The 144179-nt window shown below is 39.6% G+C and overlaps 4 protein-coding genes across 10 annotated transcripts in view; 3 read left to right on the top strand and 1 right to left on the bottom strand.

The window, feature by feature from the left end:
* Positions 1-23767, bottom strand: part of sspo (SCO-spondin) — a 98677-nt gene extending 74910 nt beyond the window's left edge. Inside the window, exons 1-19 of the mRNA XM_066682558.1 lie at positions 23691-23767; positions 22807-22910; positions 22485-22630; positions 18956-19055; positions 12226-12309; positions 10927-11136; positions 10185-10267; positions 9697-9867; positions 8320-8543; positions 7709-7811; positions 5405-5563; positions 4165-4250; positions 3876-4001; positions 3609-3765; positions 2787-3027; positions 2328-2469; positions 1960-2086; positions 753-925; positions 304-522 (exon numbers count right to left, since the gene is read on the bottom strand). Of these exons, the coding sequence (XP_066538655.1) occupies positions 304-522; positions 753-925; positions 1960-2086; positions 2328-2469; positions 2787-3027; positions 3609-3765; positions 3876-4001; positions 4165-4250; positions 5405-5563; positions 7709-7811; positions 8320-8543; positions 9697-9867; positions 10185-10267; positions 10927-11136; positions 12226-12278 (2274 nt within the window). The 5' untranslated portion in view covers positions 12279-12309; positions 18956-19055; positions 22485-22630; positions 22807-22910; positions 23691-23767. The remainder of the gene's footprint in view (positions 1-303; positions 523-752; positions 926-1959; positions 2087-2327; positions 2470-2786; positions 3028-3608; positions 3766-3875; positions 4002-4164; positions 4251-5404; positions 5564-7708; positions 7812-8319; positions 8544-9696; positions 9868-10184; positions 10268-10926; positions 11137-12225; positions 12310-18955; positions 19056-22484; positions 22631-22806; positions 22911-23690) is intronic.
* aoc1 (amine oxidase copper containing 1) lies at positions 15890-19960 on the top strand. The gene is made up of 5 exons (XM_066682557.1): positions 15890-16003; positions 16649-18194; positions 18344-18632; positions 19128-19260; positions 19448-19960. The coding sequence occupies exons 2-5, from the start codon at positions 16658-16660 to the stop codon at positions 19715-19717; spliced, it is 2229 nt and encodes a 742-aa protein (XP_066538654.1). The 5' UTR covers positions 15890-16003; positions 16649-16657; the 3' UTR covers positions 19718-19960.
* A 13122-nt stretch (positions 23768-36889) lies between the features above and the next one.
* On the top strand, positions 36890-104446 carry slc12a7b (solute carrier family 12 member 7b). 7 transcript variants are annotated; one of them, XM_066683639.1, is made up of 26 exons: positions 36890-37141; positions 77442-77536; positions 77888-78019; positions 79481-79627; positions 83236-83290; positions 83434-83564; positions 84026-84267; positions 84415-84626; positions 85239-85403; positions 86030-86128; positions 86317-86374; positions 86543-86717; positions 87383-87501; positions 87924-88022; positions 89200-89319; positions 89504-89608; positions 90758-90926; positions 92402-92597; positions 93183-93349; positions 93582-93713; positions 93997-94104; positions 94748-94864; positions 95994-96169; positions 98610-98624; positions 100401-100534; positions 100858-104446. In XM_066683639.1, exons 1-26 carry the CDS (start codon positions 36964-36966, stop codon positions 100947-100949), a joined length of 3438 nt encoding a protein of 1145 aa, XP_066539736.1. In that variant the 5' UTR covers positions 36890-36963; the 3' UTR covers positions 100950-104446. The 7 variants fall into 7 exon arrangements, with proteins under 7 accessions (XP_066539736.1, XP_066539739.1, XP_066539737.1 ...); XM_066683641.1 differs by lacking the exon at positions 36890-37141 and adding an exon at positions 56847-57074; XM_066683645.1 differs by lacking the exon at positions 36890-37141 and adding an exon at positions 64325-64453.
* A 2365-nt stretch (positions 104447-106811) lies between these two features.
* gfod1 (glucose-fructose oxidoreductase domain containing 1) lies at positions 106812-142239 on the top strand. Its single transcript, XM_066683364.1, has 2 exons — positions 106812-107591; positions 134357-142239. Exons 1-2 carry the CDS (start codon positions 107339-107341, stop codon positions 135277-135279), a joined length of 1176 nt encoding a protein of 391 aa, XP_066539461.1. The 5' UTR covers positions 106812-107338; the 3' UTR covers positions 135280-142239.
* Positions 142240-144179: the final 1940 nt, after the last annotated feature.

Genomic DNA, 144179 nt, shown 5'->3' with positions numbered 1-144179 from the left:
GTCTCGTATCTGAATAATGTTAAGATAAGATTAATCCACATTCCATTTATACTTGGCAGACACATAAATGTAATTATGTTGGATAGAAATCTACTACGCATCATTTAAATTTATGGTATTTGGCACCCACTCTATCTTCCATAGAGGCGCACAGCTTTAATCCCAAGCTTCCTTCTGAAGGCATCAGTTCTAGCAAATATGCATCAGTGCTGCTTTTCTTGGACTTCTTGGATGTGTATTGAACATGGGAATACAGCATGGGAATGTCTTGGCACCATTCTAAGAGTAAAGTCACCAGCTGACCTGAAACACAGCACTGTTGATAAGAGCACAGACGCTCTCTGCGTACTTTCCACGTTGGGTGTAGGTACTACAGGGGTCAGAGGTCACAGATAAGGGTAAAGGGCAAGATCCAGGGCTGAACTTGGCAGCAAAAGAAGGCACACTGCTCTCGACATCACCGTCTGGTGTGGTGAAATCGTCGTGCTGATTCCAGGTCAATGTTCCACACAGACCCCTCACCTGCCATAGTGCAGAAAACACAAAAACATGCATAGAACTACATTAAGGGGATTGGTATTTCTATAATGAAAAGAATTAACAGGTCTGAAGCTAGTCATGATCAGGAACTCTGCTCAGAACAACATTAGAGCAGTGATTTTACTGTTGTCACTATTATAGTAAAATTGCGAAGTGTATCACATGATTCACTGTACTTGAGTGAGACATGAAAGCATTATATTTATTAGGACCTTATGAGCAAAGCCTGGCTGCAGAGTGATGAGGATCAGAGAGCCAGCTGTGTGCCACAGCAGCTGAGCTCCAAATGCCTGGACCAGCAGGAAGCTGGAGGTAGCTCTTCTCAGTCCCAGATCAGCTGTAAACACTGGCAAAATCTCAGGCTTACCATTCAGCATCACTGAGCCTGAGAGGGAGACAAAAGACATACAGAGACAGATAGGCAGATGGCACAAAATACAAACAGTCGAAGAAAGTATACTTAGAAAGTATGTGGACAAAAAATGATTTTTTCACATTGTTACCAATTTTCTTGATTAGGGGTGTCACAAAACCTTAGGATATTTATTACCTATCATTATTTCTGGTCTGGTTGGTTGACCTATATATCAATCCAGGAAGTGGACACTGGGGGTAGGAGGTTTTTGACCCATAAACAACTAACTCCAATATAAACAGCAATTAATGATAAAAAAAAAAATATATATATATATATATATATATATATATATATATATACATATATATATATATATATATATTGTATCTCCACTTTCTTTTCTACCTAACCATTAGAAATATATTCCAATTGTTTCTTACTGAGTTTATGCCAGTAGGTATGCATTTGACACAATATGTTTTTGGAGCTTAAGCCCCTTTAACACATACAAATTAACCCAGAACATTTAACAGAGTTTACCCAGAGGAGCTGCAAACACCCGCAACATTGATGCACGGACTTTATCCTGCTAGTGAGCTATAGAGACTCCAGGTAAATTTGGAGTGAGTGCATGTGGGAACAGAGCCACTAATGTCCCAGAGTATCTCTTGCACATCCTGCACAGGTGCTGCCCCAGGTCTAAAGTACGTGGAACATTTCCCCCAGTGACAACATGTCTGACACAGAAATTCTCCCACAGTGCACTGCATGTGTGAAAGAACCATGCCAAGACCTGATGTACCAGTTGTTCTCTGAAGTTTCATTGAAGTTCATATGTTAAAGAGGCTTTAGTTGGGTGGAGTTTAAATGGTATATCTTGAAACCTTTATGATGTTTACATTGCACATGAAATTCTTTTATTTAAAAGAAGCAGAGGAAAGGTAGAACTCCACAAAGGGAGTTACCTTCTCTAGCCTAACAGATCATTTATACAGAGCAGCAGGTCAATAGGCTTTATGGGTAGGATGATGTATGCTTCAAAAGACATACCAGCAACTCACCTGTGTTAGTGACAGTCACTGTGGTACGGAGTGCAGTGATGGACATTTCCTGAAGGCAGCCCTTGCCCCCTCCCTTCACACACTCCCCTGCTCTGATTGTCACTGTAAGTTTCTTATCTACAAAATCCTATAAAAATAAAAAAGCAGCACTGGTGTTCAGCAGGAGAAATGTCCCCAAAAATAAGCTTAAATCACCTATTTACTGGTTATTTCAGGATGTTACTGAGAGCCATTCTCATAAAAAAACAAAGCTCTGATATTGGGATTAACTGAATACTGAAATAAGATAATGTCAATGAATAAAATGAATCATAAAATGCACATTCAGTAAAGAAATAAAGATGCACTATCCAAAACAAGTAGCTTACCTCAACAGCAATGAACTGACAGTCACCAGCCTGGAGGTTATACCTTTTCTTATCAAAAGTGGAGATGTGCATTGCCCCGATAATACTGCACTGAGCTGCACACCTCTCTTCAGAACACCTCCACTGGCCTCCCTTACAAACACTATGAAAACAGGTTAGACAAAATGGCTGAAAACCTACTTAAATAAATGACTTTCCACTACTCTCTACATTAGATTATGATTATATATTGATTAGACAGTAAATTTATTGATGTAGTACATTTTATTCACAAACACCTGTACGAACCATTCAAATTATTCAAATTCAATGCTTTAGCTTTTTTGGTATTTAAAGGTATTTTGGTCATCTTTGTTGCAAATGCAAAAACTGTGCTTTGAAACACTGATCTCACTGGATCCAGTAAATCACAGAACATTCACATTTACAGTTAGTTGCCAAGTAGCCCCCTGTACTCACCAGGTGTTACACTTTTGTTTTATCATGTCCCCCTCCTGATATGTGCGACGCCTGTGAAAGCATGGGCAGTCATCTTTCTTTAAGCATTGGCCTCCATGTAGATAGAGTCCAGCAGGGCACTCACAACCCCCAACACACTCTTCCCGACACTGGCCTGAGGCTGGCGTGAGAGCGGAGGTACAGCTAGGGGGACAGGAAGACATGCAGTCTGAAAAAACCTGACCCCCAGGACACACTCGCTCTATAGAAAGACAGAGAAAACAGAGTGGGTAGAAAAGCCGAGCAAATATTGAAGTTGTACATTTTATCTACCATTGGAGAAAACATCCTGCACAAGCCTGTAGGCTCAATGAAGACATTAACCAAATCAAAATACTGTATTTACTAGTTAATTCCTCTGTGTAATTTTCTGTAAATTATATTTTTTTCCCTACAAAAGCTTTTAGAGACCACATAGAATTATTAGGCAATATCAGTGCCTTGCTGTTGCTTCCATATTTGTTTGTGTGAATTGCAGATAGGATTAGTGAGCAGCTGACCAAGATTCTCTGTGGTCAGCACACAAATTTCCAAACACTCATTGTATCTGATTATTCAAATCCTTCTTTTCTTCATTTCAAATAAATTTGACTATACAGTTAATAGCTGGGCTTCTGGGTTCTGCATTTACTTGCAAACTCTATTATCACTGTGAAAATCCAGCTCACACCTGCTCCAGCTAATTAAGGTCTTCTGTAGACAGTGATAGTGAGTAACTGTGGTGGATCAGATTTCAAAAACAAAGCCTTGGCATCTGTGCTGTGAAAGAAACGAGAGACGTACCACACAGCCCTGGGTGTCTCCAGCTGATGATCACATGTTGTTGGGCACATTCACGAGCAAAGCTGGCCAGTGTGTCACACACAGCCCCTTCTCTCTCACTGTGTCCGAGGCTGCAGTACATATACAGACAGGTATCCACATAGGGGCCTGGATCAACCTGAAAGAAGGACAAAAACAATAATAACAGTAATTAAAATCTTAAAACGGCAGTCTGCTGACCTCTTTGACATTTTCTGTATGGCAGGACAATTCGTGTGCTTCTCTTACTCGATGATGGCAGTGTGTAAAGGGACTCTCCTTGAGTTGATGGCATGCTGACTCTGCATTTCTTCGCAGTCCTACATCCCCTGTAATGTCACAGCTGTGTCCCAACTCTGCTGCATCACTACATCCCTGTGAAGACCAGACAATCATAGTGACGTTTTCACTCATGGCCTCCGTTAGATCAATACACTAGAGACTTTTAAGGTAAAATTACTACATAGTGTTATTATAACATTCCATAATACGGGATTCCGCTTCTAAAAGCAGAGACCAAGTACAGCGCATGAAATACCTCTGTCAGTTGATCTGGAACCCGCCACGAGTTTCCAAAGCTGGCAGCATACTGAGATATACTTCCACTTTTACCAGTGAAGTCATCTGTAGAAAGAAAGAGCAATAAAACCAAAACCATAGACGACAGAACCCCATAGTTATACGTGCACACACATCAATGAAATGAAAATCAAGTTTCATTTTCCTCTAAAACCCTAATTATTTCCACCAATCTAACACCACTGGTGCCAAATATATTATGACAAGTGACACTAAAAATAAAATAAATTCCTTGGCTGCTTAAGAGGGATTTAACCCACTTTTTCTGAAAGCCCTCTAAAGAAATTGAACTGATACAGAAATGAACAAACAAAAAGTACAAATAAGCCATCATTTTTTCTTCTTTTCAGGGTGTATATTTTTAATGTGAACACTCAAAGGGGGAAGCAGACTTCCATTTCCACAACTACTACATTGATGTGAAGTGAGGAAGGAGTAACTAGCTGAGTACAGAGCCTTGATAGACCCACTTCTGCCTAACTTTGACCTCAGAAGCAAGGACCTAGACCCAGATATGGAGAATTCCAGGATGTCATCAAAGGTTCTACAAGCAGTTTTTCCTCTGGACCCACTGTACTACCATATAAAGCAACCCAGGGTCCTGCACCAGCAGTGGAAAATCTCGTTATTCATCTGGAGGAAAGCAAAGGAAGGAATTTCCACAGAGGAAAACTCAAACAATAGTGAGCAGCCTCAGTATATTCATCAGAGTCCGCCTTCTGCATATGTATCTGCTGAAGGGTGGGTACACTGAAACCTCTGTGCACAAGAGTCATGACACAGTTAATCAGAAATTCACTATAAGGTTAAGGGCAACTGACAAAGCTAAAGCTCACAGATGCTTATGGATCTATACCTTAGAAGCTGGTGGAGACAGCATCACAGTGTATAGGAACTATATCAGACTTAGGCTCGCCATGAAGAGCTTGAGGGAGGTTTTCAAAGAGTGGGAGGTGAAAAGAGGTGATTCAGTATAAGGCCAGCATCTATTTGTGAACAGGCAGGAAATGGCAAGCTCTGGAGTCATGACTATGGCACAGAGCTGATGGGAATGGGGTATCAGCTTACAGTTCAAAGAATAAAATAATTCATTAGAAACAAGAAAGCCATATTGTACACATTTGGAAGAAGAAAATATAACAGAGTCACACAACAAGCAGAACAACATCCAGCATTTGGTTTCTAAGGACATTTCTTACCATCTGCGTTGTTGTTGTATACTCCACACAACCCCTTTGTAGCAGCAAAGTGTTCTGAGGTAACTGTCAGATACACAGTGTTTCCCAGGTCAAATTTGATTCTGACCCCCAGTCCACTCTCCACAAAAACAAAATCTCCCAGCCAGTGAACACTCACTCCTACGGACAAAATTGATGCACATGAAATGCTGTCTATCATACATTTATCACACATTCATATAGTATAGTGATTAAGACCATCATTTCATAAACATTTCTCAGCAGTTTCACAGCAGGACCTAAGATGCAGTGACCTATGTCCGGGTTAAGTGGGAAAATAAACAGTCCCAGTGAACGGGAAGAGAATCCAGTTGAGTAAACAATCAGAATAAACATAACAGTGTGTAGATATCTTGTCATCTGCTTGTAAACAAATCTAACACACATTGCTTCTAAACCTCTAATAGTGACAGGTCAAATCCTTGTTAAAACTGAGTAGTATACTAAGGAAGAATTGCAGCAGGGCGCATCGCTGACACAGACATTCAGCTGTGCAAACAACTTTTGAAAAATGAGATGCTTACTGAAAATGTGCGAGAACCACTCACAATGCCAAGCATGGGCCACAAAAGCCCACAGAACAGGGCAGCAGAGCAGAGGAACACGGTTCTCTGGCATAACAGAGCTCCATCTAATACCTGTGGGATACGCTGAAGTTGTGTTTGTGATCTAGCAGCAGTACATGGCCTCACTGATAATCTTGGGGATAAACAGAATCAAATCCTCAAAGTAATTTCTAATGTAAACCTTCATTTGAGAAGAACCCTTAGGCAAGCAAGGTTTTGGTCATAAAGTGTTTAACAGCAAAATATCAAAAGAGATCACAAATGCTTTGCTTAACAGTGCATGATGTTGTTTACGAGTCCAGTGGCAAAGTTAAGACCAAACAAGAACAGGCAATTGCTGCACTAGTTCCTCTTTTCATAGGCTGCTTTAAAATCTGTACATATATCTGAAGGCATGTGTATTTATGTGTATTTCCTTGAGTATTTCATAGTCATGTATATTTACTGTCTGTTGGCAGGAGTCACAAATAGGCGGACCACAGTCCGAGAACGGACCTAGACGCTGTCCTATCAGGACCTGGACCTGTAACTGATAAACTATTAAGAGCTGTTTAATTTTGAACAAGGTGTTTGTCTTAAGAGGTATAACTCTACTGGTCATTACGGTTCAGTTTTAGCGCTCCAGGAAATTACCCGACTCACACATGCGTTTCTGCATATCACATGTGAAGCTCAGCCAATCAGATCTCTGCATTATGATGAGCAGTGACTCGAATGAATGACACACACAGGGCAGCGCTCCAGACACAGCTGTCTTGGCACCAGTAAAAATAGACCAAGGGACGTGATAAAAGCTCTTTTGGGACACTTTCGGGACAATAGTGTTGTGTGTGGTAAAACCAAAAACTTTAATGTGAAAGGAATGATTATTAGTTGAAATTCTCATAACGCTGAACATGGAATCTGTTTGCTGTTAACAGATAAAGTCCCGCCATTCAGTCATAAGAGCCAATCAGATTTCTAGTTGTGGAAAATCAGTAAAGTTAACTGCAACTAAAAATGACACTTTCTCCTATGTCACACATCCAACTGCCCTTGGGCATGGCATCTAACCCCTAAGTTCCCTCAACACAGAGGTGGATGCCTAGCACTCCGGGTTTGTGTATGTTCACTTCTCCTGGTGTGTGTGTGTGTGTGTGTGTGTGTGTGTGTGTGTGTTTAATGCCACTGATGAGTTGAATGTGCAGTCCAAATGACATTGTAATGCTGTGCAGAGGTGATTAAAGCATGTTTAAAATACATTTCACATTTCAATCAAAAAACATTAAAATGGGGATGCAATGTTTGTTCTGACAACTGAATAAATACTGAGCTTGTTCCATGCTATTGTGCAGTTTATGTTCTTTAGGTCATTGATGTGTATTCTGCTATTTTGTATAGCACCTAAGGCTGGAAGGACTATATTTTGTCCCAATGTATGTATGATACTGGGGACTGACAATAAAGAAAACTTGATTTGACAATGAAGAATGGTTCTGGGCAAGTCCTTGTCACTTAACTAACCTGGTTCAGTGGTACATTCATAAAACAAAATTCCTCAAAGCAAAGATAACTGGTGATGTGCTTGGTTGAACGTAGACACATATTTTATGACCTATATTTATGAAGGTCCAGTCTTATCTGCCAGTACTTAAGGCACACTAATAAGATAAGAAAGAATACAATTAGACCATTAAAACTGAAAACAAAAAATTCATACCGTTTTGAAAGACAGGTTCGCCTTGGGTTAATGTGAGACCATTGAGAGACATGTTGCTCTTATGAACAGAGACCAAGTCAAGCCCCAACATCATCCTCAGTGCCTAAAAAGAAAATAACAATAACAATCAAACAGCTTTATTAAACAGCATTCCAGTCAAAATGTATACTTCACATCTACATTTGTATGGATGGCAATGTCCTTTAAGGTGTTAAAAAGAAAGGTAGTGTCGCCGTCACACAGCTCCAGAGGCCTGAAGGTTGTGGATTCAAGTCCTGCTCCGGGTTTGGTGTGTTCTCCCTGTGTCCGTGTGGATGTCCTCTGGGTGCTCCGGTTTCCTCCCACGGACCAAAACTACACACTCGTAGGTGGATTGATTGGCGGGTCAAAATTGTCCGTAGGTGTGAATGTGTTAGTGAATATGAGAGTGTGTGTCACCCTGCGAAGGACTGGCGCCCCCTCCAGGGTGTGTCCCTGCTTTGCGCCCAGTGGGAACTGGATAAGCGGCTACAGACTGAATGAATGAATGGATTCACTTTGGCCTTTACCACATCAGGTGCTAAAATGTGGAGTGAGATTAAGTGTAGCTTGACTGGAACCATGCTCTGTACCTTACTGCAGTGGCCTCTGCCATCACACACAGTGCTGATGTAGACTGCCCAGGTGCCGTCAGTGGAGGAAGCCAATATGTAGGTGCAGCTGCCCTGGAAATGGAAGTGTTTTCTGTCAAAGGAACGATAATGCGCTCCACCCCAACTCATGCAGGTCGCAGAAGACTTGGGGTCACGAGCACCTCCAAGGAGGCTCCTAGGAAGTAGGGGTGAAGACTGAGGATCTGAGGACAGAGAACAAAAATATAACTTTTAAAAAAAGGAGTGACAGTTTAATACTGATTAAGGAAAAATAAAAACACAGATGTGGCTCCTGCAGAGCGTTCCACTTTGAGCGTCCCACTCTGTACACAGCTGAACATTTGTCAGCAATGGGAGTAAGTCACTGAATGCACTAATTAAAAAGGGTGTCTACAAACCTTTGGACAAACTGCATACATTAGTGCCATAAAAGGCTCTTACTGAGGATTTGGCCCAAGTCACTCACTAACTGCAGCTGTGCTGATGAGCACTGATACGTATTTCATTACTCTGCTTATTTGTAAATAATATTCTGCTTATTTGTAAATAAAATGAAATATATGTGTACTGTAAACACGGTGGTGCAGGAGGTAGTGTTGCAGTCACACAGCTCCAGGGACCTGGAAGTTGTGGGTTCGATTCCCGCTCCGGGTGACTGTCTGTGAGGAGTTGGTGTGTTCTCCCCGTGTCAGCGTGGGTTTCCTCCGGGTGCTCCGGTTTCCTCCCACAGTCCAAAAACACACATTGGTAGGTGGATTGGCGTCTCAAAAGTGTCTGTGAGTGTGTGAGTGAATGTGTGTGTGTGTCTGTGTTGCCCTGTGAAGGACTGGCGCCCCCTCCAGGGTGTATTCCCGCCTTGCACCTAATGATTCCAGGTAGCCTCTGGACCCACCGTGACCCTGAACTGGATAAGCGCTTACAGATAATGAATGAATGAATGTAAACATGCTAAAGCAGTTTAAAATATGATTATGACTTCTGAGAATATGACCTACTTAAACACCATGACCATTACTAGAATCCACCTTTAATCGTATGCACTTCCTGAAAAAGCACTGTATGCAATGCATACCTTATTATAATGAGTTCTTTAAAATAAATTAAAGTAAACTCCAAGGGATGGTTTCCCAGAGATTAAGCCTGGTCCTGGACTTCACAGCATTTTGAATTGAGATTTTTCATGGAAAGAAAGATATAGCCAAGGACTAGGCTTAATCCCTGTCTGGGAAACTGCCACCCAAAAAACTGGCTCATTTATTGATGTGCCTAAAAAAGAAGAAGAAGCAGAAGAAAATTTAGAATATATCTGTGGTAGTGAACACACACAACACACACACACAAAAATCACCCACGCACCTGGCAAAAGTGTGTAGGAGCAAGAGAGGCAGGTCTGATCAGAAGCGTTTTTCCAACTCAGACCCCAAAGGCTACCACAACACTGCTCAAGAGACATCAGAGAGGAGTTCTGGACCCCAGGAAACGCCTCACAATTCCACGTTGAGAAACACAGACCCTTTGCACTCACACCTAAAAAGAGACAAACGGAAGTAGAGCACCAGTGAGAACCCCATCAAATCAAACTCTGCTTGTTTTCTTTGCAGCCATTCAGGGAAGCATTTTACTTATTGTGTTATTCAAAAACTAAACTTGCATCAACCTATATTCAAGTTAAGAAATGTGTTTTCCTCTCTGTATTAAGCTACATGGTTTGTTAGGACAAAAGTAAATGTCATTCAGGAAATTGTCATTGTTATAAGATTTTGGTGAATATGCTTAATCTCACATCAGTTGCTTTTTTCCGTGTGTGGATTTTGACTTGACCAGCTACAAGGACTCTTACTTACCCTGTGAACAGTGAGGACCAGCCCAGCCATCACAGCAGCCCTGTACTGTCCTATTCACTCGTTCAGTCACAATGCTTGCAGGCCTACAGCATACACATACAACACTTTTCACACACTCAGAAAATCCCTCATCGTAAAGACAAGTCTGTGAATTATCTATGCTATCTGAAGTGTTCCTGCATACTTTACAACACTGAATTCATATAAAACAATAAAGTTCTATTAAATTGAAATGCAGTTGGTCTCCATGTGCTGATTTTATGGTTTCTACTCTTCTTAGAAATTACAGAAGAACATTTCTATAAGGATTTGAAGGCATACAGCCATGGGAACAAAGGTGAAGTCAGGTCGATGGATGATTTTCTCTGAATCACAAAGCCACTCCAACTTATCTCAGCTCAGTTCCATTACGACACAGCCCAATGTTGAGGGGACTTACACCTGTAGTGATATCACACCGGGTATGGTGAATTTAGGCTCATGTGAAGTTTCCCATTTCATTCCATAATTTTCTTTGTAGATTATACCAGCTGTATATGCACAGCTGTACCTCTTGCTCCAAAACGAGTGTATCTTAAAGCAGCCGAACTCAGGGGTATAAGTGTAAAGATAAATATTTGAGCACAAACTTTAAGACCTAATGTGTATGACTGGAGAAACTGAACAAAGGCCCTTTACATTATGATATCAATTAAACATCTCGATGAGGCATGTAGGGCTTGAATATTATCAATTTCCTTACTTGAATAGATAGCAGGAAGCCTTGGGGCCTTGTGTTTTGTAATACAGAGCAATGCCATCATCTCCTCCGTGACTGTGACGCATTCGGTCCACATCCAGCCTCCAGCCTTGAGTGTTGAACTGGTACACCTCAGAGCATTTCACTTCAAGCTGCAGGCGAGGGGTGATTATGCTCTCCAGCTTTTCTTCCACAAAGTGTTCACACCAGTGACTAATATCCAAAAGAGGAAGTTAGGGTTGAACCACTGGCAAAATCATTCAAATCCAATACAAATTGGAAAGTACAGAAGCTCCGGCAATTTTACTGTATGCTTTGTATTATTATGGGGCATTATGAATCATCTACACATTTGCATGTTAATTTACCTGTTTGGTGCTCATCTTGAAACAGTTAATCATAACCAATATCATTAAAATGTAATTTCATCTGCTGTTTATCTGGAAATGTAGATGTACAAAATAAACTTAACTGGATTTTGGATTTAGAACATTTTAATGAGTGCCTGTTCAACATCCACAACCTGAATTAAGTCCAGTTTATAAATAGAAAATCTTTAAAATACATAAAATGGTTATATAACCCACAACACAGACAACAGATACTAGTCCACTAATACAAGCAACAATAGATAGAGATAGATAAATACTTTATTGATCCTGAAGGAAAATTTAGCAATATTCCATAACACCTATGTACTATAGCTTCAAATACACGTTTAATCCAGTTTCACCCATGAATAATAGGCTTTATAATTCACGGATAAAGATTTGGTTTAAAAAAAAAAACGAAAAACTGCCGTTGCCCACCAGTGAAACTAAGGCTTTAATTTGCAGGAGCATTTAGCCACGAATATATTGAGAGTTTACAGTGAAATCTTCCACTTTTTATTACACAATTACAAAAATGTCTGCATATTTTCTCCTTCAGGCTCAATGCATAATCCTTTCTGCATCGTTATGACCCAAACTTTGAATGTCGACAATAAATGTGTAGCTTGAAAATTTGGCAAGTAAATTCATCTTCAATCTCATTCAACATACCCGCTGGCATTTTTACTTTTTTAAAAAATTATTTTGTTCTAATTTTGTTCTATAATTTTTCAAGCAAAAACAAATTTAAATACATTTATAAGAGAATAAAATATTTTAGTAACTGGTTAAAAATAATATATAAAATATAAAATGAATAATCCCATGACAAGAAACCCTGATGATTTCACTTGCCAAGATAGCGTTTTTTTTGTTTTTTTGTTTTTTTTTGCAAGGGAGGTACTTCAGGATAGAAGATATGTTGGTTTACCCTATTCCCATGACCAGGCGTAGTCCCAACAAAGATAAAAGTAAAGCCTTCATATTGTCTCTCTGTGCCTTTTTTCTTGGTAAACTGAGAGGGAAAATAAAAACAAAATTCACCAAGTTAAATAATACTCAGAGATGCAGACTGTTATAGTACAATACTCCACATCATACAAAATGTCTGCCTTGATTTTTGCAAAAGAAAAATTTAGAACTGACACAAACTATCGAATATTTTTTAAAACACATATGACTTACTTTATAAGTGTATTATTGCCTACAAAAAGCATATATCCATTTTTCATTTCTCTGCTTTACTGAAATGCATTACACCAAGTGAAAATTACACTACAGAGAGCCCAAAAATAAATGTTCTGGAATTACATGAAATAAAAATATATTCTGATTAAAATTTAGCACACATGCAATCACTATGGTAATTATTCATTCCTACTTCACATATGAATAAAAGTCATTATACCAATTTACATTTAACAATATATACAATATATATATATATATATATATATATATATATATATATATATATATATATATATACACATATAACAGCTTCAGATAAAAATATAAATAAACAACCGCCAGAGTCCACCAGTGAAAATAACGCTGTTAAAGAGCAGCAAAATATTAAAATAGAAGTTTTATATTGACATTTTATATTATTTTTATACTATTTATTCGGCTATATATTCTAAAGTGTTTTTCAAGTGTGCATCATAAACATACATTGCTTTTGCAGCACGTTCTAACAACATACATATGACATTTACAACATGACACTTGAAATCTAGGTGATGAATTGTGCAGGTTCAAATTACAATTCAAATTTTCAGATGATACTTCAAACAGATGTTACCTGGGTCAGATGTTCAGATGTTCTTTTCAATTCACTTTCCACAGGATCCCTATACTTCCCTGTTAAGTTACTCTGTTCAGTTTCCTTTTTTAAATCTCTACATTTGTTTTTGCATTTTCTCTGTCAAGTATAGAAGCAGTCTCTCACCCACTTCTATAAACCCATTGTTTGTAGAAGATGAATATCTATTTTCTCCAAAAGATGAATATCTTTTGGTCACAGATGTAATTCAGTTCCTCTGTAAGGATTATAAACCTACTTGTTAGACCAAGTGGGGATTTTTAAATGGCGGGGGATTCACGGTCCTTTAGCAGCATCTGAGAGGCATGCAATTGGAAGACAAGTCACAGAGTCACAGCTGCAAGGTCAGTCATTAGCTGGCCTTCTGCTGATGTCAGTGCTCAGTGGTCAGTCAGAAGAGGAGGGGTAGGTGGGCAAGGCCTAGGTCCTTTTTCTAAGGAGTTGTTTGGGCAGGTCTAATCCTATAAAGAAATGCTTTAGTGGAAGCATTTCAGGGGCGTTTATTTAATAAAGTGTGTCAATAATGAAGGCCCAGGCAGTGTGTAGCCTGACCACTGCAACTGGCAGCTTTGACTTTAGGGGTGGGGATCACAAATACTGCTGCTTTCACTTCCTGTAACTCTGATTTCTCTTCATTTTCTACCCTGTCACACAACAAGAAATAAACATGCTCAGTAAATGCAATGAAGTAACCTAATGTCAGTAAGATAATAATAAAACCTGCATGCATTGGGATATGAAGCAGTGGAACCACATTCCCGAGTGATAGCGCACCAGTTCTTCTGGGATAAGATGTAGTGGTTCTGTGATTCAAAATGAATCATCTAAAATCAGTATGTGATTGAACACTATTTCAGCAATGTCAGTCACTAACAGGTGCATGAAATCAAACATAGAGCCATAACATATTCTTAGACAAGCACTGGCACTAGAATGGCACAGACAGAAGAGTTCAGTTACTATCATTCTAGCACTATTTAGCTTTGTTCTACTCTATTAGACCCAGTTCATTAATGATCTGTTACTGTGAATTGGATGCAATTTCCATCTTTGAACAACAAAAATTCAGCTGCTCAACAGATGTAAAAAAGTTCCCAAAACAGAGCCACCAGCTGCTCATCTGCATAATACAGAGTGGTGTATAGCAAACTCGCATCTGCAGCAGCAGAAATACATTCTCTGGAGTGAAGTATGATGTCACTATCTGGCTGCGTGATGATGGTTTCGCAAATAGCAGAAAAAATGTTATAGACCTAGAGTAGAAAACAAGAAGGAGAAAAACATTTATTGATCTACTGAGGGAACTTGCTTCTCTGAATTTGACCCTTCCGTGGTAGTGAGCCCACAAACACACACTAGTGAGCAATTCTTCACAAACACAAGGGGCAGTGAAACCGGAGCAGGGGGCTGCCAACCACTTCGGTGCCCAAGCAGCAGTTTGGGGGTTAGGTGCCTTGCTCAATAGCACTTCAGCTGTGAATTTTTCCTTGCTGTTCTCAGGAATTGACCTGGCGACCTTCCAGCCTCAAACTTGCTTCTCTAACCACAAGGCCACGACTTCCCCACAGAGCCTCTAAAATTTGGTGGAGAAACAACAATGATTGCAATCTGTTGTTCCTAGTTTGGGCTGAAATGAAAGTAATAGGAAATCTACAGAAAAGGGAAATGCTACATCATACATTTATCTTTGGAGACAATGTCCTACACAATAATCAAATAGTCTTCTGAGCTTGGTGTTCAAAAATGTGACTGTTCTGCACCTTGAGCATGTAAAACACCATGGGGTGATTTCCCAGACAGGGATTAAGCCTAGTTCTTGACTACACATGATTTTGAATTGTGATTTTCAAGTGAAAGGAGGATATAGTCCTAGGCTTAAACCCAGTCTAGGAAACCGCAAGCATAAGAATGAATTGGAGAACTGTCCACAGCCCTGCTGAACATCTGTTGATGCAAGGAAGTAACTAAAAATGGTCTCATCTACATCATCTATGCTGGAAAAAACTGCATTTACTGGTTGAGAAACTAATTTGCAAAGTTTCAGAGCCATGGAAATATATATATTACCGCAATACAGTAACAAGTAGAAGTAGGAAAGCATAATCTTAGTCAGCTTGACTGAACAGCTATTAAACTGTTGGTCATATGCACATTTTAGAGCAATTTAGAAAAACTATTCACACTCAAGCACACGTCTCTACATAAAAAGGGTCTAAACTACAATGTGTGATTTCTGAATAAAAATACCACCATTTGAAAATGTAAAACTCCATTAAATGTTTCTGTTTACTAGTACTAAATATCAATGATAGCACCTTCAGATGGTTAGTGGCATGCATGCGCATCAGTAACTGCTTCATGGTCTCAGTGCTCTCTATACCCAATACTGATACTTTTGTAAGTGCCAGCATCTGCACCATTGATGCAAGAGTAGTTTGGCATAATAATAAAGTACTATAAATAAATATGGCATATCAGCTGTGGATTATATTATATATATATATATATATATATGTGTGTGTGTTTTTTAAACATATACATATATGTATATTACTCAAGACTGAAAATTTTCTTTCATATAAAAGAGACACTGTACATACATCAAGGCAATATCTGATTAGATCATTTCCACATAAAAGCAAACCTGTAATCATCTATATCCAACCTTTGTTTCAGTTTTATGACCTGTCCCTGGCCAAGCCTTTGAGAAGTGGGTGGTTGATAAAAGCAGCAATGCAAGAAGAGAGAAGTTCATTTCATATATTGGACTGTAGAGGAAAGACTACATCTGCTTGGACGGCACTGAATAAACAGATTTCAGCTGCAGAACTGACGCACTCAGAGAACATAGCAACCTTCAAGATTTGGGGACAGGCACAATAGGGTAAGTCCATTCAGTGTTGTTCTTTTTTAAAACCGGCATTGTTCCACCTGACGTGACAGGCTTTTCTATTTCAAATGTAGGGTCACTGAAAAAGCCTTATATAAAGGGGGTTACATAATGGTGCTATAAAAGTGCTTCAGAAAATGTGAGAAATTAGTCACTTGTGAGCAATTAAACTATTTAGCTTGCAGGTCTTGAAGAATCAAAGGCACAAGTAGCCAGCGTGTTTATGGGCAGGTCTTAAAAAAGAGGAATTACAGTTGGAAGTCTGTTCTAAGGATCTTAAACTCAAAGTTACATTGGTCTTGAGGAAATGATTTGGGTACAAATGTGTAGATGATGCCTGGTTGGCTTACAGTATCTTTGCAGCAAGGAAAGGAAAGCACATGCTCACAGGAGTTATACCTATTGTAAGAATATTGGATCCACTTTTTTCACAAACGAAGACAAAAGGCAAAAAATATCAGGATAACAATAAGCGGGAACTGTAAGTATTAATACAGCTTTATCGCTCATATTACATTTATGGCTCTACACTTGGACTAGTTGGGCATAGCTTGTATCTCTGCATGAAGTGAAATGTTCTTCGTGTTCCAAAATGGTCCATTTTAGTTTCTGTCCTTTACACCCTTAATATTTCTCCAGGAGGGGAACATGTGGTGGACTTTGGTGCTAGTCCTAGCTTCCCTAGCCACACAGACTGCTGCATCTAGAGAGCGGGAATGGGCTCATCATGGAGCCTCGATGTTTGCAGATCTCACTCCCTATGAGATGCGTGCTGTGAGAGACTTTCTCCACTCCCACCATGAGCTGGGCCTTGTTTCAGCCAAAAACAAGTCTCTCAAGAAGAACAGCATTCTCCTCATAGAGCTGCATGTGCCTCGAAAGCATGAGGCCCTCCGAGCGCTGGACAGAGGACAGGCCAAACCACCACGTCAGGCTCGTGCTGTGGTGCAATTTGCCAACCAGGCCCATCCCAATATAACGGAGTATATAGTTGGCCCTCTGCCTTTCCCAGATTCTTATCAGCTCAAAATGTTCAAAGGTGACCGGCCCATCCGATTTGAATCCCGCCCCATCTCTACTGTAGAGTACGGATTTATTGATGCCATCCTGGAGAAGATCTCAAAGAAAGTGAACAAGATTCTGTATGAGAGTACAGGCTTCACTTTGTCAAACTGCACTGATCGGTGCTTGACTTACTCAGACATAGCACCACGAGGGCTGGAACCGGGAGAGAGGCGAACATGGCTCATGCTGCAGAAGTTTGTGGAGGGATATTTCATACACCCAGTGGGGTTTGAAATTCTCATCAACCACCAAGACCTGGATCCGGAGAAGTGGACCGTGGAGAAAGTGTGGTATAATGGACAGTACTTTGACAGCCTGGATGAGCTGGTGGAGAAATACGAGTTGGGAACAATCTCCAAAGTCAAGCTGCCTGAACATGACGAGCAGGATCTATACTCTACCTTCATTCCTCGCGGCCGTAGCAACACACAGACAAACATCCACGGGCCAAAGCTTGTGGAGCCTCAAGGCCCCAGATACAGAGTAGATGGAAACTTTGTGGAGTATGCAGGATGGTCCTTTGCATTTCGTGTTCGCTCATCTGCTGGCCTCCAGATATTTGACCTACGTTTCAACGGAGAGAGGGTTGCCTACGAGATTTCCCTGCAGGAAGCTATCGCCTTCTACTCTGGGGACACACCAGCTGCAATGCAAACAAAATACATAGATGCTGGCTGGGCCATGGGAACCTCTGATTATGAGCTCTCACCAGGTATTGACTGCCCTGAAATAGCCACCTTTGTGGACTTACACCACTTCTATGACACTAACAAGCCAGTGCGGTACAGGAATGCACTATGTATCTTTGAAATGACTACAGGCCTACCTCTCAGGAGGCACTTCAATAGTAATTTCCAAGGTGGCTACAATTTCTATGCGGGACTTGAAAACCATGTTCTAGTGATTAGAACCACATCCACAGTCTACAACTACGACTACATCTGGGACTTCCACTTCTATCAGAATGGAGTAATGGAATCTCGTGTTAGTGCCACTGGGTACATTCATGCTACATTCTTCACAGGAAACGGACTGAACTATGGAACCAGGGTTTACAACTACGTTCTTGGAAATTTACACACACATCTTGTCCATTACAAAGTAGACCTTGACATAGCAGGTAAGCTTGAATTTAAACCACATTTTTTATTAGCAAACTAAGTGATAAGAAGTTTAGAAAGTTCTGTATTACTATACAATGCACATACTATTTTCATCAAATTAAGTTGTCACATGTTTAACTACAGCTATACTTTTTGTCTTCTTCAGGACGAGAAAACAGCTTTGAGTCACTTGAACTTAAATATGTGAACTTCACCAATCCATGGAGTCCCAAACACACCATCAAACAATCCATCCTCCACAAGAGCCAATATGAAACAGAGCGCAGTGCTGCATTTCGTTTTGGCAAAAAGTTCCCTCGTTATTTACACTTTTACAACCCCAATCAGAAGAACAAGTGGGGGCACCAGAGGGGTTACCGTATTCAGTTTAACTCACATGGCCACAGTGTTCTTCCCCGTGGCTGGAGAGAGGAGAATGGCATTCCATGGTCAAGGTATGATCACTGCAAAATGTCTATCAAACAGGCTAACATTTAATTCCATAACATATGGTGAATATTATACTATATGCCCAAACTTATATAAACTTATATTAAAATCATATTATATATATATATATATATATATATATATATATATATATATATATATATAAAGTCCTGAATCATTAGTCTGTGGAGTGATGAAGCTTTGTCAAATAGTGTTGAGGTCCAGACATTCATTCAATATTAAATCTGGCCTCATTCAGGTTTCAAGGAAAGGACAAACTTTTATCTTAATCTTAGAAGAAATGTTGGTTGTACATGTGTCTACTTACATACATGCAGTGTATCTATCCCGGTTATCTTCAGGTACAATTTTCAGGTTGTATAATCTTGTCTAAACAAGTACTGTATCTGCAGCTGGGGTACAAAAACCTGCAATAGAGTAAATTTATGAGCAGATTCTATGGATTCTTCATTGATTCTTAATTTCTATGTCAACAACAGATATCCATTGGCTGTAACTAGACATAAAGACAGTGAGGCCAGCAGCAGTAGCATCTACGCCCAGAATGACCCATGGGAGCCTGTAGTGTCATTTGAGGACTACATCCGCAACAATGAAAACATTGTGAACCAGGTACTGTAAATCTGAGACTAACTAGATGAGCACTGAACCAATTCTTTCTGATATCTTCTGTCACCAAATTTATAACTTGGTCACTTGCCCTGAAGCATTTATAAGATGGTTATTGTATAGAAGTGCAGACTTTAAAGGTTACTTTAAGAGCTGTTCAGACATTTGACAGTCGTGTGTTTCTCTGTAGGATTTGGTTGCCTGGGTTACAGTTGGCTTCTTACATATTCCTCACTCTGAAGACATTCCCAACACAGCAACACCTGGAAACTCTGTGGGTTTCTTCCTTCGCCCCTTCAACTTCTTCAATGAGGACCCCTCGTTATCATCCCGTAGCACAGTCATCGTGAGACCAGACAAGGAGGGCAAACCAAAAATTCAGAGATGGACTCCAGAGGTTGTAGGTCACTGTGTTTCAGAGAAGCCTTTCTTCTACAATGGCACATATGTCGGTGTCTAAATAAAAGCCTGATATGATTTTATGTGAATAAATTATGTTATGTGTGCTTTATGTGAAATCTTTAATATAGCTGAATAAATCAGTTTTTAAAAATAGGACCTAAAAGTATCTGAACAGTCTCTAATCTAAATCCTACCTGTATGAATTTGTATGTTCTTACTGATGTATACTCTTAAAACCTTGAATACATGAAAAGAAAAAATAACATACTTACACATACTGCATTATACGTACATGCATTATATTAAAAAATAATGTTTTATCTCTTTTTGATATCTTTGTAAGTCGTAAAAATAAAACTGCTGTACCTCTATGAGCACTTGATTTAATATATGGATTTATTACGTATCATGTAGATTGTGTTTATTCTGGCTGTCATTCCTGCCTCACTTTGTGAGGTTGTGGGGCCATGGTCTGTGGTAGGTTGAATTCTGAAGGAGGGCTGCGTATCCATGGTCTGGGTTTATGTGCCAAGAACATCCAGGAAGCAGGATGTTCCATCCGCCAGCTTAAGCATCTCAACAATCCCGATGGCTTAGGCGGGAAAAGAGGGCTTCTTAGGCAAATTATCTTGTTCCCTAACCTCAACTGTAAACAGCCCAGAACTTCCATGGCAGACCTAAAGTCAATGGAAGATAAGAGATACTGTTTCTCTTTACGTATTTTGGCAGAATTTTGAGGAGAACCAGCAGTGAACAAAGCAGTTACACTATCAACAGCTTTAATGACTATTCAGACCAATTAAATTCTGTAACGCTTATTGTGATTATAACAATAAGCCAAATGGAAATTTCAAAAACTTTATTAAACAATTTAATTAATCTCTGTCCTTCATTTTCTTCTGAATGTTCAGCATACTGAGTCAATACAGTGGAATTCACATTTTTGGGGCTCGGTTTACAATCAGAAATTCTTCACAAACCAACTGTTTACAGAGGGATTTACAGTGGATGTTAATGTGAAGTGTAGAACCAGACAGGCCTTTTCTCTCGTCAAAGAGGAAATGGTAGTGAGGTAAAAGACCTTAAGCCTTATGGAGAACTGGCATTCCTAATCTTCTCCACAGCAACAAGGACCCATGCATCAAGGTCCCACAGCTTAGTCTTTACCAAACAACCCAGAACACTGTTTGAGATACTAGTGCATTCCACTCTCTGACAAACACGTACACACAAACACACTGAGACTGGTCCTATATATATATATATATATATCAGCTATACTTCACATCCACACACACACACATACTGCAAACAAAATTGAGGAAAGCAAGAAAGTAGGCATCTATATATATACAAGGCATCTTGTAATAGTATTGTAATTATATTAAATTTTATAAGGATACAAAACTCTTGAAATACTAAAAGAAAAATGCATCAAGCATGATTTTTAACATTGTGAACTCTAAGTACAGTCAAGCTTGCAAGCAAGCAAGCAAAAAGTATTAGGCTATTAAGTGTAAACCTGGCTCAAACAGCTACAGTTTACCAAGGTAATGGGAAAAGATACCGTAAGCAAATCAACATTTCTGCTTAACATGCAGCTTTAATAAGAAATCCAAATATTCTTTAGACAAAGCACACATGGACTGTTTACAAAAACGGAGGGATTTAACCAAGGAGAGAGGGATCAATAGCACCCTCCTTGTGGGAACTGACCTTCTTTTACACTTTGACCTTTCTACACGCATACATTCACACAAACTCGCACTCGTAAATACACTATGCAAAGAGAACAGCAGTGGAGTGAGACTATTGGTTTTTGTTATATTAAAAAATACACTTTATAAACACTGCTTATATCAGTACTTAAACTGTCAAACTTAATTCAGTTAATCGTGTGAATCACCGAACAAAAATATAGAGCCTTATGGCAAGTTTAAATGCTGCAATTTTAAGGATTTTAAGGAGTTCCTTTAACAAAAGTTTAACAAAATCAAATTAGGCTTTAAGCTAAGCATGGCAAGTACTAAAATAGTGTATCAAGTACCATAAACAGTGCTTAAGTGCATTAACTATTTATGAGCATGCCAGCATAAAGAGAGAAAGTCTATGCAAGTCTAGTTGTTTAAACCCACAAGACTAAACAGCCACTGCAAACCTTAAGAATTTGACAGAGGACTCTGTGGAAGTAGAGTTCATTTGTGCTCAGTCAGAAAGGAGAAAAGGAGAGCATTCTCTTAAGGGGCACTAAGACAGACTGTTTAAAGTCCTTTATGAGAATTCTCCCAGCCTCACCTGCTGCTCTCTATGAGAATTTTCCCAGGCTTATATCTTCTCTGTCCATCAAGTTGGTGATCTACAATTAGGTGGAGTCAGGCACTGAATCTGTAGAGCTTACTTTAATTTACCTTAATTCAAGATGCACTCGATGTGGACACAAAGATTCAATTGTGCAAGAACTGCTTTTAAAATATCAATAACTAGCATTAGCTAACAGGGTACTGAACTTTGGAGCAGTAGAACTGTGTTCTCTGAAGTGATGGAGCAGTATTCAGCAGCTTTTGGGATGAGATAGATTTTGTTACATTAATACCCTTAAAATCAGAAGAAATGTTTTTGCTAAGGTACAATATGTATATATCTCTATCAGAATGTGTAGCTGGTAGTTTGTGGGATCCTTCAGAAATGCTAACACCAGTCTCTTACAGGATTTCATGAATGTGGAGGTCAGGGAAGTGGGCCTATAGTCATTAAGTACAGCCACTAGCATTTGGAAAAAGCTATTATTATGGTGTGTGTAATACGAAGGTCCTTCATTTAGCTACCATGGCCTCTTGAAGATCCAAGATGGTCATCCCAAACCTTCTAACAGCAAAAAGCAACATTGTCTGGGCAGGGTTCTTTCCTCAAATAGCTGGTAATATCAAGTCACCTCCTCTCCACAGATCTTTAGAGCAAACTGTGGAGCAGCCTGGGTCAAAGATGAAGGAAGAAAGGTTAAAGGGGTATTAGCATAATTGTTTTCACAGCATTGTCAAAATTGAATGGTTACAATGAAAGTAATATCAATAAGCTTTAATGTGAAATACTCTCCATTTCCAATTTAGCAAGACAGAATTTACAACAGTGTAGATAGGAACCACATACCTGGGGATATCTTATTGCCTCCGAAGGCAACCTCACAGAGTTAGAAATATTCACTTCTATCAAATATCTGGAGGTCCTGTTCAGTTAGCATCTTCAAAATGTTCCTAAGAAATAGAGAAAAAAAGAAGAGACATTGCTCAATTTTGGTATCCTCATTAAACGTTCAGAAAGATTACTTCTTGAAAAAACATTTATGAATAATTATAATCATACACAAGATGTAAAATATCCTATTCCAATCCATTAGCGCTTCACATAATAAAAAACCTTGAGCTAACCATGCTATGCTAACCATGTTATTGTTCAATTAAATCCAACCCTGTCGCTCACTAATTTGCGAAGAACCCTTGCAAAAATTTAACTATTTTATATAGGGATTTTTAACCGTTATTATGAGTTTCCAGCAATAAATGAGAAACATGTTCCATAGGATGCTTACTAATGTATCTAGCTAATCATTAAAAATTAATTAAAAATAACTCAATAACCAAAAATCGTTATTTACGGACAAAAGAGAGGCATATTACTTACAGTACTAGCATTACTGTATAACACCATTTTACAGGAGTGAATACATAAGATTAGTTCACTATAAAATAAATTGTCTATAACAGAAAAAATATATAAAAGAAGGCCAGCTTATCTTCTCTATTATTTTCATGTCAAAAGGGCGTAAGACGAATTAGTGACAGCTCGCTCACTGCAGAGAGCACACAGCGTCACATTAAAAGTATGTGAAAATAACCTTGGTGATTTATCGGAAAGCAGTTTTTTTTCGGTTCTTGCGGGTTTATAAGAGATAGAACTCTACACGAATGCAATACTTGACCAAAAAAATACCGGCATACAACAACCATTTCACTTAAACTTGAATTTCGCCTCACCGTACATTATTTAATTTCAAACAAGTTAAACACAGGATGGAACCAGCAGCCGGAGCAACTTGGCTTTTAGCACCACCTACAGGCTCCTGTTAAAAGCGCCTCTGAAAAAAAAAAACCCCTGTAAAAGTCACTATGTTCATCTTCCGGTTTAGATTCTGTCGATTCCTGTGTGAACCATGGGTACAGTATGACATAGAAGAGTACAGATTTTACTGTAGCAAAAATACATTTACACTTCATTTCGGAAGAAACGTTAAATAATCAGTCTAAAAAACATTTGCTTAGCCTTATTATTTTACTGAGGCTGAGTTGCCCACCTTTTAGAAGGAACTTGTCTCACAGTCATCCTTCCTACATCAGGGACAGTATGTTTAACGTGGACAGGGAAAGTGTGTGAAGCCATGAACTGTTTGTATACACCAGCCTATTGGTCAAATTTTCACAAAAAAAGATGTGGCTGAGAGTAAAATCTGACTGTGGTCTGAAACTAATGGCTTCACATCTTTCTAAGGGTTGATGACGTCAGAACGCGGCCTGCTACGTAACGTCACTCAGACATCCAGTGTCTTTTTCTAGAACTTTCCCTGAACATGTTTCGCCTTTTCAGCTCTTGGAGTGAAATGGAGCGCCAGGATGCAGCAGGTGAGAGTTTACTCCAGCGCCTTCTGCTGGAGAATTGTCCACAACACAGCTCCAAAACACAGCGCTGTACACCCGCCAGGGGGCGCTTTTTCCCCGCGCTTGCAGCTGAGGCGGGAAAATCGTGTTTCTGACTTTAATTGTAGTTTTACTGAGAGCTGCTTTTCTGCAAAAACACATTCAAAAGATTTAACAAAACAACGTGAACAACAAGCTGCTTTCTTTAAAAAAATGGGCCTCAGTGCTAGGGCTATAGGTTTATCCCAGTTTTAACTAATTCACCACAAACCTAATTCAAGAGCTCAGTGTAAACTACACAAACACACATTGGTTTTCATAAATTTAGGGGTCACTACAGACTTCCATTAATTTTGTGTCTTGCCCTAACCTCATCATTAAGTGCTACCAGCTTAACCCTTATCATAATATTCGCTTTAAAACTGTAACATTAAATGTAACTGTGGGGACAACATGATATACACTGACACACACACACACACGTAAGTTTGCTTTCATACTGAAGGGCACTACATTTTGTGGACACATATATATCTATTACCAGCTAACCCCCCGAACTGAACAGAGCCTTAAAATATGCCTTCATCTTAAAATGTAGCTAATCATTTATACGGTGGGGGCCAGCTTGTGGAGAAGTTCCCATCATGTGAGTATGTAAAATGACAGCATTTTAAGAGACTATACGCGAAGAGACCTCTCCTGGGCACTGGAGGATTTGGGTCTGTTTATGCCATTGCATACTGGCAAGCCAGTATTTCTGAACACAGTCATTTATCTCATACATTACCAGGAATCAGCTTCTACACAGAAATAGTGTTACCACAATGGTCCATGGCTTCCTATTTTCCCACAGTGATGACTTTCTTTCTCTTCTACTGCTGTCCTGGATTATGACAAAACATCACATCATTTAATACTTTACATACTTGTTGTTTTAATGAAGCCCATTGTTGGTCAATATTCATAGTATGACCAGTATGATTATGCACATAATAATAGTTGTTATTATTATTTTTTATTATTATTACTGTATGTGTTTCAGTTATATAGTCTGTATCAGTTTTATTGTCTCTGTTAACTCTGGTTTCTCCAAGTTCATGTCATTTTAGCATTTTAATGCTGTGCTATTGCATTAAACCTCCAGAGCATCTGTATCAGACTCCTGCATTTTTAATCAATATTAACCTTTTCACCTCTTTTTGCCCAGATATGTAAATGCTGCTATGGGACAATAAATCTGGAGGCTGTAGTTACATTTACTGCTGACCATTGTTGGCTGTCTGTATATTGACGTGTTGTCATATCTAGTCAACATAATGTGTGTTTGTTCTACTATGTATCTGTAATAATGTGTGTATTCTGACTGGTATGTGCTTGGAATATCGTGGTGGGTAACACCGCTGCCTGTTTCCTTGGGAAAACTCTTTTAAAATTGTATTAGCCTACATCTGTAACCTGGTTTAAACTGTGTATAATGCATTGTACATTTTGTAAAAGCATCTGTCAAACACCAGAAATGTAAATGTCTTTATTGTTTACTCTGCACTTGTTCCTCTGTGTTGTGTATCTGCACTTAATGTAATCTCTGTGTAATGTGCAGCTGCTGTGTGCTGCACCATGAGCCTGAAGAATGTTCCAGTGTGTTCAAGTTATATTGAGAAATGACAAAAACAGCTTGACTTGACTTGTTGCTGCCGTAGATATTAAGCTAGGACATCGCTCAGCACAAGTGTAACGTCTCCTCAGGTAGCAAAGGAGGAACTAGAGGTTGTAAGTGTCCTTAATGATCATATGATATGTATGTCATTGCCGTTTGAACAATACAACACCAGCCTTAAATTCAAGATGAAAGTATCAGTGAAAAAATTTTTCATATTAATTTAAAGTCAACCTTACGAATGTACGAACCTTGCTTGTAAATTGACCCGTTTGGGGATGCATTTTTTTGGTCGAACTGCGATGCCACACAGCTAGAGTTCAAATCCAGTCATGATCCAATCCCCTTTCTAGTATCAGACTTTGCTGAAGACTTTGTTCATGTAGATAAGGTGAAGTAGATCACATTTAGTTGAAGGACATCTAGTGTTATAAAGAAAACACTGAGACACGAGTTTCTGATATGACAGTGACATTTGTTGCCAGTTGTTGGGATCTGTTTTAAATCAGCGTCTGTAACTTTTCCTTGGTCCACTTCACCTTTTTCTCCTCCTGTGCAGCCTGGACTGGGCAGCATACCTCTGGAGATCGCTCTCATGTTCTTGGCAAATGAGGGGCTGGAGTGCACCACTGTCCTGCAGCTGCTGGACTAGTTTGTCCAAGAGCGTAAGTATACAATGGTATTAGAGCGTCCAGAGCCCTGTCAAGACCTTAACTCTTTTTGTGAAGATCACGGCGGCTGTGTGAACGAGTGTGTCACTCAAGTGATACTAAAACAGCTGCTGAACGCCCTGACCCACTGCCGGATAATGTCCTGATCAACACAGACTGGATGGAAATCAGACTGATTGACTTTGTCTGCGAGGACATGCTCCAAAAATCTGCCTATGAGTACTCTGCAGGTGACTGATCTCTGACTAATATACAGTAATTTTAAGCTGTAATTTTAAGGTAAAAATACTACGTAGTGTTCCTTTAAGGTTCACTCATTGCTGATGAGTGATCAGTTGTGTAAACACAGCTTGTAATAACCATACAAAGCAATACAGATAGAATCAATAGCTTTGGAGCAGCTGCACATGAGCTTCAGAACACCATGCCCAATGCCAATGGCTAGAGGGTAAATATTCTTTAAAATTTCCATAAAACACATGTATTTATTTTATCCTGTTCAATACGCTAGTCTTTAAAAGCTGTACACATCTTTAGTCACTGAAGTGATTACAGTAGATACTATTCATTTTATTCTTTCCCCACTGTAGCAGTAAAGGGGCTCTCAGATGTGATGCTACTGTGTGTGAAATCCGCTGTAAATGGCCCCTCCAACACTGTTATCAACATTCCTGCTAAGAGTCATGAAGGAAATAGTATTTATGCTATAACTGTAAAAACAGTATAAACAGTTCTGTATTTTCTGTCTTTGTGATGTATGCGCCCCCTGATTGGCTCCTGTACAGGTGCTGTCTTGCAGAACCCACCACTGCCTGGTTTGTCAGAGTCATGCTGTATGAAATGCTGCATGAGTTCTGGCCTTTTGAGACCAAGCAGCACATTATCAATTGTCAAGTTTGCTTTCCCGAATCACTATCCACAGGCAAGTAAATCTAAGGCCACCCTGAACTGGATGACAGACAATGAATGAATCTTCTCAAAAATCGTGGTGCTTGTATAAAATGATTACAAAAATTACAAAAAACCAGAAATACAGTAAAAACTATTTTTTCTCCTAAAATGTAGTGGATGATTTCCTCCCACAGTCCAAAAACACAGGTTGGTAGGTGGATTGGTGACTCAAAAGTATCCGTAGGTGTGAGTGTGTGAGTGAATGTGTGAGTGTGTGTGTTGCCCTGTGAAGGACTGGCGTATTGTATTCCCGCCTTGCGCCCGATGATTCCAGGTAGGCTCTGGACCCCCCGCGACCCTATATTGGATAAGCGGTTACAGATAATGGATGGATGGATGGTTACAGATAATGGATGGATGGATGGACATCTAGTGTTATAAAGAAAACACTGAGACACAAGTTTCTGATATGACAGTGACATTTGTTGCCAGTTGTTGGGATCTGTTTTAAATCAGCCTCCAGGGTGTATTCCCTGTAGTCCAGGTAGGCTCTGGACCCACCGCGACCCTGAATTGGATAAGCGGTTACAGATAATGAATGAATGAATGAACCCTTATTGCTGAGATAAAATGTGTTTTCAGTTTAACATTCTCAGTTGCCAAAAGTATTTGCATGGTACTGTATAATTTCTCCATGTGCAATTAGATTGGTAGGGTCTGAGGAAAATCGTGTCCTTTTTGTGTAAGGTCACGATATGTCACAGGTTTATGCGTTTATCAACACAAAGCACATTACCCTTAAATATAAAATACACTCAAGGGCGTCTAACATGACAAATGCATTTTATGGAAGTGGAAAGACATTGAACACAAATATTAGTCTATAATATAATCATCATATATCACACAAGATATTCTGTTAAATTAAATCATTATTACAGTGTGTGATTACTTGTTTTTACTGTTCTTCTCATAGCTCCACAAAACTGATTCCTCCTGATTACATGGGCAAACTGGGCAGGCTTCTTAGGGATCACTCACTAAAACATCAGCTGCACTGGAGATTTCTGATTTTTTGATTCAAGTTATGCTTAATTTAAAGGAGAGAGGAACAGAAACTTGGATGTGCTTGTTCTGTTCCCTTCTGTTCTGTGCTTGTGCAGTGCAAGCAGTGGCTTTGGTTGAGTTGATGTTGAGCAGCGTGTAATTTCAGATGATGCTTCAGAATCTTAGAACCCAGTTGTCTATGGTCTTGCACTCCCATTTGGAAGAGAAAGCCTCATGGCTGCAAACATGGCAGTCATGTGGGCATGTTTTGCATCACTAAAATGCATGAGAGTCAGAAGATCTGCTCGCATAATGAAGGGCATTACACAGTGAAACAATTTTCCTCTTGGTTCAATTCCATCTTATTTTTCTTTAACACTTTGAGTGTCCAGGGCTCTATATAAAGCCATTCTATACAGAACCATCACTTTTAAGTGTAGGCTACGTTTAAACAAACTGGATCCATTTGGATCATGCGAGTGTTTCATACACTTTGTTCATCTACATGTTTGTAATTTTATTTAGCAAACAGTAAAAGAAAAAGAAAACCCCAGTCAGGATTATTTTTTATTTTGCTGTTTACTTTTTCCTGTGCTGTTTGCCGGTGCGTAGTTAAGTGGTCATTGAACAAGGTAACATTGGGCTATGGGCTAATATAGGATGCTATATTTGTAACATGCCACTTGTTTGGTCCATTTACTAGCATTTAAGGCACCTATGTTTAGCTAGCACATGGCTGTTTGGCACCTACTTTTAGCTATATATATATAGCTATATATATATATAAACAGCCAAGTGCTTGTTAAACGTATAGGCTACTGGCAGATGTCACAAAAAAAAATGTCAATGACACTGACATATGCCACTATCACAAGAAAAAAAAATGTAAAAAATGAAATGCCAGTGGCATATGCCAGTATCACCCGTATGTAAGATGCCTACGTCAATGGCATATGCCAATGTCACCCGTACATAAGATGCCAAAGCCATTTCATGTTATTACTTCCTCTCGAAAAATGTTATGCACAAGATGCCTGGGCTAGACAGTCAGGTAATAATTATTCATAATTGATGGTACGAAGCACAAACATGGAGTTTAGAAAAAAATCAAAGAATTGTAAAATACCATTGTAAATTTTTTTTGTTGGTTTCTACACATTGCATTGAAATATATTTTTAAACGTGACTGTACATCTGAACAGTTTTGATACAGTAATTTCAAAAGTCCTAAAACATAACAGGTAGGTGCACTTTAAATAATTTTAAATGATTTATAATTACATTTAGAACTACAGTAAAATCAAAATAGTAGCTGCATTCCTTATTTCTAAAAAATGACAGTAATATTAACTTGCATAAACTGTCGTAATTTTAATTCAATTTTGTAATCTATAAATACATCGAGAAGTAAAATGGATTCAGAATGTTGTTACGTGCCTTATTTATAAAATGTTTGTAAGATACTCAGTAATAACCTTATATTTCTACTATCATACCCTTTACTTAGTACTTATTTTATCTTTGAATCTATCACTTGGAACAATGAAACTGAATAGCTCTGCACAGACCAGTTCCATTTTCTGTCTCGATCAACACCTTCAGCAGGACATAGCCTATTATAGCAGGCATGAAAACTATCCCATTGCTGTTTGTCAACTTCTCAAAATAAACATGAGCAACTGAGTCAAAAGCCCAGGAGAAAAGGCCAGTTAATGTAAGCACTGAGAGCGGTCAGTGAAAACCTGATCTTAGTAACTGTCAGTAACTGTCTACATCAGATAAATTCAAATAATACGTGATTACTTAAAAAATACATAAAAGTCGTCAAGCCAAGCTTCATTTTAAAAAAGGGTTGCACTAATTCACTACAAAGATGAATTAATTCATTGTCTGTAACCACTTATCCAGTTCAGGGTCGTGGTTGATCCAGAGCCTACCTGGAATCATTAGGCGCAAGGCAGGAACACACCCTGGAGGGGGCGCCAGTCCTTCACAGGGTGATACACACTCACTCACACCTACGGACACTTTTTGAGTCGCCAATCCTTCGGAGGAAATCGAAGCGCCCGGAGGAAACCCAAACTCCTCACAGACAGTCACCCAGAGCGGGGCTCGAACCCACAACCTCCAGGTCCCTGGAGCTGTGTGGCCATGACACTACCTGCTGCGCCACTATGCCAAGTTTGTGCCCAACCTCATGTCACTGTCTGTGAAGAGTTTGGTGTGTTCTCCTTGTTTACATGTGGATTTCCTACAGATACACCCACTGTCAAAAAGCACAGGCTGGTAGGTTAACTAACCATGCAAAAGTGTCCATAGGTATGAGTCTGTAAGTGAATGTGTTAGTGTGGTGCCCTGTGATGAACTGGCACCCTATCCAGGGTATGCTCCAGTCTAATAATTATAATAATAAAAACTTAGAAGTATACTAAATTGTTTAAATTTATTTAGTCAGGACTGATTAAACGAAGGGTGGCACGGTGGCACAGCAGGTAGCGTTCGCATTCACACAGCTCCAGAGACCTCCAGAGGTTTTGGATTCAAGTCCCTCTCCGACTTTCTGTGAGTTTGGTGTGTTCTCCCTGTGTCCGCGTGGGTTTCCTCTGGTTGGTTTCCTCCCACAGTCCAAAAACACACATTGGAAGGTGGACTGGCGACTCAAAAGTGTCTGTAGGTGTGAGTGTGTGAGTGAATGTTTGAGTGTGTGTGTTGCCCTGTGAATGACAGGCGCCCCCTCCAGGGTGTATTCTTGCCTTGCACTCAATGATTCCAGGTAGGCTCTGGACCCACGTGAATAAGCACTTACAGATGATGAATGAATGATTAAACTAAACAATGCTAATATAAGCTAGCTAACAAGATTTTACCAGGTAATGTTAGCACAGAGCCATACAAGTTAACTGATTATGTAGCTAACACAGTACTAATGCAGTGAACACAGACATACCTAGCTAGTTAATAAACAAATAAAAGTACTTTTTACAAGTAAATTGGTGTAATGATGGACTCAAGCTTGAAGCAGGATCTAGAATTTAGAAACAGTGGCAGAAATCTCTGAAAAATCTGCCACTGCCAAGAAGTGGTAACAATATATTTCATAATTAATAAATTCAGAAATACAAAACGTATGAGATAGGCAGCCAAGGCAGAACATTTAGAAAAGGTCACTAAAAAGAGACTAACAATATTCTGTGCTTGACCACCAGCAGTTTAGTGCATTTTACACTAAGGGAGGGAGCATATTGCTCCTTTCATATTTCACTTATTTCACCGGGTCTCTCACACATTAGCCACTGAAAACAGTACTTCCCCAACAGCCAGTACCCATCAGGCAGCCACTCGCAGGGGGCTGCCACATTTGGGAACATGGAGAAGCTCGGAGTGTGTTATGAAATTCTCCATATTGAGTGTTTTATTTATTTATTTATTTGTTTGGTTTGTTTTGGTTTGTTTTGGTTTGTTTTCTTCCTCTGAATCTTCCAGACCTCTGTCCATTGTGTCAGGGCCAGGTATGCTGAAATAGAGACTCAGAGCATGGTTGTGTGAAAGGAACAAAGGCATGCTAACCCTACTGATAGAACTCCACCAGAGAGGAAACAATTTGCACCCTCAGATCCAGCCTTGTTTCATAACCAAGTAACAAAGCAGTGCATGTTTAGTGCCTAACAGTCATTATTTAGGGCTGAGTGAGTGTGAAACCAAGCTCCTAAACAAAACAAGGGGAAATAAAACTTGATAGGGAACATGATAATCTCATATCCACATTTAATCATTTGGAATTAAACATGATAATAAAGGACACTACTGTTAGACCAATGCTGTACAGCCACTTGTCTGTCATTGGGCCTTATTTGAGACATTTAATCTGGTGGCATAATATTTAGAGATTGGTGTTTTATGGTCATTGTGTCACAGTGCAATGAAATTTCACCTCCACCTTCAATCCATAAGTAGCAGTAAACTCAAACGCACAGTTGTGGTTAAGTGCAGTGAATACACAAACACAGAGTAGCAAGCAACCACCCTTGGTGCCTGGGGAACATTTCGGGGTTAGGTGTCTTGCTCAAGGTCACCTCGGCCGTTTTCATTATCTGACATTATGAAAATTTGCTATAAAATGTCTTCCTTCTTTTCATGCTTACGTCATTCATTCATTCATTCATTCATTGTCTGTAACTGCTGATTCAGTTCAGGGTTGCGTTGGGCCTGGAGTCCAACTGGAACCACTGGGCACAAGCCAGGAGCACACCCCCGGAGCTTAAGTCATTCATGCAGCAAATGTTCTATTCACCCCTGCTGTTTGGTACAATACAGCTATGATTTCAGCACAATACAACAGTTGTGAGGGTCATACTTGGAAATACAACATGTCTTTAAAGCTCTGTTTATGGACTATATTCATTCCTCTCCACACAGGGAAACCGGAACTTTACAGAATAGTAAAGAGTAGTTGCCTTTTCGTGTCTGATTATTTTCTGATCATATGAATATGTTAACCACGAGCAACAGTTGTTGAAGTGTAATTGTTGTTGTTTTTATTTATTTAACATGATTTTCTCTCCAATTTTCTCCCTCTCACGCTCAATGCTACCATGCTAAGAGGATTAAGGCTAGCCCATGTTTCCTGTGAGATAAGTGAAGCCACCCACTGCTTCTTTTCAAACTGCCACAAATGCAGCTTCACTGTAGAGCTTAACAGGCTTGAAGGAGAGTACAATTTGCCCCATTCTGTTGAGGGCGGTGGAGGGGCACCCAGAGAGAACTAGGCCTGTTATGCTCTTTTGGACAATAGCATCACAGAATAAGAGGTTTTCTCAATAATAAGGCCAATGCTTAAGAGTAAGAGAATAACCAAGACCAATGGGACATGTTGTTATTATTAATCAATCAACAATCAATATGCATGTGTCATTGCAGCTCTTAAAAAAATATTTCTCCATATACTGAAGAAAAACGAGAGACTACCTGTCCTTTAGATTTCCAGACAATGTGTAGACAAGATAATCCACTTGCTGTCAAGATCTCCTTACAGACAATATGAAACACACACAAATGATATTTGTTTATATTTCGAGTGGTAGAACTTTTTATGGTTTGCTATCCAGTGGTAAACACCACCAACTAGCACACAGTATATCTGCTAATAATAAGCACTGAGAATGGAGCCAAGGGTTGTTTAGGCAAAACCCAGAGTTTGTTCTCAGATTTGTGCCTGATTCATTCTGTAGTAATAGACCCATGTTTGTTGGAGTTTTAAACAACAAGCTGCACAGTGCTGTGAGTTGTGCAGCTCTGTTTTGAGTGATATTATCTGGCATGTGACAAATTTAACCACCCTTCCCCACTGGAATGATTTACAGCACGGGTTTTCAACTACCAGACACAACACAAGCCCAATACTCACTGCACGCAAAACATCCTTTATAAGTTGTGGGTTTAAAATAAAACAAATAATTTTCAGAAACGTTTACAGCTTATCAGTGTTCCAGGACGTTTTCACATACACAGCCTTTGGGAAATGTGAAGCACTCTCTAACTAGATGGCTGTAAATTATGTGAGGTGGTGAGTGGCCTGTGTAATGACAACCTTAACACTCACTACACCGCTCTCAATAATACAATAACAACATCAGCTTTGTTTCTTATTAGCTTTGTTCCTCAGTATGTTCTAGCATTCAACAACAAGTATTTTTCTGTAGATGCCAAGTCATCCCAAGGATTTTGGGGAGGTGAGTTATGGAAAGAACAGAACATTATTGGATACATTGCTCATTTGAGCCTGTGAGGAAATAAAGTATATAAGAAGGAAATGAAGTACTGATGTTAATGAACCAACACCCCCAGTTCACCCATGTGTGAAGATAACTGTCCTGGTCTAGAGCTGATTGGCAGATGGAGTGTTGACATGTAGCGTTCAGAGGATTATTCTACAATCATGAATGATATTTACAATTTTATTTAACTATGAGTTTAAGAATAAATCCATTAGGACCATATGGCTGCCTATCAACATGGCCTGTGGGCATATGGTGGTGAACAGGGGGATGGGGAATGGAGAAGTGGTGTGTGTGGGTGGGGTGGGGGTAATACTCATTGTTTCCAAAGCTGTCATGTCTGTCATGTAAGCTAGAGAGGGAATCAGTTGTTGTCCAAGACATCTTTGCCAAGTTATCATAGTTGTCATAGCTCCAAAACGGTAACTGTGCAGGGGAAGATAAACAGCATTCTTTGCTTTTAATGTAAGTCATTTTCTCACATAATTCTGAAGTATTTTTATTGGTACTCATTATGAAATTTAGAAACGATGTAAAAAGCAGAAAATAATTTAAAATTATATTTACATTAAATGAAATGGCGGCACGGTGGCGCCGCAGGTAGTGTCACACGACTCCAGGGACCTGTTGTGGGTTCGATTCCTGCTCCGGGTGACTGTCTGTGAGGAGTTGGTGTGTTCTCCCTGTGTCTGTGTGGGTGTCCTCCGGGAGCTCCAGTTTCCTCCCAAAGTCCAAAAAACACACGTTGGTAGGTGGATTGGCGACTCAAAAGTGTCCGTATGTGTGAGTGTGTGCGTGTTGCCCTTTGAAGTACTGGCACCCCCTCCAGGGTGTGTTCCTGCCTTGCGCCCAATGATTCCAGGTAGGATCTGGACCCACCGCGACCCTGAACTGGATAAGCACTTACAGATAATGAATGAAATTAAACAAAATGAATATGACATAAATTGATATACAATATTATGTTCAGGCTAAAGTGTTTGTTCACAATGAACAGTAGCTAAATCTATTTTTCTTATATAGAAAAGAGTGCTATAAAAAATAACATGATTTGTAGTTAAACAATATAATTTCTATTGATGTGGAAGGGGGTGGCACGGTGGCGTAGCAGGTAGGTCCCGCTCCGGGTGACTGTCTGTGAGGAGTTTGGTGTGTTCTCCGCGTGTGTAAGTGGGTTTCCTCCAGGTGCTCTGGTTTCCTCCCACATTAGTTGGTGGATTGGCAACTCAAAAGCGTTCCTAGGTGTGAGTGAATCTGTGTGTGTGTGTCGCCCTGTGAAGGCCTGGTGCCCCCTCCAGGATGTGTTCCCGCCTTGCGCCCAATGATTCCGTTTAGGCTCCGGACCCACCGCGACCCAGAACTGGATAAGCGGTTATGAATGAAAAGTATATGGAAGGCCAAGTGAATTATTGCATGGAGGTGCCACATCTAAACTTTTGTGTTTTCTTATTGATATGATCAGTTATATCATTTCTGAATTTAGCTTGTGCAGTTACAGAAGAGCTCACAGTTTTAAAAAAGTACACTGCACTAATTAACAGAACAGAGAAAACTTTCAAAGTGCCCTACGCAAAAATTGATCTCTTGAAAAGCCTATTTTTATTGATACTACTCGACATGTGACTAATTTAATACCCTTGCCCCATTTAGGCTGTCTTTCTCCAAGTATTTAATACAACACTACTTTTCATTTTAACAATTCTTGGTCCATTTTATTTGAATATGTATGCAACCATACAGACGTCTTGCTGTGTCCCACTTTAAAAACTATTTAAGAAACCTTATCAGTAGGGTTATAGGCTAGTGATCTTTTACCTGTTATATTAGATACCGCAGTAGACACAGTCACAATTCAATCAAAAAACAGTTTTGTTTTCAACTTCAGAATCAACGTCATTTGTCTTTGTCAGTATTATACAATAAAACAGTGTCAATGTCACAGTGTCAGTGAATTAGGCATTCCTGAAGCATAACTCTGGGGTCATGGGGCCTGGGGTCAAGCCCTGCACTGGGTCAATGTTTATCCGGAGTGCTTCCCAGCCAATGAGGAGTATCTGTACACTCCTGGTGCCTGTCCCAGACCTGTATGTCAGCAAGGTGTTATATGTAGCAAATTTATTGTAAGGCCTCATCAGCCGGGTTGATGAGTGATCCGAGGTGGCGACTTCTTTTGGGAGCAGTCAAAAATGGTAAAAACAACAACACAGTGTTTATGATGCAAAGCATTGAAGAGAGATACTCAAGCGGCATTTTATTAAACACAAATGAATAAATGAATGAATGAATGAGTAAGTGAGAAACTGAGCTTCCTGGTGCCTTTCTGAAAAAAAAAACGGTTTATGGACGCGACATATTTACCTGACACCAGAGAAGCTTCCAAAGATTGACAGCGGTTCGACCAATCAGCGGCCGCTCCGCTCGGCCCCGCCCCTCCTTAGTGTACTCTGTTGTGTGTTTGTGAGAGAGAGGGAGAGAGAGCGCTGTTGACAATGCTGCGGTCCTGAGAGCGCTCCTGGTTACTGAAGTTAGTGTAAGAGAGACACTCGGCGGAGGGGGAGAGGAGAGAGGTGCTGAAGATGACCGAGCGGTTCGTGGTGGTGCCGGTGAACGGCGGCAGCGCGGTGTCGGCTGAAGAGCACAGCCCCGAGAGCGGAGAGACACCTGCGGTCGAGTACGGGGACAGGGACCTGGGATTGGAGGAGGACAGGGAAGCTGTGCCAATCCTCGAGTACAGCCGAGAGCCCAACAAATACGGTCAGTACTGCTCGGTGTTCCTCACTCCAGACCACTCACTCGACTGTGTGTTGTGTTTTTCTATTTGTAAGACACCCATTTGTGTGTAATACACGGTATTCTTTACTGTTACATTTACATTCGCGTACAGTGTTGTGTTTTGTGGCGCTTGATCCATGGGGACCTTGATAAACCCTGTTTTCCTTTCAAATCAACTCCTGAGCCTGAGCAATAACTGCCCACCCTGGGCAACAAAACACGACCACACTTACAGTGTAAACTTACACAGCTCTTTCAGTTCGCTCAGCATCACACATTCAATTAAGTTATTTGCATTAATGGTATATTTTCTCAGATAAAGTAGAGTGGGGGAAATGGAATCATTGCATGTTGAGGAAAACATGATGAAATATACAGTTCTAAATTAAATGCTAACGAGTCCACAGGTAAAAGGAGTACTTACCCAGTAAACCAGGATCGTCCCTGGACGTTCAAAATAGGTCTAAAAGTAGTCTGTCCATCAAGGACATATTTTAAACGTCAGTGGACGTCCAAAATACGTCTAATAGTCGTCTTTTCAATGTCTGTGTTTGGACGTCTTTTCAACTTTCATTTTCAACCTTAAGAGAACGTTGATTAGACGGCAGTCATTGCGTTATTTCAACGTTGAATCAACGGGCTAATTGTTAACTGGGTAAAGACCAGCTGTTGGAGCTGATTAATTGACAAAAAATAAACCATGGCCCCAATAAGTGAATTGTCAGTTTAAACAATGGAAGAGATTATAGAATTCCTTCAAGAAGGAAATTCAACACAGTGTGGTCAAGGATTGTTGTTCCCAGTCAGCTGTGTCTAAAATTATAGTCAAAATACAGGCTAATCAAAATGGAAAGGTTATGAAAGGAAAACATATGCGTAGACCAAAGAAGACGGCAAAGCAGTATGCCTAAACATGAGTGGAAACAGGAGCCATTGTTTGTAAGAGGACTCAAATGAACTGAATGAAAAGAGATTTACAAGTAGAAAGGCCAAATGGAAACCAGCACTAGCACCTCAACAGAAGAACACAAGGTTACAGTGGCTAAAATGAAGCAGTCATGCAGTGTGGACGATTGGATGAAAGTTATATCGTTAATCAGAATCTGCATCAGCCATGATGCTGGAGCTTTTTTCTGGTGCAGGTCTAATGAAATATGAATTGATGAATTCCTGAGGGAAAAATCTGATTTCCCCATTCATTTATAAAATGAACATCAGGTAAAAGACCAGGGAAGATAGGAGCCATTACCTAAACGGTCACCTTAACACTTCACTTCGCATCAATAGAAATGATGTTTGGTGATAATGAAGTCATCTTTCAGGATGCTAATGCGTCACGTCACAGGGCAAAAAATGTTAAAGCTTTCCTTCAGGAAAGGCATACTATGATACATCCAGCACACAGTCTGGATTCTATTCTGATTGAAAACATATGGTGGAAATTTAAAAAAAAAGGTCCATGACAAGACTCCATCCTGCAAAGTAGATCTGTCAGCCACTATTCAAGAAAGTTGGAACCAGCTCTATGTCGAGAACATTCTTCATTGGTGAAGCTCACACCTCAAAGAATTCAAGCTGTCATAAAAATGAAATTCCTCTAAATGTGAGTCTTCCTTCATTTTTACATTCTCTGGACCGCATTTGTCATGAGTTGGAGTGGTGTTTATGATCCAGAAGTAGTCATCCATCACCGGTACATGTACTAACTAATGTTCTTGTGATCATATGCCACCAAAACCTAAAGTATGTCATCACTGTCTGAAGAAAATCATGTGCTTTCACTGTAGTAACGTTATAGAGGGACATAAACCTTCTTAATTTCAGTGAAAGTCAATGTAAAGAAGATTGGATTGTGAATTATTTTGAAGCATTTCATCATTTCATTCATCAATAGATTTTTACACAGTGTGAAGGACAACCGCTGTGTTCAAACGATGTAGTAAAATAATCAACAAAAATGGAGATACATGTGTTTCTTTGGACAGCAGCGATATATATTTTTTATTTTATATTTTATTGATTTATGATTTATTAATTTATGGACACTGAAAAAATGTTTTCTTTCAGTTCAGCAATATGTGGACTTTTTTACTCCTCTTTTAGTTTCTCAAATTTGGAGCGTATAGACAGTTTATTTTAAAAAAGTATAACATATATGTCATTCTTATTTTGGGTTGATGTACTTGTCTTGATGTTTGTGGCCTTTGAATTAAGAGCTCCATATTTCTGACTTAACTCACCATTTAATGTTGACAGCATTTTCTTCTAAATATATTTTAGTTTCCTCAGCCAGTCTGTCAGGATTATGTACGTTACTACAACAAATAATATCTGGAGAATCTCCTGCGTTGTACCAACATGTTATAGATTAATAAAGGCAGTGTAAAGCTCACAGCAAATATTTATTTTTCTTGCAAATATATGTAGGACTGTTTAGGAAGCATACCAATGCATTTAGCATAGTCATAGTAATACAAATACAGGGTCTTATGTACGGTTGAGCATCTGAAGTCTTCTGAAGAGTTGCACTGAGGCAGGTTGGTGCCTGTGCTCATTGCACACTTGGAATTAGATGACGCTTACGTGTGTGTGTGTGTAGTGTGTTATTGTGAAATAAGTGCAGGTGCTTAGTGAAGAGTGTGTACCTTATTTATGGCATTATCTTTTGTGTAATTGTAGTTATGAAAAAAAAAAATCATAGAAAATCTTGGATTTACTGGAGAGACACTTTTTCAAGCCATGATTCATGTAGAGTCTGTTCATCCCCTTTTTCCACCTGATCTCACAAAAAAATATGTTAGATAATATCAGGGACAAGCATAAACTTGTCTTTTCTGTAGTGGATTGTCTTATAGGTTTTGTACTTCTCCATGCATTAATAAACACTCCTCATTGGTTTCTGTGATAGTCAGTGAAGTGGTCATTTCTCCTGTTCAGTAGCTTGAGAGGAGGATCCTTTTAGCTTTGCATATTTTCCTCAATCGTGTTAACGACGGTGAGTTTGGTTATTGAACCTCTGCCGTTAAAATGTAAACCTAACATCTACTGGTTTGGAATAATTCTGGGACATGAAATGTGAGCAGGGTTGTCCAGACTTTCTGAGTGTGTCTGAAACAGTGTATGTAAAAATGCAGCTCATATGCTGGTGTTATGTTATCGGATTAACTTACGGAACTAACAGATGGACACCTAAGTCAGTTTTATAAAAAGACTAATAGGTGATGTCTATGAGTTAAACAGCTGGGCATTATATACGAGCTGAGTGATGCATTAAGTAAATTACTACAGTAACATGTAAACATTGGGTCTGAGTAATGTTGCTAGCTGCCACTTGCTTGTCAATATATAGTGCCGTTCCTCAAGTCAGTTCCTCAAGCGGACATTTGTTCCCAGGCCTTGTAACCACAGAGCAGGAACTGAACCCACTTTACACACTGAATGTAGATGCCATTTTATATTATACTGGACAAGCTTGTCTTATAAACCCATATCTTGGCTGCTGAAGAGTGCTATGTGTTTGCTATGCCAGAACCTGTACATGTGAGTCATCCTCTTGGTCAGGGATGTCAGAGTGGCCTGTGTTATTTGGTGTGGCTGTTGTAAGGTCCATCATTAATAGAATTCAGCCTAAGAGTGTCCACCGCACTATTGAAAAGTGCTCCATTATTTTTATATCCATCCAGAAGAAGGCCATCCGTAGCACATTAGTCATGTTACATTTCAATGCAAAGCATTTTAGCACGGATAAAGTAAAAATGAAAGTGTGCCATGTCAAAAAAACAAGACTACCCAATCAGAAGCATGTAAAGAGCATGCACATCAATTCAGAGACACTGTCAGGTTTTCTGCTAGGACAGACGGACACATATTCTGTTAGGAGTTCTCTGAATGTTGTTGTGAATCACAGTAAATTATCGTAGCCTGGAATATTTCCATACAAAATATCTCTAATTACACTCACAACATCACTATATTCCTTTCTGTCATGATTGTCGTTTTGCAGTCCCATATAGGCACTCCATTTAGCTTAAAAGCAGTCAGACACACAATCTGCTTCTTTTAAATATAAGGTGAACCTCATGAACCTTGGAAAGGAGTTTGAGAACAGTAAATTGCATCCAGTGTTTATTTTCCACAGCTTTCTGTTTAACCTAATGGGATGTGTGTGTTCAGACAAACTGAGCTACTTTCCAGGCACTTTTGAAAAGCCAGTGTCTTACAAATTGTAATCAAATATGGAATACATCTCTTTTTGAGCTTTAAAGAAATTATAATTAGCATGGCTAATTATGTTTTATGTTCATCTTTTATTTTGTTGTAATTTATCAATTCAATGGAGGTTTATTATTATTATTATTATTATTATTATTATTGTTATTATTATTTTTAATGAACAGCTGATAGCTAAGTGGATATGTCTGTAAATTTTTATTGTGTATAGGTTAACTGTCTCCTTGTGTGTGTGTATATATGTATATATATATATATATATATATATATATATATATATATATATATACATATATATATATACCATGAGTCACTAATTATAAAAATAAAGTGACGTACTTATACACTGCTAAATTCTCTTCCCAAGTCTCTCTTTTTCTAGCTGGGCATTTGTCACATAGCCGGGTCTTGTTTCTACCATGTCGGCTAAAAAGTAATCTAGTTTGCACACTTGGCCTCTGTAGGGAATGACGAGGGTGTGTTCACAGGGCCTGTAGTGTGGCTCCATGTTGGTTGGGGGAGGTTGAAAGGGGGTGGGGGCTTTGAAATGTTGGTGTCAGGTAGTCTCTCACATCTTTATATGGATTCTCTCTTGGTCAGAACATGACAAACAGCTGACTCTGGCATCCACGTTCACTACTGCTTCATTGCATGCCATTTCACTGGGGCTTGACACAGTCTCATTTTGGAGCTGCTCCATAAGAAGCTGAAAAGGATCGCAGGAGCTCAGTCAGCATCAGTTCTGTATGTTCACTGGATGCCAGCAATATTTCAGTATAATGATATAAATTTAGTTATATTCTTAAAATTCAAGATAAGATGATATTTTTCTATAATTATATAACTTTCATAAGTCATCCCAAATTAGGACGAGCCTGAACTAAGTCTCATTTGCCCCTTTACACTGTTAAAAATGTACAACTTCTTACTTAAAAGCTAATTCTATGTGTTGTCCGAGGTGTCAAAACTGTCTAAGGTTGTATTGTAAGGTGTTGATGAAAATATATCCGATACTGTTTTATTGAATGCAGTGATGCACAGCATATGAAATATCAGTTTTATTTAATATGACTTTTGGTAGTTTCTTTTTCTTTAAGTGGCAATATTTCTGTTTTACAGCTGCAAAATTAATATACATCATATACAGTGAACACAGCCCTACAATAAATGTTTGGCTTTAACACAGAAACAGCTGTTTGACATCTGTGTAAATTTCGAATCTCTGTTTGCAGTTTTGACATTCAGTGACCCCAGAACTTCACACTGATGCTGTTGTTGATCAGGAACATGTTTGTCTGTGATTAGAAGGGTGTTTCCCTCAGTGGTTTGTACTCCTTAGTTTTCCTTCATTAGGTCTCATAAATCCTCTTTAGTGTCCATAATGAATAGATTTACAGTGGTGTTTGCTGTAATGGTCTCTTGGGCATTATAAAGGACATTGCTATAACACAGAGCAAGACCTGTTAACACTAATGGGGAAATGCTGTTATATGAATATTTAATCAGACATATCCCACACTTGTATGCTAATTAAATGTTGCACTCAATTGTTTTTCTATTTTCTGTTTTTATTTTTATGTGCTTTGTCTGCTATTTTTTCAGAGCCCTTTGCTTACTTTTCCACTGCTTGCTTGGAGACATGTAAAGCTCACACTTAATCGTTGTGTGAGTCATGTTACCCAATGTGCGCACTTACTAGGATTTTAAAATGCAAGGCTAAAATGGGGTTCCCTTTTCTGCCCATAATGCATTTGGGGAATTTCCACCACGTAAGTGTCTCCTTACAGCCTGTGTTTGGCAGTGCTGGACTGCCTGCTCCGTCTGTCTTTTTAAACACAACATGACACAGTAAAGTACAAAGGTAGGAAATAGACACTGATACTGGATTTATAATAGGAATGAATGAGTGTGGTTTCAAATGTTGGCCTAATTGATTTGTTGAATTGATGGAGCTTGGAGTTATAATGTAATAGACTATACACTGAAATCACTTGGCTGTATTTATAAGATATTGACCACAGTACTAAATGTTTGGCCCCCATTGATGAATGTAATCTTAAAAAACAAATCAATGCAGCGCACTTCAGTAAAGCTTTCTACGTGGTCTGTGCACTGTCATTCAGCTGTAAGAAAAAAAATAGCCTAACTTGGCTCTAGGTATAGAACCCTTTACATCATGGAAGAAGGTTCTTCAAATTCATGCATTTTGTTTATGGAACCACACATTGGCAGGAAATCAACACATTTCTCTCAAGACACCTTTTTTTGGCATCTTTATTTTTAAAAGTGTGATCATATGTGGCCATGTTGAAGGACGAAGGACACAGATTACAGTTGCTGTTTTCTAACTGAAAACCATGACCTGTTGGTGGCTTTACAGAATGTATTTGTTATCGCTGCCACGCTAAGAACAGATCCGTGAGTCATCTGGCTGCTGCAGTTAATTCCACCTTATTAAATCTCAGGTGACAACGGTTCTCAGCTGCCTCTTTCACTGGTAGGAGTTAAGCTGCTGGCATGGTGGGCCTGTCTGTGTGTGTGTGTGTGTGTGTGTGTGTTTTTAGCTTGAATTGATTTCCCATGCTGCCCTGCTGCCCCCTCCCCTCAGCCCCCTGCGCTTCAGGAAACCTCTCCTGGTCGCCAGGGCAGCCTGCAGCACACTGTACCGAATGCTCTAGTTATGTGGCTTCTGTTGCATAACGAGGGGCAGGGGAAGAAGAAAGCGAATCACCTGATCCTGTGGTGTCAAACCAACAGCTGAGCGACTAGCGGGCATGTGCCATGACATTCGAGATGGATGCCACAGACTCTGCATGCGTGGCCATCATCACCTGTTAAAAGCTGCCTGAGTTAGAGAGGAAAAAATTCCCATCAATTTTAAACAGTCAAACATTAAATTTGTGTTGAATGTATTGTTGAACACAGATTAATAGCAAAGATTTGTTGTGTATTAGGGATTGGATTATTGATCGTTTTAAAGATGGAACATGGTTTAAAACCTAACTTACAATTAACGATAGTAGGTTGGGTCAGTGGATTGGCTTTTTTACTGGGCTGAGGCATTTTCGCTTACTGACTGACTGACTTCTAATGAAATGCGCATGTGCGAGTAGGAACTGTTAATTCAGCCGTATTTCACAGCGAGAGGTGGCGCTACTACACCGTCTGTTGTTACTATCCAATGTGTGAACTAAATTTGGAACCGTTCGGTGTGTTTCCATCGATATAAATTTGTATTCAGCTGGAACCAAAGGACAGTAGGTTCTTCAACTCGAACCATGGCTGCATAATAGGAAATAAGACAGGAACATGCTCCGTTTGTGTGTGTTTCTGGGGCTGTGTTTGGCATAACACCATGCACGTTGGCCTGAGCCTCAGCTCTGCATTGGTTAGTTCACAAGCTCAGCAGGATGGCTTGGGACTCGACAACATTAACACATGTATTATATCTCACAGAGAGAGAGGAGGTCTGCTGAATTGGTCTTATTTAACCTGAGTTATATTGAATAAATAAGTAATTGTAATTCTTAAAATCAACAAAATGTTCTTGGTCTTCTTTGTTCTTAGATGGTAGATCATCTAGTGTTTATTTTTAAATAAAATGAACAAGAAAAACACTGATGTCGGCGTTATATATTATGAACAAAACTTTGTGCTTCTTTTTTCAGTTCTGCATGTATTAGTCCTGTCCTCCATATTTTCTGTACAACACAATCACATGTAAACCACATGTAAACAAAGGCATTGATATGAAGCACCAAAGCTTCTCCAGACCTTCCAATGACAAGTGTATGTATTTTGGGCTTTCCTGTTTTTGAAATGCCAGAAACACCTCTGTGACAACGGCTATATGGTTAATGGCGGTCCGGCAAATCTAGGCTTGCCTCGTTTCTCTTTGCTCTTGTTTGAAATTGTCCACAAGTGTCAGTGTGTTAGTGACAATGTGAGTGTGTGTGATGCCCTATGATAGACTGGCCCTCTCCCAGGCTGTGTTCCTGCTTTGTGCTCAGTGTCTCCGAGTAGGCTCTGGACTCACCAATTAATTAGATTAGTTAGTAAATTAATGAATTAATGACCAAAATTGAATTTAACAATTACTACTATTTGCAAACAAGATTGTACTATACTTAGGCTAATATTTTTACCTTAAAATTACAGCTTTAAAAATCATTGTGATGCTCCACTAATTTGTACTGGTGAGAACAGACCATCTGTCATTACTACTCTGGGATCAGCCGTGATGAAACTGCACTATGTAACTTTTAGGTGACGGTAGTAAACCTCACTATCCCTCCCCACTGATTTTAGTCTGGAGTCCCAGGATTTTAAACAAATCTTATAAATATTCTTTTAACAACTTAAAATAATTTAATCCTGCACGTTTATATCCTGCACGTTATTGTAAGTAGACACAGCCATCTCTCCCATTGACTGGAATGACAGAGACCAGACAGTGGTGTTAGATTTACCATTAACATAAACTTGAACTGACAATGGAATCAACTAATCACTTTCAGCTGTGTGAAAATAAATAAACCAATTTTTTAAAAATTGCTCTAGACCTCCTGGAAGTGCTTTACATCACTTTAACTGTGAATAGGAGTAGAAGCCTGACCAGAACCTTTTGTAATTGCTGTTACATAATTGTAGGGATGGAAAGCAGTGGCAGGCTTATGCCAAGGCACCTTAATGAAAATGTTGCTAAAGCAATTTACAGCTTTTTACATTATGCCTCAAATGTTTGGACAATTTTTTTTCTTGTGAGCTGACATACTACTAGAGATCTGTAGAGGCTCTAACAGAGGTAAGCATTATTATAGAAAATGTCTTTTGACATTTACAGTCCAAACTGAAGCCTTGCAGCACTCAGTATTTTTGTGAAGCTTTGAGCTAAGGGACATGTTCAGTACTTTACAGTCGAATCCCTCTTGGAATCATATACACAGTAAAATGTGAACACTACAGAGAGGAATGCTCACACCTTTGTTACTGTATTTGTCAGAATTTAGGAATGACCATGTGATCTTTTTCTGGAATATAGTAATATATTCTGTGTCGGCTTAAATCATACACTACTTTAAAAAGCAGTATTTTTCTTTGAGGTATGATTTAAATCAGGCCATAGTACATAAGCTAAGCATTGCAATTCTTAAAGGAAATGCTTAAAGGAATAAAGGTAATGTTTTCTTATGTGAATTGGTGTATTTTTGTTTGCAGACATGTTTCTAACATGGGGACATGCCGTTCTTTTTCCAAAGGAAGGCCGTTTGTCTGTTCCCTGTCTCCTTCAGTCTGTTGGAATAGACTAGTCCTGACAAGTCCAACACGTTATATGTTTTGAAGCGGTGTCTGGATGTAGTGAAGTTTCAGAGTCGAGCAGGTCTGATTGGTTGTACGCACAACATGTCGATGAATAATCAGCGAGTGTAATGCGTACACCCTGTCCTTGTGATGTTTATGCATTGTCTCCAGTGTGTGTTGAGTTGATCCGGGGTGAATAGGCTACCACATACCTACAGGTTTCCTAAGGGCCAGACACTCCTGAAAGAGTCAGTCAAACTTGTATTCGACATTTCACAGACAGCACAGACAACTATATGTTTTAAGTTGTAAACACCTAGGAACTATGTAGAGTATGTGACATGAATGGTGCCAGGAAAGAAATAACGTACTAGAGTCCCAAGTGTCCATATTTGAGTTGTTGTTGGGAGTGCAGAGATTTTAAAGGTTGTGTTCATGGTACAGTTTACAGTCTTATGTACTTTATCTTATCTTAACTGTTTTTCAAGATGTAAATTTTTGCAATTTGTGGGAGAAATGCCTGGGAAAGGCACTGTTGCATTTACATAGAATGGCCAGAAGGTGGCATTATAGCTTCACAGATGGATGTGTTTGTTTTGCTCTGTTGCTTATTACGGTTGAACATTGCTGTGTCAGTATTCTGTAACTGAGGGGTTCTTAGTATTTACCATGTAAAGACCCACAGTTTTTTTTTTTTATCACTAAACACACATAGGCCCACAGTATATATATTATTAACCATTTAGTAACATTGTCATACAAATGACTTCTTTGTGTGGCGTTGCCGAGCTTGTATTAATAATTTAATAATAATTAAATAAATATCCTATTACTGAGGCGAATAATTAGACCAGGCTCAGCCACCAGGTTTATTTATTTATGTATGTATGTATGTATGTATGTGAAATGGGTCAATGAAGAAGAAAATATAGCCATTTTCTAAAGTAATAATAACTGACACTGCATTTCATTTACTTCGCATAAGAATTGTATGTGTTATTATATATGACACTGATCGGGAAATCAAAAACTTTAAACTGAAGTAGAAGAAAAAGTCTCAAAATAATTTGAAAACAATAAAGCAGGCAACCTTATTAATAGGCTTTTACTAGTTAATGTCCGTGTAATAGATTTTGTGAGGTACCACGTGATTTTTTAACATTTCAGATGTTTTGCTTCTGTCATGAGTTGTCTAGAACAGTGCACTTCACACCAAAGAGGGGGCACTAATCCTTCACAGGGTCACACACAAACACATTCACACTTACGGACACTTTTGAGTCGCCAATCCATCTACCAACGTGTGTTTTTGGACTGTGGGAGGAAACCGGAGCACCCGGAGGAAACCCACGCGGACACTGGGAGAATACACCAAACTCCTCACAGACAGTCACCCGGAGCGGGAATCAAACCCACAACCTCCAGGTCCCTGGAGCTGTGTGACTGTGACACTACCTGCTGCACCACCGTGCCGCCCTCTAAATGGGTTTATTTTATTTTATTTATTTATTTTCAAGCTCTGAAGCAGCATGGTGGCACAAAAGTACTGTCTCTGTGGCACAGCTCCAAGGTCCTGGGGTTGTAGGTTTGAGCCCTGCCTTGAGTCAAGGTTGTGAAGTGTTTGGTGTGTTGTCCCCTATCTGCATGGGTTTCCTCCAGGTGACTCTCACAGTAAAATAAAAACCCAAACAATAACAAAACCAAACAAACAAAAAACCTACAAAAATAAAGAAACCCACAAGTCGGTAGGTGGATTTTCTGTGCAAAATTTTCCTTAGCTGCAAGTGAGTGTTTGAGTGTGTGACACACTGTGATGGACTGGCACTTGTGTGTTCCTGCCTTGCGCCCTTCTGTATAGACTCCATATATTAACTGATCCATCTTTATACATTAGTGCTGTTCTACGTCAACTTCCTTGGACATGAATGCCTTCTCACATCGAGTAAGACCTCAAAATGTAATGTAACCTTCATCTCTGCAGTCTTTCTCACACCATAGAGACTCTGGCTTTTTGCGGCTCCTCCAAGACAATAAAATTATCGTTAATAGACGGAAATATGAATCGAATGTATGTGACCAATCTGTCTTGCCTTTACTGCACAATCTCGCCAATCAATCTGACTGGATCGAAGCTAGGCCCGCACACTGACGGATGATGGATGACGTTGGCAGATTTAAATATTTCATGGTGCAAGGCTGCAAGACGCATTAAATAAATATATAAATGGTTAAATAATTATTTAAATTATACAGTAGGAAATATTTAAAATGCACATTTAAATAACGAAATAAAATACATCTAATTATTTAAGCTTTTATTTCAAATTGTAATTATTTAATACGATTTTAATTAATTAATTCTTTTTCATTTAATTATATAATATTGTCACAAATAACCCTCCATACACACGAGTCACAGTCTGACAAATGACACATACATGGAGCAAACATAACCCCAGTCCCTCAGCATCAAGAAGACTCCTACCAGAGACACCATCTTATTTAGTAAAACTGAGAAAATGATGGCTTATCTCTTTTTATCTACATTGATGGCTTCTGTGTGCATTATATTCCTTTCCCCTAAAATGATTACAATACTATATATAATATTCAATACATCAAAACAGGTATGATATTCTTGGCTTATGAACCTGGTGTGCCCAGAAGTCTGGGTTAAGACACATTCAATATGCTGCTGTTGAACTTGTGACACCTGCTGAGAGGTGGACCTTTATACCTATCTCGAAAAGGACATAATTAGAATGAATCGCAAGTATAGGATGTCCGTGTGTGTTCACATGCTACTGTCCCCTCACATCACTTAAGGTGCCAGGGAATGAGATGTTTGCTGCGGGCATCGGTCGTTAGGATACACAGTAAATGAAAGCTGTATCAACCTAACACGTGTAGCCATCGGAGCAGAACACAGTAAATAAACCAAAGGTCAAGAAAGCGAGACAAGACAAAATAAACAAAGGGCCTGGTGGATGGGGTTAAGTCTCTGGGAAACACTGGAATGCTGAGTCTGTTTTTGGCTGCATGCTGGGGTGTCATTGGTTGCACAAACTCCAGTTTTGTCAAAAAAACACGTTCGTTTTTGGATTTATACATTTGGAAGCTGGTATTTACATTTCAATAGCTCTTCATTAAGACCCCACTCTGGATTCGCTGAGTCAGTTCCGTGTACAATCCAAGACTGGTTAATAGCAGAGTGCAGAGTGAGTATTATTATCTAGACAAACTGAAAAAGGTTATTTATTCAAAACCCTTTCAGCTCTGACCCTGCAGCTCTGGAGAAGGTGCATTAGAAACTCTATCCCTGCAGGTCTCTTGTATTTCCTGATGGATCGATATTCAGCTGCCTAAGCACTCGGCAGGTAAACCACGGTCCTCAGTATAGAACAGGATGATATTGTCCTCTGTGTCCCTGAAAATGCGAACCTTTCCATCACTTATTAAATTAATAATAGATAAATTAATTAGACTGAATATGACCACTTGTGTCAAGTTAAATATAAATATATGCTTGAAAATATGAAAGTCCCAGGCCAATATTTCAGAATAGAATAATGGACTAATAATGTTTCACTGATTTATTTGAAACATCTCCTTACTTTAGTCAGTGAGACGTAAACAGGGTCATTCAGAGAGTGAGGGTGGTGTCACGGTGGGTGTAAAGGTCCTGTCACTGTCACACATTTCTTGACTCCTGGTGTTGTGGGTTCAGTCCCTACTTTAGGTGACTCTCTGTGAGGTGCTCGTGTGTTCTCCCTGTGTCTGGTTACTGTCACAACCACTGAACAAATTGGAGCATTTTATATCCCACACCTGATCATTGTGTTTACGTTAAATAATGTGCTATATAGATATATATATTTTAAAGGAGGTATAATCCACCCCTTTTCCACAAGTTAATGACAGGTCTGTGACACGCTGTGGTCAAAATACCGATAGATAAATACCGGATAGAACGCGACAGCACAATCACACCCTGTCTATACAGCGCTGTGTTTGGAGAGGCTCAGATGAGGAGGCAAGACTCAGACTCTGAAAGCTCTGGAAGCAAAAATGTACATGTGTCAGTGTGGGGGGCTCAAAATATTCTCTTTCACAAAAGTGGGGCACTGCAGAAAACCATTGCCTTAATGTGACACAGGTCTGACTTATTTCAGGGCTGTGTTGTAATGTGAAATCACTTTCGTATGTACAGTCATGGCCAAAAGTTTTGAGACTGACACAATTTTGGTTTTCACAGAGTTTGCTGCTTGTGTTTCTAGATCTTTTGGACAGAGGTTTCTGTGGTATATTGATATACAGTTATAAACATTTTAAAGGATTTAAGTTTTTTTTTTACTTTTATCAAAACATTTATGAAATTGTAAATATTCACAGGGTTGAAGTCTTGAAGGTTTTTCTCACTTCTGCAATTTGCCCTAGCCTGCTGGGTATCAGCTTCTGGGCCAAATCCTGACTGAGAGCAACCCATTCTTGCATAATCCTGGATTTGATCATAACTTCTTTGTTTTGTCTGTCCACCTACTTTTTAAGGATTGACCATAGGTTCTCAATGTGACTGAGATCTGTGGAGTTTCCTGGCAATGGAAACAAAAATTTCAATGTTTTAAAACAATTAGTTATCACTTTTGCATTGTGACATGGTGCTCCATCATGCTGAAGAAAAGCATTGTTCTTCACCATATTGCTCCAGGATCGTTGGGAGCAGTTGCTCTTCTTGTAGTATATAGTCTTCCTGTAGAATGTCAGTCTGTTCTTGATGTTTTTCTTGGAGAAAAGAGGCTACATTGCTGCTCTTCTTCACACCAGGCCATCCTCATTGTGTGTGACACCTGCGAGCTCCCATTCTTGAGCATGGTCTGGACCCAATCCCGCAGCAGGATCCTGGCACTTGCTGGACTTTCTTGTGCATCCTGAAGCCTTCTTCATGGGAATTGAACCTCTCTCCTTGAAGTTCTTGTTGATCTGATAGATTGTTGATTTAGGTGCAATCTTACAAGAAGCAATGTCCTTGCCTGTGAGTCCCTGTTTATGCAGAGCAATGATAACTGAACGTGATTCCACAGAGGTAACCATGGTTGACAGAAAAAGACTGTAATTTCATGCATAACCGCCCATCCCTCTACCCTCATTTTAAAGCCACCCAAATGCTTTTCTGATTCAGTTAGCATGACAAAGTCATTTCAGCTGCATAAACACTTTGTCCTGAGCTAACAAGATGATCACTGAAGTAAGCAGGTTGTTTTATGTCAAGGCTGAAATGCAGTGGATATTGGAGATAAGTTAATTTTTCATATCAAGGAATAACTTTGCAATTAATTCATAACAATGTAGCTTTAATGCAAATTGCCACCTTATAAACTGAAGCAGCAAACTTCAATTTGTGCCAGTCTCAAAACTTTTGGCCACATCTGTATACAGTCTGTGGGAATGCAGCATGAATATGAACAGTCGGATCATATTTCATGCGTATTTTTTGCTTGTACGCATGCGCTTAGTGATGTCGTTATGAGCCAGCACCAGCAGTGACTTACAGGCTGTGTCTCAAATGGCATTTTAAAAAATGAGCTGTGCAGGTGATAGTTTCCTTCTTCTTACACTACACACAGCTTAGGGACCCATTTGGGACAGAGCTGAAACATTTCAGTGTGTGCATGCGTGCCGTTTCAGAGACAGATTTGTTCACGTTACAGATAGATACAGTACACTTATATTTATAAATGAGGGCCGTCTAGATAGGCAAGTCTTATCTGAGCAAAAACATGGACTTGATTGAGTCTTGTAATGTAAAGGCCTCATAATTTAAAATAGCTATAAAGGGATGTCTATGATTGTGGGGAAATGCTATTCTATCTGGTTTGTTTACGTTCAGAATCTCAGTGTCTTTTAAGGTGGAACATTGTGTATGAGGGAAAAAACGTGTCTGTTTAATCACTGTCTGAATAACCACAGAAACACATATGTAACTTGAGTTATTTAGCTTTATAGCACTTTCAGTGATGCGGTTACCTGTCTCCCGGTTTTGAAGACATTTCCACTTTAAGTGACCTGAAACAGCAAAAATAAGTCAATATTACCCACATATGAAGCAGGAATAGAGCAATATCCTCATCTTGGTTCACACTTTTGAATGTCTTTCCATTGTATAAAAAATGACAGATGACATTTCTCTCCCCTGAGCAGAGACAGGAAGCCTAGCAAACTGGAACAGAACAGTTTTTTTTCCTAATTTACAGACATTGGGGCTTCCTAAACACATTAGACCAGTTTCCAGCACACAAACAGACTGGAGAGCTAGCAAAGGGTGAGGAAACATCATCTGAATTTTATAAAAAATTGTTTTTCAAATGTTTAGGGTTAACCTTGTTTTTTAAGAGAAGTTAGCTGTATGAGTGGAATATAATTTCCTAATCCGAATACTATTAGGATGAGAACAATAGGAAGATAAGATCCTCTGCTGGATTGTGTTACAGTTTGATTGGTTTGAGACAAGGATTTTGGCTGTTGTTTGTGCCAGAACTAACAATTGTGTACTGTGTACTGGTGTAATATGATGTGATCTTGTACAGTCTGTACACACTGTCCTGCACAATCATGCTTTATTACTATTACAAACTGCTTGGGGGGAAAACACCAGCATCTGGCAACAGTGTTAGGGATTGACTTCTAATCTATCTTGTCTTTACCTAGCATTATATATAAATTAATAGAAAAAGATGTAAAGGTAAAAGACCTTACCTCTGATCTGAAGCTTTATATAAGCCACAGAAATCATCTCCAGAACTGCCAAACTAACCCCACCCTAAAATAAACCCCAGACTCTATGAATCTTCCAGTAAAGTTTAAGGGAGGTAACGGCCAGAGTGAGATCTTTTCTTGGATGGGCCGCACTGTTCTGTAGACTGATTGAATTTGCTGTGCCTCATTCCTGGAATGTAGAACACATAAGTGCCTTTCTATCTGTGTCCAGATAAACGTAGTGCTCTGGCGCTTCTGGAATTCCAAGGTCACAAAATGTCACCTCAGGATTTTGCGTCACGTTGTGAGTAGCACAGCCTTATTTACAGTTATGTAGAGAACCCTTATTGTTCCACTGAGTAGAGCACAGACAATAAAAAGTTTTATAAAACTGTTTTTCAAGGGCTAGTGTCCTTATGATGTGACCCCTCCCAGTGAACTGGTCTACCCGGTGTCCAACACTCTTCCCTAATTGCATAACCAATAGAATGTGTTTCATATCTATTTCACTGCAGAACATTTGCAGCAAAAATGTCCCGCTGCCAAAGGTTTCACAACCTAAACTGCAGCCTGAGCTTTGCTGTCATGTGGGTAATGTCACGTTCATGGCCCATGACCTTTTGCCTGCAGTTGCCAGCTCTTAAAAGACAGTTTATTGGTACATATTTTTTACATTTTTAGCCTACCCACAATAGAAGAATCGTTACAAAATCATTGAAGCCAGAACATCACAGAAGACCATCCAGGGTAAACACAGTAAACCTCACAATAAAATGAGCTTGAGAAGATGAATTAACTCAGTAAGGCAAACTTCTAAGACAAATGGCTTGTCCAGAGAAGACCCCTGTGGTTCACAGGATTCTAAGATCATTCAGCCCAGTCCCACAAGAGTTTTCAATTTTAGAGAATACTTATACTCCACGAACACACAAGCTATTAAGACTCGATTAAAAGATTACTATACAACCTAAATAAAAGAAAATCCACATAAATAGACCATAAGTATGTAAATAAACTGTAGATATAAGCTGTAGTCTGTACTGGTATATTATTGTTGTATTGTGCAAAGAGAATGGCAGTAACTATACATGTACAATATTCTGCCAGCAGCATTGTCAGTGCATTGTGCATTACTGCAAACAGTATTATGTCAGCAGTAAATGTAATAACTGATGTGTGTGTATTGTGAGTTTTGCTTTAAGGGAAGGGACAGTGTGTTAATGGAGTCATTCACAAGCCTGAGAGCCTATGGATAGAAACTGCTTGTGAGACTGGTTTTCCTGAACTTCACACTCCTGAAGTATAAAGAGGCTGTGATGGGGTGTGTATTGTGTTGTTGAAAGCCCTCCTAATGGCCCAGGTGGAGTAAATGCCCTGTAGGGGAAGGCTGCTCCTTTGCAACAATTATATTAACCAACTCTTGCGATTATTCCAAGACACTGAACAGCAACTCTTGGCCAAAAAGAGCCAATTACAATTAGTTTACTTGGGCATCACAGGGGCCCTGCCACACAGCTCCAGGGTCTCAAGACCCTGGGTTTAATCCTCACCTTGGATCATTGTCTGTGAAGAGTTTGATGGATGTCCCTATGTCTTCTTAAATTTTCTTACACAGTCCAAAAACACATGTTGGTAGGTGAACTCTAGCCCCGCCATGACCCTGAACAGGATGAAGTTGTCTACTGTATGATCATTTTAGTTTAGAAAATTGCTACTCATGTTCATTAATTTAAAAAAGAATAAAAGATTTTAAAGATATTTTCAAATATTTTTTATTTGTTTTCTTGTGATGCATTGCTTTTTTTAGCAGTTAAAAGGAAATGCCACTAGTATTTAAATCCTTCTACAATATTTAATTATTACCATGTAAAAAGAACACATAATTCGCAGAGTTATGTGAAATGTTTGGTTTAATGTTAAATAATAAATTGGTTTATGTAATATGTCTGATCCATTTTGATAGATAAGTCTGTGTAGAGAGTTATATGGTGAAACAGCTAAGTAAAATCTTACATAAAGTTACATCTAGTGGTTTTGTAAACTAAAAGCTTGCGATATATATGTTGCAAATATTGCAGTCCCTAGTTCCTGTCAGTGAAGGAATACAAATTCAGTAATGTCCCTACAGTGCACAATTCACATCAAACCAGACTATGTTTGATTACGTTTGTTTACGTCTCAGCAAATGAATTATGAAGTCTTTATTAAAGGCAACTGCAGTTATTTCTGGTTTGTTTGCATTCAGAAGCTTTTATTCACTTTTTTTTTCAATTTTGTAGCACTTTTGGTCTGTGTTTTATCTCATACAGTAAGTCCTCGCCCAAATTTAGAGTCAGTTCCACATGTCATAATCTGAAACAGCAAAAATATTTTAATATTACCCAGCTATGGAACAGGAACAGAGCAATATCCTGATGTGTTTTCATGATTTTCAATGTTTGGAGGCCCTATCATGGACTAAACATCTCCAGATGCCATGTCTCTGCCGTTAACCCCTTTGTTTTTTACTCTTTTACTGACAAAAGGGTTTTTGTAAAAAAAAAAAAAAAACATTAGAAAAACTGGGGAGCTCGCAAATGGTAAGGAAACTTTCTGTTGTTTGATTAAAATGATTAATGTATGGTTAGCAAGTGCCTGAATGTATTCCAATTCTTCATTTGAATAAAGGGTTTTAATATGAACTGAGCATGAAAGGAAGCACAGAGCACAGATGAGAGGGCTGTGATATGGAGAGCTATATTGATAAGATAAAGTGTGCACTTATCCATCATGAATCAGATGCCTATTTCTAGCAGGGTACAATTGCATTCCTGGAATGGGCTGTGCGCACAGTTTCTGTTTTGTTCTGATTGGAAATGCATTTTTGTCCACCCGTGTTTCAGAACATTGAGTTGTGCAGCTGGAAAAGCTGGTATGTGGACCCCTCTCTCTGCTGTGGCTGGGAGTGCCTCAGTACTAAATGACATCATGTTGAATTAGGAGTTTTGAAATAATGTCTTGCAAAGTTCAGTGCTGATGTTCTGCTTTGCTTCAGTCCCAGAACAGGAACAGGCCTTTTCTAATTCAACCCTCACCCCCCACCCCAGTTCTCTCTTTGTCTGAAAGAGGAAGTGACTGTAGGGCTCAACTTAATCAATAGATTCTTTCATCTCCTGCTCTTTTGTTTCTGTCTCCTCTGCGGAGGTTCAGATTGCTGCAGAAAAGAGAAGCACACTGCCTTTGCGATGTTTGTGTGTGTGTGTGTGAGAGAGTGAGTGAGTGTTAAGTGTGCATGTGCACGCCTGGCCCATAGGGCGGGGCTGCTTGAGCTCCATATTTGGAGTACAACTGGTCACATGGGCTACCGGTATCCAAGCAGTAGGGGTGAAACGGAGAACTTCGAACCACATCTCAGGAAAGCCGCCTCACAGACGGCATAGAGAGGGGGAGAGAGACAGAGGAGGAGAGAGAGAGAGACAGAAAGAGGGGAAAAGAAAGCAACAAGGAGTGGGAGACGTGCTGAATTTGGAAGCACATGGTGAGAAAATGCCAACAAACTTCACAGTGGTCCCTGTGGGAGACAGCAGGAAGTCCTCCCAGGAAGACAGCGACAATAGCAACGTGTTGAGGGAGGAAGATGAAGAAGCTCCAGGTAAGAATTTCTCAAAGGGGCTTCTTGAATTTTCTGGAAGCTCTTCCTCCCTTTATAAAGCCATTGGCCTTACCTCTGGGAGAACCAAAATAGTCGCTCTTTGCGGTTTGTTTTGTTTGTTTTTGTTGTTTTCTTTCCTGCTCGTGGAATGAAGCAGAGTGAGCTTCTTTTTCCTTTCATTTTCACACACATGAGGAGCCTGTGAAATCTAGCTAATTTGTTTTTAATTTATGTTTTTTTATTTTCTTCTATTTCATGAGCAGTGGAGTAGTTCAGTTTGTTTGTTTTTCTTTTTGTTTTATTTATTTTTAATCAAAGTAGTATTAATCTCAGGTATTAGTTGGAATTAAAATATGTACATTACCATTTTGTGTGTTATTTCATGTGTTATGTTATGGTTTCTGTTTAGCCAGTGTCATCTCTTCTGTTGGGTGGTTACTCACAGAACATACAGTACACTGTGTCTTCACAAAAGTTCATAGAGTTCATCTGTTCATCTCACAGAGTTCAGCCATGCACCAACTACTAACTCTTTTCAGCCAGTATTCCAAAACTGTGGTTGCTGTTATGTGTATTACATTGTTCCAATGGCTTCCTGTTAATTGCAGCCACGGTGTGCTTTAATAGTTTGAGTTTTATAGACCCTGCAGAGAAGCTACAGTCATATTAAGGGTTATGTAAGATCAGCTATCAGACGGGGTCCTGCGTTGTGCAATAGCTGTTTTTCTTCCCCACCTCTACAGTGAAAGGAGTCAGATGCTGGTCAGTTCTATTGATTGAACTCATAGCTTGCTTCCTGTTGGTCCCCTTCAGTGGGAGTTGATCCCCCACCTATCAGTCAACTTGGCAATGGAGGTAGTGCTTCTCCTTGTTATCTTCTGTCCTTCAGAAGACGCTAAGGCTCCGCTTCTTATCTTTGATCTTATCGATTCGAGTCATGGGCTTCTCCAAATAAAGCTGAGCTCAAACTCAGTGTCCACTGCATTACCACAAAACACTCCACCGAGACCAGGAGGATCCATCTCTTTCTCTCTGATTACATGCTGCAGGAATGGAGCAAAAGCCGTGCATCTGTGTCAAATTATTTCTGCGCTCCACCCAAAGACAAACCTGAAATTAAATAACATGGTAACCGTAAACCCAGATCGAGTTTACAGTTCAAAATCCCTGTCTGTTTTTTTTATTTTTATGTTGGACATTTAGCTGTTAGCGAGTCTGGCCAAAGTAAACAAAGTTTTGTTGACTTTTGCAGGAGGGCTCACCAATAAAGAGACTGTGTAGCTTTTAAACAGCTCTACCATAGATTTACAAGTAGCGACTGATTTCGCAACCTTTAAACTCTGAGACGTGCAGATGTGTGGTCAGCAGAAGTGATGACCAGCACTCTCAAGCCAGTAATTCTCCCTTCTTTTTGATTTTACCTTTAATAAATCATAAGGAGATGGTAAATGTTTCACTACTTGTTTTTTTTAGATTTTCAGTACATCTGTGTTAAAATACATTTACATTATCAAATTTGTTCTTAGAATCTATCAGGACGACTGTAATCATTGTATGGATTTCTGTTAAATTGACTGGCCATGGTGTTGTGTGACCAGTTGTGTAGCGTGTAGCGTTAGATTTGGAACTGCCGTGATTTTTATTTTATGGTGTGGTAGTTATTAGGCTCTCAGAGGATTAAGACATGCTTTGTTAAATGGAGGCTAGTACAGAATTTAGAAAGATGCGTAAGTACCTTTTTATTGGCATATATTAAATTATCTAATTTCTTTAAATTACATAGTGAACTTTTTAAAGGACGCTCTGATTTACCCCTTCATTTCCATCTCAATTTAGATGCAAAAAAGAAACCAAAATGATATTTGTGCCCAAAATATTTTAAACGCTATACTGTTCTTCAGATTCTGGGTCCGTTTTCGTACATGATATTTTAGTAAAACCAAAACTGTTCTGTGGCCGCTGCTCCACGTTTCCATCTGCTTCCTGTTTTTCACCTTCTCCTCTCTGCTATCATGTTTATAACACTTGTGTCAATGCCTTTTTTGCCCTCTCAGCCACCTTTTTCAAACTGGTTGTTAACTGCCATTGGTGTGTTTCTTATTTTATTTTTACACTCAGCAGAGTTTTTATATTTCAGTATTTGTTTGCTACTGCTCTCCTTTGTCACTGTGGCCCAATGAATGCTTCCATTCTAGAAAGGGTCCAGCTGTCATTCCAGTCATTTCTTGTGCTTCGTGCTTTCTTACGGACCTCTCTGACTTACTACTTTACAGACTATTTACAAACACCACTTGAAACTCTTGGACTTGTGCATTTTGTCCTGTGGGTTTCCTGCAGGTGTTAGAGGTAAAGGAGGTTTGAATATGAGCCACAGCTGGACGGAAATATTTCTTGACTTTTCTCAGAATGTAGCTCAAATGTAGCCATGCTATGTTTCAGAACGTTTGCTTCTAAACTGGGGCAACGATGCAAATATGGTAATGGAGGCTTATGATCAACAATTAGAATAAATTAAAGCCATGCTCACACTTTAAAAAGTGTGTTGTTGTGAATGAATAACAATTAGAATTTGTCGTCTCTGATTATACTGTGTTCTGTAAATATTAGTGGTATAACAATAGGCATGATTAACTAAAACTATTCAGTGTAGCACTAAAGCACAAACAAAACATACATACAGTAGATCTGTGGAGTCTAACAGCACTAAGCACTGAGATTCTATTTCAGCAAAAACTATATAAAACCCAACAACCTCTCTTATTCCCCTGGTTTTAGAAATGACGTTCAGTATTTTTAATGTGGGTGTTTGTACCTTAAGCCTTTTCCTCCACCAGGATACACCCAAAAGTGTACCTTTGAAAAAAGAAGAAGAAAAAACAACAGTAAATGAGAGGCTAAAACGACTGAGGGGTGTATCAGTTATATAACTCCACGTTTGCTTCTTTTCCGCATGTACTATGCTTTAAAAAAACAAAACCTTCAAAAAAAATCTCTCTTTTAAAATAAGTCATTTTGTCCTTCATTACAGTGGTGTAAAGAGTATACAGTATCTTAGAGTATAAAAACATGCTAGTGCTTGAAATGCAAATATGTAAGAAGATAATAATAACTGTTCATATATAAAATCTAAAATCTTACAGCAAACTCTGCCTCTGCTTTAATGACACTGCAAACCATGCAGTGCAGTGATGAGACGGTTGTTAAAGCTGTACTTAGCAAAGCAGTACTCAAGTGTGCTTTGACCATGACCAGTCCAGTCTTCCTGGTTCTGATATGAGCATGTTGATGAATCACAGACGTTTACACAGTGTGACTAATCACAATCATTTTTCCAAAAATTATTTATATCTCCGCAGCCATTTGATCACATCTTATGGAAATGCTGAGTATGGAAGTCATGATGATACAGGGCTGTTGGATGGAAAATTAGGGGATATAATGGTGGTTATTTAATAATGTGTATTTACCCATAAATTAAATGTATGTTTTCTAATTATTAGTAAATAATTATTTTGTAAAAATATATTTTATATATAGCTTTCGTTTCAGTTAGTCTGCTGAAGTAATATGGGATTTGTGCTGTAATATGCTCCTTTGTTTCTGACAGTGTAATGTCTTTAAGTGCTCGGTTACACTGCGATGTACAGACAGAGATGCTGCATCAGCTGATGACATCAGTTTTTACTGATCTGTGTATTACCTGAGCAGGGAAATTGGACCCACAACATCAGTTCTTACTGATCTGTGCTCAGCTGAACTGGGATTTGAATCCTTCTGTATAGAAGGCAGTGGCTTTACACACCACACACTGCAATAACTACCGTCTTTATTCTGAAGAGCTGAATTTATTACATGACATAAAACACAGTAACTGAGAGATTATTGTACAACTCTAACACTTCATTTTTCACATAATTCATTTTGTCTCAGTTTACTCAGTCTACAGCTGAAGTGCCCTTGAGCAAACCCCCAGGCATATGTACACACTTGAGTGTAATCAATATAAAATTATATCAGCAAATATTTATTTTAAAGATAAACTTTAATCAGACGGATGTTTAGATCTGCCTAATATTTACAACCTGGACTTACTGACTTACATCAGAAGTGCACACCACTGAGGGGACCCTGGACTAATATTTCATTTTAATTATACTGCATTAGTAAATGTCTACAAGTACAGGTCACATTTTTGGAATGGTAACCTACAACCACCAATAAGATTTAGTCCTAATTTATGTTTATTTATGTATCCTTGTGTATTGGCATTGACTGTTGGACATGGAAAATCTCTAGTATTTGCCCACAGTTTCTCTGTAAGTGTATCCATGTACTGCAGCTAGAGCTGTGGCTTTGTTGTAAAGTCCCATCATTTCCTTCTCACAGATGTAAAAAAAACAGAATTTTGACCGATTGGTTTTCCCACGTTATTCCTGGCTTCTTTATTTGGATCTATCGATAACCCAGGGTCAGTTGAATGACTAAGGGAGTCAGTGATGCCAGAATAGTTCCTTCCTGCCTTTTTTGTATTGCTTTATCCTTTTTTTCCAGCCTTTTCCAGTATATATCAGATTGTGCAGTGCCAGATATTTGTATTTTGAAACCGCAGACGGGGGAGGGCATCACAGAATGAAATCACAGAAAGATAGCTGGTCCACTGCATTGTTGTAAAGTCCCTTCATGAAGAAATATTTCTTAGTAAAATGCTCTGTATTGACTGACGCAGAAGTCGTGAGACCACTGGACATTCCCGTTAATGCACTAGCAATTACACTGGCAGACTAGACATACTGGCCGTGCAATAAGATTATATTATACAACACTTAGTTATGACCAAGTAATTTCATTAGACAAGAGACATTTCCTCTTTATTCTATTAACTGTTAGTGAAGCAATATCACGAGAGGGAGTTTTAAAGGGAGCTCAACATTAGGCTTTGGTCAAGGTTAGTCTGCAGTCAGAGGGCAGGGTGGATTCCACTCAAAACACCATTTTATCTGTAGTAGGATGTAGATTCCACTGTCTCTATTTGTTTCACTGCAGAGAAAGTTTTCTTCTCCCATGAATCTAAATATCAATTTGTAATTTTCAAAATAAGCTGAAAAGCCCTTAAGTCATTTACTCCAATTGCAAATGTTGTCACAGTCACATTGCTGTGACTTGAAACATGAAGTAACTGGCCTGCAGTAACACAGACCTACACAAAGTAGCAAGCTGGTGCACAGGAGAATGTATATGTGTCCAAGGTGTGAAACTGTTTGTGTAGGCGGTGTTACATAAATTTTTAAGTAAACGACACAATCATAATCTCATACATTTATTCCTTGTCTGTAACCGCTTATCCAATTGATGGTCATGGTGGGTCCGGAGCCTTTCCAGAATCATTGGGTGCAAGGCGGGAACACATCCTGGAGGAGGCTACAATCCTTCACAGGACGACATATACTCACACATTCACTCACACACTCAAATTTACAGACACTTTTGAGTCGTCAATCCACCTGCCAATGTGTGTTTTTGGACTGTGGGAGGAAACCGGAGCACCCGGAGGAAACCCACGCAGACACTGGGAGAACGCACCAACCTCACCCGGAGCAGGACTCGAACCCACAACCTCCAGGTCCCTGGAGCTGTGTGACTTCGACACTAACCTGCTGCGCCACCGTGCTGCCCACAATCGTAATCTGTCGTCGCTTATTATTATCTAATATATGGGGCTTGTATAAAGGCATAAAAGCAGTATCACCCACAATGTCTTGCTGTTACTGAATATCAGTAGGGCAATGTTATTTTTAATGTTTGCCTAGTGGCCTTGTGTCTATGACCCAATCACAGCCGTGACATTATTCAGTTTAACAGAGCAACCTCCAGTGTGATATTGCTTAAATATAAGCATTTATGGAAATGTATGATATGGGGAAAAAACATGTAATAACATGTAACAAATTAAACATTCTTTATATATGTTGAGCGCCTCATGGAGGTGGCTTCTCAATCATTCACCCACTCACACGATTCAGTGCTTGGCATAACACTGTTAATTACATCAATGTCTTGTGAGTGGATTTCAAAGATAGCTGTATTTATATGTTACAGCTAATAAAAGTTACTCTCTTTTCATTAGTTCACACCATTAGCTTTCCAAACACATGAGCTAGTTCCCAGAGGATGTGTCAGATTCTGTCACATAAACACAGTTCACAAAACCTTTCCCAAGAAAACTGCCTCCCTCCCATTGACCATCATGGAGAAATTTACCTTTTTTTCCTTTTCAGAATAATTGTGCAATTCTTACACAACCTGAGCAGCACTCCCCCATCTCTTTGTGGAGATGTGGCTCTGCTGACTTAACCAATGACTGTTTTACTGCGTTAGTATTCAACAAGTTCTAAACTATTGTTAAGAAAAGAGATGCAGCAAGTGTATAATACTAAACAGACATATTCTTAAGTAATATCTCGGTGTATACACTGAACACGTGTGATGGAAGCTGATGTGCAAGTAACCACACCTCTGCAGCATGTAACTGGATCTTTTTGAGTAGTTGCTGAATAATACATTTTAAGAATATAAACTTGATAATGAGCTCAGGACACGTGTTTTTTTTTCTGTGGCTAGTGTAGTTACCAAGGCCTATCTTCTGTGCTCCACTGTATTAGAAATGTGAAATCCAAACCCAGCGGAGCCTATGTATCTATCATGTTTCAGGCCAGCTTTGTGCTGATTTTTCACCCAAGACATTGAGCTCAGGTTTGTTTTTTTAAATGTAGGTTTGTTTGCTTTTCTAATGGGAGTTTCTCTTATGTAAGTATATGTTAGTGTTACGTGTAGGGTTTTATTGACCACTTGCCCTCAGACTTATACTTCAGCTGGCTACTTTAGACTTGTACTTATATACTTGTGTTAGCTAATACAAGATATTCATGCACTTTTTGTGCACTTTCACATAGTTTATCTCATGACAGACTCTAGTATACTTTGTGGCACAAGGCCCCAGTGGACCAGGGGCGTGACAGCAGGGAATTGTTAAAGCTTTGCTGCTGGCTGTTCCCAGCCTCTCTGGCAAGGAAGCAAGCCAAAGAAGAAATAAAGTCTTCAGTCCCAGAATTTGTTGTAGCTGTGGCCACATGATTCCTCTCAATCAATTGGGTTCTGTTGATTACCAGTTGGCATCGCCTTAATGTGAGTCAGCTGGTGAAGGACATGCTACCTGGCATAGGAGAGAGCTGAGAGGGGGGAGAGAGACAGAGACCGCTGTGTGGACTTTTGGGAGTTACTGCCAAAAGGCTCTGGATTTTATTTCAAGTCTCATGTTTGTGAATAAGAGTAAACAACTCGAGGGGCCAACTTGCTCCTGCCTCTGCTGTCCTCTTTCCCAGGTTGGCATGTTTTTTTTTTTTTGTATGTTGTAGTTACACATATGTAAACTGTTTGCCATGGAGGAAAAAAAAAAAAGGTCTGGCAACTGTTTAAATTCCAAACCTGTCAAGCGCGTCTTTGTTTTGAAGGCATTATAAACTGGTCCGTACTTTTAACTGTTTATGGTGTCTCTCTGAAGAAGCTACATACTGGAAACAAGTGTCAATGTCATAATGCTTCCTCACTTCAGTGAAGTCAGTGTTAGCTACAGCAGACTCTCAGCTCTATAAGGCCTTTAATGCATTTGCAGAAGTTAGGGATTACTACAGACATCTGACTAATTTTATTTCTCGTTTCAATTTAGTTTTGTTTTGATTGATTTGACAGCTGTGTGTCATTAATGACAATGTTGTCATGCTGGATTATGTCAAGTGGCGTATAGTAATGAAAGTACTAGGTTCATTTGTCACATCTGATACTGTAGAAGAATGAGAAAGATGTTTCTGACAAGAAAGGAAATGACAGAGTTGTTTTTGTATTGTGTGCTCATGATAATGCCATTGTGAAAATGGGCCTCCAGAAATGAAAAAAAAAATGGCATATTTACTGTGGCAGCTGTTGATATAAGACAAAAAAGCCTGAAATAGAGTAACCTGATGATCGGTAAGCTGATGTGTTGCTGTCAAGGCAATTTGTGAAACCTTATAAACACTGGTACTATGGATGGAATAGTCTTTGCAATACAAAATGTGTATTTGGATTTAATGTGTGGGAAACAAATGCTGATACATGTGAAAGGAACTTATTTTTGTTGTTGAGAAATAACATTAAAACCATGTGCTTGTCCTTTATAGAGGGTATATTATTATTATTATTTTTTTTATTATGGCGTAGCAGGTAGTGTCGCAATCACACAGCTACAGGGACCTGGAGGTTGTGGGGGGGGTCGATTCCTGCTCCGGGTGACTGTCTGTGAGGAGTGTGGTGTGTTCTCCCCGTGTCCGCATGGGTTTCCTCCGGGTGCTCCGGTTTTCTCCCACAGTCCAAAAACACACGTTGGTAGGTGGATTGGCGACTCAAAAAGTGTTCGTAGGTGTGAGTGAATGTGTGTGTGTGTGTGTGTTGCCCTGTGAAGGACTGGCGCCCCCTCCAGGGTGTATTCCCGCCTTGTGCCCAATGATTCCAGGTAGGCTCTGGACCCACCACGACCCTGAACTGGATAAGAGCTTATAGATAATGAATGAATAAATGATGATTACAATAACCACAATAATAACATATACAAATATGAAATTGATAAAATAGACCTGTAACAATAATTATATAATCACCTGATAATATTTGAGTTGACCATTAGTATTTTTAGCTGCTTAGTTTAGGCAAATGCCTGTAAATAAATGTAAGAAAACAATGCAGTTATTGGTCTATTCTGACATTAAGGGCGGGTGCACAATGTTTGTTTATTTGAGTTCGAACCGTAACCGTTTGATTTCAGGGCTAGTAAATATTGACACTTTAGAAACAAGATAAGGAATTTAGCAGTTGGTCCTGTTAACGTTTGGACACTATGATGTGACATGACCTCAGAAACTAATACAGTGAAGTTACTAATTTCAGTTATTTATATGACTTTACTCTCTCTAATGTAAATAACCCTACAAATGTCGGTTACTTCAGTTGAAGTCATGTGTACTGACAGGATCCCTGTCCACTCGATGTGTTTTAGCTCAAGGGTCACTCAGATTAGAACAGAGTGTGCTGACTGTACAGTGTTCTCCACGTTTTGACCATGAACCAGTGCAAGGTTAGTAGCAGTGGGGCCATTCTGTTCCAGCTGCTAACATCTCAGTAAAGTCCATGACATCCTCTCTCTTCTATTGCTTTTTAATTTCACAGCTGTGTAGGATGCAATTTTGATTTGGTTTTACAAATGTTGCATAATGATCCTGTTTCTCAGTGTAAAAAATAAGTCGTATTAATTTACCCTCAGTACATTATTCATGTCGTAGTTACATCCAGATCATATATTTGTTAGCGTGATGCACTGGCACCAGATCTATGCTTAAATTTGGTAATTAAACCTGATATGAAGGACACATAAGGAACATTTAGAAAGCTTTCGATAAAATCTGTTGTTTTCTTTCCAAACATTAGTCAATTTTTAACCCTCTTGGAATGTATTAAATAAATGTTACATTTCTGTGGGATATTGTATTCTAATGAATTCTTATTTATCATAACAGACCTTTATATTAAAAAAAAAATCTGAATTCGCATTAACCCACCTGTCCTGTGCATAATCCCTACCTGGTTTTATGTTTAAGGCTGTTGATTTAATACCAGTTCTTTTTCACAAAGAAAGGCTACTGGGTTTTTTAAGGACAGGAAAAAAGATTATTGTAAAGAAAATAATTTAATTTCCAGTGGAAACAGAAATGGAATAAGTTTGTGTGGGGGATATATGCATTAGGCTGAGCCTAGGAAGGAAGCTTTGCTTCAGCAGCACTCTGCTGATTCACTGCTTCCACTGAATCAGTAAAAAAAACTGCTTCCTTTCTTTAACAGGGTGCCTGATGCTGAGAAGCTGCCAGATGACTTTACCTTTAACAAGAGGCCTGGAAAGCACCGGTGACTGGCGTTGATTAGAAAATCAGGCTCTTATTTATTTTACCAATATTTACTTTCAATTTGATGGTGTTTTGTAGAAGCAGCAGAACATTTAGTGGTAGCTCAGTCCTTTTAAGATGCTTTATGAGCTTGTGTTGGTTATAATGGCTGGCTGTCCAGTACAGAGGATTAAACCACCAAAACTGTCTTTGTGAGGCCCTCTAGTGGAGAAAGATAAAACGCCTCATGCCGAGCTCATCCTTCTTGTCCAAAGGTTGTTAGACCTCAATTTTCTTGTAGATTCGAACCCAACTTGCACAATCTTGGCCTTGAGCTTGAAAGTGTTGGGTTTATCTGCACATTGGGGTTTTGATTTATTTATTTATTTATTTATTTTGAGGAACTGGTTGTTTATGTATACTGGTTTGAAGGCTTAGTCAGGAGTTGCTTTGGAAATCACCAGAAATCACATGTTCTTTGTATCAGCAAGAAAACAATCAGTATTCCCACAGACTCAGCACAGTAAATATCGTTATCTTTATAAACATTGCTATCTGTTAATATTGAGGATAAATTGTGGCACAGAAGCGTCAGTGATTGTGGACCGTGTCTGGGGTTTTTTTCCTTTAGAAACCTTAACTGAGCTAAATTAATCAGATATGAGAACCCCTGAACTTCTCTGGTTCTCAAGCAGTAATACATAATATAATGGATATACGTGGCCCCTGTGTGTGAGAGAGCGTGAGTGTGACTGGGTGAGCGCCCCATGAAGAACTGCCACTTCTGGCATTGATTTATGGTACATTTAACTTGAGATGTAAATTTACTGCGTATTAATAATAACTGATCTCTCTTAAAGCTTTTGTTAAAGGCATTTTAATTAGGATTAAGATTTGTATGGTTTTAAAGGAACACTAGATATAATTTACCTTAAAGTTACAGCATCCTTGCTATGCTTCACTGACCGGTAATGGCAAAGGGAGCCTTTGTCATTGCTCCTCCTCTCTTCCCCCTCCCCCTTGATTTCAGGACACTGCTGTAAAAGTGAATTACACCCTGCAACTGTAGGTGGAGCCCAGGAGCACAACCATCAAATCTTACCTAGTGTTCCTTTAAAAAGCTGAATGAATCCCAGCATAATAAACAATGACTTTTCCAAATGAATGGGGTCAGACCCAGGAATAAATGATGATAGTGTCATCAGTGTCACCAACTGCACTATGGAGCCTTCTAGATTACTGCCTTGGCTGAACCCATCCCACCCCAGCATACATGGTTATGTAAGCTGTGCTTCTCTTTACCTGGAGGCTTTAGCGGCTTACTGCATCACAGAATACAGCACAGCTGACATTTAACCGACTGGTCCTGGCACCTTCCAGCTTTAGCCACTAGCAGGAACTCTGCTATTGGAGATACCCTGAAGGTGATTTGAGGGGTGGTTTGCTTTAATCAGATGAAAATTATGCTTGCGATAGTCCACTCGCAGTCTGATTGGACACGCAGATTTGAGGGAAATTTTCAGGGAATTTATTGCCAGATGTTAGCAGACCATTAACAACGGACCAGTTCAATGAAGCATTGGCGTGTCCGAACTTTTCCATCCATTCCTTTTATAGGCCTTCCTCTTCTGCCGGCAGTCTTTCCTTGTGTGTTTTATAAAAGGACAGGATTTGGCTAATCTGTTTAAGTGATTACTCCCATGTTCACATGCTGATGAACAGGTGATTAATGAACACTCACCCAAGTGTTAGCTTCAACTTTAACTTCTTGCCATACCCAAAATCTCTAATGGTTATATTCCCACATCCCAGGCACAGACTCTTGATCCAGCATGGCCGTATTTGAGATGTGTTCAGTGGGGAAGTTCCCTGACCTCTTCCTGACCCCTAACCAGTTCTGGGAGGAGTGTCTTTCTTCTCCTTGTATTTTCATTTTGACGTGTTTCACATTTGGTCACTCTGGACTTTCAGCGGTCCTGTATGTCCAGTGACACGTGATATGACTTTATTGTTGTTTCGTTTTTTTTTTTGTTTTTTTTAACACAGTGCTGTGGTTCACTGCACGTACTGATGTCATTTCACTCCTGCTTTCTAAAGTGTTGTTGTGCAGTGGAACACTGTACTTGTACGGGTAGGTGAGCAGCTGCACATCCCTCTCATGATCACTTGCACTCTTTTTCTCTTTCTGTCCTCTCTCTCTCTCTCTCTCTCTCTCACACACACACACATTTCTCGCTCTCTCTCCCTCTCCCTCTCTTTCAACACCCCCCCCCTCTATTCTTTGCTCCTCCTCCTCTGGTAGTGCCGATGTTCAGGGATCAGCAGTTAATGTGCGGTTAGCGTCTGGCAGGCAGTGTCACAATAGCTGATCTTCAGAGCACAGGTTAGTCTAGCCTAGTACCATCCTCACATCAGGGAGACCCCCCCACACACACATTCAGAGGCTCTCCAGGGACCCCTGGCAGCCCCTACCTCAGCCCTCTCCACTCCATCAGCATGGAGCAGGGAGAGTGCTCCCGCCGGAAGGGTAAGTGAACAGGGGTCAACTTCTGCTCTGTGGCTTCTGATGGATGATTGAAAGCAGTTTTCCCTCAGTTCTCAGGTAGGACCAGGTGGAAGGACATTAGTGGCTTGCTTACCTTTACTTCTTTTGGTTGTTTTCTCAAATTCTTGGTTTCCCGGTGTGTTTGCTTTCTATATTTGCATTGTGTCTGATTAGGGGCATTATATTGGTGTTTGTCAGGAATACGAAGCTCAGAGGCAGTCTTAAACTGTTTTAAAACTGTAGATGTACTTACAGTACATTGCTTGACTTTGGCTCTTGTCATTGCCTGGGACCAAGCAGAGTTGGATAAAAGGATTGAAGTGATAACACCACCCACTCACATCTTACCGTCTTGCTCTTGCTCATGTTGTGTCGTGAACATAACCTAGGTGTGCTAGGCAGCTTACAGATAGAGCTTAGCAGGTATAAATAGAGTGCGTGGTCATTTATTACCATAGAGACCTAGACTGAAGGTGTTTGGTAATGATGCTTTGATTTCAGCGGTGGGTGGTCTTCAGGTACTGTCTTTTGTTCCCGGTTATAAAAGGGGTCTTAGCCATGTATGAGTAATTTTTATTTGTACTCTAAAAGATTTCGAAATCATGAAGAAGGACTGAATAAAGTCCCCACACTGCATTTGGCTGCTTAGAGCCAGTTAACAGAAGCATCATTTAAGATGTCATACAGGAAAGTCATACAGAGCTCTGCATCGGTTCTTAAAAATAATGAGTGGAAGAGATGGGATTCAGATGGTGCAGATGGTGCCTGTCTTTTATTCGTATGCTCAAAACCAGCTGATTTGAGCTAAAACGAGTGGGTGTTTCCTACTTTCATGTTTAGCACTCGATCACACTGCATCCCAGAGCGCTCATAGAGGTCAAGTCATGGTCAGCATGAAGGACTTCACTGCAAACTCGGCACTATAAGAGCCTACAGAGAGCTTCAGGTACACCTGCAGTCATACATCACAGAGGCAGGTCGCAACCCCCAGTCATTTCAGCTGTAATGAGGCCAGTGCGGTCCACAGACGAGTGGGGCATGGCCATAAATCAAAGAATGCTGCACGCAGCTGTCAAGATCTGTGATTGCCCAAAACTGAATCATCTCATACATGTCCTCTTCCAACTGATTAATGTTTAAGCTGTAGGACTTGTTATGGATTTCTGTTGTAGTGAATACCAACAGAGTGATTAAAGTTTCTTGAGTTTTAAGAGAATGTTTTTTAACCTGTCCCCATCAATGTATTGGATACTGTGAAATACAGGGAGGTGGTGACATGAGAAATCCCTTTAACCTTTCCAAACGTTCTTTGCTTCATTGTAATTTAGGCCAATACCTTTTTTTAATCAAGAGCTAGTGGTTGTTAATCACAATTCGCAGACTATTTGGGTCCATCACTGCGATGGAAGATTTTGCGTAAGGGATGAACTGATAAGAGCAGACTGTGGGCAGATGTGAGGCTCTGTGATTTCTATGTAAATATCGAGCAATGCTGTTGTAAAAACATTTATGAACTAAATACAGCTTGATTAACATAATCTATTTGTATGATTACTAGTACAGTAAAATTAATATAATGTTGACACTTCAGTGTAGTAATCCAGCTTCATCGAAAAATTGAGCACTGATGTAATTCCCCCATGATCCCATGTGTTAATTTAAGTTTATTCCATATTTTTCGTTCCCTCACATATATTTCAGCACATTTTCATCATTTTTTTAGTGCCCAGAATATTAAGTAGTAATATTAATAGGGTTAAGGTATTGTTTTTATATTGGAATGCTATTTTAAAAAGGACCCTGAGATACAGTATTAAGTGTATGTTATTCAACTAACAAGTCTTAAGAAGTCTTAAGGGGGGAATTTTAACTTAAAACACACGGCTTGTGAACCTGAATTCTAGCACACTTCATTTAGCATTCAAATCTCAGAACTTAAATAATGAAATACTGTTCTTTTATGGCCTTTTATTAGTTCATAGAAACAATCACATTTGAATGTGCGTTTTATGTACATGAAACTGTAATCTTCAAGGGTTAGTTTGGTGAGTATGTATCTAAATTTTTCATATTTGATTTTGTTGATATCCTAAATTGGGTCTTTGTGTAGACACTTGAATAAAGAGCAGTGACAGTTGTTGTAACCTGGGTGAATGGATGAAGCTCTGTGGAGATTGTGGAAGGCACCATCAGAGCTGTGAACATGTACCTGGTCTTTTAAACATGACATACGCGTTCAACATTACTCTATGGTTGTGAATTCACAAATTGTAAGCTGTACTGTAAAAGCCACAGTGGGGTGGTAGAGAATGTATCACTATGAATACTCTGGAGTGGACGTTAGCCTCAGCGCTTCTGGGAAACTCATTCATGGCATTTGTGTGTCATCTGACTGCATGCATGTAATGAGTGTTTGTTGATTGTGGTGCTGCAATGCACATAATTACTGTCTGTATTGTTATACTGTGTTTTAAATGCTAGGTTTCTGACTGCATGTTCTCATTGCTTGTCCAAATAAACCATGCTCTACAGCATCTTTTTTCACAAAGCTTCCAGATACACAATAGTTAAAATTGACTTAATAACCTGTTATCAACCAGCGTTCACTCCTGCGTTCACATGCAGTCCAGAAAACATAACTAACCTTTAGCTACCCTCCCATTATCTTATCATACAACAAAACTCTGTCATGTCATGTGATTTTAAACTCAATGTGCATTATAGAAAATGGTGGGGACACGTCTTTAGTGAAAATGACTTCTCTGCCCTTTACAAATGTTACAAGCGTTGGCACTGGGCATAGCACTCTTAGACTCATGTGCTGCTGCTCTGTACGAGGGCTTCTCTATTGGCTTTCAAGTCACACATGGAAACCCATATCAACAACATATGCAGTGTAATTGAATTCACTTATTACATGGGGTGGTTTTTGGACACTCTGTGTATCATATAGAGAACTGATTGTTTTTATGTATGGATAATAAAAATAGACTTATAAGCATGTAAAATTTTGACCAAATTAAATATGTCATATGGCAACAATATATTAGATCACATAGTAAATTCATTCATTCATTCATTATCTGTAAGCGCTTATCCAATTCAGGGTCGCGGTGGGTCCAGAGCCGACCTGGAATCATTGGGCGCAAGGCAGGAATACACCATGGAGGGGGCACATAGTAAATCATACTTGCCTTTTCATCTCACATTGAGAATTTGTGTGGGAAAAGATGGGTGAGTGTTTTTTAGGCATGGTGTGGGCTTCAGGGATAAATAAAAATGGTGAACAAAGGAAAAATACGGAGGTCTCCGGAGGAGAAAAATTACTCAAAGAGAAGCAATACCACGCGGGAGAAACGTGCCGGCTTTGTATTAGTTAAATTCATGGCACCTCATGTAAACTCTGCTCTGTCCCAATTAACGAATTACCCATAAAAAGTGCACTTCAACGATTTATAAAAGTAGTTCTACTACACCACTACATAGATGTTTGAGATTCAGCCCTAGTGGTGTGGTGGTGTAATTGCAAAGTGACGCAGACAGCAACGCAGAAGTATAAAACGATCGCAATGATGTACGCTCTGCATCGAGTCAACGCAGAAGTATAAATCGGCCTAGGCCACTGTAGTATTACAGTTTTTGATCAGGTTCATAATATCTATGTTAACCAGTTACTTATAATAGCTGTCTGTATGATATAGAAAGCAGGCGTCTGAAAATGACTTAAACACATGCATTTTGTTAAACAAAGTTGATTTCTCTTGACCGTATTTTCTATCAGCCTCAGGACCTCATTACTGGCCATTGTTGCAGTACATAGAGTACAAAACTACGTACTGAATAACGCATTTTTAGAATAATGTTTACCAGTCAGTACTCCTCCGCCGCAACCACCAGGCTTACTTCTGTTACAGGTATGAACCAAGGTACACTGACACTTCACAGCTTGGGTATACTTCCTGCCCTCTAGAGGCAGAGATAACTAGAGACTACAGTAAGCTGAAGCTACAGGGTTTGAGTATGAGTTTGAGAATGTTAAGTTATTAATATATACAGAGAAATGGGACTCATAATCCTGAAAGACACGGTAGATGGCAAAAACTCACCATCAGATCAATACCTCTTAATGTTTAGATATTTAACAGAGAGGGAAAAAATCGGTTCTATTCATGCTTCAGTTCCTTAAGAATCCACAGATGTTTCTTCCACTCTGACATCACAACTCAGCCAGTCTGGATTTTCTGGATTATTATCCTTATCTACAGTATAGTTTATGCACTATTCCAGCAATGGCATTCTGACTTTTATGGGTGAAAATTGTGTTCCAAAAGAGAAGACTTGGTGTGTGTGCACAGGTTTAGCTGCATGAGGCTGTTGTCAAAGGTAACACTGACCTTTTGCCCTCACATGTCCACTTATGAGTGAGCTGTGGCTCTGGTTGTAGCTGATTTGGTACAGAATGTTTATTCCTGACCAACTGGCAAAGTCTGTGTGTGCATCGCTGCTGAGAACCCTTTTTTCTTGATCCTGAAGGAGACATTTAGCTCTCAATTCATTTTATTGCCTCTTTTTTTTCCTTCCCTTTTTCTTTACACTCTCACTTCATTTTGCCAGTTTGGCCTGGTGCTCGATCAGTGGCTAGTGGAGACTTATTGTATACTATTATGAAGGCTTGACTAAGTGAGTGTGACGCCAGCAGTGTATCGGTAAAGTAGGTCATTGTCCTCTTCCTGGTAAATGAAAGTGGATCATGTCTCATGGGAATATGCCATACTGTCGCCTGTATTCCTCCACCCCCAAACCCCCACTCCCCCCACCGCTCACCCCTATGCAACATCTCTCGTTAATACATAATACACATTTTCCCAAAGTGAAATGAATGGCTAGGGAGTACTACTGTAAAGTTTTAGCTCTTTTTACTGTATAGGTTTGGGCATATTACATGTCTACTGTAACTGAATCTGAACATGTAAAGATGTTTTTTTTTATAGATAGTTGGTGGTTATTTTTTTCTTCTTGAATTGTTAACAAACCTTTTTCTGTTCACTGACCTGGGAACAGAATGTTACACACGTCACCTACTCAGTATCACTTCCATGGGCTGATTTACTACTGCTGCCTTCCAGTTACTCAACATGGGCCTTGTGCCCACGCTGGAGAAATGCTAAAAGAGTGCAACAGGAACTGTGTAATTGAATCTGTGGAAGCAAAGAATCACGAGGGTCAGAATTAGACTCGGCCCATCACAACCAGAGCATTAACGTCTGTTTCAAAGAGGATTTGGTAATTCATGGATTTGTTCTAACTAACAGGTAGTGAATGACATTCATCATGATGTTTAATTTTGCTCCAGTTTTTTGTATTTCATCTGTGACTTGCTGAAGTGTTGCTGTATTACCTACTTGAACTGGATTATCTTTGCTGTCTGCTCCTGTTTCACTGACAATGATGCTGGAAGGGCATCTGCGCTTGCTCTGGAAACACATGGCTTAAGCTGGAAGCTTTTTTTCCTTACCCAGATGGCTGAGTGAAAATCAGAAGTCATGGGGCCAAAGTTCACCCAGCCTGTACTAACGGATCTGAGGGACTGATACTGTATTAAACTTTAGGGATGCACCAATATGGAAATTCTAGGTAGATGCTATATAAAGTGTATTTCAAGCATGGCTGCCAATGCAGGTACCTAGTATATAGAGGTTTAAAAATGCATTAATATAAATTAATAACTTGGCACCAAGCATATATTCAGCTTTCTTATTAACTCTAGATTAATAAAAACCTGCATACTAATATCAGTCACATCTAAGCCTTATTCCAGTGCCAGATAAAAAAAAAAGATCTGTTGATTATTTTCAATTTCATTTTCTACATCCCTTTTACAGATCTATTCATGATGTAATACCACTCGGAATATACATTTTCAGGCTGTTAAAACATATATTTTGTTTTGTATAATGTTCCATGGTTTGTAAGCTTTTTTAAAAAAGTTAGTGTATGTGGTTCTTTAGGATGCCTGTGTCCAAACTTTAAAACCTCTTGCGTATGCCTGCTGTCTGGATGGTCTGACAGCATTCATGTTTGAAGAAAAGCAGTGTTGCCGTTGCAAAGCAGTGTCAGATTTCTGCCTGTGTAAAAACATTTGCTTTGCCCAGTGCTTTAGAATGTCTTTCAGAGCCTTCCAATGTATCACAGTTTAATGTCAGAAAATATTCTGCTGGAGCTTTACAAACCTTTAGTTGACTTAAACGTGATAGTAAATTATGACTAGCAGCCTGCTACAAAAAGCAGGGCACCAGGGTCATAGGTCATACATTGGTATGAATTTTAATGGTCAAGTTTTTTACAGTAGTAATCAAATATTTTTTTTTTTGTCACTTTCAGTTGTTTGTGCACTACTGCCAAGCACATCTGTCTTTATTTGTTGATCAGTGGTATGTAAGAAGAAGTTGATTCAGTTCTTTTCTACATTTTATAATTATAAAATCAGGCTTGTTTATGGAAAGTCTTTGGTTTAGACTCTTGTGATGTTTTCTTTTATATCTTACTAATAGTTGGGTTTTGAGTAAACTCTGTGTAGAGCTTCCCATGTGGGCATTTACATTTTATTTTTATTACATTTTTTTCAAGTCGTTCATAATTGTACACCACACACTATTTTTAACAATAAGGCTGTTTGTTTGATGGATGTGTGGTATGCATCACAGGGTAATTAAATGCTTTCATGCGTTTTAGACATTGAGTGTTTTCTGGCAGGGTAGGCCACAATAGTAAGTTATAGGTTGCTGTTCTCAGTTCTCTGTATTTTCAGAGTGAGATTCGCTGACCCATAGAACCAGAGGGAAGACATTGATCGCCGTTATGTTCTAATTATAGGAAAATCGAAGGTAGTGTCAGATGGACTGAATGGGACTATGAGTTTCACTTCCACTGTGTTTGGCATTCAGTTTTGTTCCGTTTTTTTTATTTAATTGCAGTGATTTGTTCATGACTCTGTATAGCGAAATCTAATCATTGTGTATATTAAAATCAGAAAAGTAAAAGTATAATATATTACAAAATTCAAAATGTCAGGCTTTTAAAACTGTACCCAGAGTTCATGACCTTTTCAGCTGATCCTAATCAGGCACTGCAGGCGTTGTGGTGTTTCCTGTGTTATTTAGGCAAGGCGTCAGATGGAAACGGTCTCTCAGCATTCCTGCTGCCCTTGTCAGTAAAATAGTTGGAATAGAGGTCTACAGTTGTTTCCTGCGCTATGATCAGACCGGTGTGTGTGGTGATGTTGTTGGGTCTTATATGAGACTGACTGAGCACACACACACTTCCGTCCATACAATTCAGAAAGTGAAAAGAATATTGATGTGAGTCACACTCTAGTTATTTTGTTTTGGGTGGATGGGGGAGACTGATATGGCAGAACTTCACATCATGATACTTTTCATGAGACTTTCACCGTATATGTCATACATACGTGAAGCAGTGCACTAATAGTGGGCACTTTTTTCCTTTTTTCCATTTTGTCTTAGTGTATTATGTGTAATCAAATAAGCTGTGCTATGCTAACATAATAATGTGCTTCTTAATTATACAACATTTAGCTGCTCATAATGAAATTGTAATATTCTTGACATGTCCAGAAAAAATATTGTGTTTAAACAAATATTATTTAAAAAACATTTTAGAAAAAAGATATTTCATATTGCTTTAATAGCATTGAATATTTAAGTAAACCCAAGTGATCATTATATATCTTATTACATATCACATTTAATAAAAGTAAGGGTCCCCTATTTGTATGAAGCTACAATGAGATTAAGGCTCCTAAAGATAAATCCCACCTTTCTCTCTTTCTTGCTGCAGGTGATGGAATTCCAAAGGAAAGCAGTCCATTCATCAACAACACAGACAATGATAAAGGCACCCTTTACGATGGAAAAAACATGGCACTGTTTGAGGTACACCTCGCGTTTACTTTTGGAGATGCTATTAACCATGTGTAACTATCTTTTTTTTTGTTTTACATTAAATAACTACTAATTAAATAGGTACTTAATCTCACAATGCTATGATAATTAAATTAACTACTCCCAATACTGAAAGACCTGCTTATTTGGAAATTGTTCTAAAATGATTCATGTTTATAGCCAATAGTAAAGTTATTTACCGATCGTAAAATCTCTTTCTACACTTGGTTATTATATTGATCAACAACCAATGTTTTATGGGTTGAATTCTTTGAATTGCATTGGAGAGTCATGGACTGTATTTTCTTCAAAATTGATTTTTTTATTATTTTTATTTTACAGGAAGAAATGGATAGCAACCCCATGGTGTCATCACTACTCAGCAAACTGGCCAACTACACCAACCTCACACAGGGGGTTCGGGAGCACGAAGAGGCAGATGAGGAGGAGGGAGCAAAAAAGAAAACTGTCAAAGTAAGTCGTAGGCGCTCAGAATAGGTAATTTTGTGGTTGGGCAGTAAAAAAAATTATTCTGAATCGATCTATTGTTGAAGGCAATTATAGGGTTGTGCACTCAGGGTATAAGCTTGTATTTATCCTCTGTTCTCTCCATTCAGTCATTATCTTCTCAGTGAAATAGTATTGTTTTAAAATGTGCTTGACTTGGTAGAGAGAATTAACTATATGTAAGTACAGTTTGTCTCCAGTGGATCCCTTAAAACTGGTTGCAGTGAATCAAGAACTAACAAAAAATAGCTCTCCCTATTTTTGGCAGTTACAATATTTAGAATGCAAGCTTGTGCACCCTTGCAAAAATAATCTCTCAGCAAAAATGCCCAGATAATTAATTTAAAAAGTTGTGATGAATGCTCTGTTTTCAAAAGCAGTTTTCATATGAGAACTATTTCTTTTTCTCAAACATATCAGTAGCAATCATATACAAAATGAAACTGATTATAGGGGCTTATTTTTATATGCGCATATCTAATGGTCAAGCGCAACTTTTTCCTTTGTTTGGCAAATTCCAAGCCCTGAAGGCACCTTCAATTTAAATATGTCCTTCGTCGGTTATTGCTGACCTAAGTACATAAATTTCTAAATTATGTATTAGAAAACAGGCAAGTAATGCCATGAAAACCACATGTTAGACAGGCTCATTACATTTTATCCAACAAAGTGGAATGGCTACCACTGATTGGCCAGACTGCAGACCGAGAATGTGTAGAAGAGTGAAGACAACATTGTTCTGAATCCAAGGCTTGTGACGCTGGAAGGCACTTCCAGTACAGCATGAAAGAGAGCTGTGATTCCTAATAGATCATTCTCAGGACAAAGAGTAGCTCTGCAAAAAGACAGAAGGTGATTTGATCTCTGCTTTGCTGGTAGGTTCAGGGATTGCTGGGTGGGCCATGAGACACCTTTAAATGTTTGATGCTACTTTAATGATTTGCAGAGTATCGGCAGTGGGAAACGCTAAAGAGGGCAGTGTGTGACTCTTAGTTCAGCTGAGCTGTATGTGTACTTTATGCCTTTGTCATGTTTACGAGCATGTGATCTGACTGAACAGTTTGCAGTGTTTGGTTAGGCTTTGCTTAGTGAAAACATAGCAGTGTAAAATGGTCTCAGACATCTTTTTTAAATTACGGAGTTAAGGTTTTAGCAAAGTCAGGTTTTTCCTTTGTATTTTGCACAATTCATTTGCTGGTTATGTGTGTTATTTTTAACAAATTAAGCTCTAGATCTCACCAACAAATCCATTAAAGCAAAACTGCAGCACTTGTTATCTGAATACTGCACTCTTTTAAATTCAAATTTCTAATAATATTGTTGTATTAGTGATGTACTCTGTACTGAAGTGTATTTCTGTTTGTATGTATGTAGCTATTGGTTGAAGTATATGTATTGAGGTGACACTTTGTGTTTTTCTCTGAACAGAGTCCACAGATGGGGACGTTCATTGGTGTTTACCTGCCCTGCCTGCAGAATATCCTAGGAGTCATCCTGTTTCTGCGAATGACCTGGATTGTGGGGACCGCAGGCATCTTGGAGGCCTTTATCATTGTAGCTATGTGCTGTTCTTGTGTAAGTGTGCTCCATGGTTCCGGATTATTGTACATTTCTCTTTTAAACGGTGTGGTTGCTAATCATAAGAATACTCCAACACTTAAATTGTTTTATGTAATTGGCTCAATTTAAAATGCCTATTGTTGTCTGCGTTGCATGGATACATTTTAATAAGACCACATGAAATTTAATAAATTTAATCTAATTTGAATAATGAGTATTTAAATGTAAGCCATCACACTCAAAGTTCTAGTCACCTTTAGGAAGAAATACACATTTAACACAGTCACACAATGTGTGGGATATTATAGGTATTTTTATTTTTTTGAGATTAGAAGTTACCGTGGACTTTCAGATTGTTAGATATGTATCTTTCTATAAAGTTTGTTTCCAAAAAGTCAGATTGCGATCGGAATATTTTTGTGACAGATTCGTAAAAATTAAGGAATTTTTTATTCCAGTTTCTTTGGACACCAGATACTTTAAGGGACTTACCACAAGAGCCATTAAGATTATTGTTTTTGTTGCCTAACAATGGTTAATTCAGTTTGTGTGGATAAGAATACTTTGTGATGGGATTGTATCATTGCGTGTATTTGTGTGTGAGACAGTGAGGGCTTCACTTCTGATCCTTGGCTCAGAGTCATGCTTCCCTTCCTCGACAGACGCAGCTCATGCATTTGATGGCTCCTGGAAGCTCTGTGTGTAATCTCTTGCGCTTGGGACAATTTGAGACCGGTTGTTTATTTATAACCTAGAGCAGACGATGAGATGCTTATTTACAAGTATAGCAATACACTTCCTGGCCTTGTGTCATTGTCCAAATTGGTACTGCTTCCACTACAGTTGTATTATAGAAGCTTGAGTCATGAAGTCCAGAGTCATGATGGGATGGACTGAACTGTTTGATGAGCTTTTGGTTGCACTGCATAGCCATGTGTGTCTCTGTTATAACAATCTTGGCATAAATATACTTTAAAATGGCTACTGATTTGCCATATTTATATCTCAATTTTATTGTTCAGTAATACGTTTTGTACCAATTCCTGCATGATAGTATTTTTTCTGGTTTCTCTTTTGAATCACATAAAATGTGTGACATAAACTTGAAATGAGTGTAAGATGCTGGAACAAATGTGTTATCAGCTCACTAATAAGTCCCTCTACAAAAATTTTATCATTGAATTTTATTGTCGTATTCAATACCCTGCTTTCTGCATAAATATGCAGAATTAATTAATATACAATACTGTGCAGTAGTCTTAGGCACCTAAGATAATTATATATATTTAAACTAATGCCATTTCAGTAACATGGTGCTTGTATAAAGTTATATATAATCACAGTAAATATAAAACAAATAAAATAAATATAAAACAAATAAGAAATAAGATTTTTTTTCTATAAAGAAATAAGTGAGAGTGAGTTTGAAGAACAATGATTTGTTCAGATTCTCCTTGATTTCATGAATTTGTTAAATCAACAACACACATTATTTAAAATAATTATTTATTAACCGGCAAAAACTAGGTATTGGATGATATCCTCAAATAATATGGACTGCCACGAGGAGAGATTTGGAAAATGTTAACACATTCACACAAAGAATATCACACTCACTGGAATAATGTGATTTGGTTTTATTCTAATGTTGGGTGTTATTTGTTTGTTTGTTTTTTAACAAATAAACACTTACTGCTCAGATAAAGAGATAAATAGTTGTGTATATCTCATGTTTGGTGCCTAAAATCTTTCATAGTACCACATATATACTACTGGCAACATTTATCAGATAAACATTTATCTGTTTTTAGAAAATTACTAATGCTCCAAATAACAAAACAGATACAGAAATTTAAGACCACAAATAATGCAAAAAACAACAACCTCATATTCCTTTAGAAACAACACAGTATTAACATGTCATACGTCTCTAATACGCCTTTGCATGCTTTCCACCAGTCTTTCACATTGCTGTTGGAAAACTTTACACCACTTCTGACACAAAAATTCCAGGAGCTCGGCTTTGTTGGATGGCTTGTGTCAATCCATCTTCCTCCAGATCACATTCCAAAAGTTTTCAATGGGGTTCAGGTCTGGAGATTGGGCTGGCCATGTTAGAGCCTTGATCTGGTGGTCCCTCATCCACACTTTGATTGACCTGGCTCTGTGACATGGAGCATTGTCCTGTTTAAAAAGCCAATCATCAGAGTTGGGGAACATTGTGAGAGCAGAAGGATGCAAGTTTTCTTCCAGCACAGATTTGTAAGTGGCTTGATTCATGTGTCCTTCACAAAGACAATTCCAGCCTTGCCCCAGATCGTCACCGATCCTGCACCAAATTTCACAGTGGGTGTGAGACACTCTGGCTTTGTAGGCTTCTCCTTATTCCAGTCCTCTACAGTCCAATCCTTATGGTCTTTTGCAATCTTCTGGAGGAGCTCTTCTTTGCTCCTCTTTGATAAAGGTCTATTTTCTAGCTTTGCTTGACTTCAGCCCTGCCCCCAGAATCCTTGATGTCATCTTACGATTGTTATGTGACATTCAAATGAGGTGGCGGTCATCGCAGTCAGTAGATAGTCGTTTTTGTCCTCTGCCAGTCTGTAGCTTGGTTGCTTGACCATGTTCTTGTGAACTGCAGTTTTTGAAATTTTCAAGATGGCGCTCACTGTATCCCTCTGTCAGCAAAGCTACAACTGAACCCTTCTTTTCCTCATTAGGAACCTTTCTTTTCAACGCATTTGGCATCTTCTGTAGTTGTATTTTGACTACACTTACTTTTTGGGTAGTCCTAGCACTGCTTTTCCCATCCAGCTAGTTCTATAACATGTGAATAGTGATGTCAGCAGCAGTGGTTTTTATGCTGTTGCTCATTAAAACAGGATTTTATTCAGGTGATCACCTAATCAGCACCTCATAAAGTAGAATGAGGTGTGTCTGTGAAGGCATTCAACAAACACCTGAATGGAATGGCTGCTGTAGATGTGGAGATGCTGATTTAAGAAAAACTGGAGTGGTCTGTTATTTTATATCTAGACTATATCTACTCTAGAATATTAAATCTGATTGTTCAGTTTAATTCTGTAGATAGTGGTGCATTAAATATAAATAATAATGTTACATTAAAAACTTTAAAACAGAAAGAAATGTCAGGCAGGAGAAAGTAAGAGACTTTCTTTAGAACACGCTCCTGGTGTTCTCAAAGTGACAAAGATCACTGAATCACCTTCATTCAGGCAGTGCTCTTACAATGGCTAAGCTCCTGTTCAAGGTAAATGACCAGTAAGTGGCTTTAGCCCAGCTTTTCATGGCATGGGCTGAGACTGAGGCAGAAGCAGCTGAGGGGATTTATTCTGGTCATTTTGCCCGAGCCTGCTCAAGGACACTCAAACACACAGGCAAGTTACATAATGGCCAGATGCACATATCCTTGAAAAGAATTAAACCTTCCTAAAGCAGTGACCTCTGAAATAGCATCCTTTACCATTCATCTTCAAAATAAACGTTCAAGGATTGTTTAATGTACTGCTTGTATCTAATTCCACCATATTCCCAGCTCTGTAGTTTAAGTAGGTTTTGAATGTATAAACCTTTTTAAAAACTCTGCCCTGTTCTGTATTTTTCAGACAATGCTTACAGCTATATCTATGAGTGCCATTGCTACCAATGGAGTAGTTCCAGGTGAGATGGTGGCTTTCTGCTTGTCGACACTTCTGTACTCACCTGTAATTTGTTTTTATTCTGTAATGATTGTTGTGCACAAATGGATTGCACACCTACATCTCTTAAATTTCTTTATTGACTTGTTCTGTTTTTCATTACAGCTGGAGGATCTTACTACATGATCTCCCGCTCACTGGGCCCTGAGTTTGGAGGGGCTGTAGGACTGTGTTTCTATTTGGGCACCACATTTGCAGGGGCGATGTACATTCTTGGCACTATTGAGATTCTCCTGGTGAGTTCTGTGCATGTTCTCTAACCATTATGAGGACAACTCTAAAGTTATATATGCCTCAATACCACTTTTATTTGCTTCCAAGACAGATAAACTTGGGATAATGGCATCTGATCTTATTGCTGTTATTGTTATTATTTCAATAACTCTTATGTACAACACATTACTGAAGATCTGTCCTGAAGCATTTGCTGATGTACTTGCAGAGATACTAATACTACTATTACTACTAATAATAGTATTGTTACAAATATAGTACAGGTGGTTCAATTGGCATCTATTACAAAGCAGTACAGACACAGGCATTTTGTACCTCATTTTTAACCATGTAGAATAAAGGTGCACAACTCTGATCCTTGAAGGCCAGTGTTCCCCACAGTTTCATAGTTTCCCTACTCAAACATGCAGATTTGAAAACAGCTGTTTAATATCTGACTTCTTTCCCAACTCCTGTATTCCAGACCTACATTGTGCCCAGTGCTGCCATCTTCAAAGCAGAAGAGAAGGCTTATGAGGCAGAAGCCATGCTGAACAACATGCGGGTGTATGGCACCTGCTGCCTGACCCTGATGGCCCTGGTAGTGTTTGTGGGGGTGAAGTACGTCAACAAGCTGGCGCTGGTCTTTCTGGCCTGTGTCGTCCTCTCAATTCTGGCCATCTATGCTGGAGTCATCAAGACAATCTTTGAACCACCAGTGTTTCCGTAAGTTACTAAGCCAATAAAAGATATAGTTTATCTGATCATATCTTAACATAATCAGTGTAAAGAATGAAGGTTATTGTCCCTTGTTTTCCAGGATCCTTGTGTGAACCTATTTATTAATTTTACTTATGTATTTATATTTGAAAGGGTCTGTTTGTTGGGCAACCGTACTCTCCAGAACCACGATTTTGACAAGTGCGCAAAGACAGAGATCATTGACAATATGACAGTGACCACAAAGCTGTGGGCATTGTTCTGCCAAAGCTCCGAACTCAACTCCACCTGTGAAGAGTATTTTGTCCTGAACAATGTCACAGAGGTGCAGGGCATTCCTGGCCTCACAAGTGGTGTCATCTCAGGTGAGGAGCTCTATGTTGAGATGCATTCTCCTCAAAATGTACATTACCTGTCATTTTAGGTCATCTGAAAAAATTACAAGCATGCTGTCAGCTCAAGGTATTACATTGCTTGCTTTGAGGTTTTCTCAGATTTGCAAGGGTTGAAACAGTCCTGGTTATATAATACAATCCATTCATTCATTCATTATCTGTAACCCTTATCCAGTTCAGTGGTGGGTCTAGAGCCTACCTGGAATCATTGGGCGCAAGTCGGGAATACACCCTGGAGGGGGCGCCAGTCCTTCACAGGGCAACACAGACTCACACACTCGCACCTACGGACACTTTTGAGTCGCCAATCCACCTACCAACGTGTGTTTTTGGACTGTGGGAGGAAACCAGAGCACCCGGAGGAAACACACCATACTCCTCACAGACAGTCACCTGGAGCGGGAATCGAACCCACAACCTCCAGGTCCCTGGAGCTGTGTGACTGCGACACTACCTGCTGCGCCACCATGCCGCCCTATATAATACAATGTTTTAGCTATTTGTGTAAAATTGTATTGTATTGGGAGTATATTGAAAACATTTCACGCATTTTTATCAATGAGGGTTGTTTCTTCTGAACAGAGAATATGTGGTCAAGCTATGGCCATGCCGGCATGCTGGTGGAAAAGGACGTGGCATCAGTGGCACCATCTGTTCCTTCTGAAAACATAAACCTGCCATATGTAGTCAATGATATTGCCACGTTCTTCACACTCCTGGTGGGAATCTATTTCCCTTCAGTTACAGGTAAGAGAATCTTTATTTATCCCCTCCTCACTTTACTGTGTCTAAGTTTACTTTTGGTGTTCTTTTTTTCTATTTATTTTCTCCAAGGTCTATTACGTTTTTCTATTTATATTGGTCTATGCCGCCTATTATTTTCTCACTTAACCCCTCTTCTGACATCACTCTCGTTCTGCTTTTTATAATATGCAATGTTTAGTAGCACTCTGTGTTCTGTAGATGACGAGTTATTGCCCTGACCTCTTTTCTACCCACTTATATTTAATCTGTTCTTGTTCAGTGGCTTTAGCTCTATCTAAACTCCCATAGCCAGACTGTGAGCCAGTGCAAAGATCGTGCTTATCTGCCCCTTTCAGCTGCAAGCGTCTCAGACCCGTCTTCCCCATAAGAGGCCTCATGCTCACACTGTAACACAATAGTGCACAGATCAGCTGATATACAACTTTGACAGTTCCTCAAAGTGTATGAAATGCTCGGAAGCAAAAAGAAAAACACAAGATTTAAAATGCATACCAATATACATAGAGCATATTTGTTTGCATTCTTTGCATTATTATGTGCACAATAACTCAACCTTCAGGCCTGCTTTATGAAGCATTTCATTCTCCACTTCTCTTCCTGTTTTAAAGGTATCATGGCTGGTTCAAACCGCTCTGGAGATCTGAGGGACGCCCAGAGGTCAATTCCCATAGGAACCATCCTTGCCATAGCAACTACCACCATCATCTGTATCCACAGTATGGCCTGAGTGATTGTACATGAAGGATAAAGCCTACATGTTTCTACAGTTGGTTTTTGTAATTTTGCTGTAATAAAAATGTATTTAAAAGGGAGCCGCCTGAAGGGTCTTGTCAGGACTGAAAGGCCGCTGTGTTTAAATTTTAAATTCTATAACCTTCTTAACTGCATAACTCAGATCTCTCCTGTGTGGTGCTGTTTGGGGCTTGCATTGAGGGAGTGGTTCTCAGAGACAAGTGAGTCCTATGTTTTTAGATTGAATGCTATTCTTTCATGAATGCGGTTGCAGTGTTTGGGCCAAATGGTGAGCAGTTTCCTTAGAGAATTGTGCCGGACACAGTCAACATGCTTATTGTCAGAGAATTCTATCTAAAGAAGCAGTTGTGTGTGTGTGTGTATTTCAGGTTTGGAGACTCAGTCAAAGGAAACTTGGTGATTGGTACTCTATCCTGGCCCTCCCCCTGGGTGATTGTGATTGGCTCTTTCTTCTCCTGCTGTGGGGCAGGCCTGCAGAGTCTCACTGGCGCCCCCCGGCTGCTCCAAGCCATTGCTCGTGATGGCATTGTGCCTTTCTTAGAGGTTTGTTGCCACGCTCTCTCCTGGTCTGTGGTGGCCTTGTGCAGTCAGCTAATGTAAATGTGTAGGTTGATTCAAATTCAGCAATGGGGCATATGGAAATGGTCAAGAATGCAAAACTACCTTAACCCTGTGGATGACTGACCAGACTTATTCTTTAAGCTTTACCATGTATTATATTGAGAGTAGCTGTATGGTAGAGTACTAATCAAATAAATATTAACCAAAAAAAAGTATATCTACAGAAATTTTGTGAAATTATTGTGGAATTTTCCATGATGGAAACATATTATTGTCTAAAATGCACTTCATTTGAACCAAGTGTCAGTGCGGTAATGATACTGTTTAGTTTTGCAAAGATATACTAATTATTACATATATATTTAAGTAATAAATTATTCATAAAAGTAAATGTAAAGGCAACGGTACCAGAATAAGTCTGATGTGTGTAAATAGAAAATATGCTGAAAATTATACCATAAACCTGCTACATTTATTCTGGTGGCATAAAAGCTTACTCAACTGGGACATTAACATTCATGTGAATGCAGTTTGAAGTATTTTAATGCAAGAAGTATTGAAGTTTTAAAAACAACTTTACAATCATTGTGCAAAACATTACATAAACACCAAAACATGTGTTTTCCTCATTCTTAATGTGTTCTTAGGTGTTTGGCCATGGCAAAGCTAATGGAGAGCCCACCTGGGCCCTGTTGCTCACTGCTGGGATCTGTGAGACGGGTATTCTCATTGCTTCATTGGATGCAGTGGCGCCGATCCTCTCCATGTGAGTGTACCCATCTTTCTGTGACTCCGTCTATTACGCCTCTTATGTTGCTGGCTCCATTGTCCATAATATCAGTTCTTTATCCATAATTACAGTCAGAAACATTTTCAGTGTCTTCATTTGCTCCCTCCCATTATATTGACTTTTTTCCCCTCATATTAATAATACGTCTCTTAATCCCCTATTAATCCTGTCTGCTCTAGTTAGGATTTCTCTGGTCCTTTCATACCCTGATCTTGCCCTTTTTATTCAGAACACACTTATCCACACTTTAATGATGATAATGACTTTAATAACCTCTCGTTCTCTTGTTCCATCTCTCTGCTCTGACTTCAGCCTTTTCTCTCTGTTCCCTCTCCCACGCTGTTTTCTCCGCCTCGTTCTTCATGTATGAATTATTTATGATTATATTTTTTTTTCAGGTTTTTCCTGATGTGTTACCTATTTGTGAATTTAGCCTGTGCTCTCCAGACTCTCTTGCGCACTCCCAACTGGAGACCTCGCTTCAAGTACTATCACTGGTAAGAAAGTGTCTGCGTCAAATACTCAGACCTGCAGAGCATTACAAAATATATTTTTTTATTATTTTATTTTATAAATTATTTTAAAAATAATTATAGAAAAATTCATTCATTCATTATCTGTAAGCGCTTATCCAGTTCAGGGTCGCGGTGGGTCCAGAGCCTACCTGGAATCATTGGGCGCGAGGGGGAATACACCCTGGAGGGGGTGCCAGTCCTTCACAGGGCTATAGAAAAATTAATTGAGCATTTTACTTAAAAAGTGCCCTATGCTAATTAATAGAGAGCATTTTACTACTGGAGGCGCTAGGGCAATTTTACAATGCCGGCTCACACTTATCCTTGAATATGTTTAGCTTCGGTGAGCTAACTGGTTAGCATTGAAATATTGAAATTTAAACACAACCCTTGCTCTGTCTGGCTATGAAATATCTTGACCTTAAGTAATAAGTGAATAAGAGATATTTTTCCTGCAAGTGTGTATATGTCCTGAGGATGTTTTTTGGCACTGTGTCAGCTGGGCCTGGAAACCTAGGTGGTAGCTATTAGCTCTTTTCATTAGCTATTCTCAGCTCTGCCTGAGGACATGCACTCCCCAAAAGTCACACACTTTGGCTTATACCCAATCCCTGGCACATGCAACCTGGCTTAAGCATTGGGGCAGTTTTGGTGGCAGAGGAGGAGATGTGTCAGGCTCCATATGCTCTGAATCTTGCGTTACTTTTGAGCTGGAGAGCTGTCCTCTTTCTGGCCTTTACTCGTTTTTTCCCAGCCCTGATAGATACATCACATTACTAATTCTTGTTTTGGGCACATTAGAGAAGTATTGTAGGAATATTAAGCAGTGAATTCAGTGGAAAGAGGAATGCATGTTGGATAAAACTACTGCACCCATCCACACTGCAGGCTGGTGTTTCAGTTCATAGCATAGGTAGGAGCACAAAAATAAGAGTCCTTGGGCAAGACACCTAAATCTGCAGTAGCCTACCCCTGTAAATTGATTAAAACTGTAAGTAGCTTTGTTTAAGGGAATCTGTAAAATGCTGTATTTCTAAATGTAAATGTTAAAGGGCTTTTCTCTTAATTATGTATATTAAATAGTAAATAGTACTTGATTCTAGGAAGCATTTAATATAATCATTCATGTAGCACTCACATTTTCTTTCTTGTCCAACAGGGCACTGTCCTTCCTGGGCATGAGTCTGTGTCTGGCCTTGATGTTCATCTCTTCCTGGTATTATGCACTGGTGGCCATGCTTATTGCTGGCTGTATCTACAAGTACATTGAATACAGAGGGTGTGTAGTGTCTATAATTTTGCACACAAAATTTCTTAAAGAACTGTAATTGACTCCAATAGTGAGATCAGAGTTTTACACCTCTGATGTAAGTTTAATTGATCAGGTTAACTGTTGTGTTTTATATGAACAGAGTAAGATTAGGCATGAATAGCACAATATATTTTTTTGTGTGTGTGTACAGAGCTGAAAAGGAATGGGGTGATGGGATCCGTGGACTGTCGCTAAATGCAGCTCGCTATGCGCTCATTCGGCTGGAGGAAGCACCTCCCCATACCAAGAACTGGAGGTAAGAGAAAACAGCATGGCTAATGTTTGTCTAATTTTTATGCAGTGCTTGCCAGTGTGCCGTAATGAGAGTGAATATAAGTGTAGTTCCTAATGTGAATGAACTAGGCTCTGCTTCATACATCATGATGGCTTTCATGGGGACATTTTCATCTCCACACACACACACACACACACACACACACACGTATAGTAATGTGGTAATTCTCATCTACTTTCTCTTTACTCTTTTCTCTTTCATCTACTTTACTCCTCAGATTATAGTCTCCCCATTTGCCACCTGTATAATCCAGAGAGAATTACTATTTGATTTACCCCTGAGGCCTTGCTAATCCTGAATGGAATAAATAACACCCACATGGAATACATAAATACATAAATTTGCAAACCTTAAGAATACCGCTGTCTGGAAGATTCAGGGGAAAAAAGGTTCTTCTTCTCAAACCAGTATTCAGAGCGTTACACTAATCTGCCAAGAAAAACTTATTATGCCATCTGGCTGAGTGCAGAAGGTCCTGTGTTTAGGCGGCACCTTTGTCCTGCTGTATTCTCAGTGTTCCCTAAGCCTCTTTACCTGGCTCTGTGCCACAATACAGACAGATTGAATTTGCTGTTGGTCTTTGTATAAATTCCTGCTTAAAAAATATGTTTTTATCCCATCTCCAGATTGTTTACCTTGTAGCATTACAGCTTGCGAAATTCTTACTGAGAAAAACAGGATCATTTTCTTATCATAAAGAGGGCTTTTAAATCTTGTGCCACAGCGTTTCATACATAGAGCTATTACATTCTATTCCACAGATACATTCCAGCCACAGATGATGGGTACTGCCCACTCTTAATTCTTAGAGCACAACATTATTCACATTAAAGCACTCTCTATATGGTACATATAGTTCTAAATAATCTTTTAATCCTGCGCCTGTCCTCTTAAATCAGTACCATTGCATTTTCAGACATTAGAAACTCGGGATTCATTTTAATTACAGGGATAGAAAAGCAGTAAATCAGTTTTGTGAATTAAGCATCTGTTTGTTTAATACATGTAAAAAGAAAAAAAAACTACAAAAGCAGAAATACATGCGTTTAAAAATATGGAGACTGAAGTATGATGGCAGTCATGTGTTTCTCCTCTGTTGTGCTCTCTAAGGCCCCAGCTGTTGGTTCTGCTAAACCTGGACTCAGAGCTGCGTGTTAAGCACCCTCGACTGCTGTCCTTCACCACGCAGCTCAAAGCAGGCAAGGGCCTTACCATTGTGGGCTCTGTGCTTGAGGGCACATACCTTGCCAAAGAAACTGAGGCCAAGAAAGCCGAACAGGTACGATTTCAAATCTTATTCCACTGTAGCCTGAGAACTTTATAATTTGGAACTATTGGAAAAAAAAAAAAAAAAAAACTCAAAATTTCCCAGTCCAAATAATGCATATAAGCAAATTAAGCTTCAAAGCAAACCCATTTTTATTAGCTTTTGCTAGTTTTATATCAGAAACACCCCCACATTCCCATATCCTCACCTTTTTTGAGGCCCAATATAGTCATGTACAACATGGTCATGTACAAATACTAGTCTTGAAAGCACAAGTCTTTACAATGGGCAGCACATTAAGAAATCTTTAAGTGTAAGTTATAAAGAGAGTTTGGAATATGGTCATGGAAAATATAAATTAAACAAATGCAAGTGTATAATATAATAAATTAGAAATGGTGGGCATAGACTTTACTCCCATAATTACATATCTCTTATATTAATTTCACCATAGTTAGTGGATAGTAATCCTAGACCTTAAACCCCGGGAAATAAACCCTGTGATTGCTTTATAATTAGGTTAATGTTGGTCACATAATTTGCAGCTATAAATATCTACACTGTCTTTACCAGTATTTCTTTTTCAGTTTATATTAAACAAGCATTCCCTCACCAGTCACAAAATTAGAATTATTTTCATTCCCTTGTAGCTTTAAAAAATGTGTACACTTCCATATTACTCTGATTTTCTTTGAATCTGAGTGACCTAGCCAGCAATAGCTAAACTGCCCTGTGAAGGACTGGCGCCCCCTCCAGGGTGTATTCCCGCTTTGCGCCCAATGATTCCAGGTAGGCTCTGGACCCACCGCAACCCTGAACTGGATAAGGGTTACAGATAATGAATGAATGAATTTCTGATCAAGAATTATAGTTTTATACAGGGAGATGTCAGTCAAACAGCCTTATTAGTACAGTTCATTCATAGACCTGATCAGCTGCTCAGAAAATGTAGCTTTTTTTTTGTTTTTGCTTTGTGTTTTGCCTTCAGTGTATGTACCTAACATTTTTTTTACTATATTTTTCTGGTATAGGCCTTCACTACTCACTTCCACTACTCATCATACATTTTATGGGCAGCTTAAGTCAGGGAAAACTCTAAACTGTCTGGAAATGCTCAAAAATATGTTTAGGAAATGTTGCGTGGTTCAGTTTCAACCATGTGAAAGGCTGGCACCTGCAGGCTGTAAAAAGAACTGCAGCTTTTAGCCTTTCTGTATATTCATATACTGAGGTCAGTCCTATAAAGGCTGTATGCCAGGTTGTTTAATTAGAATATCGAAAAAGATGTTTATTTAATATCACATTGCTGGGAGTTATCTTGAAAAATGTTCTTATCACACACATTATCTGTTTATTTTAGCTGGTCTTATCAGAGAGCACACAGTAGCACATGCAAGTACTTACTGAGCTGATGCAGAATTCAATGTCGTGCCTAGAGCCCTGATAAGTATTCTGCATCACAGAATTGTATGTTCTGTACTTCGTAGAACATCAAGGTGGCTATGAGTTCAGAAAAGACAAAAGGCTTCTGCCACGTCGTGGTGTCATCCAACCTGCGGGACGGCATCTCACACCTCACCCAGTCGGCTGGTCTCGGCGGCATGAAGCACAACACAGTACTGATGGCTTGGCCTGGCTCATGGAGACAGTCCAATGATGCTCTTTCATGGAAAAGCTTCATAGGTTAGCATCTAGCATGCTGTGTTACTTGTGGTTCCATTAATAAAATATCTTGTATAAGATTTGTTATCTTTTTATTGGTACAATCATTTTTGTAATTAGATACAAATCACATTATGAAGTTGGCTTTAAACTCGCTCACTCACCCTCTCGTTTTTGGTAGGCGAAATATTTTCTACCTGGGGGCGCCATTGGCAGTCATAGCAAAGAGCATTGGTTTGCATTTATAGCACATGCATTATTTTTATGAACAATATGAATTAATAAATTGTAGATATAACTAAAGTCATGTCTGGTGTCCAGAAAACACATTTCTGCACATATATTATAAAATTATAGTTTATTGAATATATTTGCATATTTAAAAAAGTGTTGTTTGTTATTAATTTCTTTGTATTGATAATTTGAACATGTAAATATCACAGAACACACATTAGAATCAATTTCCAGTTTTATTTCAAGTTTTATTATTGACACAGATCCATACATTGATTTCAATTTTTCAGCTGTAGATTTTATGGAGTGCATTTAATATAAATGCATCTATTTATAAAACTGAAAATGTCTCTCTCCTTCTGTCATATTCAGAGACTGTTCGAGAGACCACAGCAGCACACCAGGCTTTGCTGGTCGCTAAAAATGTGGACAACTTCCCTCAGCAGGACAGACTGGGAGAGGGCACCATCGACGTGTGGTGGATCGTTCATGATGGAGGAATGCTCATGCTGCTGCCCTTCCTGCTTCGCCAGCACAAGGTACTCCACAAAGGCTTGGTCAAAGAAGTCAAACAGGGACTGATACAAGAAGCTTTGCTGATGTAAATCTATTGGTTGTAGCTATGTATTGTATCTGTGTTAGATACCAATTAATCTGTCTTCTATTACTGTCTTCCTTTTCCAATTTCTTACTACCTCTTCATTTCCTCTCTCTCTCTCTCTCTCTCCCTCTCTCTCTCTCTCTCTATCCTTCCCTCTCCCTCTCACAAAGGTGTGGAGAAAGTGCAAGATGCGTATCTTCACTGTAGCTCAGATGGATGACAACAGCATTCAGATGAAGAAAGACTTGCAGATGTTCCTGTATCACCTTCGGCTAGATGCAGAGGTTGAGGTTGTGGAAATGGTGAGACAGCTGTTTTGTATCTGTTGCATTTTCAGTTCAAGTAATCCACCGGCCGTGAATGTGGATTAGTTGTTCTAAGAAGAAGAAGGATGATATTGATCTTCTGTTCAAATCTGTTTGCAGCTTTTTCTTTCAGCATGTGCTTGTGTCTGTATGTTTGGCTATTCAAATGACATCATTTCTACGGGATTTACTCTCTCTCTCTCTATATATATATATATGGAAAAGTATTTTAATAATGATTTACTTGTTCTTACATTTGCCTGTTTGTTTACGCCAACAGCATGATAGTGATATATCAGCTTTCACTTATGAGAAGACCCTGGTCATGGAGCAGCGTTCACAGATGCTAAAACAGATGCAGCTGTCCCGGACTGAGCGAGAGAGAGAGGTGATGTTCTTGTCATTTACGTCTCATTTCACTTTTATGTACAGATATAGGGGTAGGAATTGCTGCAAGTGTTAACACGGTACTTGATATTCAAACATCTTTGATAAGCCTTACCCCTAGTGTCAGCAGAAAGGAGTTGTGTCATCTTATGGATCAAAAAAGAAATGTGTTTTGTTTATCTGTTAGTCTGTTAGTCCGATAATGCATAACAAAAATTAAAATACACATGGCACCATGTATCAGTTCTATTTGAAATTGTAGAATTTTAATTAAAATCAAAAGTATTTTATATTCCTACCTATGAGCTTTGCACGATACTGTTCTAAATCAGTGAACTGAAGTGCAAACATACCAGCACCGACTGTTATTAACTCTCTGATTGGCATTATCTGTTTATTATAATATTTAATTCATTTTGTCATTGTACATCATATAGTTGAACTGAACCAAGTAATTTTGGCAACATGGACATAGTCTTTGGTCTTTATTTTTGCACTCACAACTCACACACAGAGCCCAGATACATACAAAATTAGAGGCCTCAGCATATAGCCATGAGGCATACCACTGATAAGCCATATGACCTGTGGACCCTCATCTCCTGTATTGCTGCCACTGTGGGGAATGACACTTACCCCATCAGATTCAGAGCATCACTGACGAATCTCGTAGCTCCATTCGGAGGAAGAACCAAACTGGAGCCGAGTGCTCAGGCTTGAGTAACCAGTGTGCCCCACTGGAGGACGAAATGGACAATGAGGTAGTTAATACAAAAACTATGCTCCAGAGATCACTACCCTGGATCCAGCACCCGCAGTTACAGAGCCAAAGATAAGGGCAGAGAGCCTTGCCTAAAATGAAATAGCTTGAGGTAAACATGTTTGAACGGCATGTTAGGGCTATCCTATATGCTGCTTTTTAATTGTTATTGCAGTGCAACACTTGTAAACACTGACAGGTGTCATCAGACAGTGATGGCATCCATGTGGCTCTGTAACTGTTAAGGTGTGTACAGCCTGCATCACAGATATTGTGCATGGTGGCCTCCTCTTCCTTGTGAGCCCCTTGTTGACATGATTCCCTGACCCACTCCATGTTTACTGTTTGCTGCATTTACCATAGTATTTCTTTTAGCCTCAAGGAAGTAGTGAATTTTAGTTTGCATTTTAGAAACGTATTGCTGTTTTTTTTTCACATTTTATTCACCATTGATACACATCTCATTGCACATCTCATTGCATGATATAACATTTTCACAAGCAATTCAGAGACTAATAGAGCTGCATGTTGCTAATAAATGTAGAATTCAAAATTATTAATGAATGTATACATTAATTTGGACACTCAGGGTCAGATTATGTTTTATTTTATTTTAAATTGAACAAATAAGTATTTGGACTCAAAATATAAAGCAAAAATAAATTATTACATGTGTTAACTGTGCTGCACATTATTAAAAATCTGTTCAGAAGATTTACCAGAAGGGTTCAGACTCTGGCTAAAGCACAGCTTAGTGATGTTCATATGAAAAATATATTACAACTAAATTCACAAAGATATATTTCAAAACAAGGCATATTGTTTAATAAATTATTAAGATTTATATAAATAACATTACATTTGCGTCACTCTTTAGACTGTCAGTGTGAACTCTGCTCCCAGTTTTCAATTTTACTAACGCCACATATCAGCTTTAAAGAAACGTGACCCAGAAATTCATGGAAAATGTGAATAAGAACAAAAAATTGCTCCTTGAGATGGAACAAAGAACATAACCTAGGAGTTCTTGTGAGGAACTAAGACTCAAAGGGGAGCAGTGTTCATGTATCAAGGTTTATTAGGCTGTCTAATGTCTGTTAACTGATCTACTGGTGCTGATCATTCCTCAGGCCCAGCTCATTCATGATAAGAACACCGCATCCCATGCAGCTTTAAATGACAAGGCTGATGCTACTCCTGACCGGGTCCACATGACCTGGACCAAAGAGAAATTATTCACTGAACGCAATCGCAACAGAGAGCCGAATGCTAGCATGGGTGTACGGGATCTTTTCAACATGAAACCGTGAGTACACACCCCCAAAATTCAGTGTTGTGGATCCGTAAATATGCATAAGCACAGCCTGCACATATTGTATTGTAAATACACAGCTGGGTTAGATTTTCAAATGTGTGAATGCACGTGTCCTGCAGACTTGATGTATCCCAGGTTGGCACTACTTTGTGGGATCCTGTTGAAAATTATTATTTTTTTTAATTTACTGGAACTTTCCTGAAATTATAGGACTTTTACTACTTTTTCACCACTTTAAATAAATCATACACTGGTTCCACAAAGCAGTGCTAAAGCCCTGTTAGAATTGGGACAGACCTCATTCTGTTCAAGTATTTGCAGTATTTGACATATTAGATCAAGTGCAATGATTAATTGCATGTTGTAATTATTAAAGGGGTACAAGCTTTGTCCCATGGAGTCCTATCGGATCCCTTAAATTAAAGGGGAATTTCACTGATGTATGTCATACAACTGCATTTTGATATGAGATGGTGCAGTGTAGAGAAACCATCTCCTCTGAGATTTATTTGCAGTGTTGACAACAGTAAAATTTTGTTTTTCTCTGGAGCATATTCTCTCCTCACCGTTCTCTCCATATCTCTCTGAATAATTAGACAGATCAGATATCATCGAGTAGTTTTTAGAGGCATTTAATTCTTCTGAAGCTTTTCACCACGTCTGTATAAAAGTCTGACTTTTAATTGGACATTTCTCATCAAGTTATTCTTAGTCTGTTCCCCTTTAAACCCATACATTCTTCAAAATCAGTAAATACTTCAAATATGGACATTGGTCTTAAAGAGGTTTGCATGCTTATGTATATACGAGCCTTGAAAGCTCTGTTTGTGTTTTTTTTATGAAAGGACACAGCCTGCATGATACACTGAGGGTTGGGCTGGCACCTAAGGGAATATCCGAGCCGCCTGTCTTTAAACAGCATGGCCCAGTGTGTAGGCACATTGTCTGGACTAACTGTCTGGTCATCTTCTCGCCATGTGTCCTGTGTCTCTGTGTTGCTGGATAAACCTCCAAACAGACAACACCCACTGAGAATAGTCCATTTGCTTTCATGGAAAACTAGAGGCAGGACTGAAGTTTTGAATAGATTTATTATTAAAATGTATAGGAAAATTAATCATATTTTTTAAAGATAGGGTTTTTAGATTAACAAGTCATTTATAATGAATAACAACAATAGGAGGGCTTCAGAAACAATGGATTGTCTGTCTTCTATCAGTTAAGGCATGTGACATCATTCTAATCACTTAACAATTATGTCAAGACAGGAATGGGTATTATCTGTTTAGTTGGTTTGATTATTTTCATTTTTATGTCAGTTTGATTAAAAAAAAACAACTAGCAGCATGAAACTTCACTAAAATATTTCTTTCATAAGAAAGAAAAGTTAAATAAATTTTGATGCAATGAATCCTAAACCCCTTCCTGATGATTCAGTGCTTCCTAAACCAAGCGATAGAGATTCAGTGCTTCCCAAACCAACGATAGAGATTCAGTGCTTCCCAAACCAACGATAGAGATTCAGTGCTTCCCAAACCAAGCAATAAAGATTCAGTGCTTCCCAAACCAACGATAGAGATTCAGTGCTTCCCAAACCAATGATAGAGATTCAGTGCTTCCCAAACCAAGCGATAGAGATTCAGTGCTTCCCAAACCAACGATAGAGATTCAGTGCTTCCCAAACCAACGATAGAGATTCAGTGCTTCCCAAACCAAGCGATAGAGATTCAGTGCTTCCCAAACCAATGATAGAGATTCAGTGCTTCCCAAACCAACGATAGAGATTCAGTGCTTCCCAAACCAATGATAGAGATTCAGTGCTTCCCAAACCAATGATAGAGATTCAGTGCTTCCCAAACCAACGATAGAGATTCAGTGCTTCCCAAACCAATGATAGAGATTCAGTGCTTCCCAAACCAACGATAGAGATTCAGTGCTTCCCAAACCAAGCGATAGAGATTGTGCTTCCCAAACCAAGCGATAGAGATTGTGCTTCCCAAACCAACGATAGAGATTCAGTGCTTCCCAAACCAAGCGATAGAGATTGTGCTTCCCAAACCAACGATAGAGATTCAGTGCTTCCCAAACCAAGCGATAGAGATTCAGTGCTTCCCAAACCAAGCGAAAGAGATTCAGTGCTTCCCAAACCAAGCAGTAGAGATTCAGTGCTTCCCAAACCAAGCGATAGAGATTCAGTGCTTCCCAAACCAAGCGATAGAGATTCAGTGCTTCCCAAACCAACGATAGAGATTCAGTGCTTCCCAAACCAACGATAGAGATTCAGTGCTTCCCAAACCTATTCTGAATGTAGCTGAGAGGAGCATTAAGTTATTGTCTGTGCATTACTGAGGTGGTTGGCCTGTCCTTGTGAAAGGTTTGCAGAAACATCTAAGTCTGTCTCTGTTGTTTTGTCCTGTTTTCCTCCTTCTAGAGAGTGGGAGAGTCTGTAAGTGCAATTTATCTATATCATAGGCTGTGTCTCTGTGTGTTTTGTACTAGTTGTCCTGTCTTTTCCTCCCGTGACCATTCAAAACACTCAGAGAGAATGTGTTTGTGTGTGTGTGTTTGTGTGTGTGTGTGTTTGTGTGTGCATGCAGGACTTTATTGCTTCCATCAGTGCTTATATTAAGAGCTGTAATACGTTTCTATTTAGTGTGTACTTTGGTGTCAGTCAACACAACATGTGCTTTACAAACCACAACAACCTGTGTCAACTTTTTTAGCAAATATACAGATGCAAGTTGATCTAACTTATGAAACAGGGCTAGGTTTCCCAAAAGCATCTTAGAACCAAGAAGATTACTAAGTGGTAGTGTGAGCATCACGCTGAACACTCCCTCTTAGGATGATCTTAACACTAAAATGTTTTTGGGTCCAGTTCATTTGACAGCAGGTGAAAAACCTTCTGCCTTTACCTGTATTTAAAAATAGCTTAAATCATAGCTCCTGATATCTTAATGACAGTCTTACTTTGTATGAGAGCTAGTGTAAGATTCTGGTTGTATGTTTAACACGTGGAAGAAAGAATGCACATTGTGATATTGACATCAGGGTGTGAAGAACAGCATGTGCTTTGACTGAGCGGCTTATGTTTGTGTGTATTTATTGACAGTTTGCATTAAGGCCATGTGCATATCATGCTGTTCAAACCAATCCTTACTGCTGTGCATTCTAATTTTATGATGCGTTTGACTAGCTTAATGCATATAGATGAAAGGAATAATTTCTGCTTTTAAGTTGTTTATTTTTAATTATTATTAATTTTTGCCAAAACCCTATGTGCCATATTGATTTATACATTTTATCAAAACTTTCATCTTTATAATTGGTGTATGCCAGGAGTTGTACTGTGTGTAAACAGGATCCTACAGAAGCATTGACACAGGTGAAGTATTGTAGTTTTTGCAAGTGAATGGGTGATAAACCACTGTGCTCAATACAGTGACAAATAAATTAATTTACTTGTTAAACCCTAGCATCATGCTTTGAGATAGCAGGAGCCCGGCTAATCTTGTCTAACTATAAGGTTCAATGAACGATGAACATATACTTCATTAGAAGGTGAAAATATTTACAAAAATCATCTTTACCAATAAGAGCGGCACGGTGGTGGAGGTTGTGGGTTCGATTCCCGCTCCGGGTGACTGTCTGTGAGGAGTTGGTGTGTTCTCCCTGTGTCCGCGTGGGTTTCCTCCGGGTGCTCTGGTTCCCTCCCACAGTCCAAAAACACACGTTGGTAGGTGGATTGGCAACTCAAAAGTGTCCGTAGGTGTGAGGGTGTTAGTGAATGTGTGAGTGTGTGTTGCCCTGTGAAGGACTGGCGCCCCCTCCAGGGTGTATTCCTACCTTGCGCCCAATGATTCCAGGTAGGCTCTGGACACACCGTGACCCTGAACTGGATAAGGGTTACAGTGTTGGAAGGGTGTTGCATACCATCTACACAGATCTGGGCAGTTAGTGCTCTCCTCCAAACAGCACTTATAATCACAATTGACCCAATAAACCCAGCAGGAGTTTGTATATTGATTAACAATATAAACTGTAAGAATTTTATGCTTCTCAACTGGGAAGAGCATTGGACTGAAATCAAGATAAATATAAACTGAGTGTGGTTTGTAGGGCCGAGGTCCCTGTGGTTAGCATCTGTGGTTTATCTCCCATTCTCTCAGCATTTCAGAAAGATGATAACAATTCCCATTGTTTTACATGCTTTTATAAACAGCAACCAGTCTAACGTGCGTCGCATGCACACTGCTGTGAAGCTGAACGAGGTGGTGGTGAACAAGTCCCAGGGAGCTCAGCTGGTCCTCCTCAACATGCCTGGGCCACCAAAGCACCGGGGTGGAGATGAAAACTGTATCCTTATGCCTATAGCGTACAGTAGCATTACAAATGCCATGTGTTTAAAATACCAATGTAGAATCATTTCTAATTACATTTAATTAACAACAGCAGCTGAGTTCAACTCAGTAGATTAGTGCTTTTAATAAAAACCCAGTGATAAATAGTGAATCAATATTCAGACTTGACTTCATTATGTTGATTGTGATTTGTTCTGCAAGTCTTGCCCAACAGTGTAAGAGACTCTGTGATTGAACTCATTTCCGAGCAGAGCATGGATCAGCCAGACCTCCAGTGGCATGATTAAACATTATTGTTTCTTGAATCATCTGCCTCAGATATGGAGTTCCTGGAGGTATTGTTAGAAGGTCTCAACCGGGTCCTGCTGGTGCGTGGCGGTGGCCGGGAGGTTATCACCATCTACTCATAAACACCCTCGCTGTCCCTGGTGCTCTTTGAATAGAGTCATATTTTTTTGACAGCACGGCCGGGTGTTTGTGGCGAAGCCGGTATTGGGTTAGTGGCATTATAGAGGGCTGCGGTGTGTCTGGAGAGACTCTGCCTTTGGGAACAGAAAGCCAAGGGAGACCACCAAAGACATTTCAGGCAAGAGGCAGGACCACCACACGCCACAGGACGAAGCAGCATTTCGACACTTTAATTTGCGCTTGTTGACTGTGTTTTTATTGTGTGATATGTTTGTTCCTTGTTGATTTACTCCCTGCCATCCGTGTTTGTTCAAGTTCAGTGAAGGATTTTTCATTTCAGCAAACTGTATGCAGCAGTGTATGTCATCTGTTGTTTGTTTTATTCATTTGTAATGGTGTTGTGAAGGAATGGATTTACACAAGGTGCACATGGCCTGGTTTTAACTGTTAAAGGGCCATGGACTGCTCTGATTCGTCTTTTTTTTTTGCCATTTCCACATTTTCTGTGAGTTTTTGTCCTGAAAGGCAGGATTCCTGTCTCTGTTTTGCTGCTCATCATAAGGGCAGTGTTAAAGCACTCTGCAGAGGGAGAAGCGTGCACTACAGCAGCACTCAGTGTAGATCTTGAGGCCAAGCACAGCTGCTCCCAGGCCTCATACAAAGTTTCTGGTCTGAAAACAGTTCTTTTTTTGCATATATATATACACCCAGTGATGCTGTGTTATATGTTGCCATGGAGAGAATCATCCCTACGTATAGTCGAATCATACATTGGGTAGCATTCAGTTTATCCTGATGTTCTGTCAGTGACTCTTTACTTGTGATCTATATCAAAGACTCAGAAGCTGAGGTTCAGACTCAAAAATCAAGGGAGTATTTAATTGTGTTCCTGGCAAGTGCTAGTTGTGTTATGATTGTTAGAGGCCTAAAAGTAAGTGTGTGTGTGTGAATGGTTGTATGTGTTTGTATCAAGAAAAGTAAGGGATGTTGTTTTACTGAATACTATTTAATTGGATTTGTGCAATAATATTTGTTCCTTCATCGCATCACTAACATATCGTTGTCTTCAGTGTCCAGTCACGTAGAAGTTTTGTATTGTAGTTCTTTGTGGTAATGTAATGCCATCCGTGCTCCAGGAAAATAGCCATAGCATCAATGCTTTAAGAACATTGACAATCTCTGACCTCTGTAGATTTGAAGTCACATAATATGAATCCTTCAGGGTTTGGATTGCTGGAAGACCAAGCAAACCCTGCGGCTTTCTCAAACATTATCACAGTCTTCGCAACCTAACTGTCACTGTTGATGCTAAGACAACACATTAGATTCTGCAGTGCCACTATGGAAGGGCCAGCAGCGTTATTGTTCACTGTGTATTTCAAACATATTTGAGACCAGCATGACAGTAATTCACAAAGCTTTAGACTGCAGTTTCCGCAGGGTCATGGCATGCTTGGGCATAAGAACCAAAGCTACATTTCACTTATTTTTGAAAGAGCTCGTTTAGCTTCTGCCTTTACATCCATAGGTTAGATCTACAAGGTGATACCCTTTTAATGGTAAGAGAATAAACTTGTGTTACTGCTACTGGATGTTTTAGATGTGGAGCACTGACAATCTTAGAGTAGAGCTTATAAGGCTTGTGTTCATTCAGGCTGCAGGTCATTCAAGGGAAGCCACTCTGAGAGCTGAGTTGTCACACCCTTTTCATAGCATGAGCTCAGTTTGCAAATGTAAGGAGCAGATTCATAGGAAATCTTGTTTTGTTTAAGATAACAAGCTGTTACTGAATAAGGAAATACTGTTCTTTATTGATTTGTTCCCTTGAATGAGTACTTCTAGGTTTTAAAGTTAAGTTAAGTTTTTAATCTAATATTTTTGTGTAAAAAAAAAAAAGATTTTTGTGCCAAAAAAAAAAATTGATTTTTTTTCCTTTTGCAAGCCTTTGTGGCTCAATGCTCTGTTGTTTTACCTAAATGTTACTTCATTTATCCTAGGCTTTTCATAGTGAACCCACAATGAATTATCAGTGGCTGTAAACAATTATAAATATATCTGTTCCATTTCCACAATCGCCAGTTTTGTTTGTTTTTTTTGGTCTATTCTATATATAAAATGAAAGAAAAGAGTAATTCTTGACGATCACCCCCCCCCCCCCAGGTCTCTGGCCTCTTTTGGCCCAGAGTGGCCTCGTTTCAGATGCAGTACACGCCTGTATGTTGGAAAAGGGACACCTCAGTGTATATATTTGGACAGTTTATTTTAAATGTTTTTTTTTTTGTTTTCTTAGCTGTGCAGTATTTTGTAACCAGATCATTGTATTTTTCTACAGTACGATGTGATGTCATCTTAGGAGCAGCTACAGGAATTGAATTTTAAGAAAGGACTTGGCTTAAATGGGATTCTTTTTCTGTGGAGTTTACCATCGATACCTACTCATGCACCAGTGTACGTAGTCCTCCTGTGTTGTCTGTGGTCTCTAAGTGTTTGAATTTAGTAGAACTTATATTTTATATGAGGAGGAGAAGAGTGTGTATGGTTTTTATGCTTTTTTTCCCCTCTCAACCCATTGGAATCATAATAGTTTTTCTTAAAAACTTTTTAAAAAAAACTACACTGGGAGAACTCTTCTGTTATGGGACCATGGCAATAAATGGGTAACAGATATGTTACAAACACTGTTATCAGAATTTCCTGCTTCTCATCACCAAAGATTTAGTGTGGAATAACAGCGAGGCTCCAGCTGTTTCTCAAGCCTAGGCAGGAACAGCGTGACTCGAGCTGATGATGATGAAGGGCCAGAAAATCAGGGCTTGCGAGGAATGACAAATATACACTACTGTGCATAAATCAGAGACCACTCCTTCGTTTAATTTCCAGTCAAACTGGCATTAAGAACAAGTTCAGAAATATTCCTCAGAAAAATGGCCTGAAAAGTTAATAACACGTGTTGAATGACCGTGTTTGTCAATCAAATTTAAATTAACGAAAAGTGGTTTTATACTTTAGCAAAATCCTTTATAGTAAATGTTGTGGGTTTATGTGATTACCAGCTCACTGCTCACTGTGATTACAGAGCTGGGGTTACCAAGTCTGTGCAATGGTAGTTTCTGGTCTAGTACTTCTTAATATGTTGAAAGAATGTGTGTTCAGTTCAGAGTGCTATCTGTATGAGAGAAATTATTTGTGTGTGTGTGTGTGAACGTACGTGTGTGAATATGTGTGTACCCATTTGTCAGAGAACAAGAAATAAAATAGGTCTAGAAACTAATTTCATTTGAGGATCCAAAAATCCTGTCTCTTTGAATCATAGGGGAACACTCCTTTTCTTAGATCAGTTTTTCTCGACCAAAACCCATATAAGCCTTGTTCGTCAAATGACTTTCAGTTCCGGCATTCAACAGCAGCACATTTTGTAGGATGTTACTTGTGAATGCACGTATAGTGGAGAAGAACCCCTTAAGTTACATTTGTGCCTCTGAGTCATTTAAATAAAAGTGCTGATAAACAAATATGGTCTTCTTTTGTTTTTTTAAGGTGTTATCAGAAGTATTGTTCATTTCTGTCAAACTGAAATGGTAGTTCACATATATTCCTGCTCCGGGTGACTGTCTGTGAGGAGTTTGGTGTGTTCTCCCAATGTCCGCGTGGGTTTCCTCCGGGTGCTCTGGTTTCCTCCCATGGTCAAAAAACACACGTTGGTAGGTGGATTGGCAACTCAAAAGTGGCTGTAGGTGTAAGTGTGTGTCGCCCTGTGAAGGACTGGCGCCCCCTCCATGGTGTGTTCCTGCCTTGGGCCCAGTGAATCTGGGTAGGCTCCGGACCCACCGCCACCCTGAACTGGACAAGCGGTTACAGACAATAAATGAATGAATTCCTCAGTTGGACGTAACTGTGTTACATAGGATTACAGCATTGTTGCTGGGTGACTTTGTTTTCACAGTGACACCTAATGATTTAAAAACACAAGAAGCACTGCTGTGTTTTTATAAATCACATCACCATGGCACTTTGAACAACCTAGCATCCATTTGAGAAACCATAGCCCTGGGATAATAAGAACCCCCTAGGCAGACTCCAGCAACCCCCCTGGGTTACCACTGCAACCAAATGGCAACCCCATAGCAGTCCAGAGGACATTATGAATTTATCTTCACGCAATTCATCTACATTTCTCACCTTTATCAGAGCGGTTTATTGTGTACAAAAGGGGCTTAAAGTCAGAAATCCTAGATATTTGAATCCGTGCATTAGAGACCGCTCTGTCAAAGCAGAAAGGCTCAGCCATGGTAGTGACTGCTTATTTCATTCATGGTGCATTTTCAAGCTTATAAACAACACCAGATGGAAATGCTAATAAGGTTAAACGCTTGTTTTATTTTTTAACTGAATGGGGTCTTTAATGAAATGTGTGAAAGGATTAAACAAACCCCTGTATCTTACAATCAGACCAAACAGTTTGCTTGACTTTTGAAAATATTGAAATTTAGGGGATAAATTAAAGCACAAAACACTGAAAAAGAAGATGTACAGATAGAGACAGAGACAATGAAGTATAAGAAACAGTGTAGGTGATAAACCTTGAACTGAACAGATTAATGCCATGCAGAATCGGTTTGAAAGATACGACTTGTATTTGATGTCACTAACTCTACACCAGGTGGCGCAACATACACTGACATTGACAATTAGGGACGTGGTCCTTTATTTAAAATAGAAATTGACAGGCACATAGCAACCTAGCTTTGTGTCTGGCTCGGAGAGAGGTTTTATTTTTCTCTTCTAATCTCATATCTGTCTTGCCACAACTAAAGATTCAGATAATATTTATTTTCAGGTTCTCGGGTTCATCGAAAGCCACTGGTAAACATTCGGTGGCTCTCTGCTAAGCCTAAATATCACAATGCTAATGTGCTGTTTTTTTTTTCTTCCTTAGATAAGGCATCAGGTTATCTGTAGAGGCCTTAGGGCTGATTTGACCTTTAAACCCCAGGTTCAGGGATCAACAGGAAGGTTTATGTGAAGCAGAGGAGAGATTTGTAGAACTGCTCTTGTATAAATGATCACTGACCAAAGGTGGATGAACTGAACCCTGTTATTTAACCTCTTTTATACTAGCAAAGGTGCACTGGGAGTATTTGCAAGTGTACTTTGAACCTTTCTCAATGGCAGAGCTGCAGTGGTGGATCTACCTAGAACCATTGAGTACTTGGTCAACACCAGTGCACAATTAGCATATGACTGAACCAAGGAGACGTGTGAGATGTCAGGGATTTATGGGCACATTCAGCTGCCTGTATTCATTAATTCATTCATTCACTCATTATCGCTTGTCCAGTTCAGGGTTGCGGTGGCTACTTAAAAGTGTCCATAGGTGTGAATGTGCGAGTGTGTGTCACCCGGCGAAAGACTAGTGCCCCCTCCAGGGTGTGTTCCTGCCTTGTACCCAGTGATCCTACCACAACCCTGAACTGGATAAGTGGTTACAGACAATGAATGAATAAATCGATTATTTTATACCTATGCTAACCTGTAGTTTATATTTATTATTATTGTTGTTCTTTATTATTTTCAGAAATTACATTTCTCATTTCAAAGTATTTCAGAATACTGCTAAAATATTATAAAATCTTTCAAATGAGATTAATCAGGTTTAACTAACGTTGAGAGGGCGTAGTCCGACGGTTTCCAGGGGCGTGGTCACGGCGACATCTAACAGAGAGTGTAGTGGGCTGTAGTGGGGTCTCATCTGAAAAAGAATGAGAGTAAAATGTAGAGTTTACGTTTTAAAATCTCGCAACAACTTTGCAGGAGTACGGTCGATAAACTACTCCTTTAACCCTTAAGGGTTAAAAGAGGGCGGGTGGAGCTCGGGGTGTGACGTAGCAGCTCGGCTGCGGCTGCGGTGAAGTGAATGGTGGCGAGCGGACAGACCCAGTAACAACAACACAGCACTAGAGACGGACTCCGAGGAGGAGCGCCGCATTTTCACGGCTGTTGCTATAAAGGAGCTCTCTGTTTCTGCCTCTTCATTCATCTCGGAGAACCGGAGGATGTTGTAGAGCGGTAAACGAGCGGGAGCAGCCCGCGTCCTTCGCCTCAGAGACGGAGAGATAGAGTAAGAGAGATGCTGCTATGGTTCCCAACCGTTTCTCCGCGGTGAGGGTCTGACGCTGGAGTAATGGACGTGTAGCGCGGTGTTGTTGTCGCTGAAAATGTGCGGCGGCGGCTCGCTGTGTGCGGGTGGATGGCCGACCTGACAATAAGGTAGATAGACACGGGGAGACAGAGAGACAGAGACGTGTGTGTGTGTGTGTGAGAGAGAGAGAGAGAGAGAGTGAGTGAGTGAGCGAGTGAGTGAGAGAGAGAGACAGGGAGCGAGCGCGAGGCCATGCTGCCCGGTGTCGGGGTGTTCGGCACGAGCCTGACGGCGCGCGTGATCGTGCCGCTGCTGCAGAGCGAGGGCTTCTCGGTGAAGGCGCTGTGGGGCCGCACTCAGGAGGAGGCCGAGGAGCTCGCCACCGAAATGAGCGTCCCCTTCTACACCAGCCGCATCGACGACGTGCTGCTGCACCAGGATGTGGACCTGGTCTGTATCAACCTGCCCCCGCCCCTCACCACTCAGATCGCCGTCAAGACCCTCGGTGAGTGAGAAACGGGGACAAATACATCAAAACACAGTCTTTATACCAGCTTTTCCGTTTTTGTGCTTAGGAGGATACAGGGTGCCATTTCTGATGTTTTTATAAGATTCATGGACTACAGAGTGTTATGATTTAGAACAGCAATCCAGGCCAGTGCTCCTTATAACTTCAATATAAGTGGGCGGAGCTAAGATGCTGAACAGGTGGAAGTAAACATGTACGTCACAAATGCAGTGCATTCAAAGCAGGCAGTTTTACATACATTAGTTAGATACCTAGATAGCTACATACAATAGTAAATAAAGTATAAAGAGACCATTGTTGTCTCTGATGTGTGTGTGTGTGTGTGTGCCTATTGGATGCAATTGAACTCTAACTCAAAAAGGTGGGGGAACCTGGGGCAAAAAGAAATTCCAACCTACAGGGCCCTTATGTTGGACGCCCTTAACTAGGAAACGCCCTGTGCCAGTGGAACCCAAAAACGCAATTTAGAGATACAGTCATCATTTCAGTTGGTGGTTGTGTGGGCTGGGTCTGCAGTAGTCCAAGCAGACCAGTGGTGCCTACTGTGACAATAGACCCGTTTGTTGGACAGTAACTCATAGTACCTTGTTGTTGTTCACTGATCTCCTGCTCGAAGGTGGAATGCATGTTTGATCTTGTACCATTTGACAGGTATTAGCCAATGTGGACATGTTGCAGTTTAGGTGTGGCTCCAGATCTTCCTTCGCTGTGGCAATACCAGGCAAAACTTTGCATAGCCGTAAGATACTGTGTAAAGTGTACTTCTTCTTGGAAATCCGATTTGAATCTCTTAAAACAGAGAATTGAAAGAGCTCAGCTTCTTCACCACCGACAGTGTTCAGACGTGAATCAGTATTAGACGTTCGTGACATTATTTTTTCCCCTTTGTTATGAGATTTGCACCAATTCTTTTAGATCAGTGATGGTTCAAACAATCTTGCCTTTGGTGATTAGCAGGTGCAATCCCACACATCCTGTGCGGTAGACGCAGGAAAAGGTTTGTCATTCTATGTTAGCAATGCTGTGAGTTGGAGGACTAAGATCTGTAAGTGAGATACTGGTATACTGATCAGTTGTTATGGCAGGATCTCAGAAGTCCAGTGCAAGTTAATTTTATGCAGAAGAGAACTGATGTTTTCTAAGCATCAGCTGTTGTAGGAGATAAACTTCTTAACAGTAAAGCCCTTAGTTCAAATTCTGAGAGAATTCAGCCTTATCATCATCTTCTTTGCCACTTAATCCACATCAGGGTCGCAGTCAGTGTTATTATGATATGACTAATTTAACCCAGAATTCTTTTAATTTTAAGAATTTTAAGAATTATAGTCAATTAACAACACAAAATGTCTCATAACCACTTCCCTTTACAATATTTCAGGCAAAGACACACACTCACATTAAATGAGACAAATCAGCAGTCCTCCTGTAACTGTGGGATATAATACATGTATTCCACATACATGTATGTGAACCAACCAACGCAGAGCAGAGTCTCTGGCCAATGCGCATGGTGTTGCGCCAAACACAGCCCCAGAAACACACACAAACTAAGCATGTTCCTGTTTTATTTCCTATTGCTTATATTTATGAAGCTTTGTAAATGAACCAGTCAAGCTCCACTGTGCGATGACGCTGTGTTTGATGCTCTGAGCTCCTTCTTGAGTGACTGAGCCTCAACCCACCCACGGTGAAGCCACAGTTCGCACTAAAGAACCTACTCTTCTTTGGTTCCGGCTGGGAACAAATTTTTCTGGTTCACGAACCAGTTTATGTTGGTGGAAACGTGCCGAGCGAACTGGAACCGTTATTTTTCCCAGGTGGTGGAAAAGCGCTATGTGTAATATGGCTGAACAAACAGCAGAAGGTGAACTAAAATTCCTACTCGTGTATGTGTGAGTACAGAAAAAAACTCATGTTTTTGTGGAGTTTTCCATGGGTATTTTTGAGCTGTGCACTATTCATATATGTCAGACTGCTAATGGAATGACAAGACTACTTCTTGCCATGTGTCCTCATGTTTGGACTGGCTGGTGTCCCTCAAGCAGAACATTGACAGGTAGACCAACCGGTGTGCTGTAATCGCTGACAATAACAGTGGGATTCTGAGAATAATTCATCTTTAAAGCTGAGATCATGCCCATGACCCAAAAGTAACTCCTCTGGAGGTAGAACTGCATTCTGTTGAAAGTCCTGGATGCATTTAATACCTGATGAATATGTATCAATATAAACAAAAATGACATTGTTATAAATGACATTATGGTGATATATTTCAAAGTGTAATATTGGGCATGTGCTGAATGTGAACTTGAGATAATTAGTGTTTATTACCGTTGTAGTACTGGTCATAGTGCAAGATTTTTTTCAGCGTGGTTATCTGCGTGGGTAATCAAAGTTTGCTCTGGTCATATTGTGAAATACTGTATTGATAAAAGTGTCAGTTACCGTTCTGTGTCTAAGACAGAGTAAACAAGGGCTTCACTGTGAGTAGCTAAACGAACCTGCGGTCATACTAGGATGTTTAATAACACATTCAAGTGGATATTATGTCCCAGGGAAGAGGAATTTTGCCCTTACATACACATTCTCCTTCGGTATATTGTATCTAGAGAAGTGTAATAGTTTATATGGCCATCATCCTTGTAGTTAACTCAGTCTTTTGCAGCATGAAATGAAGACTGTGGATGTTCTTGAGGCTACTGGAACTGCTGGAATTCTCTCATGGATTGCATACCCCTGACAAACACACATGGAAACAGAACTTTTTCAAACATTGTCAGGATGTATGGTTATGTCACATGATCCATATTTTCACGGTGCAATGAAAAAAATGTATCGTCCAAAACAGTAACTTTTACAGGAGAAGGAATACTTAACCTCTTAGACCTCAATAGAAATGAATGTAAAAAGATATAATTCCATGTATTTTTGCATTTCTATTGGTTCATTCTTCATGAAATTTTCACACAGTGTGCTACATAACTGATTTTACTAATTATCTGTAACTTAACCGTTCCATTTCTACAACAATTCTAATATAATGATGAATAAAGTGTATAAATTGCACTTTATGATGGGGTACACAAGCAGTCACACAGCTCCAGGGTCATGGGGTTGTGGGTTCACGTCCCGGTCCGGGTGGATATCTGTGAGGAGTTCGATGTGTTCTCCCTGTGTCTGCGTGGGTTTCCTCCGGGTGCTCCGGTTTCCTCCCACAGTCCAAAAACACACATTGGTAGGTGGATTGGCGACTCAAAAGTGTCCGTAGGTGTATAAGCGGTTACTCTGTAGCCTAGAGAACTTTAGAGAACTATATTAGAGTGTACCCCTTTGGTAATTAAATGGTAATTATTTTGCCAGTGGGAAAGAAAAAATCTGTAATGCTCACATCTGGTAGTTTGCATGATTCTGTAATTTATATTACAATTATTCTGCAGGCAATATTATTTTGTTTTATTAGGTTTTATTGTGCAAAAATAGTTTATTAAAAAAGGAAATTGTTTAGTTATTTTTGTTGTGAGAAAATTAAACCTGGTGTTTTTGTAAACCATGTAAGTCAGGAGCATCGTTTTGATCATGGCATTACCACACCTGTTATTCCTTTGGATAAGCTACAAGGCTGGTTAAAAAAAACCAAAACACACCCAAACACACATGCACCAGTTATTGCGGCACTGTTTGCATGGTGGTAATTATAACATTATCATAACCCCTCTTGCATCACTTGACTTGGAATTGTCTTAGAACCCATTCTGTACACTTAGTGAGTAGCTGTTCCAACAGCTCCACAGAAGGCATGACTGCAGAGTCCTGAAGGCTGGGTTGGATGCAAATCAGTTTCCCCTTTCCAGGGTGTGGGACGGTCATTATCTTCACACTGTTAGACTGTTTGCTTTGTGCAGTGTGTCGATAAGCTAATCAGCTATCCTTTCCCAAACCAGGAATGTGAACTTGGAAGGCATTGAATGGTATGAAAGGGATAACAAAGCAGCCATGATGATGGATACTGTGAGAGGAAAATGAACAAAGCAGTTAAACGTAGTCATGGACAGTGCCAGCCTTGATGATGTGATATGGCTACAGGGGATTACCCTGTAGAGGTTTATAGTGGACTCAGACACTTCCAGTTATCTTCAGTGAGAGAGACATGTTTTGTTTGTATAGAATACTGTCTGTATTTGTTGTACTTGTCGCATTTTGTATCGTTGTCTGCTGGTCCTCTGGGTCAATGTAGCACCATAACAAACACTCCGGTGAGGAATGACAGTAAATTGACACTGACTGTGACGTTTGTGCTCTGTTTTGCATGCCAGGATTCTCTCCCTTTGAGCCTCCTGCACAGCAGCCTTTTGTGTAAACTTCTGTAGACTCCTGAAATTGAAAACATATTCAAAGTGGTCCGTCTTTTGGATCACGTCTGTTATTTTTGGCTGACCAATCGGATCAAGTATAAGCAGGCCTTCAATGACGCTAGTAATGGAGGAAAAATGAATGGTTGCTTTATTTAGTGGCTGATATCATAAACAAAATGCAGCTAATTTTGTTCAGTTTTATTTTATAGTAGTGCTAGTAACTTTGCATTTGTACGTATCTGAACAATAGCTAGCTAGCAAGACTGATTGATGGTTATGACACAGCTGTTGCTTAGCGACATGAAGATGCAGGAAGTGGAAAAACCCCAAGAGAAGACAAGATGGTGCAGTGCTCCTTGCATTTATTGACCCTCAAAAATCTCACTATAACCCCATCTAAAAGAACCATGCAGCACACATTTCTATATTACAGTACTGTAGCTAATAATGGTTAAATGATTCCACTACAGTAGAAATAGTTAAGCAGACAGAGGTTAATGTTATAAATCTAAAAACACACTGTTTGTAATAGTGGGCAGTGTGAGGGCATTTTATTTGTCTTCTTTCTTGGAAACCACTGCCCGTAATTAAATTTCAGTTCAAATTTCAAATTAAATCTGCGTGCAACCTATTAAAGCCAAGGCGAAGGGGCTTGATATGTTATGCACACAACTGCACTCAAATAACTCAGCAGACTGATTTTTGGGGGCTGTTTCAGTTCAGAGGAAAACCACTGTGTATTATTTAGAACATGAAAAACATGAAAGCTGAAGCCAGTCTTGATCTCAATGTCTGAAATCACGTCAAATCAGAGAATATGTTTGTATTGATGTCTAATAATTGATTCTACTGGCTGTAATTTATAATAATCTGGAGGACATGACATGTAACCTGAATACATTAGCATGCACCAGAGCCTGCTCTCTCAGTACTGTCACTGTGTAGGTAACTTTCACCTTCACTCTGGTGGAACCTGCAATTGATCCCTTCATTTGGGAAAATAATTGTACCATATTTTATTTTAATTGTAGATTTTGAAGTTGAAATGATCCATCATTTATCAACTTCAGACTTTTATTTTTGTTTTTCTATTAAAAAAAAGAGAAAATTAATATTCCTTTTGAACAAGAGGAGTTTAAGACCACTGCTGTGCCTTTAGAAGAGACATTTACACTGTCTGTGGACAGGACATTTTGTTTTCTGACAGTGTACATGCCTTGACTCTGAGGGGATTAGAGGGCATAGAGTCTTTCAGAAGTAGTTTTAACTGTGATATTAGTCATAGTATCTTAATTTTTGTTGCTGTCTTTCAAATGTAGATTGTATTTAACTTGGGTCTTTTAGTGCAGTGATAAACTAAAAGATTTTCTTTGAAATAAAATGATTTTGGCAACGTTTTATCTTGTTTTCAGTGACTCCTGGTCACCCTGAGCTAATTCATTTGCCCATCCCAGCCTCGATCAAAATAGACTGTCTCTGGGCAGCTGTACAGTACCACCGCAGGAGAGATGTTCCATATCTATATCTGCCATTCTCTACTTTTCCCCTTGACATGACCACTGTCATAACCACACACTCCCAAACGCTTAAATGGATTCATAATAACAGTACAGTTAATCATATAAAGCAAAGAATATGTGTCTTTCTAGAAACAACAATTCTCAAACTTGAAAATGTGTGTATTTATCCATCTTTTATTTTTGCTTTGCCTTCATTGTGGATCTGCAGATGTTGTTTTTGATTTCCTCAGTGTGATATGGCTGCTTTACTCCTCATAGCTTGGCCAGGTTGAGTTTTCCTGCTGGCCAGTGGCTAATGCATATGCAACAGATGCCGGTTCATCCCGACTGAAGGGGGGGTCTAATAATAGAGTGCCTCCTTGGAGGGCTGATCCATGTACACCCCTAAACTTTTGGTCAACAAATTATCCTCTATAGTACAGTAAGGCTTTAGGAACTTAGTTGCTTTTTTGTGGAAAATAAGCAGAACCTCAGATGTTTGGGAGTTTGTTCCAAGCTCAACATATATGTACGTATATGTATGATGGATGACTGCAGGCAGTAATATCTTGTTCCTTGTGAAATTGCTTTACAGAACATTGTTAATCCTGGGGCATTGCCCTGTCATTCTGCTTTGCTCTTGCTCTTTTCTGCTTCTCCATGATGTGCTTGTTAATTGGAGTATGTACTCAGTCCAGTAGTAAAAATGTCAAAGTTATTTTTAGTTCACTTGCCCAAGTGTGGTTGCCTCAAGATTACTTTGACTTACATTGAACCCATGCACTCAAAGGCACAATGGAGGAAAGAGGCAGAATTGAATGCTTTTGCAACGGATGTGACGTCATCAATACATTCAGAAACTTTGGTGAGGTTCCCCTTAGCCAATTAAAATCTGCCACAGAATTTTCACTCTTTCCATATTACTAAGATGCAATTGTAACTACAAAAAGAAGCACAGTGCCTTCATTACTAGTTGCACTACAACATACAAGCAAAGACACGGTTTGAATTGTAAGTGTTTTTATTTAACAGCTTCACATTTATGACTTTTTGTTTGTATACCCACTGCCATTTTTTCACTTAGCTCCACTCGCCATACAGGAGCCCTTTGTAGTTTGATAATTTCAGACTTTATTTGCCGTTTTACTTTGTTCTTCAATGGTCAGGGCCAACACAGAGCAGATATGACTTGTGTTGGTTGTTCTCTAGTCCTTCATCAGTGGACCCAGGTCGCTGTTGGCCGGATATTCTTAGTTGGTGGACTATTCTCTGTCCAGGAGTGACACTAAGGTGTATAAAATCTCTAGGAGCACTGCTGTGTCTGATCCAGCTGTAACAATGCAACAAAGAGAATGGGCAATGAGTGCATAACAGGGATTTTGTAATAATCTTATGGCTGATCTGTGATGTTGAGACCTGGTAGACAATAATATTACACATTAAAACAAATGTGACAGGGTGACAGTTATTACGCGGTTATTAAAGAAGGGCAATAGATGTTCTAAATGGCACTAAAGTGTTTCTAAGTTGTTAAGGAGTAGAAAAATATGCAATCATTCAGATGAAAACTGTTGCTAATCCGCAAAACCCAGAACATCAGCTTTTCAGTTTTCCTGCCCCAAAATCTTCCTTCATTTCACCTCCTCTTGCCTGAGAGTGCAGTGACCAACTCCTGTAACTGGGCATACTGAATCAGTGTGTATGAAACCATCAAGGGACCCACCAGAGAAGGGTGATGCTGCCTTCCTCATGCTGCTAGTCAATGCCAGCATTTGTTTGGAGTTCCCCTAAGCTTCCTGGACAGCTATTTATATGTTAATACCTGAAAGAGTGAGCACGAGAGAGAGTGCTATAGTTTGTGTGAAAATGCCTTTGTATGTTTAATGAATCAGCTGTAGTTCTTTCAGTCTACTTTCTCTAAAGCGCTGACAAGTGAGCATTCCTGAGTTGGTTAGTGAAAACTAAGTACTGGTCGACATAAGGAAAATAGGCCTTTCACTTGGCAGTAGTAGCTGCTTAAATGGTTGAATGCACTCATTTCTCTTTATTTTAGCTTACCTTTCTAAATACATAGCACTGTAGAATTATGCCAGGTTTGTTTCACAGTGTAAAATGGAGTGTTACTTTTGTTTTATAGAAAATAGTTGACACGACAAAGGACCAATCACAAGTCTGATGTTTTGGACGTGTAGAAGGAGGCAGTCTTTCACATTGGACCAGTACCAGAGCCAGAATAAAACGAAGTGTATATACAAGGATATACAGAGAGTCAGTTAGACTGCATCTGGCTGAATCCTGACAGTGAGGCCAGCTCAACACATAAAGTATCAGAATCTCCATCTACTTGTGGGCTGAGCGTCTACAATGGTGGGGAAATTCTCTGGTTTGTTTACTTTCAGATGGTCCACGTCCACGTTTGAATTACCACAGAAACTCATTTGTAACTCAACTACGTTTCCCAAATTTTGACACATTCCACCTTCAGTGATAATAAACAGCAAAAATAAGTCATTATTACCCACCTATGGAGCAGGAATAGAGCAATATCCTAATCTTGGTTCTCTACTTTGTCTAAAAACTCCAGATGCCTTCTACCATGAGCAGAGAGCGAGAAATCCTAGCGTACCAGACCATGAACATTTTTTTTTCTGCCCCCCTTTTACCAACACTGGGGCTTTGTAAACGCATTTGACTGTGTTCTAGCACGCAGAGGGAAGAGCTAGCAAATGGTGAGGAAATATTTGATTAAAATCGTGAAGTAATATGAAAGGTTTCACGTTTTTCCGTAAATTAAATAAAAATAAAACACTATATCATTTTACCAATGAGCTGGTGTGTACAGTGAATGCACCTTTTATCTTCCAAAGACTTCCAAAAATTATATAAACAGAAAAAGAGTGCATTTTGAATACTGCCAGCTGTCAGCTCGTCTAGTGACACAGATCACAGTTATGCTCTATTCAGCTTCAGCACTTGCTTCTGGTGTAAAACAATTAAAGTTACCCCCAGTAACCCTAACTAATGTCTCAACATTCACTGCTCTCCCTCGTATCACAAAACCTACATTATTTCCAGTTCAGACACGGTGTGGCTCATTTAAATATAGAGAATTGATTGTAAATATGTTAAAGATAAACAACAGATCAAATGATTTATTATACTGTGATTACATCCATAAAACTAGTTTGTTCAGTGTACTCAGGCATTTCTTCCTTTTGCCCCCATTCACTCAGTTCAGTCTGTGGTCTCTCAACTCATCCCCCTTTATGTATTTAACTCCCACTGGGGCTGGGTCTCTAGCTGTGCCTTGCCTTGACTCTCAGCAAGAAAAAGCCTGTTGCAGGTGGATGAGGAGCTGAGGACGAGCAGAGACAATAAGGCAGACAGTTTAATTTCAGCAAGCCACACGAACAGGGCATGGCACATTTCTGTAAATAAACAATGTTGTGTTTTGCCATGCTAAGTGCTACTTGTGAAAAAAATGTAGGAAGTTAATGGAAAAGCTAGAAAAGTTAAAGCTAGTAATTTAGCTAGCTACGTATTAACACTGATAAGATATATTCAGTGTCCAAATGTGACACCCCTTCTAATTAGAGAAGTAGACTACCTTAAAGTGTACTGTGTGCTAATGTTCAGTGATGCACACACAATGCTAAATGCTAAATAAAAAGCAACTGCCAATGGAACTGGATGCTCTTAGTGTGGGCTTCAGATGTATAACACCATCCAGCACTGAGCTGTGGAGCAGTGGGACTGTAGTTGTGGCACACTGTCCAAAACCTTTATAGGGTTTAATTTTTATTTCTCGTCCAACATCAGCACCCTACAAAGTTGGCTGAGTGCAATCAAACCTTCACAAGTGTTAAAAATGTTACAACAACACGTTTAAACCCTTCCCTGAAGAGTAAACTCTCAAGCACTGGCCAATAATTGCTCTGAAATACAAATCAGCACCGGCATGGCTGTTAAGCTAGTGGGACCTGTCTTGTGACTACAATTCTTTCAAGCCATGTGGCATGCCTTTCCTGTTTCTCCTAATTGGTCTGTTGGGAAATCTAACATCAGGCTGATTGTCAAATAGAAACTCATATTGAGAACATACAACATATGTCCAACAGTCACATGCTTTACATTATTTATCACACTTCTGTAAAGAGTTTATTATAGCAGTAAAATTATATCAGTATCTCTTGATCCCTAAGAGCTGTGCATGCTTTGATAAAAATCAAATCCCGTTTTGATGGAAGCCTTAGCCTCAAGCTAAAGCCAGAGCATTTATGCAAAGTGTTTTTGGCTGGATGCACATTTTACAAAGGTAGTTAACTTTGTAGATTATTAGTGTCAGTAGCCCACACCTGCATGGACACTCATGTGTGACATTTATGTTTATCATGTGACAGGATTAACGAAGATTATATTTCAAAGAAGGGACAAAGGTATTGTACTTCATTAATCTACTGAAAGCATCAATAGTGATAAAAAGATACTCACCATGTTGCTGCTTATTGTAGTAATAAATGCTTTCTGTATTTTTTAAAGCTTACAAAGACCTGAAAGGTCCACTTCCACTAAAAGGCTGTCACTGATTGGATAGAAGCTCACACTAATTGGTCAAAGAGCTTTTCAATCTTAAACCTAACCTGTGTTTGGAGGTCAGACATACTGTAAATCCAGGGCTAGATGGAACAGGCCTCCGTCTCTTATTAAGGCTTGACGGTCTGCATATGGACTAAACAGTTATAATCAGTTTATGTAATATTCACATAAACTGGTTAACACTCTGTAAAATATCTGAATATATTTATGATTCAGAAGTACATGAAAGAGCATGCAGCATGTGTGGGCAGAGTTATACTTCCTGTAATGTGTGTTTGTGTGTGTGTGAGTGTTGTGTATGGGTGATATGCAAACCAAGCTGACAGAAGTCTCTTGCATCACTACGTATGATGTCACATGATACAGGAAGTTGTGTGTTGTGGCGGTGCTATTCGTGAAGACAGACACCATGCCTAGCTGTACACTCACTCTTTATAAGGCATGTTAGTCTATTCTTCCCCACATCCTTCCTCTACTCTGTAGTTCCCTTATATAGATGAATAGTTTAAATGAAGCAGGAATTTCTGGGGGTGTGAGTTTGTCACTAAATATTATTCCAGAGACTCACTCAACCTGTTTTTAAAATGATGCATTTGAGGAGAATGACTAAATTATGGAAGAATGAGGCATGGAGTAATCAAGCTGACACATAACACAAGCATGTGTTTTTATATTTTATTACAATGGGAATAATTAAAGCAAGTTGTTTCTAGTTTATAATGTGGTGTCTGTTACTGCTTATTTGTTTTGTATCTTTTCAATCTTATTGTGACAGGTGTGCTATCATTTTGGTACAAATTGGTTAATCTGTTTCTTCTTAGGATAAGGGAATATTTCCTATTTGTGCACTACTAAGATTCATCCATGGGATGCTTCATGGCACTAACATTTTTATTGAAACTGCCCTTTTTACAGAAAATATATATGTATAATCAAATATTCTAACATTGTCCTGACTGCTTTGTTTTTGCTCATTGTTCCAATAAGCCCTAGACCTAATTCCCACTCTAATGGGTTCCACAACAGCAACCAAGCTTATCCATCTCAAAAAAACCAATCATAATGGGGCAAACTAGAAGTGGCCAGTCATTTAAACAAGTCTGTGTCAGCCTTCTCACAGTGGCCTTTGACCAGCACTCACACAGCTGCTAGCATGAAGATAAGGGAGGCTGCAGGCTGGTCTGGGCAAACAATGGACTTTGCATACCCTGACAACTGGCATGGAAAAGAAACACTGAGGGCTCTGTGGAAACACCAGTGAATGAGATAAAGAGTAATATCTAACATGATTGTCTTTGAAGCATATTCATTTTAAACTATAACTTTAAGTTAAGTTTATTTGTACAGTGCAATGTACACCCTGACGGTGTCACAAAGAAGCTTTACAGAAAAGCTAATTAAATCAAAAACAAATGATACCACAGTTGGTTCCGACCCTGCAAAGTGATTGGCTGAGAGACGTTCCAGGAGTGCCAGTATTACACGATAATAGCTGTTCAGGGATCACTCCGCAAAATTCATGTAACCTAGCAATGATGCCAGCGCTTACAAGGCAGAGTCGAGGCATGTCTTTTTTCTCCAGTACACTCATTCACCAGCTCTGGAGCGATACTTCAAAATACTCATTTTTAATTTAAACAGAGAGAACTTGGCATCATTTAGTGTGTGATATATACCACAAAGATCTGAATCCGCTGTAAACAATGTTTACATCATGACATTTTATTGACTTCATGTGTTTGTCTCTGCTTCTGTTCTGATTTAGACAGAGGGCAGTTCTAAATAATGCAGCCTTTTTTACCAACAAATCTGGTGTGAACATGGACCGACTCCTGGAGAGAACCAAAGTTCAGAAATCATGGACGGGTTTAACATCTCACAAGTTAAAGATACAGAGTTCGTTGAAAAGAGCAAAATGAATGTGTGACGGAATGGAAATATTTTACCTTGTGGAAGGTTGATTAATATTGTGTGTGTGTGTGTGTGTGTGTGTGTGTGTGTGTGTGTGTGTGTGTATATGTATAATATTTAGTTTTTTTATATAATCACACTTACCATCTACATATTTCTTCCAGCAACTAGCTTTTCAGTTCTCTGGAAAAAAAAATTGTTGTGAGAGTTAGTAGATTATATCGAGAGAGCACATATTGACCGTACTCCGTACCACGTTGTCAGCAATGCATTTATAGATTTTGCCTTTGCCCTCATCTTACTCGTTAATATGGGTTTGCTGAGTAGATTCAATATGTCCATATCAGAGTTGGCTATAGTTATCTAGCAGCATGTGGAATTAAAGTTTTATGCCTGCTACATAAAAGAAGCTGGATGCTGCCTTTGTCGATATATCTGATAGTGTGGAGACTTCACATTGTGAATGGAATTCAGATCGACAAGTGCGTGTTATTGATTTTTTTAATCAGATAAATCAGTATGTGGTTTCTTAGTTGTTTAAATTTCCAAATAAATGTAATATCACCATTTAGAAATCGTTTTACTAAAGAAGAAATAACAGCTTTTTTGTCTAACCTGACAGCTGTTCCTACTTCATAATTCTATTTACTTTTACTGTATTTATAATGGGACTGGTGATAACTATGGCCTTTTAAATCTCTGCAGTGTCCATGTATTATGCTTCTCAACGTTGTGTGGTATTGGTAATTTTGGAAAGTCCCTTAAAGCTGTGTCACTGTCAGGTCAACATGTCTGTCAGTGCCACATGTTCACACCCTTCCCAGAGTGGCCGTCACATCTTATTCTAAAAGGAGGTGTGTGGGGCCTGTGGCCGTGATATCATGTCCTCATCCTTCCTCTTTCTTTCAATGTCTTGCTCTATTCAGTGACCCTGATGGTTCATGTTTTACGATAGCCCCTTACAGCTCCTTCCCTACATTTCCATTAGATGGGACAAGCGGAGCATGTTTTTATTTTGGCTTGTTCCTTGTGCTTGCTCTAAATGAGGTAGTTTGTTTGTAGTCCTCTGAGCACAAACAGCAGAGTAACTGTAGCCCCTAGCTGTTTTTGACTTTCCCCATGATTACTGTGAGTCAGTGAATATGTCAGTCTTCATTACGTCAGCCTTTCATCATTCTCTCATTCATGCGTGTATGTACTGGTGACCCTGATAATAAGTACTGACACTGCAGCTCCTACCATCAAAGAAAGATTCTGAATTTCGCAAGTTTGCCTATAGCTAGAGTCAGATGATTTCACTGATGACCTTTGTTTTCATTGCATGGAAATCATGAGAAGTCTGAATATGTTTTCTGATTCATGGGAAGAACCAGCTTTTACAATGTGCTTACCTTGAGAAAGAAAACAGGAGTAAAAAGAGGAATACTAGGAAAAAACTTTGAAGATATTTGATACATATGTTTGTATACAGATTCTAATATTTAACAGTTAAACACATTAACCCTGTGCCATTGAGATACAATAATATGTCATCCTTCAGAGCCTCACCAATGCTGGTAACCTAATGTTTCATCCATCCATCCATTATCTGTAACCACTTATCCAATTCAGGGTCACGGTGGGTCCAGAGCCTACCTCGAATCACTGGGTGCAAGGCTGGAATACACCCTGGAGGGGGCACCAGTCCTTCACAGGGCAACACACACACTCACACATTCACTCACTGTCACACTCACAGTCACTTTTGAGTCGCCAATCCACCTACCAACTTGTGTTTTTGGACTGTGGGAGGAAACCGGAGCACCCGGAGGAAACCCACGTGGACACAGGGAGAACACACCAACTCCTCACAGACAGTCACCTGGAGCAGGAATCGAACCCACAACCTCCAGGTCCCTGGAGCTGTGTTACTGCGACACTACCTGCTGCGCCACCGTGCCGCCCTCAACCTAATGTTTTTATACTGGAAGTATAGCCACTACTTTTGACTATATTTGCATTTCAAAATAAATCATAAAATGTATTTTTGTAATATTACAAATATAGCAATGTAAATAAGTTGCAAACATTGTTTTGTATCTTTTGCAGTTTCAAAATCATTGTGATGCTCCACTGATAAAGAGAATAGAGCCACTGCTGTTGCTTCTCTGTGTTCAGCTCTGCAGAACCTGTACTATGTAACTTTTGGAGGAGGGTAGGAAGCCATCTCCCTTTATTTCAGGGCAGTGATGTAAAAGTGAATTAAACTCTGCAACTGTAGGTGGAGCGCAGGAGCAAAAATACATAATCGTACCTAGTGTTTTTTAAAAGCAATTATTAAGCAGTCACTCAGATATCATCCACATCTCTAAAAATACACCATACCGCTCCGTAATATTCAAATAATTAATAAATGATTGTAATGCCAGGCAGCAGAAAGTCAAAACAATGAGAAAATTCCCCATGGGTTGTGTGTATATTACTTCTCCTCTAATCCACCTCACAGAAGATGTCTATGACAGCCAGCACGTCCTGTTTCTGTCGCATCATCACATCAGGAAAAAATGAGATTAAGATTGGAACGTGACTCACATGCTCGAGGCATGCGCTGACCTGAGTGTGTGCCAGGCTGCACAGGGGACAGCTGTATTTGGGAACACTGTGTGTATCATGTTTAACCAGCATGAGAACTGTTATGTTGCTACAGTTAAGTGTTGTGGCGAGAACTGACCCTGAATCTTAGGTTATTGTGTTTGGGTCAATATTGTGACATGTATCCGTGTCTGTCTGGGGATATTTCTTTTCTTCTTATGTGAGTAAAAGTGTTTTAATACAAGACTGATTCACTTGTATATAAATGTAGATTTGAATGTAATGTAAATGTAAAAATGGCAAGCATTGAGTCAAGCATTGCACCATTTTATTATTGTGTCATTATTTAATATCAAACTGAGCATGTGCAGAAATCCATTCTGCTAAAGGCCAAGATGGCTGCTCTGCAAGGGGTAACCTGGCACAGACTCTGTTCAGGTTTGTGACTTGAAGGCACATGGCTCAAAATGAGCAAAATAATAATGCAATTTCCACTAAACAACGTGCTTTTCTTTGTGAAGCAGTGGCTTGTGTTGTATAGAGCTAGAGATGAGTATCACTAGCACAAGTGTTAATATGTCGCCCACAAATTAGCAGCAGCCATAAATGTCTTGACATTTATGTATGGCATTAATTAGAGGGAACCTGCTTGCTGCTCATACTCATGCTGCTTGTTCACTGCCCATTTGTTTGTATAAAATAATGCTCCTGGATAAGGAGGTATTGAACTGTGATTATTTACACACTTAAGGTACTCTAGAGACATTCTTGATTATTATTGCTTTGTATTTATCATGTCAATACAGAGCAGGTGTCGTTTATGGCACATCCTACCACAGTGAGTGTAGCAGAGTGGGTAATTAGTCCCGAGAGAGAGGGAGGTTGCGTAGTACGTGTGGTGCTCTGAGATGAAATCAGTGTGTCTTTTGTTAAGCTTAAAAGAGGAGTATGTAACATAAATAAAGGCCGCAGCCGCCTGGTGAATCATGCAGGACCAGCAGAGGTAGGACTGGTGGTTGCTCTTCAATCACAAAGGTGTAGAACTTTAATGAATATAACATCAGAAATAAAAAGTGTATACCCTAAAACCAATAATGCACTGCACATTCTGGCACACTAAATGTTGCTTCCCTGTACGGTAGAGCATTTTTAGAGACTCTGCTGGGGATATTAGCACGCTAACAGACCCCACTAAGTGATGTTAATGGACATTATCCTGACTAAGGGCCTCTCATTAAAACTAATGGAGTTTGAGGTATCCAAGCCCATCATGACGGCTAAATGCAAATGGAGGGTCATAGAAGCTTCCAGAAGGGTAGATGTAAGATTCCCAAGAGGAGCTGTTCATTTCATATGTGAGTAACCGAACTCTAGAATTGAAAGAGTTTTGTCGTTGCTGATTTGTATCTTTTCTGGTGTAATCTCATGGCCATGTCAGATGGTCCTCTCCTCTTCTTTTTGTTCAGAACTTCTGTAAAAATTGCACTGCAGTAAACATCTTTCCCCTCCCTTATTTCCAATGAGAAACCCACACCCAAAATGATGTATACTTTCCTTTCTATTCTGCAGTAGACACTGCCTTTTATTTGGGCCCACATTTTGGATCAGTTAAACCAACATTCCTGGAACCTTAGTGATGAACTCATCCATCAATGTTGATAGTGGGTACATTGAGATGCTAATGCTAATGACTCTTAGCTGGAGAAGTCAGCAGCCATTACCTAAAGTGTTTTATTCAGCAGAAAGGTGTCCTGTATTTGGACCTGTACACAGGCTGGTTTGCTTAGCCTAGCAGGAGGACTGTTTGGCTTGGCAGGATGGTCTTGTTTCTCTTGTTAGCCGAGTCTGTTCAGTAATCAGATCTACTTTCCATCTAAGGAATGCCAAACATTACATGTTGATTTTAAATTCCGTTTATTTTCTACATGTGCTGCTTGAGGGAAGTGTGAGGCCAGTGTTTTGTCTTGTTCAGTTTTAAGACAGTTAGTCATTTTATTGAGATTTTCTCTTTTAGTCGTCTAAAAGAGATTTGTCTGGACTTTTTCCATCCTGAAATAACATGCGAGCTGCAGGTATACAGTATCTCTGTCCTACACATCTACATTCCATTTCTTTGTGAACACCAGTTGTGTCTTGTTTCTTTTTTTTTTTTTTACCAAAAAAAGTACCGCAGTCGTTTTTAAAGCCTTTGTTATCAGCTGTGAAATGTCGTTTTGTCTTTTCCAGCTTGTTCACAATGTCCGAAAAAATATGTTGTAATGTTTTATTATTATGCCTCATTCTCCATGCTTACTGAGAACAAGTGTTGAATAATACAGTTATAGCATGGTATTTCTCTGTGTACTTTGTGTGAATTCTTGAAGCAGGATCAGCAGTAGACATCACCCATATGATGCCCGAACGGTTACCAGCATGACTTTCTGCCACCCACTATTTTTGGAACATGGAAGGGGTGTCCATTGTGTTTAGAATGAAAATATGAAAAGATACATCTAGATTTGATTTTGTTGAAATTTCCTGTCTGAAGGGGGTTGTAATCAGAATAGAATTGTTAAAATGAGCTTGATTTGCTGGGATGATGAGAGCATAAGCAGAGATGAAGGCTCGAGTTTGATCAACAGTTTGCTTTTAAAAATTGATCAGGCTTGTCTGCCTTAATTGTTTTATGACACACACAGAGGCCTTACATCAGTAAAATGTATGATCGCATGTACAGCATTCTGTGGGGATTTTGTGTAATTTGGTACTTGGAGTTTATTAAAATGCATTTATTTAAACATACATTTTGAAAAGGTCTTTGTTAGAATATTATTTGAGAAATGAATATTGTGTGATAAGATGATTTAAAAAAAAGAGCTACATTTGTGTTTCTTTATTAGTTAATTGACTGAATAATCACGGCAGCCCTGTGTATATTTTACATTACCACCATTTAAGTATCTTTATTAAAGCAGCACTATAATACAGGGACATCCATGACTGTGTGTGTGTGTGTGTGTGTGTGTCTATGTATGAGTGATCGATTGTTCAGTATGGACTGAACTGGTAATTTAATCTCTCAGATGGCCTCTTGCTCTCAGTCTGCTGTCTACATGCTCTCTCTCTCTCTCTCTCTCTCTCTCTCACACTCTCTCTTCTCTCTTTCTCTCACTCTCACACACACACTCACACTCTCTCTCTCTTTCTCTCACTCTCTCTTTCTCTCACTCAAACACACTCACACTCACTCTCTCTCTCTCTCTCTCTCTCTCCCTCTCTCTCTCTCTCTCTCTCTCTCTCTCTCTCTCTCTCTCTCTCCTATTTCATGTTCAGGTTGTGCTTTATGGCCTTCTGTGTTCAGTGGTCTGTCTGATGCTATTGCTACCAGAATGTAGGTCTGTGCTGTGCTATGTGCTATTTTTGCTCACTGTCCTACATGTGTGTTCACATATTGTGTGTGTAGAACAGTGAATGTCCCTGCATGTGTGTGCATGAGATGTAAAGCTCTATGTGTGTAGCTAATGGGGGTTGTGTGCTTCTAATCTGTCAATACATCTTTATGTTCATAACTGTTTTTGTTTATATCTATTGTGTTATTATCCCCTTAATATGAAAGCAGTGACAAATGATCTAGGTCTGCCTTTTGTGCCATAAATATTAAAAATACAGTCAAAAGCTAGGAATAAATTCATCTCTATGATAATGCCAAGCTAATATTTTCTAGTGGCTTTAGTGAATTCTAACAGTATGTTAGCACTAAACAGATGCTAATTAATATTAAGACATTTTACTGGTCTAAATTAACTTTGTAAATTTTAATTTAGAAGGATTGACTCCAGGGTGTGTTCTTGCCTTGCGCCCAATGATTCCGGGTAGGCTCCGGACCCACTGCGAACGGGATAAGTGGTTACAGACAATGAAGTAATTCATTTTAATATTTTAAATCATTGTCTGTGTTTTGTAAGTGGCTAAAAACATGAACACATTTTTCTTCACTTTTAGCAGTTTCAGCGTGTGATATCAGGCCTTCACTGAAAGGCTCCAGAGGCCCTGATGCTTCTGCTCCATTTGAAAATTACTAACATAAATTTGTCTACTCCATTCTCATTGTAATCTGTTTATTTATTTATCAACTCTGTGTTCACAGCTATGTTTATTGATTGATAGAGATGTTAATGGGCAAAATGAACCATGCAGTGAAAGTGTATTCTACACACTCGCCCCTGACCCCTGATGTGTATCTGCTCCTATGAACACACAGCTTTATTAGAATATTGTGAAGCCATGCGGGAAAATAATTCCCCCCCCCCCCCCCCCCCACACCATGATTAATGTGAAAGAGCTCACTGCAGACTACATCAACACAGCTCTGCTGGAGACTGCTTGGCTCATTGAAGTAAAGATACAGCTGCATCCTATCTCACCACACACACACACACACCATTGACCTTCCCACACACACACTCCTTTGACTGGCACAAAAGTAGATAAAGTATGACAGAAGGATGGCAGTTTGAGGAATAATATGTGAGTACATGTCCCATTGGCTGTTGTGTGTGTGTGTGTGTGTGTGTATGTAAGTGTGTTAGCAGGACCTGTTTTACTCGCTCTCTGAAATGCTGCACTGTTTATTTCATGCTGGAGGTAATAGGGTCAGGTGTGTGTGTGTGTGCACGCGTGCAAGTGTGCTGTGAATTTTCAGGGTGGAACTCCTGTTGTATCCCCAGGGAGTCACATGCATCTGCTCTCATTGGTCAATTACAGCGAGCGCGTGTGGTTGTGCCTTTGTTTTCTGGGTAACAGATTCCCTCCACTATATATTTATGTTGCATCAGCTCAACTCAAATTCAAATAAGCACATTTTGCTTGACCAGCAGTTTCCCAACAAGTGCCACACTCACTCACAATAACAACACAGCACACGTTTGTGTCTTTTGTTAGTTTTGATAATTAATTACTTTCAAATCAGTTCAGACAGACACTGCTTCAAAAAAAACAAAAAAAACTCTGGATCACTCGTGTTATTCACATTCAGTACCTACAGAGAAAATTTGTTCTCACAGAATCCACCTTGAAAAGGTCCTTATTACAGTACATTTTAAATTGTGCTATAAAATTGAAGCATCACTGCTTATTCTCCAAATATTTTATAGGGTTTAACTCATTATGAAATTGAAAGCATTATGAAGTGGTTTAGGGTCTCTATTGAAAATAACAAAATATATTTTTTGAGAATAAAGTCAGATATTGGGGCAGCACGGTGGTGCAGCAGGTAGTGTCGCAGTCACACGGCTCCAGGAACCTAGAGGTTGTGGGTTTGATTCCCGCTCCGGGTGACTGTCTGTAAGGAGTTGGTGTGTTCTCCCTGTGTCCGCGTGGGTTTCCTCCCACAGTCCAAAAAACACACGTTGGTAGGTGGGTTGGCAATTCCAAAGTGTCCGTAGGTGTGAATGTGTGTGTGTGTTGCCCTGTGAAGGACTGGCGCCCCCTCCAGGGTGTATTCCTGCCTTGCGCCCAATGATTCCAGGTAGGCTCTGGACCCACCGCGACCCTTAATGGATAAGCGGTTACAAATGAATAAATGAAAGTCAGATATTTTCAAGAAAAGAGCATTGCACATATAAGACACCATTGAGCATTTGGTAAATTCATGCTTCAACTTCCATTTCATATGAGTAAAGAAATATTCTTTGTCTTTTGGAATGTCAGAACCAAATTGTTATTAGAATTAGAACACTAAAACCCCATGGACTAAACACAGCCGTTCTAACAGCTCAGTAAAGACCTGCATAAGGAGTCTCATTATCTGAGTCTTGTCCAACGACCAGCAAAAACACATAACACCTTCTGAGGAAGAGGCTATGACTTCAGCTGTATTTTCACCTTTTCCTTCCTCTTTCTTGTTTGTCTTATGCCACTTATTCTGTACTGCTCACCTAGAACTACTAGAAGGCCCTAGATGGTTGATTACCCCCCCCCCCCCCTCCCTGCTCTCTCTCTCTCTCACTCTCCCCCCTCCCTCTCTCTCTCTAAATCAGTGTTATGGTGGATGAATGCGTAATTACCTTCTTTGTGTCCTGCTCTTTTCCCTCTCTCAAATCTCACCCAATTATACACTACACAGGGAGGAGAGCACTTAGGGAATCGGCAGCACGCCTGTGCTTTTTCCAGCTTTCAAAAGAGCAATTATCAGGCTGGCTTAAAGAACATATCTCTTAACTTGAATTGCCTTTGATAATGGATTCCTGTCTAAAATGGTCAGATGGGAAAAATGATTAGCCCTCACTGTGCCTCAGATGTTTTATTATTCAGATTTAGAGGGTGTCGTCTTTATTGTTCCTGAACATGGAGCAGCTTGAGAACAGTCACTGAAATATTAAAAAGTTGGATATTTGAGTTATCGGGTATAAATAACATCGTTAAAAGTGTACGTTTAGGAGATGAATATACACAGTGCAAATGGCTGATAATGGCAAACTATGTTTTATTTTTTCCATCACAGTGAGGCAGGTGTGTGGAAAAACCCGGTAGTGTGTTTGGGGCCATTAAAACAGAACACCACAGGGTGTGTATTTAATTAGAACTATATTGTCTGAGGGAACCACACAGCTGAGGTCTTTGTGGGCTAATTTAAGCAGAGCAGAACTGAGAGTAACACCTGACCCGGAGTCCACCTCTCACATCACTGGAGAGAAATCCCCTTTTTCAAACCGAGTTTCATGCTTTCATGACTAACTTCTCTTCGTTGTCTACACTGGTTTTTATCATGGCTAGCAGCTGTGAAGTTAATGAAGCTATCTGAGCCAACTACTACTCAGTTACGCTTTTTTCCTGAACATTTTTTTAATACTGTTAGTGTTGTCTCTGAAAAAAATGTGTTAAGGCAGACGCAAGGTAAAGAAGCTTATTTACATTATACAACATTTTTAAGTGAACAACAGATCCATCCATTCATCCATCCATTATCTGTAACCGCTTATCCAATTCAGGGTCGTGGTGGGTCCAGAGCCTCCCTGGAATCACTGGGCCCAAGGCGGGAATACACCCTGGAGGGGGCGCCAGTCCTTCACAGGGCAACACGGACACTCACACACACACACACACACCCACATTCACTCACACACTTTTGAGTCGCCAATCAACCTACCAACGTGTGTTTTTGGACTGTGGGAGGAAACCGGAGCACCTGGAGGAAACCCACGTGGACACGGGGAGAACACACCAACTCCTCACAGACAGTCACCCGGAGCGGGAATCAAACCCACAACCTAGAGGCCCCTGGAGCTGTGTTACTGCGACACTACCTGCTGCGCCACTGTGCCGCCCTGAACAACAGATTACCAGTAAAAAGCTAACTGTGAAAATGTTTATTAATTAACTTTATCACTTTGTTTAGCAGGTGTATGAAAGGGAATTGGTCAGTGTGACTTGGACAGGAATTGTCAGCACGTTATGACCTTGGATGTGTTGACGTATGTCATGCTTGACCCTCACGTGATGTGTTGTGCAATGAGTAAAAATACCAAGACCAGCTATGGCTAATTAAGCTCATATTCCGATAAGATGCTTTCAGGCAAACGCCTCTTGTTTTTCCCTTCAGTACATATCACAAAAACAGTAAATGCCAGCAGAGAGGTGTATTACGCATTAGACAGTAACAAGCAGAAAAGTGCAGTTGGAGGTGTTAAGCACAGATTGACCTGTGAAATCTCTGTGTGTTTCGTAAGAGAGTGGTGGGAGGCCACTGTTCACACTGAGAGACTGTTTTGAAGACAGTCTGCACCAGGTTTGTATAATTGATGAGGAGGGATACTCTCTGATCCCCAAGCCAGTTTCCACTCCATTAGATTCTGGACAGAGACTCCATGAGGCCACCTGAGAGGCAGCCATGCTTCTGCTTATCTGCTGGCCTGACCTTAAATCTTGAAATATTTGAGGTCAAACAGCGATTTCTGAGGAAGTGTAGAGCATCCAGCCAAACTACGAATCACACTCCAAAAAGTATTTGATGTTAAATAGACAGCAGCTACCAATTTTAGTTTAACTAGCTACCACATTTATATCAATTTCAGTCCGTTTTATTAGAATCATAAAATCATATCGTAAAAGCATGTCTGTTTATTATAATTATAAATAATTTCAAGTTAAAGCATAACAAAACATTTAGCTGATGCAAAGCCTTCTGTGCTGAAATGTCTTAAATTTATTCATTCATTATTCATTCAGTTTAGCCCGTTTATTCAGAGGTGTGGTCCATCTTTGTGCAGAGGAGAAAGAGTAAAGAAAATGCTGCCTGTAACTGTGGCAATTTTAGCTAAGCTTCTATTTCCCAGATGGCTGCAAGGCAGGGGCACGTCACAGAGCTCCTGGTGGGGCTACAGGCCTGCAGTGTCATCACTCTCTGGCAGTCACTCTGTAGAAGCTCCAGCGCTCTGCAGAGCTGTAAGTGTGAGTGACATTTTGAGTTCGCACTAAACAGATAATACACAATATTCATTAGAGATCACACTACTGTTCCTTCAGAACATTGTTGGTGCATTCTTCATTATATTTGTATACGCCTATAAAATAAATAAATAAAAATATAAAGACTCGTATACACAATAGGATGTTGTTACATGGTAGATTGTAATGCTAATATGATTAGCTTATCTATAAAGCATTACAGTAAGGGATGGGCATGGCTATACAGTTAATTGATTATTTGAGAATGTTCTCAAAATCGATTAGTGGGTTAGGACAATGGATTATAACAAACTCATTCACGTAAAATACATGTCTGAGGTCTCAGTCAATCAGAGGGTTCTGTAAAATTGTAAATTACAGATTGAACTAAATTGCACATCCGTGCTCCACAGTGTAGTGTCTGTGTGAGTCGGTTATTGTGTGAGTGTGAGTCTTCAGGTTTGGGCCCCGGAGGGGGAGAAAGTGCAGAGAGGGTTATCTTCATAATAACGTCCCCCCCCCTCTGATATTCGCTCCCTTTCTGCCCTCACCAGTCTCTGTGTATCATCTTTCATACTTTCTTGCACATTTGCATTTTCATATCCACGTTGCTAGATCCTGTTTCACTCCTGTCTGTCTGAATGAGCAGTGAAAAATCTGCTCTGGTTTAGCATGCCTGTAACATGACATTTCCACTGAGCAAAAAGGAGTGGGCATCTGTCAGTGTGTGATTTACCACTGATTCATCACACTCGCAGATCGTTTTTGAACATTTGATTCTGCTCAGCGTACCCACCATACTCAGAAATCCCCATGACTCTGATCCTGAGTAGCGCTGCAGAAATAGAAAAGCTTCATTATGACTGGACATATCATTACTCATGGATAAAACTGTGCCTGTTTCCAGATTAAACTTGATTATTTACCTTCTACAGCAGTACAGTGAGATGGTCTTGTGTGAAGACTGTGAATGTCGTATGTTGAAGACAAAAGGAATATTACAGATGTGTCTTGAAGATGAATTGCCTTGTTTACTTTTGGTATTAACACCCCATCACTGTGGTCTGTTTTTTTTAATGGGGTCATTATTGTGTGAAGAGTATGAGAACATCGAGAGAGAATGCAAAACACAATAACGTTTTAATATCACAGCCTTAGAAACTGGAAAAATATAAACTGAAGTGCAGAGCTGTGATATAACATACTACTAACATAACAATAACTGTGGTAGTGTATTTTATTCTGACATTCCTATTCGGATAATGTGATAATCACATTAGAGCAAACAATGCAGTTATGTTAAATATACAGTGTACCATACATCCTGTACTGTGCTATAAGCGTCTCATTGCTTCCTCCTTCTTTCTCCTTCTCCAATTTCCCTCATAGTTTCCCCTTTGTCTGAATCTGAGAAGCATCAGGTACAAGTGTTCCAAAGCACTTGCTCTGGTGTGTAGGCTATAGTACTGTCCATATGCCATAAGTCATTTTATTGTAATTGGAATTCAGTATGAAGAGTAGCACAGTGCTTTACATAGACCTGCGTATTTGATATTAAAAGCATGGTCCAAGATCAATTTATGAATTCACTTTCATTAAAGTAGAAGGAATAGGATGGTGCTGGTGTTTTGATAATAATGGATCAGCCATTGGATGTATTTGAGGTAAAAGGAGCAGAAAATGCTGCAATGGTCAATTAAATACTTAATAAATACTATTAAACATTTTCATTTATTCATTATCTGTAAGCGCTTGTCCACTTCAGGGTCGCGGTGGGTCCAGAGCCTACCTGGAATCATTGGGCGTAAGGCGGGAATACACCCTGGAGGGGGCGCCAGTCCTTCACAGGGCAACACACACATTCACTCACACCTATGGACACTTTTTGAGTCGCCAATCCACCTACCAACGTGTGTTTTTGGACTGTGGAAGGAAACCGGAGCACCCGGAGGACAATTAAACATTTTGTGCAATTAAATTAATCATTTTTATTTAATGACCAATTTGTCTGGAAATTTAATAAATGAAGGTTGGTCTCTGATTTTTCACACTACAGTCTAACTTCAGCTTACTGTTTCAGGCCTTTGGTTATGATCAGTACGTTAACATTACTAGTTCAGTCGCTCTTCAGTTACATCATGTGAGACTTTTATTCCACTGCATTCTCTGGCAGAGGAAAAGTAGGTCAACAGGATTAATTTTCTGGCTGGAGTTTGCCTATTGGGAACTAATGGGAGATTAGCTGGGAAGTTTTTTCACAATGTCTGTTACTTAAAAAGGCCCCATGAAGAAAAGGTCACATGGGGCTGCAACACTGTAAACCCCCGCTGTTCATTTAACTGACCAGGCCAACCAGTCTGGCCTTTTGCAGCCAGACGATGACTGCTTTTCCACGTTACATCAGTTTGATTCACTCCCCCTCCATATACCTATAGCATTCATGATTTTTATAGATCAGCAGCTTTATTTTACAGTGCATCTGAGAACTGTGTTCCAGTTTAAAGCCCTGTCTTGCACTTAGGCTAAAAGCATGGACAGGGATTCTGATGCACATCTATTTCTCCTGTTCTGATGTTCCTTTTAAGGCAAATATATTTTTCAACTTGAGGAACATTGGGGATTATAGTAGAGCCCCATAGTGCCTCTTTGTTTCAAAAGTGCAAAATGTGGTTTCACATGTTCGTACACACTTCGTAACTTCGTCTTTTCTTGTTCCCACAGTCTCCCAGTGACTCTCCTCACTCATTTAAAGAATCACTGTGGGGGTTAGAGAATTATGAATGTGATAATTACTATATCAGTATGGCCCTTGAGTTTAAATGATGCAATCATATGTTAGCAGCTTTGTTACTGTTTCGGTGTCCTCTAATATGGATGACTGTGGCAATTTACATGCATTTAAATACGTGCAGCACTCTTGCTTCAAAACTGGGCTTTGTGCAACAAGAAATCCATATTCATATTTGGCAAGGCATGCCATCTGTAGGGATTTCAGTGTGATGAAACGAAAGCCATGGCTTAATTAGAGCTCTTTTGAAGTGCTGTGACCGCGTTCCACAGCTTTGCATCCTGCCTCCTCAATCCGTAGCAGCTCCAGCTGCTGTGTGTGTGTGTGTGTTCCAAAAGGCAGTGAATTGTCCTGTCTTTCACTGAAAGAGGTCATCCATTTCAGCCAGACCTGGGTGCTCATAAACAATAGCAAAGATGACCCAGTCTACTCTCTTATGTCATTTGCTTTCTTGCCTGTATAATCCTAGATTGACCTTGTTGGCTTGGTCAGTGAACATGACAAATTCTTGCATTGCTCGGTGTGGTCATTGTTTGTCTTTGTAGAGTAATGTGGATTCTGTTGCCTAACTCCTTGTTCCTTCTCTGTTTCATGTTGAAGGCATCGGCAAGAATGTCATCTGCGACCGCACGGCTACACCGCTGGACGCTTTCCGCATGATGTCAGCAGCCCAGTACTACCCCAAGCTGTTGAGCATCATGGGTAATGTCCTGCGTTTCCTGCCAGCTTTTGTGCGAATGAAGGAGCTGCTGGAAGAAGGCTATGTAGGAGAGTTGCTCGTGTGCGAGGCACAGGTGCATGGCGGCAGTCTCCTGGGTAAGAAGTACAACTGGAGCTGTGACGATCTGATGGGCGGTGGAGGACTTCACTCTGTGGGCAGCTACATCATTGACTTGCTCACGTTCCTCACAGGCCGGCGTGCCGCCAAAGTGCATGGCTTCCTCAAGACTTTTGTCAAACAGACTGACCACATCAAAGGCATCAGACAGATCACCAGCGATGACTTCTGCACCTTCCAAATGGTGCTTGAAGGTGGCGCTTGCTGCACTGTAACACTGAACTTCAACGTGCCTGGCGAATTCCGGCAGGAGGTGGTCGTGGTGGGCACAGCTGGCCGACTCAGCGTGAGTGGCACAGATTTGTATGGACAAAAGAACAGTAGTGAGGGAGGTCGTGAGCTCCTGCTCAAGGACAGCACATCTTTGGGCAACGCTTCACTGCCTGAAAAGGCCTTCAGCGACATCCCCTCACCCTACCTCATGGGCACCATCTGCATGGTACAGGCCGTACGGCAGGCCTTCCAGGACCAGGATGACCGACGGACGTGGGACGGGCGGCCCCTTACCATGGCTGCTACTTTTGAAGACTGTCTGTATGCACTGTGTGTGGTGGACACAATCAAGAAGTCCAACCAGTGTGGTGAATGGCAGAATATTGTAGTAATGACAGAGGAACCTGAGGTCAGTCCCGCGTACTTGATCAGTGAGGCAATGCGACGCAGTAGGATGTCATTGTACTGCTAGAGCTACTGGAGAAACGGCTGAATTGAACGTGTGGAATGCGCTTGAATGGAGTTAATTGAAATAAGAGACATGAATTGCTCCCTTGTAGATTGAAGGGATAAAACAAAACAAAGCTTGCTGCATTTTGAGGTATGTCTCCTGGGTACGTCCAGTTGCTCGCTTTGCTGAAAGGAATGCATAGGATGGCAAGTAAACAGCAATATACTTCCTCAACATTCTCTGAGGAGCGCTGCTTCTGGATGAAATCAGAATAGATTCATGGAGGATGAAGTGAGTGGAAATGGTTCAGCTTTTTTCCTAACGGGACAATACCACCCCAAAAACACATTTAGCCATGACAAACATGGCTCTGTCTTTCCTGCATGGAAATGAATGTCCGAACCCGATGGGCTTGAGTACTACTGTCCTACTGTGCATATGTATTGTGTGTGTGTGTGTGTATATGTGTGTGTGTGTGTGTGAACTGTTTGTGTGTAGAACAGCACAAAAAGCCTAAAAATCAATAGTTTGGCTGGTAGGCCTTTTAAAGAGGAACTTCCCTCTGGTCAAATTTGCAATAAATCTGCCTAGACTCTCTTGTATGCCTGATATACAAGGTAATGGCTTTTCTAGCTGAGTGTTTGAAGAAGACCTGCAAGCACAAGTCTCTTCATACTCTAATTTTTAGCTTTAGACCAGAGGCATAAACAAGGGCTGAATGATTTACCTGATTTTATTTTGAAATTGGAGTCATAAATACCGCAATACTCAAATTGCAGCTGCCATTTTACCTGGGGAAATTTATCAAATAATTAGTTAGTTAATTGGCAGCCTAATTTGAGAATATGCTGGATTCTTTGAGGTGCCATATGACACCAATGAACACAGTGTGTTGAAAATATACCTAAAAATCAAGCCGCAATTTTAGTCTGAAAAATAACACATTTATTCGTCGTTCAGCCCTAGCACTACCTACTTTTGCAGCTTTTATTTCAGGTTTAGTGTTCGGCAGCTTGTCTCTAAGCTTCCTAGATTTAGCATGTGATGCAGAGCTTTCCTATGCGTGCATGCTTGGGTAAGAATGTAGAATGCATTTGTAGATGCAAAGTCAATCAATCAGCAGTGGCCTCTGTTTAGACCTACATTAATGTTCCAGCACATGACCTGCACTGTAATGGCAAAGACTGGAACTATTACTATCAGTATGACTTAATCACACAATGGGTAATTGTGGCAGCGATAAAACAAGACGAAATAATATATATATTCCTGTTTGTTTTTACTGCGTTTGTGGGACCTGTAACATTGATACCATAAACGTCTTTGATTTGTTACACCGCAAAAACGGTAGTAACACTATTTACATACAGGGTACAATCGCTGATGGATGATGTAGTTCTGAAATTCATTCAAACACTGCCGATTTTAGTTCTTCATCTGCGTGCTCTGAGCTTGGTTAGACCTTGTCTTAGCCAGTTTTGATGAAATACCCATTGGTTTGTACGGCTGTTTCTAGCAACCTTTCATATTACAGGAATTCTACATTCTTGAGGGCTAGATGGAGTTAGAGCCAGTTATAAGCTTAAAACGATCTATACCAAAACTTATTCAAACATGCAAGAGGTGCTAGAGGATGGTGTGAACAAATGTACTGTATGGACCTGAAGATATTCCCAAATTACATTTTTATTAATACATCTGATATAAATCACTCTAAGTTCTCACATTGACCTACGAGCCAAAAGATTGATTTTTATTTTATTTTTTTAATTGTTAAGGTATTACAAAGCTCAAGTGTTCACCATAACATCATCCATAGTGTGTCTTGAGTGAGTAGGTAACATTATGGTAACACTTTGAGGCCCGCTACATGACACTGACATAACCATGCGCATGGCGGATGTCATATTTTTGTCACAGTGTTGTTTCTATTACTGTTAATTTGTCCTGACAGACCTAGCGTAATGAATATTAACTGGAGAACACCAAAATACCAAACTGACAGGATACGATATCTGCAATAACGTGTATGGCTTGGCTCTGTCAGTGTTCCTGTAGAGTGTTAACCATCTTGTGGCTGATATAACAGGGTCATATAGACGTCATTGGCCAAAAACAAAATTAAAACTAAAAAAACCGGGCTGACAACAGTGAGGCACATGACTTTGAGTCATGGTGTGTGCATCATAATTCATCATCATCTATTGGGACATCCCTAAATCATGACTGATTATAACACTGTTATATTGGCTTCACTCACATTTCTTTAGAGATATTTATGTTAATATTTTGTCGGATATGTCTGTTTTTTTTTAACTTCCTGTGAAAAGCACCTGCTGTATATAACTACATACATTTTTATACATGCTATGTGTAAAATAGACCTATTTATTTTAGTTTTTTTGGGGTGTTTCACATTAAATCAGGAACTGTGTATTGTTGGAGAGGAACAGAGAGGCCTTTGAGTGAACACTTCTCCAAGAGAAGTGCAGCACTTCCACTGTGACGCTACTGTTAATGAGTGTGACCAAATCTGACCCCTCCCCCATTTCTCCCTTCAAAAAAGGGCACCTGTTCCAGTGCTCTTTCTTCACACAGGTCGTGACTGTTTGACTATATCCGAGAATATCACGCATGAAAATAATCTCTGGAGGCACAAACCTAACATCTAGTCCAATACTGATCATATCGGTATCAGGAGAGAGTAGATACAATTTTTATCACATGGTGTGGACAACATGGCAAAGTTATATCTCACAACATATGACAACATTGTCACATATTCCACAGAGTTGGAACAGAAAAAGCCCTGGTAAAAATGATTAAACTATGTGGATGGTAGTATCACATGGTACGCTGCACAAAATCCTGTTTAACAGGATGGATCACTCTCCTAATGAAATTTACACTAAGCCATTGTTGTTTAAGTACTTGACAATATCTCATTTAACATGCTCCAAATATTTTAGTGTCATTTCAGTTTATCACTACTGTTGTTGTTGTTGTTGTCATGTTGCCCACACTGATATTCAAACTGCTTTTTAAAAAGCCTAACGTATCTAACTACCACCGATATGTACATGGTAAATACTGCGTATCAGCACTGGCCTATGATTACCGTATTAGGTGCATTGCTAATAAATCTAAAACAAAACCCATTACTATGCTTTTAAAAATGTGAGCTTGGCCACACAGAGGAATAGTTAAGATATTCTTTGAACATCTGATAACCATGTTGTGCTAGTCCCATAATCCTAAACCTACCAGACTAGACTGTTCTGACAGCCAAGCTCAGTGATCTCTCACCTTCTTTTCTCAATCCTTAATCCTTAATCACTTTTGACATTGGGCTGAATGTTTTTTCAATAATTTTAAGCTGCATCTTTAATGTTTCCACATAAATAATTCTGGACATTTCTCATTAAGGGCCATTAAAATGAAGAGGACAGACATAGATTTTCTCGGCCCTGAAGCCGCCATTAACATGGCTTTCTGTTAAATTAAATGTCTCTATAGGTCACATCATCCTCACTTCTCGTAATTGACCTGTGTGCTTCAGATGGACTTGGTTCTAAAGGCAAAAAAAATGTGCTTCCCAATGCTGAAGATTCATGCCAGGACATAATAATAATAATAATGAACTAAGAGCTAATCCAGCTTGTGCCTATGGCTGATTCGGGACACATCAGAGTGATCAGCACAGTACAATCCAGAGTTCAAAACAGACCTCAACCAAACCCCTGTAGAGGTGTAGTCAGTCGAAGTAAAGATGCACAGCCTGGAACATGGTTTGCTGATCACTTAATCAGAGCTGAATGAGCGTTATATATGCAATATTACAAGATTAATATTGATAACGTCTACAACATGTTCATCAGAAACTTCAGCAGTGTTTCCAGAATTCCAGATACTCTTCAGTTGTCTGTGGCGCATTGATACTCTTCAAAAATGGGCCAGATTTTGTCACTAAAAATGTCGTCTTTGGATATTTCAAAGAGAAATAGATCACACTTCGTCCCAATTTGAGTATCGTTTGCATCTGCAAGATGATCTAAATGATGTGATAAGCTTTTTAGTCCGTTTCCAACATAAAAACGAAAGCTCCTTTGACAAATCGTGTGTCCACCATCTGTCCTTCTGTAACTACTGTATTAATGGAACTGCGCAGATAGGGTGATAATGTCTGTGTAACTGGCGTAATTGTTTAGCTTTTGAATTTACTGTGTCTCATGTTTGTTCATGTGAGGTTTTACCCTGGATATATGTATAATAACAGAAACGTGACGACAAAGCTGCAGACTTGTTGCTGAATGCTGCTTTGCTTGTTTCTGAACAATATGAAACTGTACAAAAAAACTTGAAACTGTGGGACAAATGTTACAACTGGAAATGTTTGAAATTTATATGTGCGCTAGTACTGCTGTTTTGTGTGTGTGTGTGTGTGTGTGTGTGCGCGAGTGTGTGTGTGTGAGAGAGAGTATCTATTCCCTCCTCTTTAGGCAGCATTTGCAAACATGTTGAGAAAGGGGGCTGGGGTGGTTGTGGTGGGGTGCTGTGAAAAGCCGGGGAACTGAAAGGGTCTGGACTTGGCAAGGACACGCTCGGACTTCCAAAATTGTTTCCGTTTAAACAACACTTTGTTCGGAAGTGTGAGTCTGAGAGGAGAAGTGAATCCTAGTCAGCCTTGTGAAGCTATTAATGTGTAGCCTTTCAGTCCATATTCTAGAAGTGCCACAGTACACACAATGTACTCATGACATAAGACCCACGGTGCTTTTTTCTTTTCCTTTTTTTTTCTCACTGTGAAACAGTCAGAGTGAAAGTCAACGTTCCCAACGAGCCAAAACAGGAAATGAGCACCCTGTCAAAATATGTTAGTACCTTTTAGGAAATAAATAAATGTAAATACATTATTGTAGATGCACTGGGGGATTTCTTTTATTTATTGGTTGTCATTGTTCTTTAGGAATATCTTGAAAAGCAGGACCCATTTTAGTTTATATAACTGTGTCTAATGCACAGAAATACTGGTATGACTGTACTGAAAGGCAGACCTAGAAAAGCTGTCATGACTACAGGTGGTATCCCGCAAAGCAGGGTTACTCAGTTTAGCCAGATAACTTGAGCCTCAATTTGAATGTGTCCAATTGGAAAGCATCTTAAGCCCAGAGTTCAAGACTGTCCAATAGGAAATGACCTAAGTTATCTAGTTAGATAAAACTGCAGCTAGACTCCACACACCGATATTTTGCCACATTGAGAGTCTAGTCATTCTGTGATGACGGTGCAAATGTAGATGGACACTTACCCCACTTTTCCCTTCGTGTAGTACTCAGCTCCTGCTGGGGTGGGGGTGGTGTAGGGGTCCCTCGGAGAGAGGGGGATGGCTAGGGTGTTCATGATGAAAAGACTCAGAGCTCAAAGAGGTGGTTTTTGTGCACCCTCACACAGTATCCTAGCAACCGCCTGCCACAGGCCAAACTGGGCTCATCTTAAACCGTTTCTCCTCTTTCTCACCCTCTAGGCTGTCTCTCTTTTTCCTCATCTCTCATTTTGTCTCATTGGTTTGGAATAATGGTACTTTTTAATAGATATTCGACGTCAATCTGTGTGCTTGATTTCAGCTCTCAAGAGTCGAGTAAACTCAGGCAAAAAGTGGAAAATGATGAGAACATTTCCAGAGCACTCAGCAAACTCTGGGTTAATTTAAGCCTGGGACTGAAGCACAGTTCAGTGCCGTGGTAAACACAAAGATTTGTGACTGCACTTTTAATGAGACCCTAACATTCACAGCCCCTATTCAAACCCCTATTATCTCTCCTTCCTTATGGCCGCGGTGATCAGAAAAATCAGTGGAACCTATTGAAGCCCCTAACACCCGCAAAGATAAAAACCCACTGTGTGCGCTCCTGCTGTCATTCCACTTCATTAATTTATACATGCCCTTTGTTCTTGGCCTAAAACCCCTGCTGTACCATAGCAGCATTGATGAACACTCTGTTTAGGCTTTAACTGTGCAGCCATGGTTTTGAACAGAAGAAAATTAAAGTAGGAACTGGAATTTTAAAACAGATTTCTTTGATTAAGATCAGGATTATTTCTAGAGATGGTGAAACCAACCCTGTCTGCTTTCTCTTTGATGTTCTGTCTAATGCTAGAAACGTCAGGATGAGCTGCTATGTCTATGTCTTTTTAATAAGGCCTCGGCTTGTTTATTTACTTGATTTTATTTATTTATTTATTTATTTTATCAGTGAAATAAACAAATATTAGTAGATCATGTTTCCTGATATTCCAAATCTTACACTGCATTATATTATGCAACTTTCATTCAAAGAGAGTACAACTGGCTTACTCAGATGTTTCCTAGGAAATGTGAAACTACAGGAAGACGCCACCAGACCTTAGCTCACCGTTTCAAAGTGGCTCCTCTCATTTGTCCCCCTCTGGCTCCTGGCTTCAACAAAGTTTGTGAATGCAGCCTATTGCAGTTACTCTTCATGTCAGAAAAGCTGTCCATTTTACGCTTTATTGATGTTTTGACTATTTATTGTACTATATGTATTTCGTGGACGCATGGATCTTTGTATATATTTTGGAGTGGCAGACGTATATTTATCAGTCTTGAACTAGAGAATGTATTGCATTAGGAGCATTAAAGTCTATATTTTCTATCTGCTGTATGGATGGGTTGGCAGGCCAGGAGGCAGGACTGTCCACCCATAATATTGACTGCAAGAGTGTGTGCGCGAGTGTGTGTGCAGGGCTGTAAAGCTCTGTAAATAATCGTCAGTGTTCCACTGTGCTGGTTTACACTGCTACTCCAAGCGTGAACACTAGTTGATGCATTTACAAGTGTGCGAGAGTGTGTCTCTGTGTATTTGTTCTTCACTTAGCGAATGTTGCTTATCCTGACCTGACCACCCTGAAGTTCTAGAAAGCCTCGGACACGGTATACAGCATCCGGATGCTGTAATTTCTATGGAATAAAAAGTTATGTAAACAAAGTCGTGTTCCTTCTTTTCTTGACCCTATATTTGTGAGTTATTTCCAGAGACTTGTTCACTACGTGCAGCTCGTCCACCAGGGATGCAGTTCTTCCCTTCACCTGGGAATGACTCTTCTGTTGTAGTCATGGAAACAGTTGCAATCAGCACTGCACCTTTTTGTCTTTGATTTGTCATTTCTTCATTGCTTCATGCTAATTCATAAAGAGCATATACTATATACTGTAAAGTACTTATAATGAATACCATCATCAAAGCGCAAAGTACATCATTATCATAATTCGTTTGCCATTGTGATGTCACAATTAAACCAGCTCCATGGTGTCAGCGTCTTGGGTTTGATTCCCACCTCAGGTCACTGTTTGTGAAGTGTCCTTCAGATGCCTCCCATAGTCCAAAAAACACATGTTGGTAGGTGACAACTGGGTGAATGTGTGAAATTATACAAGGATGTGAATGCATGAGGGACTGGCTGGCACTCTCTCCAGTGCGTTTCTGACTCGTTCCCAATGATTCCAGGTAGGCTCCTGCCCCTGTGTGATCCTGACCAGGATGAAGAAGTTACCGAAGGTGAATGAATGACACTGTTACGTAAATGAAAAACAAAACAAAGAAACAACATACAAACTAGAGATTGTCAACACTGTCTCTTTTATCATACAGTCACAGAGATAAGATTTTTCCTTGAGTGATATTATATTTAAAAAGGAATGCTCCATTTCCAATGAGTAACACCATTACAGTGTCAACATTAGAAAATCAAGCTGTATCTTAAGCTGAGCTGTAGAAAAGAAACAAGGACAGAGCCCCAGTGTCTGAGAGCAGGGTGGAACTTCACAACTCTGATGCTGTGGCCTCCAACATGAGGGGTATTGATAGCTTGTTTTTCTGCAGATTTATCTGCCTCAAGTCTTTGAGAAAGTCTCAACACTAGATTTTAAAACAGTTATGAGGATGTAATCAGCACGACTGTGAGGAGGTACTGCTGCTAGATCACAAATGCTATTCCAACACATCTTTAAGGTATTGCTGGGCATGGGTACACTGTACAATTATCACTGTAGTGGTACCCTCAATGCTACATATTTGTACCTTATTATATTATAATTGTAGATTTTAAAATTGTGTTGATTTCATACTTTACATCTCCAGGACTTTTATTAAGTTCTCTTATTTTATGAACGATTACAAATACTCATTTCTCCTTCTGGAGAAGAGAATGAAATGTACCGTTGGGGAACACAGCTGGACTCTGAAACCACTGTTGTATCTTTAAAGGTACATTCACACCGTTTGTACCTTTAGTGACCAATAATGTAACTCTACCGTACATTTTGTTTTCTGTGAGTTTACTCTATGCGTTAAAGAAGCTGAATTCATTCGTTGTTTATTGTTTAAGAGGTGTCGGTCTGATCCTAGTCCCTACAATATAGTGATTGACTGGAGATTCAAAAAGCTTGTTGGTGAGTGCTGCCCTCTCCTGGCAGGATCTAAACGTGCATTGTGGAGCTAATCATCCAGCCATCTGCTCCTAGAAAATAAAAACAACTTCATAATCCACATTAATGCTTCAGAATTCACATTAATTATCATTTATGTGCACACAGGGAACCACTTTACAACTCCGATTCACCGAGCGAGTCATCAGGAACCTGAATGGCAAAGTGAACATTCAGCATTTCAAAACTTGGAAAAGAGTGTGACACAAAAAGATTAAAAAACAAAACAGTTCACAAATGATTTTATCAAAAACTATTGAGCAGAATAAATTACTTCAGATGAAGGAGATTTGGAGAAACCCCCAGTGTTTGATCAATGAGCGATGACCACTGAGAGCATGCCAAGAGCGTTGGAGCAAATGAATGGGATGAAGTTAAATGGAAGGCAGATTTATGTAGGAGAAGCACAAAAAAA

The sequence above is a fragment of the Hoplias malabaricus genome, chromosome 10 (genome assembly GCF_029633855.1).
Source record: "Hoplias malabaricus isolate fHopMal1 chromosome 10, fHopMal1.hap1, whole genome shotgun sequence".
Taxonomy (NCBI): domain Eukaryota; kingdom Metazoa; phylum Chordata; class Actinopteri; order Characiformes; family Erythrinidae; genus Hoplias; species Hoplias malabaricus.
Note: the sequence above shows the minus strand (reverse complement) of the source record. Positions and strands in the feature narration are given on the sequence as shown.

What these genes read in the sequence shown, in the direction of transcription:
- aoc1 (XM_066682557.1), top strand. Translation starts at nt 16,658, where the DNA reads ATGTGGTGGACTTTGGTGCTAGTCCTAGCTTCCCTAGCCACACAGACT. An exon ending in AATGGCATTCCATGGTCAAG is followed by an intron (nt 18,633 to 19,127) that starts GTATGATCACTG and finishes TGTCAACAACAG; the next exon opens with ATATCCATTGGCTGTAACTA. An exon ending in ATGAAAACATTGTGAACCAG is followed by an intron (nt 19,261 to 19,447) that starts GTACTGTAAATC and finishes GTTTCTCTGTAG; the next exon opens with GATTTGGTTGCCTGGGTTAC.
- slc12a7b (XM_066683639.1), top strand. Translation starts at nt 36,964, where the DNA reads ATGACCGAGCGGTTCGTGGTGGTGCCGGTGAACGGCGGCAGCGCGGTG. An exon ending in TAGCTATGTGCTGTTCTTGT is followed by an intron (nt 79,628 to 83,235) that starts GTAAGTGTGCTC and finishes TGTATTTTTCAG; the next exon opens with ACAATGCTTACAGCTATATC. An exon ending in TCCTGCTTCGCCAGCACAAG is followed by an intron (nt 93,350 to 93,581) that starts GTACTCCACAAA and finishes CCTCTCACAAAG; the next exon opens with GTGTGGAGAAAGTGCAAGAT.
- gfod1 (XM_066683364.1), top strand. Translation starts at nt 107,339, where the DNA reads ATGCTGCCCGGTGTCGGGGTGTTCGGCACGAGCCTGACGGCGCGCGTG. An exon ending in GATCGCCGTCAAGACCCTCG is followed by an intron (nt 107,592 to 134,356) that starts GTGAGTGAGAAA and finishes TTCATGTTGAAG; the next exon opens with GCATCGGCAAGAATGTCATC.